The sequence below is a fragment of the Trichogramma pretiosum genome, unplaced genomic scaffold (genome assembly GCF_000599845.2).
Source record: "Trichogramma pretiosum strain Unisexual culture from Peru unplaced genomic scaffold, Tpre_2.0 scaffold54, whole genome shotgun sequence".
Classification (NCBI taxonomy): domain Eukaryota; kingdom Metazoa; phylum Arthropoda; class Insecta; order Hymenoptera; family Trichogrammatidae; genus Trichogramma; species Trichogramma pretiosum.
In genome coordinates, this window is record NW_019641628.1 from 96889 (window position 1) to 223915 (window position 127027).

A 127027-nucleotide genomic window follows, 5' to 3' on the forward strand; every position below is an offset into this window, starting at 1 on the left:
TTGACGTATAATGTTGTATCTTTGAACTGCAATTCCTCGAAATGACATTTTTCAAATCGGTGAGCAACGTCACTCAAAAAGTATTCAACCGATCCTTTTGAAAATTTGCACAGTTCTTTATAAACCCTTTGAGCAGGTACTGACGTCGAGATATTGCGATTTTTCCAAAAATTTTTTTGTTTATAGTAAATTTTCCGAAAAAAATGGTCGATTTTTCATGTCTGGACGCAATTTTAACGTTTTTTTCAACTTCAAAATTACGTCAAAATTCGAAAAATCACTATAAATGAAAAAACTCTACGTCAGTACCTGATAAAACTCATAAACTAATGAGGTAATTTTGCATTTTTCGTTTCAGATGATTCTGTGAAAAGTTACGTTCCTCACCAGAATTTTCACGTTTTTTCCGTAGATTTGCTCTCAAAGGTCCAAAAATGAAAATTTTTTGATGAAATTTTCACAAAATACTCTCGAAGTCATGTACTTTCACATTTACATTGTAGAAATAAATTTTTTGATTTCTCCGTGATGTAATATAACATTTTTAAAAAATCAGAAGTTCATAAATTAAATTCTTTTATAATAGATTTATTCTCTATTTCCCTACTTAAAATAATAGCACATAACCATATATTTTTACCACTAAATTTTTCGGAGTCAAATTTAAAAAGTGTATAGTTCACTTTGCAGTGTTTTTTTATTCAATCTATAGTTATATTACTTTTGGAATTGTCTGATGTCTGCATTTACATAAATTTATGCCTAGATATGATGAAAAAATTTTAATGTAGAACCAACAAAATGAAAATAATTAATTGAAACATTTTCTTAGAATTAAATTGAAGAACTTTTTTCTATTCATAGAATAAGTTCTAAAATTTGAAAATTCACCACAATAATAGCAAGATCGCGATTTCAATTGCTACGAAGCTTAAATTATTGCTTCTCAAGCAAAAAATAATTGAAACGCGCAATCTACTGGTTTCTTCTTTCTTCATCCTTTTGAATTGCTACCGTGCAAACCAATGGGTACCTAAAAATGATCTACCTCAATTAAAATGTTTACTAACTGAAACGAAAGCTGGTGTTGAAGCCGTATTGAATCTTAAGCTCTACGAGAAACGGAAGTATCAAAATATCGACTCATTACGCATTGCTATATTTGTACGAGACGCTACTGCTTGTTTCATTAGTAAAAAAAATTAAAAGCCTGTACCTCCATGCGACAACCCCTTTTTCTCGCGTTACGCCATTGTAGCGCCATTACACTGCGTGTTTAAAGATATATATTTTATTTTTACTTGGGAGAACGCCATTTTAGTCACTGGATATTATACACCAGTGTTATAATGGTTTCGCAAAGAAAGAAAAAAGAACAGACACTTCAATACAGTAATATCCTTACAGTCTACTCAAAATAATACGGCTAGCGCCTACAACAATCAAAATGAATCTTTTAACGACCGGCACGTGGACATTAATTGTTTTTAATTTTTTCCATATCAAGCTTAGAACGTTGTATTGGCAGAACATAAAAAGTTTTATTCATTCGAATGAATTATCTAGAGGTTTCATGTCGATGGAGTTGGTTGCTGTTGATTCTTTCAATTTGCAGGATGGGATATCGCCAAATTTACTACTTCTATATACTACATAAATGTAAGAAGTATTAGAAGTTGGCAGACTCTCATAAAAGTTGTATAATAAAGGTTATAAAACAATTTATATCACGTTAAAATGGTCTTAATTTTATTATTCTCTAAATAATTATAAAAAACATGAAAATTTTTTCATTTATATAACAATAAAAATAATAATAAAAATAAATAGATCGTAAATATTTCGAAAAACAAGCACTATAGTGATAATAACAGTTATGTGAAAATCAGCTACAAATAAAGAGAAAATTTAAGTTGTTGATAGAGTAAAATAACCATTTGCTCATCAATCGCTGTCTCGAAGGGCTACGTTCTTTCAAGGATTTTAAAAGCTATCAATGACAAAAACCCGTGAGCTATTGTTATCGATATATGTATATGTATATCGATGCATTGCGAATATTAAACAACAAAAAGAGATTTCTAACATATTTGCTTGGGAACGCAGTACGGTGAATACACATACATGTCGTCGAGCTCGACTTGGCAATATAATCGGTTTGTCGCTCGCTGGCGAACGCAGCGTGCCAACGACAACCCCTTTGAAGCGCCTTAACAAAGTGACGTTTTCACTAATGAAAAAGCTGCTTTAAAAGTCGTCGCGCCGTACCCGCCGGTATTGAGGCAAAGTCTCACTTATACTCGCTTGCAGCAGCAGCAGCAGCAGCAGCAGCAACATCGTATAAGCGTGGTTGTCATAGTAGTAGTTGTCGACTCGTCGAGCGTTCTCCATTACCAGTCTTTGCGATAGTGCCTCAGGGCTGCAGCGCCGCCATTTTGTCATTAAGCCTCCAAATCGGAATGCATAAGTCATTTATATCACTTTTGAGCTTTTTTCATTGCGCACTGCGTACTACTGTGTGCAGTGCTGTGTATATTTTCACACGTGCACTGCGCTACCATAACCGACAGTCGCTCCGCGTGTTCGCGCGTATATATATAGAGAGACGTTGCCAGCGACGACACTTCCACTCGACTTTCTCTCTCTCTCTCTCTCTCTCTCTCTCTCTCTCTCTCTCTCTCTCTCTCTCTCTCTCTCTCGTCCCCTTTTGACAAACATTTTTCTACTAATGGCTCGCCGGATATGTGTGTGTGTGTGCCCCTGCCGCGAGCTAGTACATATACGTACCCCTAGAAATAGATTATAGAGGAAAAGGCAACGATTGCCGACTGAGAGAGATAGAGAGAGCATGAAGAAAATGAATTGGAGGGTGCAGGAGAGAAAAAGCGACTTTAAATTCGAGTGTACGCGTATGTACGAAGAATGCGAGCGTTTATACTAAAGATTCCCAGGCCCTTCAGACGCATTTTCACTAAGCACTCGCGAGTATGTGCGAGCGCGACTTGAGAGAAGGAGTCATTTTTTAACTGTTTCAAAGACGCTTGAGAAAATGTGCTTGCATTTATTTTCGCTCGATACGTCGCTGTGAGCATAGCGAGGGAAAATCATGCGTCCACTAACAAACTAACTGAACGGTTCTCCAGCTACCTTCGTTTGCGCACCATTTTGATTCCTCTAACTTGAATGACGCACACTATTACTCATCAAATTATATGCTAATATGTACGTAAGAATAATTTTTTTCTAAAATTAATAATAATTAGTTCATCAAAATTGAATCATATGCCCAGAACTCGAGGATCAAAAATCTTGTATATTTTTTATTTTCACCTTTCTTTCTTTTAAGTTTTGCTCTAAAAGCTTAAAAATTTATTAATATACTTTTTTACATATCAGTAATAATTATATAATTTTTACTCCTCTCTTAAATTTGAGGTAATTTACCAAATTTTGTATTTTCCAATCATTAGAGCTGTTTTTTTCAAAAGTTTTCACTTTTTAAAATTAAATTTGATATTTACTTAATATTAGATTTTATAGTAAAATTTCTTTGTTTGTTTTTTCTAGAAATCATGCATTAAATATCAATTTTGAATATTACACCACAAAACAGACTCGTAAAATCCAACTTTTAAATTTATTACCGCACAGAATTGAATAATTGAAATTTTACAGCTTCTGCAGAAGTAGGGAATTTTCTAGTCCTCACGAGGATGTGTAAGTGTAATGCAAATTCACGACTTTCTATCATGAAAGTCGCGCGTGGGCAAATCAAGCATAACTCAGCTCGTTAGTCTCGTTTATTAAACACAAATTCCCTAGCCTAGGCAGCCAGCTTCGCTCGAGCTATAGAAATCGAGTGCGATTTGATATTTAAATTTGATAATTCCATTTCGAAAGCTTCCGTGGCCGCCCCTCGCGTCATTCTCGAGGGTTAGATGGCAATCTTTGAAAAGTTTCTGTGGCGTCAAAGGAAAAATTGCTGCTAAAACTTTCAGCGGCATGAGAATTGAGTTAGATCGACAGTAGACACTATTTTTATTTTTGGTAAAAAATACTGAACTCTTTTTAGAAAAGCTCATTGAATACTCTATTCAAGTACTAAAAATTTATTAAATAAACATTTGAATATTGGAATCCCCAGCACAAATACGATTCGTCAAAATGAAGATTGAGCATTATACAAAGGGTTTGAAGATTCCAGTAATCTGCCATTGAAAAATAGAGGTAGCACGCATAGGCTGAAAATAATTTTGCTCCAGCGCTGCATTCGTCGTATCTATCCCCCATTGAAGGAGACATAAGCCAGTACGGAAGCCATTAGAAGTTAAGTACAAAGAGTAAGCCGCGCAAATCATCTGACCCATTATGGCACCGCGAAAAATTTGCTGTCTGCATTACTTGCAACCCCCTCTTTCCCAAGTATAACACGAAAGAGGAGGAAAAAATATTCGCTCGTTGGCTAAATCCTTCTGGAGTTTTCAGGTTCAAGCTGCTGAAATTGCTCTTCTCGCGTTACACACGCCTTTCATGGTCGTTTTTGGTATTATGGCTTCTTTTTTTGCACTAATTACGCTAAAGAGTAGGAAAGGGAAAAAAGGATGAGAAACCGCCTCTCGTCGCCCAGCGACACGGCCATCTTGCCCGAGTCACGCCCCTACTTCTTTGTTTAGGCTCTTTTTTCTCTCTTCTTGCATAATAGTCCCTTATGCTGATGTCTCCCCCCTGTTCACGTTGCATTAGCGTATTGCGTTGCAGTGCCGCTGTGACTCCTCGACTTATTTTGAACCGCAGTATCCATTACTGATCAGGAAGTGGAAAGAAACTGCCTGATTCGTGGAGACTTTTACTAAGGGTGACTATTGCAAAATTATGAGCAGATATAATTGTTTCTACATAACTTGAGCTAAGTTTAAGGCTTACAGATATTTTTGTATCCATTAGTAATAATTCGAGTAAAGATTTATTCTAAGAGAATTTGTCTTAGCAGTAGATTAAAGTTAAACACTAAAATATATTTATAATGATTCTTCTTTAAAATGTATTAGCGTATCGATAGACTGTGATGCAAGACGTACTAAAATTAATTCATTAATATAAACAAAAAACTGTATAAAAGGAAAATGATGAAAATGACACATTAAAAATTTGTGTAAATTAATGGTAGAGCATAGCACAATCTAATCGCGGTAATTTGCTAAAAATTGATTTTTTCAATGCTGATTAACTTTTTATACGTGTGAATAAGTGAATTATCTGATACATAACATTTTTTTTCAAAAAACTACATGTTATCGATGTCAATTTGAGCATTGTAGTTCACAAACAATAAGAGAAACTATAAGATAAAATTTCGTACCGTTCGCATATATTTTGAATATCTGCACATTTCGAGTACATTATTCTAATATTTCCGATTTTAGCCTGACAAATATACATTTGATCAGTAGTGTCTAGAAATTATGTAAAAAAAGAGAAAGGCTTGAAAAAAATTATATATTTAAAATTTTTGTTAGTTTGAAAGATTATTTATTTAATTTTCACAATTTTCTATCTCTCCTTAAATTTCTAAAAATAACATTTTATGAGAAAATAATTTATCGTATAATCAGTAGGATAAAGAAAATATAATGTACAGAAGATATTTTTTGACTTGAAACATTTAAAATAATACCCTTTTTTATCTATAAATCTACTAATTTACTATCAAGGGTAAAAATTGTAAAGTACAAACATCATGAATGCATTTTATTATAATAAAAAATAATAAAAGAAATAAAATTTAAAGCATAAATTGATGACATTTGAAAATTCTTATTGCAAATTGCGATTGCAACAAATAAAACTATCTACAAATTTTTCATAAAAGTAGACATATATTCAGAGATTTCTAGTTGAGAAAATACAATTTGTTTTATAAATGGAAACTTATCGCTAAAAAGAAATAACCAATGAAATTGAATTACTGACTCTTGAAAGCCTGACTCGTTGGGCCGACGGAAAGCTCGCTTGTCGCGATCCGTCGGAAGGTTCTTTGAAGAGACTGTTAAAGCATTTCATGCAAAACTATGATTATAAAAATATTTTCCAAGTTTTTTTTTTCAATTTCAATTAAAATTGTATGAAAAATTTCATTCAAAGAAATTAATAAAAAATTATTTAGTATTTTTCAACTGTTATATTGGCTATTTTAATTAATTATAAAATCTCTAGTAGAAATTGAACTTTTCAGAGCATCAATAAAACGTTTACTTGACCATTTATTGTCCATTAAATGACGAATACGATGAGTTGGCCAATAAATGGTCGAAAAAACGTTTCATTAATGCCAAAAAATGTTCGATTTCTACCAGAGATAAAATATTAATTACATTTGAAATGGTAAACAAACATTTTTCAAATTGAAATTAATTGCCACACATTAATAACATTAATGCTCATTTTTGTATCAAAAAGGTATGTTTTATTTAAAATAATAATATTAGTAATTATAATGATGACGAATCTTACAGATGTAAGTTATTTGATGGTCTCGTTTAGTATCACCTTACATTACATTAATTATTATATTAATTATTCAAAATATTATTTCAGATACAATTTCAATTACATTTGAATTACCTCAATTCGTTGATTAAGTGAGTCTCGTATTGAGCTTTGGACTCAACTTACATGTAAAATGGTTTTCGGTGTTTTTGTTCAAGAATTTTCAAACTTTGCTTAAGCTATGTCAGATGAATTTTCTTGCAGTTACGGCACTTGAGCTTTACGAAACTTGACACTTGCTAGAAATTATATATCAAAACAGCATAAAGTACCTTCGCTCTCTTGTAAGCAAGTAACGAAATTTGAAGTATACGGTTATGGTATCTACAAGCACAGTTCGCTACCCACAAAATTACTCTTCGCTAAATGTATAAGAAACAAGGAAAATCATCTTGTCAGTTACTGCCTAAATTGATTAATTTTTCAACTAATAAAAAGTGCTATGCAAGCCTATCGTTTGCAAAATTATCTTTCGCCCAACTATAATCCGCCTGTCTGCCTTCAAATTTAACAGTCAAAATTTTCATTATTTTTGAATGTATCAGTACATTGTAAATTCTTATTTGTTCAATACGAAGTCGAAAATTTTTCACATATTCAGAAAATTTTAATTGTTCTGACAATTAAATTGAAACATTTTTTGAGAATTCACGTTGAAATTTGAAGTACAATACTCTTGCGGGAAGGAAGCAGTAGTTGAATCATACGTAGGTATGTATAATATTAAAAAGTTAAGTTTTCAAGTAATTCAAGCACTCAAGAATGAAGTTCCAAGAAAATGTGCTTCGCCAGAAAACCTCGAGACTCTCGGCCTGCTGCATGCAAAAGCAATTTAAAGAAAAAAAAGAGAGTAAACTGCTGTTTATACTTGTGCACATACACGCGCGCATACTCACTCTCTCTCTCTCTCTCTCTCTCTCTCTCTCTAGAATAGAACAAACCATACGTAGGGCTCATAGTAAAAGGTTCGTTCATGTTTAGTGTATTACTCATATACGCTGCAACTGAGTGCGAGCTACAAAAAAGCAGTAGATGTACTAGCAGCTCTTATTCCTAAAGAGACCAATGAAAATTTCACTTACATGAGCCCATATATGTATATAGCCTCGGTACGTATACGTATACATATGTAGAAATAAAGCCTCGAAAAAAGAAAAAAGTGCAGAACGAGAGGTGCGAAAATACACAAGGGGTCAGCGCGTGAGCGCGCGCAAACAAAACGTACATATATACCTATACAGAGGCTGCCCGAGTTCTCAATGTCCAAGCTAATATTCGGTTGAAATTCGAGAGAAAGAGCGAGCCCTGGAACCAAAAAACGTCTTGTATACTCTTTGAATCATCAGAATACGAGCGAAAGACGAAAAAAAGAGAGAGAAGAGTATAATATGTTTAGCTTGCTTCTTATGCAAGTACGCATACGCGTGTTATGAGCTCTGGAGGGGCAATAGATGAAATTCGAACGGCTCCATAATCGATGATGACCTATCGAGGCCTTCGTAATGTGTACGTGTTTTTTCACGCGTTACACGCGCCTAATTGTCCTACCTGCCTCTCCAAGTATGTGCTCAATAAATCGTGCCTGATCGATCCTCGATCAAGTTTCGCGTTCTCATCGATCCTACGCTTGGCCATTCATTTCATCTTTTCGGCTCTCTCTCTCTCTTTTACTCTCTCTTTCTCGATTTGTTCGAGTGACAGAGAGAATGTGAGGAGCCTACCGATGGGCGTGTGGCTGGAAAATGCCCGCATGTTCAACAACCTATTGACGATGTACAATGCTGTGTTTACACCGCATTCATATACTAATCGCTCAAAGATTTCCGATATTCTAAATAATATCTTAAACGCGTGAATTGCAGCGTACGAAAGAAGTTCCCATGCTTTTAATATTTGCTTAAATGCAGAAGCGTGTGAGGTTGATTCAGAATCATGTGGCCTTTCTTCATTTACGTATTAGTGAGTTTAAGATTATCTATACACTTTAAGGGAAGCTTTGATCTCAAGTATGTTATTTGACAAGTGGCTGTTTAAACACATCTTTTCTTGGGCAACGTTTTTATTATTTGCTTATAGAGAAGTTCAATTACGTTTAATGTGTTATTGTAAGGGCTTATTCAAAAGCCATATTGTTAAACAATTTTGGTGAAACTGTATTAAAATTTAATGTAATTTTACTCTTACTTTTGTCAAAATTATTGATTCTATTGTTATTTTTTAAACTATGAAAATAAATTACACAAGTATTAATATTGAAGCCATAAATTAATTATAATCAAAAAAAGAATTGAAAGTTCTTATAGCTGTTTTATGGCCTAACAATTGCATTACAAATCATAATGAATTAATTGTTGGTCTTACTGGAAGCTAAAACGACTCTTATACGTAGTAACTAAACCCATGAAATTCGACTCAATGTGCTGAAAATTTCAGATTCTCGGAATCACACACGGAGTTCTGTGACATCTTATTTTCTTATCAAGTGAAAGAAGCACAAGATTAGTCGGAGCGCCTTGTAGGGTGGTTTTAATAAAACTTGGACATTTTATAGCAGCTGCAGATCCGTGCGTAAGCCACAAAGTTTTTCATTATCCAGAATTTTCATCGAAAAAAAAATACTAGACGGGCGAAAAATTGGCCGTCGGCAAAGCTCCGCGAGCGCGAATGCACGTAAAGCACGCCAAGTTCTTAATCACCCTCAGGAAAAATATATCTCAAGCAAAGGGGGTTATTTTTCGACGACAATGGCCGTCGGAGAGTTGCACAGCGCGCTCGACTGCACTTCGTTAAACCTTGAAAATGCTCATTATTGCGGCATGGCACTCATTGTGGCAGACGTTCTATTTTTTCATATATGCGCGCCTGCCTGTTGCCAGTGTGGCTTTATTTCTCCGAGACGTATAGCACACATGCACAGCACATACGTGAGGGAGATTGCATATCACACGCGCAAAAAGTGCATTCATAGTGCAGTAATCTAGCTGTGTATATAGTCAAAGAAATTCTTTTAAAGTGTAGCCTCGAGCTGGCGAGATTACGCAAATATGTGGCGCTAAACTTTTAGCCGCTGGCCTATGCCAAGTCTGGCTACATATTGTGCCGCCGCCACTTACAAAATTATGAAGTAGAGGAAAAGAAATCTTAATGAGTTTTAAGGGTTTAATGAGTCGGTAAGCAGTAACTTTTGTGGTCCGATCCAATTGTTCAAGAATTTTTGTGAGCATAATCGTCTATTTTAGTCGTTTGATTATTTCAACTGTAAATGAATGAATAAAATTTTGTTTTTGTTGTTTGCTTATTTTTCTAAAGTTTTCTAAGCAAATCTTTATGCAAAATATAATCTTTAAAAAAAAAACTCTCCCTAAAAATGTATCTTCATTATCTAAAAACTGGAGATGAAAGTGTAATTAATGCTTGCTTGAAACTACGTTAATTTGGTAAGCCTTCCATTAGCAGAGGGCATATCGAGAGCATTATTACAAAAGCCAAGCGTGTCATCGATACCCTCGCCTTTCGTGATTTCCTCAATAATAATAAACACCCTCGTGAATTGTCATTCGGCTTGCGTAATTGGATACTTCAGTATCGGGACTTACATCGTATAAACAACCCTGTTGCGACCTTCGAAAAAAAAATTGTCACATCGTGGTAAAAAGTGTCGAAGAGTATATGCCTAGGGAAGCGAGTTTACGCTGTGTGAAGATTAATCAAATCATGTACATGATACACTTGGGCTGAGTATCTGGTTACCCTTGCTTCTTGATACTTCATCGACGAGTCTCAATACGTGAACGTATAGACATGCACAGACGACGACGACGACGATGACGATTCCCACAGGAGCATAATGCAAACACACAGTCGATAATGTAAAAATCGAACCTGCTTCTTCTTCTTACTTTTTTTTCTCTTAGAAATCCATATATTAAGGTCTGTGCATGTGCATGTGCGTGCCAACGAGTAAATGTGAGATTTTTTTTACCCGCAGTGATCGATCAGGACAAATACATGGAAAAAATAATAACGTATAAATCAATCCCTACCCTCGCATACTGGCCTGCTACATTGTCGTGCATTTTTTCTCCTCTTTCCACGATCCCACTCATACATCATAATAATTATCAGGAAGAAAGGGCTGCTGATGCTGTTGCTGTTGCAGACGTGCACGACGACGAAGGAGAAGTGGCGCGAGTTGCGCTTGCAGTGCAGTCCGCGTCGGCAGCACGACCGTTGCATTCACCGGGTGGGAGGTATGTGTGCTTGTGTGTGTGTGTGTGTGTGTAAAAAAATGCAGCTGTAAAAAGCACGACGCGTGGGTACAAGCGCCCTGGCGAAGTGGGATTGTTATAATACATGCGTACCCCACACGCGCCTTTATATGTATATCGCTGATATATACGCGCCGCGGGTTAGGGGTTAGGGGTTGGGGGAGGGAGGAGGAAGGGGGGGGGGTCTCACTCGCACATTCGAATTTCAGTGTCTGGAAATAATTAGAGGTGGCCGGGGGACTGCTGCAGCCTGCTCTGTTGCCCGGGCAACCACCAATCAGAACTGACGGAGAAAAATTTTGCGCGCTCTTTCGATCTCTCTCTTTTTCTCTCTCTTTCTCGTTCTCGCTCTGTCTCGCTTATACATATCATTCCGTTATATACCGTACCACTACTCTCTGTTACGACCTCTACCCCCTGACCCACCACGCGATTGCGTGCGTATTTTTTTCGCTTTCGTGGCTTTTCATCTCTTTTTCAGCGGTGGCAGCGGCGACAACGCCAGTGGAGCCACCGACTCGGCTGCCTTTTTGTCTCATTTCTTGTACATGGCAAAGCAAAAGTCTATCACTCGCATACATTTTCTGGGTAATGTATGGTTTATAATACACGTGACGATTCCTGAGCAATGAATTTCAGCAATGTAATAAATATTTTCCATATAGTGTTGGGCCAAAATTTCCAGTTAATTATCGTCAAACGTCTTGCTGAGATTTGATATAGTTAATAACACACAGCATCTGCCTTTACAAATTTATGAGTTCTAATGAATTATTATTACGATAATTATAAGAAATTTTTTTTATAAGCCGTGCCTCAATATACGTTACTTATAAGCTTAATAAAATAAACATTTGAATACGTAATTTAAAATTTTAGATTAAGTTTAAAAAAATTATTGATATGACTCTTTTCAACATTCATTTATATGAAATAAAACGAAGCTTTTCAATGTACAGGTACAGCATTATCAACAATGGTGGCCTTGATCAGTGATTACAAATGTTCTCATTACCGCTAAATCAGCAAGATCTTTCATGAATATGTGTGGGATTCAAGTTATATGTTACTTCGATCGAACCATCTTCTACTGTTTCCTCTGAAATAGTATTGAGCAAACGCGTTTGTAATCCAATCACAACGAAAAAAAATTTAGAACTCTTAGGCATTTTAGTAATGTTAACAAGAACGATCTATTAGTTGTCTCGTTTACATCAAGTATTGTCCATCCAGCTACAATTGTGAGATTGATTAGGTTGTTGAAATGTTTGAGGTGGTCGACACTAATGTTTTACAAATGAAATTTCAAACTAAAAAAAGCAGAGAAGTTTTACAAACGATGAAGTATAACTAATTTTGTAACATCCCATCAAAATGCGGGTTTATAATTTTTAAGCTCGACAGTATTTTAAATTACAAGCGTTGGCAGACACATTTATGCAAATACAAAATGTACGATCAACTTTCCTTGCTGCTAATGAACGAATCTAATTGAACCCAATCAGTTGCATAATTAATTTGCATAGCAAATTTACAATTCAAAATGCGCATCATTATATCCATGCTGATACTACTTGCTATCGTACAATCGTTCGTTATTGTGTAGTAAATATGAGGCAAAAAGCTCAGCGCAATGAACGCGAATGCAATTTTTTGCATTCTTGCGAAATAGCGTAAACCAAAATATAAGCAGCAGCACTATTAACATCGATAAACAAAGGATAATTTCAAAGTTTCTTCCTTTCCTTATCTTTTCTGTTTTTTTGTGCTCTCGTGAAACATAAAAGTTTGCCTTTTACATCTGAATCGCGATTCAATACTCTCCACGCGACGCTTTTACAATCAACAACCTATGTAGTACTCGAGAGAGCACGGTCGGCTGAGGCTCGCATCGTAATTACTCAATTTGGAAGTCGGTACGGGAGGCAAGTTGCAACGGCAACTCGCATCGCTCTATCTTTCTTCCGCTCTTGCCTTTTAATGCAACGAAGCGTCCCATTAAGGCTCACAGTGCCCATATATCCCAACAGCAAAAGCATGAGTATTATTTCGTTTTTACCGTGCGGCGCACACGAGGTACGCGTAGCCTAAGCGGAGACTACGACCTACGCGACAACTCCTTTTTCAAACCCCTTTTGCCTTTACCAGAGTCACCCTCAACAGAGAGGGCATATATGTGCAATACTAATACATACCGGCACCTATACGTGTCGTATAGATGAGACTTTGCGTCTTTGAACTGTATAAGTTGCACGCAGCACTCGCTGGATGTGTGTTTGCTTATATTCGTATCGGCGCCCTTCTTTTTCAATTAATGCAGCGAAGGAGTTCCCCGAACCATAAGACGCGTGCACGTGGCCCCGAGCTTTTTGAAGATGGCGTCATCGCCCAGGTCCTCGTCGCGGTGATTTTTCAACCGTAGATTCGCGAGGGCAATGGCTATGTACCAATGTGTGCGGCTCGAGCTCCGTACACCGTACATACGCTTATGTGGATCAGAATGTAATAATTCCTAACCACGCATTTACAACCTGACTGTGGGGTGAAACATATCGCAACGCGAGTGAAACGAAATTCAGGGGATGAAAAAATTACCATGAAGCACCGAGAGAGCGTGAAAGGCTGCTTACTCTTTCTCTCTTTTTTCTTGTTTTTCTTTATTCTTCTTCCCGCTATCTTTACGATTGAGCGAATATAAAAGAAAAAAGTAATGCAAAGAAGGAATTGAAACTTGCAGAGACTTATTAATTTTTAATAGGCATATCTAATAAGATATTCTCAAACTAATGTATTAATTATATAAATTCCAAACTTATTCATGTATAAACTCATACTTTTGAAATAATTAATATAATGCCAATTGTCTTATTCTAATGAAACAGTCATCTAAAATACCAAAATTAATTAGTTCCAATTGCAATTTTATTTGCCACCGACTTCTAGCTAATTTGCATGAATATATAAGCTATCCGAATTATATGATGTCTGAACTGATACGACTACCATCCATACTTAAAATTATGATCAATATATGCAGTATTACGAAGGATGCTAGCATGATCAAAAATAAAAAAGTGCAAAAAAAAAGAACGCACGATTTTAAATGACCGAACAATTGTCTATTCCCAATTGTTGATTCATGTTAAACGAACAGCCCAAATTTAACACCACCGCGCAAACATGAATAAAAGATAGCACAGGAAAAAAGAAAAGAAAATATTTTATTGTGAAAAAAGTCCAGTTGAGGGAACAAAAAACACGATAACTTAGACCGAAGCTCACCGGATAAGCCAACATCAATATTATTTTTCAATTTATTTTAATCTCTTATCTGTCACAGCTCTAGAACAAGCAATGAGCGAAACTGAAGAACGTCCTTTCCCATTTTGCCCTTTTTATTCAAAATTTCAACAGGCATCGACTAAATCCGAGTAAGTATATGTAATTATTGCCTTACATTGACTTAAATGGTCCTTATATATTTTTCGTAGTATTTTACAATTTTTCTCATTGTCTTTTAAGAAATGTGTGCATCATAAGCAAAACTTGTCTTACCCGTTTCTAATTGACTCATTCAAATAAAATACCGTGTATTTGGTGCAAAAGAGTATACACGCAGATTCCCTGGAAGCCAGGATATATATCGCACAGCATTGCTACGAACGTATGCGTACAATAGGAAGGATTAAAAAGTGAGCTGAAACAACAAAGAGGATCAGTTTCAAAGGGTAAGACTATCCATGAATCTTCGCTTAAAACTCAGCACAGTACTTTTTGTTGCAATCCGGAAGTTTAATGCGAAGTAAATGAGAAAAAAGATGTCGTATTGAACAAATTGTATCTGGATTGAAATAAGTCTGATGTATGAAAATATCACTTACATGAAGATTCGATTCTAGGACAAAAATCTTTCACTTGAAAAGAGGAAAACAATGTGCTCATTGCGAGAAACTGATGATTCAACAGTAAGGAATTACAGATCAAATATTTAGGTATACATAATAATTATTAATTTTATTAATATGATCATTCTATTATCAATCATTTTATAATTGGCAATAATTTTAATTTTTTAATTAAGCCTATTACTAATAATATTATGTTTGAATCATCAAACCGATCCATATAGAATTTTCTAAATAAAAATAAAAGATACGTTTTATTCATACGATAATTCGCTATTAATATTTATTGAAAAAGGCCTTTTGATTTTAGCTTTTAAAGAAACGATGAAATATCATCGCAAGCGTTAATCCCCATAGTTATTTGTATAATTTATTGTATTTGTGAAATATGTTAGTTCATAAGGTTACTTCAATCTTGATATAAAAATTGTTTTCAAACCAATTATAAATATTAATGAAAACGTACATAAAATTAATTTCTTACCATGTACATAATTATTCAACAAATTTTTCTGAGAATTTTCAAAGGCTTATCTTATGAAAAAGGCATCTGTAGGTATTTATTTTTAAATGATTTACAAAATAAATCTCTATTATGACAATGAATGAATAGCACTTTTTATTCAAAATCCACAATCTTCCACTACAACGGTAAGAATAATTTCCTAAATATTGAGCGTTTTAAAAATATGGTATAAAGACCTTCTGTAACTATTCGAAACCTTTTCATATTAAAAATATAAGTAAGTTCTTTTTTTTTTAATTTAAAATGAATTTTATTTTTATTGTACTTGTTAAATATAATAAATTATGCAATCTATTCCTTAATTAATATTACTGTAATAAAAATAAATTCTAAACAAAACAGTAGTACATTTCGGTTTTTTGTATACGAGTCAATTGTAATGTTTATTTCATAATCCCTTACAGCTATCGGAAGTATTGATTTTTCACTGAATTTTCGTCACGTGCGACCTTTACAAGTTTACCCTCGAAGTTTCGATTTACAGTTAACCGTTTATTTTGATATCCTGCAATGACACCTCAATACATTGCAATATTTTTGTAGTAAACTTCTCATACAAGCTGAAGAATCACGATGAGATCTTACATTATATCTATAAGCCTGTAACACTAGACGAAACGCGCTCGAGATTTAAGCGTAATACGCATACACTCTATTTTAAAAAGACAGGTCTAATGGCTAAAGGTAAATCTTGGAAATTGAAACGAGCACGTGAAAAAGTAGCACGCGTACAGCGTAAATGATTATTATATTATAAATTGAGAATTTCATACAGTTGTATTTCACAATTTGTATTGAACAAAATCTCACATTCACTTCAATTGTTAAATTGTTGAGAAAAAAGTTTTCTTTGATAACACTTCAAGAAAAAAATATCCTTTGATTTCTTGATTAAAGGAAACATGCTTTCCATATTTTAGGCATTAGACATTAAATTTCAAGAATTGTGAATTAAGGTAATCTTGTATAATTTTTTTTAAACTTTGTTTATGAAAATATCAAACTTTTTTTGTGTTTTTTTTACTTCAGGAAGCAATCTGGTATACAACTTTGGAAAGTAATTCTTTTTATTAAACTATGGAATCGCTTATACATTTAAGAATCACCTCCTAATATTTTGTACAGTAACTCGAATTCTAAGTCAATCAAACTCAGGATTAAGCGCGAGCAAGTACTTGGTGCTTATTTTGGGCAGTGTAAACCATAATTCTCCATTAACAAAGTATCGGGATCTGAATCAAATACCTAGTTTCAAAGATTTTTATGTTTGAGCTGCTAAGATGGTTTAGAACGATAAGAAAATCCATTTATTTAGATTTGAAAGTATATATGAATCTTTAAAAAAAATTGTTTATATTAAAAAATTGAATAGGTAAAAAATAATTATTTACCTATAATTAAGGTACCATAGACACTTGAATTGAATAGAATATTGTCATTAGTTTAATTAGGTAAAACGTACACAATCAAACAATATTTCATGTATCGTAATACCCAGGTATAATGTGTATTTTATGCTCTGCTATTCTGTAAAGTTATGAAATTTCTTTGGTCTCAATTTCAATACAGAGAGGAGCTGCAAAACAATAAAGTTTTTCCGGCTTATTTCTTTCAATGATATTTCATTTTTAATTATATATTACAGATTGAGATGTTCTTTAAGTATATTTCGCTTCTGTCATATGGGTGCTTTTTGGCTATGAAAGATATAATATATTTTGTAAAGAACCCATTAAATCAAAAATTTATCTCCCAAATCAATAATAGTTTTTATGGTTCTAAACTGCGAAAAAAAGAAAAGTCGCAGGGAATGAAACAGCTCGGCTTTGCCTCGAGGAGGCTTTGTCCTATAGGACTTTTTTGTTTTCTTTGGCTTGAAGGAGTCATATAAAATATAATTGAAAATGTATTGATTTCACAAATTTTTTTACACTTATATATATTGCTTATTATACCCCACTTTTATGAATATTATGTAGTATATTATATTATTGTAGTATATTGCAGTATTTATGAGAATATTATTTCATGAAGCAATGAACCATTTTCCATTACCCGAGGAAAATGAAAATATGAGAGCTTCATAAACGTACGAATTGCAGATTTTGAAAGCAGTTAATTAATTTCTGAAATTGCATCTTGCGTGCAACGATCGTGTCCAAATTTGCGTAACATTTATGTCTGACTAAAAGCGTAGTTTATTTTTCAATTAATTTAAAAAAATAAAGACATTAAAAAGAGATAAATCAAACGTTGTATCTGAAACATCAATTTGAATGCATTTAATAATTTTACTTCTGAGTGACCTATTATAAATACTGATCGCTGCCTATACCTAAATATTTGATCACTGCATGTTTATGCGTGAATATTTATTTTTTAACACAGCAGGGTTAAAAAATATCGTTTGCAACTAGTCACGAGGAAGTTGACTCACCCAGGAGTCTTTGCACCCTCGCAGCGCTCGGGTGAAAACAACTCCTGGATGAGTCAATTGATTCGCGCACTTGTTACAAAATATACTATATTTTTTGGAAAACCCTGCTATAAGAAATATATTTTGTGTGACTGCATTATTATTAATTTTGTCTAAATTAGTTGATGCATTATGTATAACTTTCACTCAGCCCGAAAACCTTTACGCGTTCGGATCGATTTTTTTTTATTTTTTTTAGATGTTTTTTTTTGTGATTAATTCATCTTTTCTGTAATTACATAAAATATTTCACTCATAAAAAAAAACGAATTTGATATGATATTTTTCATTCAAAATGTAAGTAATTATAAAGATGAACATTTCAAAAAAGGATACGTCAAAGTAAAAAAATAGTATATTTTTCACTCCCTAGGTAAACCTTGAATAAATCAGTAGACTATTAATGGCGGTTGTTGCCCCACTATCTCAGTTTAAATAACTTTATAGAATTATCATTTAGATCACAGATACTTTTAAAAATATACACTATATTTTAGGTGAAAGATCAAAGTATTTACATCAAATATTACCGATAGGTATATAGAATGTCAGCATAAAAACTACCATACTTCCATAAACGAAGTTTTCAAGGAAATGTATAAAGCAATGATTAATTTGACTCAAGCCTTTGTAACTTTATTGGTTAGTATTTCTTAGTTAATTCTAATATTGCGTTCAGAATATTACTTTAACAACTGTGATCCGCAGTCAAAAGTTTACATGATTTCAAAAATTATATAAAAAGGTTCATCCGAATTAGACAATTACCTTTCATAATAATATTACGATAGAGTTATCCATGTACCTACAATTATAGTTATTTCCAGTTAAAAACATCAGTAATTTTCATTGTATGTGAATCAGATAAAAAAAGTTTGTTCTAAACTATCAAATTATCACAAAAAAATATTTAGAACCTTCGTTCAATAACAGCGTTTTTTAAATATTCACTTTCAAACTATTCGAAAGCATATACCCGTATTTAATCTCGAGCAAACTGTAAATATCCTCAAAAATAGTTGGTAATATCTCAAATAATTTATGATTTTTTTCATCGCAGGCACAAAACAATGTTTTTTACAATTCTTGTTATTTTCCAACTAATTAAAAATATTGTTTATAAAGTAATTGAAATACATCATAGTAAAATTAAAAGATAAACAATCTGAGAATTAATAAATTAAAAAAAATTTTTGAGTTTTCAGCAGTTTTAGTCTTGACGCCATGCTTGTGCAGATTTGAGCACCCTTTGCAGTTTGCACCTTTGACAGTGCAGCCATCTATCGAAAACGTTTATAAATATTTCTGCAATGGTTTCAAATTTAACTTGAATCAATCAATGCAAATTGTTTCCAATGTTATAAACCTTTATGTTCAGCAAATAGGATTTTTGAGTCATTTGTCTCTTTGTTTACACTTCGTCTATAAAAAAAAAGTAAAAAATAAATCTTTAGAGACAGTAAAAAATAATTTTTCTTACCACTACTTAACTGCTAATTCTTTCATAATGTATTACGTTGGTGACTAAAAAAATTATATGCATGCCATTAATAAATATTTATGTTAATAAAATAATACAAAGTCAAACCTGAAATCGAATTATTGTAGGCGAACGCAACGCTGTTCAAATCTGCAAAAGTCAAAATGAAGTTTTGATAAAAATTGTTGTTCTGATACCCATTTTGAGCGATGTACGCAGCTGTTAGTGTGCAGTTGAGATGTCATCTTTGAAACCCAAGATTGAAGATACCCCTGATGCGCATTCACATATTTTATATTTCATTTTTTTCGTCACTCATCCACTCAAACTTGCCCACTTGAACAGTGAATCTTTATAACGTCACTCTACACATACGATGCAGGCGCATGCATCTACGAATCCAAAGAAAGCCACGTACAAAAAGTTTGAAAGTACGTGTTAGTAGTTGTAGAATCAAATTATAGGATTGAGGAAGGGATAAAGAGGGAGAGAGAAAAAACGGGTGGAGCCGCTCGTCAGAAATGCTGCGTTTCTGATGCTTTTTAAATAGTAAATACGCTTTAGTGCAGCAGTGTGGGCGCGTAATGTGTAATATTTTTAATTGGATCTCACCCTTCTCTTTCTCCTTTTCAACTTCACCTTTATGTATTGCACTTATGGTCATTCATAATGCGTCCTGGATGCAGTCTTAGCTCCTTCCACACTACACGCATCTTTTTTGGATCCTCCTTCCACACGTGCGCCGTTTTCACTTCTTCTCTTCCTTGTACTTTTCAGCAATTTTTCTTCTCTTTCCCTTTCTTCGAATTTCTCCTTCGAAAATGCATACCCATGCAAACGGAACTTGTAATTATTTTTTCACACAGTGTGTATATTGTTCGGGGACTTTTTGCCGCTGCCTGACCATAAACACCAAGCTTTGTAATTTTCTTTTCTTTTCTTTGTTTAATTTTAATTTTTTCACGAACGACGCAATAGTATAATAAACAGTCGTAGTCAATATAATATAAGGAAAATTATCAGTATAAGATTTATTTATCGTTTTTCTCCTTACACTTTTCGATTAATAAGATGTGAATTACAAATTCAATTTCATTTCTAATTTATTCATCAATATGCTCAAAAGTATATTGTTATGTAAAAATATATATACATTAATACGGTAAATTTTTATTTTACATCTTTACATTTAACAAAAACGCATTTAAAATTGAGCCAGTTACTGTCAATATGCAGTAGAAGAAAATATGAATGAAGTCAACGTAAAAATAAACACTTTTAACGGATTTTTGGCATTTTTATATAATATTTTTATATTATAAAGATTCGTTTGCTTTGTTTTCAATGATTTTTTAATTAAAAACTTTCACAACTACAACTATTATTAGATATCAAAAAATTTACCACAAATACTTGTGAATACTTTAATTTGTACAAGCATACTTTTTATTTCTGCAGAGGCTTTGCTTCATGATACTAGCCACAATATCTCATAATTTCTTTACATTTTTTTGGCAGTCTTAATTTTTGTTTAATTAAAATCTTTGTTATGTAATGCTTTTTTAAATGAGTGGAGCATATTTTCATTTCAATTATTTACTTATTTTCTCAATCTCAACATGCGCTGCAAAAATTCAATTTTTGATTATTTTTGAAAGTGCAAAAATGGTTTAAATATTGTCTTGAAACTCGGCTGTAACAACTGAAAGACGTTTGTACTAAAACAAATTTGAAACCACAAAGATCGAGATTGATAAAAAAATTGTAATCAGTATTTCGTGACAAAAATATTGTAAGGTTCTGGGCAAAATCAAGAGTTTAGAGATATTAGAAGCACAATTTGTAGGGTAAAAAACTTAAAATTTAATAATTTTTTACTAAAATGCAAACATTGACAAATATTAATTCATTCTACAATATATTAAATTTATAAAAAACAAATTAATTTATTAAATAACAACTAAGTAAAATGAATAAATTACAGAAATAATTTTCAACATAACCGCTCGGGATATATTTAACATTCACTAAAATCAACATTTTGTATGACGGTTTAAGAATCAATTTATCGTACTAGCTAAAATAGTATTGAAGTAATTAATATAAAAGTTGAACTAACTTCATAAACGCCAACACATATTCAATATATAAGGCAGGCTAAACTACGTTTGTATTATTGGAATCACGAAAATTGTACTTCAATATAAAAAATGGAAATACGTCCGAATAAAAAATGCGATATGTATTAAAATAAATTATTCAGTTTCAATGCTAGAGAAATATTTTTGAAGCTCGAAGAAATGAAACGACCGTTGGTATGCATTCATTGTACGTCACTCACATACCCTTCAAAGTAATACATTGTGTTTTTGTGCACACAAAGATATACTTCGACAGTATGGTGCAAACATATTTTTAAGTAACTAAACTTTTATTTGTGGGTTTTATGAAATTTTTCTGTTACCAATAATTATCATTCGCTTAATGATGACCTTGTAATATAATTATTTTAATTCGTGAAAAAAATTAGATCAGAATAACTCAAACATTGTTGAAATGCTGTTGTGTATTGTACTTTTATAATTTCAATTACGGCATTCAATTGAAGTCTAACCTAGTCATTAATGAAACTTTTACTAATATCACCTAATTGGAAACGCTACTTTCCGTTTAACGATTCACAAAAATGTTGCTCAGTAAAATCAGCACAAAAAAGAATAATTAATAAAGAAAAAATTTTTTTGAATTAAGAAATATACTTTTTCATTATCATTCGTTAACTACAATAAATTTTTTAAATCTATGAGAATTGAGTAAAAACCGGTCAATTGTCAGCATGCAGATAAGCTAGGCAAAATTATGTAAATTAAAAGTTGTTTCATAAATTCTATAAAATTCATATCCATAAAATTTCATAATTTTAATTTTTATGCTAACCAAGTACGGGGAAAAATTGTTTTAGGACCATAGTTATAACTCAATTGCCACAGAAAAAAAATTGACTTCTTTTGGAAAGTCATCTTTGACTTCGATTGAATCGACTATTTTCATATAATTAGTCATTTTAAAATTTTTGTCTTGCATTTTTTTGCAGGTTTTTAACCTAAAAATCTCAACTTTCCGTTTAAGCTCTTGCGCTATAAAATATTGCATTCGACTTGTATAATTGTATATTTTTCAACGGGTGCAGTTATGTTTTTTTTTTTTTTTAGCAAAGCGAGAGATTATAACAGCACTAGCCGTAGGCGAGTTTTGTTTAAAAACCATATCTGCAACAGTTGATAATTCCATTTTTCCCAGAAAAGCCTAAAATTAGCAGCAAAGTTGCATATTTTAGGTTAAAGTGGGAAAAAAGTATCTGCACAACCGCTGCAAAATAGTAGCTTACAATACTAGTGCCGTAATTAACATTTTTTGGCACGGCGTATTCAAGGGACTGAACGTGGCGAAGGTCCTGATAGCTGTGTTAGAAAGTGTCCTCTATGGCCCGAATGTCATACCCAATTCAATTATACTGTGCTAAATTCACATTTGTGCCCCTTATAGAAGATACAAGTCCTACTTTCTAATACCGTGGCGTAAGGTTAGAGCACGAGCCTAGCGAATGAGATGCTGATGATGTAATGCTACAAAATGTCACAAAAAACGTGCTATAAATGTGAACTTATACCATGCAGTGCTATAAAATCACGTATGATACTCAGATCAAAGAGGAAATTTCTTATGATGGCGTTGCTCAGGTCCTGAGCCACGCTTGTTGCTTATGGCCCTTTTATCGCGGACTATCATTAATTGAATGATTTTTGAATGACTAGTATAAGAATATTTTTAAAAAATCGTAATGTTGATATGAAAGTTATAGTAATTTTCGATACAAGTGCCATAAGTAACACTTTTTGGCACGGCGTAGTTTAGGGCCCGAGCGCAGCGAGGGTCCTAATAGCTGGGCCGAAAAGTGTCCCCTATGGCCCGAGTATCGAACAACATTTTATAGTACTGTGCAAAGTTCACATTTATGCCCCCTTTTCCGAGCCATGAGTCGCACTTTCTGGTAGCGCGAAGTGAGGTTAGCGCACGAGCGTATGCGAGTGTGATGCGAACGCAGCGGTGCCAGAATGTGCGACTTATGCCACCGAAAAGCGTGCCATAGATGTGAACTTATGCCACGCAGTGCTATAAAAAAATGTATGCTTTTACAATAAACCGGCAGATAGTGACAGATAATAGGTGCTGACTTATTTATGCCATTGAAAAGTCTAATAGATACATCGATAACAAGCTCAAAAAACATAATATTACGCCGTATTAGAGTGGCGATTTTTTTAATTTGTAACAAATTTTAGCCTTGTGCGCTGATTTTTTAACTTATGCCATTCTGAAAAGATAATAGTTTGGCATTGATTGAGTCTTTATCTAGCTAGGCATAAGAGCACCTAGCGTCCTTTGGTGTAAATCGATATGGTCATAATGTAAGAAAAACTCATGATTGTGTGCTGATTTTTAAACTTATGCCAATGGAAGGAATACAATTTTGGAACTCATAGAATACATAAAAAATAATGGCATAAGTGCCACTAGTAGATATAAAAATCTAGGCTCTACGAAAGTTGTACAATATTTCGGGTTAAACATCTTTCACATCATTCGTAGAGCCTAGATTTTTATATCTACTAGTGGCACTTATGCCATTATTTTTTATGTATTCTATGAGTTCCAAAATTGTATTCCTTCCACTGGCATAAGTTTAAAAATCAGCACACAATCGTGGGTTTTTCTTACATTATGACCATATCGATTTACACCGAAGGACGCTAGGTGCTCTTATGCCTAGCTAGATAAAAACTCAACCAGTGCCAAACTATCATCTTTTCATAATGGCATAAGTTAAAAAATCAGCACCCAAAGCCGAAATTTGCTATAAATCGATATGTACTTTAAAATATATCGCCACGCTAATACGGAGTAATATTATGTTTTTTTTTGAGCTTGTTATCGATGTATCTTTCAGACTTTTCAAGGGCATAAGTGAAAAAATCAGCACCTATTATCAGTCATTATCTGCCGGTCTACAAGGTTGCCAAAGCCAGGATGAAAATAAAAATCGTCAATTCTATTTTTAGAAACTAACAATGATTTTTCTAAAAGTCAACCATCGAAACACTTTAAAATTATTAAATAAGATTCTAACGCATATATGTAGATTCAGGTATATAAAAAAACAATAGCTATAGAATACCATACATTTTTTACAGTCTATCCGATTACTTTTTATTGCAGAATTTTTACAGTTTTTTCCTGATCTATGTTAGAATCATTATTTTTAACTTTCAGTTAAGTTTTTCAAAAATAAGTGCAAAATTTCACATTTTGAAAAAATTAAAAAGAAAAAAAATTGTCAAGTTTAAATGTTCAAAGTTCATCAAATGTGTTAAAAAGTAAAAATAAACTTCAAATAGAAATACAAAATTATTAAAACTCACTATAGTGTGTTTCACTATAGTGTGGAAGTGGTAACCACGCTAATCAATTTTGCATTCATAAAAAAAATTCTCGCTCTCTCTCTCTCTCTCTCTCTCTCTTTCTGCTGTCTTTTTACCCTCTAGTTTTATAGGTTTTCAAAAGCTTGTGGTATCATACCACTAAATTCGAATAAATCGTCGCGATGGAACACAATAAAAGATATCTCAATAAACTCGGAGGCAAAAGGTGCTAAGTCGTAAGATGCATGTTATAAGATTGACACTTTTTTGCTTCTGAGTTTATTGAGATACTTTTTTGCTCCGAGAAGACGAAATGTTGACAACTATTTTTTGCTAATTTTATTTACACATAAAGTAATGTTATTACCTTAATACTCTCTTTTAACTCTTTATGCTTTAAAGAAAAATGATGAAGATTTAATAAATAATTATTAGTTAAGAGAGCGAGAGAGAGAGTAAAAAACATTCAAAAAAATTTTTTCATTCCGTTTGATTAAAAAACAAATAAATATCTGTTGTTTTATGAAAAACTACTACTTCTGTTTTAGATGGTAATAATGAAAAAAGATTTATGATTAAATTTGAGATAAATATAATATTATTACTAAGAAATAATATACGGCGGAATCCGCTTATTATGACCACGTTGAGACTAAGGGTTTTGGCCATATTAAGCGGCTAGCCATTATAAGTCGGAAAAAATTTATTCAAAAATAGTTCAGAAAAATAATTTCGGTCTTTTAATCGTAGCAATTGTTACTTTTTTTACGCTTATTGAATGCAAAATTTTGGTTTGCCAAATTCTTTGATTAAGGTAGTTCCCTCAGAACCTGACCTATAAATTCGAGCATGTCTAGAAAAAATCTGAAAAAAATTCATACGCTTTCCTTGACAAATTCTAAGACTTTTTTGTTCTTTTTAAATTTTTCGTAGCGTTCATACTTATTGAGATGAAAAATCGCAAAGATTCATTGCTTGAAATTGTTTAAATTTGAATCGGTTATAGCTCTTGAAAAATAGATTTTAGAGAAAATTTGTAAGAGCACTTTTTTGTTTAAAATGACCCTAAAAACCTTAACAAGTGAGTTTCAGGTGAAAAAGTTTAAATTTTTATTTTTGCAATGTTTTTACATTAACTTTTCTCAAAAACTTTATGGTCAAGTTTTTCCAGTTTTTGAGCTATTTTTCACTACACACTGAACAATCATCTCCTAGTTTATGAAAAGATATTTTCGACACACTAGCATAGAGATCCCATGTTAAAGTAACGAACTTTGATTAATTATATTTCGGAAATGGTTTGGTTAAAGTTCCTGAAATTTCTCACACATGTGAAAAGCACTTTCAATAATATGTGGTTTATATTTCAAGACCCTTTATCGATAGTCATTTTTTTGAGGGAACTACCTTAATTGTTTTGCGTTTTGTTCCATGACAGAACCATTAACTCTTGCGTCTTAATCACGGACATTCACAAACCATTTTTTAAATATTTTTTCGACGTTTGCATCTTTTTTTCTTTTCCTTTTTATACTTCGATTTTTAATATCAATTGCAGAATGTTCTAGATGACTTCTTTCTGATAAAAATTGGCCAAGTGTTGATTGCGGGATATCATGTTCCCAGCCGCTTAATGTTAACTTAGTAATAAAAATTCACTATCGTAACGTTTGAATGAATTAAGATTTTCTTCAATTTTTAAATTTTTTCATTCATCGGTGGTGAAACATTTGCATTCAATCGGATCGGGACTGAGTCGTTTGGCCGTATTAAACGGATGGCTATATTAATCGTGGACATAATAAGCGGATTCCTCTGTACATAAGAAATCAATTTAAAACATAAAATGTTTTTCATTAATAAAGAATTGGATAAGTGATCAAAACTATTTCTTAAAGATCCGTTATATTTAAAAGTTCAGTTTGTTTATTAAATACGACCTTTAACAAAAATTTAATCAAATATCTTTCATTTAAAAAAAATGTAGTGAATGCTACTCATTCTTTTTTTCAATATGATGATTAGTAAAAGCAATACTTTATTTATCCAGTATTTATGACGGAAATAAAAGTTACAGAAATATTTTCTCCTAACTATATCGAATAATTTTATCAGACCAGATCTTTAAAATTTATAAATATTTATTTATATAAAATTGATAATAAAATTGATAAATTGATAATTAATTTTTTTATAAGATTGTAAAGTGAGAAACTCACAGTGTAAATACGAATAAAAATTAATAAGCTTTTTTGTAAAGCTGCCCTAGCCTCGAAGTAAAATAGCCGTAATCATAATAAAAATTATTACACTATATCAAATTTATATTATTGTTTTTATAATAAATAATAAATAGTAAATACATCAGAATTTTCTAAGAATTTGAATTGTCGTTAATTGACAACAAGCCTTGTTTTATTAATTAATAGCAATCAATATGATACAAAATAGACATTTTTAACCATTTTTCAGACAACATTCGATGGGACAAAATGATCAAATAATATTATAGCTTTGACATATTTTGACAGTGGCTAATTAAATTAAGTGAAAGAATGAAAAAGAATTTCATTCCCTTCATTGCACAATTTATCATTAATTTTGAAAATTAAAGAGTCTTTCTACTGCTTTCATACAAAAGCTCATAATAAATTATAAAGGCATTATTAAATGAAACCGTACCAATTAAAAAGGATTAAATCATAAACGACCATTACATTTTCTGGCACTCTAAGTACACTATCACTCTTCAACAGAACAAGATGGAAGAAAAATTTTGCACCTTGAATCATTAAGGCTGCACAAAACAGGTGTAGAAAATGGGCATACGTAAGCCAACACCTTTCCATGTCATTTTACGCTCAACAAAATTTTCATTAAAACCGTTTGAGACGTTTTTAGAAAGCCTACCGACCACATGCCACTCGAAACGTAAATTACGAGCTACCTCGACAATTTTCATTATGTTCCGCTTCCGAAATCCTTCGATCCAACTTCACTCGAAGGGTTAAATATTTACTATCTCTATATGCGATCGCTATGAAAGAAAACACGCAACACGTTTGCGTGAATAGGAATCATATGCGATCACTTATCGCATATTATATGTAAGTGTGTATTTACTGTAATGGGCATCTGTCGGATTCTCCCACTCGTCATTGTACGCGCAAATGGTTCTTTTCATACGCATTATGCACACCGATGTGTCATAAATTCAAAGGTAATCGACAAATATTTTAAAAGCTTCATTGCTACGTGAGGCCATAAGCGTGTTGGTGATCTTTCTCGATAAATCATATTAAGTCGATGAATAGAACTTTTTCTTGCACAATGAACCTACAGCCCGTACACTTTAGTTATATACTTATATGAAAATATTTTACGCTTGTAACACGTGGATAGAAAAGATAACTTCCCATTTCGACCCATCGGCATATTGCACTATCTTGCTTAGATCATCGATATGATAGTTAGTTATTGACGTAATGAGATTTGTATGGTGAAAGTAATGTAGGTAAAATATACAATTTCTATTAATACATTGAAAATAATAATTACTTTTGAAATTCATATCTTTGGACAGAAAAATATTTTTTAATTTTTGATATCTTGGTCACCGAATTTAAAAAAAATGTTAACAATGTATATCTTCTTTTACAAATTGAGTTGAGAATTTGCCGAGCAACCAGCTAACTTAACAGTAATTTTTTTTTCGATAAAAGTAGCCAACTTACAGCATTCTTAATTATCAAAATTAATATTTACAACGATTGTCAATAATAGCGTAAGAACATTTTATGAAAATAGTGACGATTCAAACAATTGCAATTTAAAAAAAACTATTACATAAATTTGTTGAAAATAATTTAATCAAGCAACTCCGTCAGTGCTGTCAAAGTGAAAGCTTCTAACCATACCCTGTAAGCCAAAGTCACAGTAAAATTTTTAATAAACCAACGAAGAGTAAGAAACCGCGCGGGATTTCATTGTTTGCTGCACCCTTAATATGTGTATCATTTAGTAGGTACCTCGAAGTAAAGATATTGCAAGCGCCTTAATGGCTTCTTTCTACTTTCATCTTTCATTATGAATATTTTCCATTTTAAGAATTGTTTTTCGCGGTAAAATTGTTAAATTAATAAAAAAATGTTTTGTAATTTTACTTTTCTTTGAATCTTTAAGTTATGATTCGGCAATGAAAGCCAATAATTCAAATTTAAAATTAAATCTAAAAAATGATTGAAAATGAATAATGGTATTGAAAGATTTTAACAATAAGATTTTATTTTCATCCTTTTTTTTCTGGGACTATCGGCCTCATCAGAAAAACTAAAAAACAAAGTATGCGTTTTACAAATGATCTTATTTGAAATATACACTTTTGATGGTGAAAATTATATCGATTAAAAATAGACATAAATTGTAATTAATGATTGTTGGTAAAATATCACAATACTTGTCTTAATTAATTATTGTTTTCAACATAAGAAAATATACAAGTAGACCCCACGAAGATGTCATATTATAGATGTTTGCTTGTGGATTAGCGTATTACATGGGCATGATCGGAGAATTCTGTAATGTAAATTAAGAATTTCGAATACCTCAACGGCACGCATTATTTTCCTGATCAATAATAACTGTTCTATGGTACTTGTTGTTCTAAAGAAAATTTAACCTCCATTTTAAGCTGTGTAACTGGCTCAATTTTTAAACTTACATGAAGGGGGCCGTACTTTTCAAGCTATTCTACGTACCTGATACGTACGGGCACGCTTTAGTGCGACGCAGCGTTTACTTTCTCGTAAGTGAGGGCCAATGGTAAGTGGCCACAGAAGTTGCATTTTTGAGAAATCCTTTTTTTTTCCTTGTAATGTACAATTCTCGGTGGTTAAAATTTTACGAAGGAGCTACTTCGTAGAAAGCTTGCGACTTAGTTGATATTTGAGATGGCTGATTTTAAAGTGGCGAAAAGAAGTTATTTTATTTTGTCGTGTATGTTTAGAAATACGAATTTGGTGCTATTAATTTATATAAATTATCAATTAACTTATCTTTCATACATTATCATCAACAATATGTTAAGACTTGAAGCATTTCTACTACGGCCTCGAGTTTTGCAAAATCAATTTCCTTTGCACCCATTGATGGGCGCAGTGATGAATGCATAAATTCATAACTTAATATATTCATAAATATGTAAATTTTTCGCTGATGCCTTTTTATTCAACTAGAAGCCGTTTCTTTGTTATAGCGTACAATAGAAAACACTTGAAATCTTTACTGAATGCTTCAATTTTATATTTGATGATTATTTAAAATGCTAAGTATAAAATCAAAAGTTTTTTTTTTCCAAGTTATAGTTTATTCTCGCAACGTAATTTTGTTTTGTAAATTATACTCCAAATGACTTATTCTACGTAAAGTTTTTATGAACTCGCATCCGAACAATTTTTTGTCGAGATGCTTAATGAAGTATACTCAAATTATATTTACATATGCAAAAAAAACAGTTTTTTTGCAGTGAGTGAAACGGTTTGGAACACATGTATATTTTAAAATGACCGCAACGACTTGAAATTAGTAAATTAAATCGCATTCGTTAGGAGTATTTCAAAATAAATCATTTTGCTTTTTTTAATTAATTTTAATTCCAGACGCGATCATGCTAGTATCAAAATATTAAATTAATTATTTCTCTTACATTTTCAATATTTTTTCCGAAAATAAAAAATTTATACTTTTCTAAAGTTTTTAATTTAATGAAACTTTCAATTTAATTTCAGAAAAAAACAACATATTTTAATATCTTACCTCGAAATTCGAGATTAAGGATCAGTTTCGATTCAAAAAACGTTGCCAAAGATGAATGATGAGCGGAAAAAGTATTGCAATACAGACTACAAAACTCACACTTTGGTATAAAAAAGGCAATTTTTTATGTCCAATCAAAATATTGTCCTTTTAACTAAACCTTTTGGTTACAATAACAGAAAGCTTATAATACAGTATATTTAAGTTAGTTTTATGTCACTGTAGTTTGAGTTCATGTGATAAAATATTTTTTTGTGCGCATTACAATTTTTCTTTCCGTATGGAAATTAAAATGTTGTAAATTTTGTCAAATGAAGAAAAATCAATGGAGCCATTATTGTAGAGTTCAAAAAAAATAGAGTAAATATCTCGTTCACACTCACAAATAGATGCAACATATACAGAAAAAAAGTGAGATATGAATCGATGACAAAACCCTCGAAAAGAAAATAAGGCAGCTCGCATTTTGCGATTTGATGTACCCGGGCGAATAGCTTTTCTGTCTGGGCTGTATTATAGTTAACGAGGTATACAATTTTAGCGCGGAAACATGGCGCGTGTTGCCGCTGCCACTGCTGCTATTGCTGATGCAGAGGGAGCAAAAATGAGAGGCAGCGAGAGGGAGAGAGATTCGCTGCCACCCTGCGCCAGTCACGGTAAGCGAAGTGTGGTACGGTACTAGTCGGAGTATCGTTATCATTTAATTTTGCTCTTTCGTCTTGAGCTCGTGTGAGTGGGAGTGTATATGGTGGTTTGCGTTAACGTTCATGTTGAGAGGGAGTACAAGTGAGGTGTACACCACGAATGATTCATGAATAAAGATTTTTCGGAATCATCGTATGTGTGCACTCGCTACTCCAACTTATGAATAAGGGTAAATGTTTTTATACTAGCTTCCTTTGGAAGCAAAAAAATTTGTATATTTTAAATTTATAACCCATTATGAGGCATCTAAATTTTTTTCTTAGTCAGCAATAAGACGAATCAATACTAATTTTTTTGATTACTACAAGATAAAAAATGGAGCCAATTCTTTGGCAAAGAGAACATCCATTATTGATGAATTAGTAATAAATCTTTAATTGAAACTGATAAAAAGAAGGTGTGCAGAGGGTACATTGCATTCTGGGTACATCCCTAATGATGATTCGAACTCCGCCAGAAGACTGAGAAGGCTGATATTCAGATATTTGTTGAAAATAATTCTAGTTTATATAAATGTAAACGAAATTGGTACATATTTTAATGCCTGGTTCAAAATCTTTTTTTCGAGCTTATCACAAAGCTTTTTCTACGAGGAAGCAAAAGAGTAGTTAGATATACTACATAAAAATTAACCTTAATCAGTTGAAAATAATTTTGAGACAATAATCTTTAGTTTAAAGTAATCATTGAACTCAATATATTTTTTTTAATTTCATAATAAACTATCTTATATACAGTTTTACACATGTAATAAAAACTATAAATAAAATTAAAATTGATTAATTATTAGCTAATGTCGATGTTATCCAATCAAGGTATGGTTTGACTTTTACATTCACAGAAGGTGCTCCTTCGACGCCGCAAGGATCGCTCCACCAAGAAGCCAATCCAACAAGCTCGAAAGTTTTGTTTTTTCTCATTCTCATTACTGGATTTCCACCATCTTTCTGTTGAATGTAATTTATTTATAAGATTAATTGGCAGTTCACTCTTGCTTCTATTTTTTTTTTAAATTTAGAAAAAGCTCGAACTTACTTTACAAGTTGTCACACCATCTAATCCTTTGGTACAAAAATCATTAGGATGTAATGATGGATTTTGATAAACAACTGCAAGAAGATCCATGCATGAATCATCATCAATAATTGTCATCGTTGTTTTGTATAGTTCTTGCGATGCACCATTTCCCACTGGGTCTACCCCACCCCAACCAGAAATGGTAACATTTTCGCCGACTATAAGATGTTCACCAGATATTTCGATTGGCTGAACTTGAGAATTGAACCCTAAAGGCTCTTTAAGTTTTATCAAAGCAATATCGTGATTCTTTTTGCTGAAAATAAAAGTCTCATTTAGATCGAATTTAAAAAAATCAAATCTTTTTCGTGGGCATATAATAAAATCGATGAGTTATGTAAATTAATGATACTGATAAGGCTACAAGAAATAAAATGTGTCATATGTTGCTTATATCAGTTGCATTTGTTTTATGTGTTATGCGTTAAATGTAAAATTCCTTTTTTTAGATATGAACACTCTTATTTAAAGTTCTATCAATATTTGTACAAATTTGAATCAAAGTGGCTTTATACATTATACATAGTTTAAAATGAACATTTCAATTAATGAATACCTTATTAACATTATTTTTTATTTATTGACAAGAAAATAGGTTCAACTTTGCATTGCCAAAAAATATTTTATTAATAATAAAACTAAAGACATAAAAGAAAAATAGAATTATGATTATTTCTATCATTTAACTAGGGTAATAATCATATATTTGCTCGATATTGTGCAACCAAAGTTGTTACTAATAATTGTTGTACATCGAATTGTCAAAAATAGGAAACATGGAAAATGTTTGATTCTTTTGATTCTCATTTGAATAAAACCATAATAGATTAAAATATATAATATATTTACGTCTTTAAAAATCACCAAATCGTATAAGAAAAAGGCATTGCTTTCACAATGTTATCAGCCTTTTTGATAAATAGCATGAAATCTTGCCTCGTGGATTGAGACTATTTTTACGCTAAGATTATTTTTTGCATCGATAACTGTTTTTATTTATTGTTGTAAAATTTTAAACAATACTTTACCTGTTTTGATCTGCGTAAAGAAATATTGTTTCGACCGAAGCCACGTAGCTACTTTTCGTGTTATCGAGACCGAGTTGCCCCGCTTTAACAAAAAGACCTTCTGAAAAATCGGCTGTACAATGAGCAGCTGTCAAAATCCAATACTCGTTCAAAATATTTCCACTACAAACATGTTTAGCTTCGAATCCAGGATCTTTAAATATTGCTACTAAATGAGGAAATTCATGGTCTACGACTTTTTCTCCAAGATTGATACCTTGGGCAGTGACTAAAAAAGTTAAACATTTCATATTGAGCGATTATGATATTCATCTGACTGATTTTATAAATATAGTTAATGAATGTATATCAATGTATTATTTTTTATTTTTAAATAATTACAAAAACCAAATTAAATATAAAAATTTTCAAACGCGATTTTCGAGATTCCAATAAAAAAATTTGTTTGATGAGCTACATACATAATCAGAAAAAAAATGAAGAAATTCATATATTTTTTTCGACAAATGACAATCTCACAAAATGCGTTTAAAAATGTAAATAATTAGTAAATGACACTAAGAATAGATGAATTGATACTTGAAATGAGAAAATTAAGATACAGTAAAATGTTCAGCTCAATAGTATTTCTTTCAATTTAAATGTACACTTGCCCATGAAAAATGTCACTACGAAGCACTGAATGATGGATTGTTCCATTTTTATGCTTAGTTTGAAAACTAATGATAAAATGATGTACAACAATACTGTCTTATATATCTGCCAAAATCCAATACCGATATCTTGATAGTGCTCTTATCGAGCGATTATTTTTGGCCTGAGTTGAGCATGGCACCTAATGTGCAAAAATGATTAAATCACGTTTTAATCAAGCCACAAATATTTATATTTGTATTCGTACATCAATTAATGTCCCAAATTTAAAGTCTATAATCACTGAAAGAAGTTGAGCATTATTTTTAAAAATGTTGAGTAAAATTACGTTACAAAAATGTATTCGTATATGAAAATCTACTTAAACAAACATTATATGTGCCAAGAAGCTTAACATGTATGACGTAAATATAAAAATTGCAAAAAAATTTTTACTCGAAATTAAGTATTCAGAATAGTTTATTAGCTAGATAAAATTTGTATACAGCTATACATGAGGCAGTACTTTGAAAATTACCGACGGTACAGCTGCTGCCATCTTTCAGAAATTAAAGTAAGTAAAACGCTGATTGCATTTTACACATACCTATAGCATTGATTATGCTTTGATAATAAATATCATGAGCCAATAATTATTCTAAAAAATTTAATCAGGCTTATGTAGTTTATGTAATGTTTTTAACACTAAATATATTTTAATATTTACGGTCTATGTAATGTAGTTAACATTATTTAAGATAAAAATATGATAAATTTATATGTCAATATAAATAAAACAGCGATAAAGGCGGTGCCAAAGTCAAATTTATTAAAACAGACGGTGGACGAGAGTGCGTAATCACACACTACCTCGTCACCTAGTCGACGTTTCGCCGACCACTTTGTCGGCCTCTTTAGTCCTGAAGAGGCCGACAAAGTGGTCGGCGAAACGTCGACTAGGTGACGAGGTAGTGTGTGATTACGCACTCTCGTCCACCGTCTGTTTTAATAAATTTGACTTTGGCACCGCCTTTATCGCTGTTTTATTTATATTGACATTTACCAAAAAGGCGCTACAATTTTATCATGATAAATTTATAATTAATAAATGCTTCCTGATATACAATTTTGTTGCAACGACATTTTTAATAGAAATTTTACATTATTCTCAAAATTGAAACGAATTAATTTAAAATCAACCAAGGAACTCAAGTAGCCAATTTTTCAAATAAACTGTATTTTCAACACCTTCGAAGTTCAATATTTCAAATCAAATAAAAATGTTTATATTAATCTGAACAGTGTATTTATGTAGAAAGAAAATAATACAATATACAAGCTTGAGAGAAAAGAAGCAACAGTATAGTGGCGCTTTGCCCTGATGAAGTTATGACAACGTCGAGTGGCTAAGCAGAGAAGCTGTTTTATGTATACATATGTATTCAGAGGTGCGGATTAAAGAACAGACGATCAGTTAGAAGCGATGACTTGTGATTTCGAACAGCCCCGTGAATGCTTATAGTTTCTCTCGAATCTAAAGCACGACACGTTCCATACGTGCATTTTTTTAGCCTCCACGACAACGCGCACCAAGCGGGCCATGGGTGGTCTTTCAATGAGAAAAGAGTTTTCATTTGCAATGGACATGATAATTGCATACTTGAATATTCTCGTCTGGTTATAAAAGAAAAGAATTGACAAAACTTGCAATACTGTTGTTGCAGCATTGCCTGCCACTTTCGTCGAAATATGAACTTGTTGTTACCCAGTGCGTTTAGTAAATTATGAGTAAATGATTGCTTGTCGTATTATTAGCGATGAATACCGAAGAAATAATCGGAAATCGGTTAATGGTTGATTTTGAATGTATACAACGCATAATTAAAGTAATCATTTTAATAAATGACAGGAACTGATCACTAAACGTCAACCGAGACATCAAATTATAACTAACTTAAATATTACATTCTTCTGACTTGTTTTCCCAGGCAAAATAGCAACAGATGTATTAATGATCATGTTTCGTTCCCGCCACCTGAAGTGGAATTTAAAATAATTACTAATTGAATCTGAAATATCAAATTTGCCCACGCTTTCTATTATTATGAAGTATTTACATCTACGTGAGTTGATAAAAATAACGTCAAGTTTCGCGTGAAATCATTTCTTGTTGTTTAAAGTATCTGTAAAGATAAAACGAAAATAGTAATCAATTGTGATTTGCTATGATTGGAAGATCATAGCGATGATCTTTATGATAATTGAAAGTGTAAACATCGTTAAAAATATTGTATATTAATTGAATAAGCTCAACGTTCACAAAACATTTCATTATGACTAATTCAAGTTTTTAAAATCAATTTTTTTCATTTACTTGAGTTATGCGTTATACATATGATTTACCAAACATAGCTACTGAATAGTTCGGTTAATTTATTTCTTATTATTAAAATTATGTCAGGTATAATTCCTACTCTCATTTTGTCCGAGAGTATTGATATACGTTAAAACTAGGTAGCTTATTTAATTTAGTCTCTAAATAAACACTTTTCATTCATGAATTTCTTCGATTATATTTGACGAGTCACACTTTATAATTTACTTACTGAAAGAATAACAGTCAGAGTTCTTCCCACTCATGAGAAAATAGCTGTATTGCCATTTTAAGTGTGCTTTCTCATCTCAGCTCAATCGGCAAACATTTCAAAAAACTATGGCCAATTGTTTTGTCGTGGGATTTGAATACTGTAGAAATGTCTCGCTGAACGAAATTGCGCGGATATAAAGAATTATATGGTAAGATTAAAAAGTAAATTTATAAGTGCATCATTTTATGAAATCATTCATATAAATATATGTTCCACGACTACATTATTGCTTATTCTCATCTAAATTTTATAATCCTTGGCAATCTATAGATCGAATAACTGCAACAGTCATGAAGTTTTTAGAACGGGGTTTTGAATTTCTTTCGATTTCTAAGAAACTTCTTACTTGATTTTTATGCTTCCGGGCTCGATGCAGCCCTTTGTTTTCTTTAAGTTTACTTCATAGTCGCGTCAAAAAGTATTCATAGTTTCTAACAAGTTCTTTGTTGAAATTGTCCAATCGTGAAGAAAATCAAGAAAATTGCAAAATGTATCTGTTTAACATTATAGATGTAATTTCTTATTATTCCTTTTCAAAATGAACTAATTTTTTATCAAAATCTTCTATATTGTCACGGGGAACCGTTATTATTATTTACGTTATTATTCACCCTCTCCTATCCCCCACGTAACAATATAAATAGCTATTGATATAAAAACTTACTAGATAGCTGGAAATGAGTTCGAATTTTAAAAAAATAGCTTGAAGTAAGGATTTCTAAAAATATTTTTCGACTCTTTATTGATGTAAATTTTAAGCAAAAAGCAAAAGTTTATTGATATATAGACATATGACAATTTTTTTCTACACTACTAATTTGAATTGTAGAGTAAATTAAATCTCAATAAGCTTTCATCGCATCGCAATTTGTATAGACAAATTTAAATTTTAGTTTCAAATCATAGGTCAATATATAGGTTTTTCTTCATATATGTCGCATAAATGCGATGAAATGATGAAAAACAAATGAATTAAGCTCCAACTATCTTTAGTCACACTATTTCAATGTTTATAAGCGTTTGTGGTCATCATAATTTCTGAGCACGTACAATTTTTGAAATATGATATATTTTTTTACAAGTTACTTTTAAGTGGATTTTTTTACTTTAACTGATGCGATTTTTTTATTTGAATTTAATTAAAAGTTACTCAACTTGTAGGAAGCCATTTTAGGTGACTTTCCTAAAGGCCCCTTGGTTTTTTTTCATTTGTTGTAAGCTATTTTATTCGTAAAAAAAATAAAGAAAAATAAAATAAAAGAAAGAGAAGGTTAATAAGAAAAACAGAAGAATTTATGCTAGTGTTAAAAATGACTCGAAATCGATTTGACCAACCTTATTATTCGCAGGTGCAGTTATTTTACTAACAAGCTTTATTTAAATTTGACGATCAAGTTTGTTAGAGTATCCGTTTTCAAACATTTCGTTAGTTAATAGTCATGCATGTACTGTGCGTACGTAATTAAGTCGAATCAATTTAATTGAATAACATTTCTATTCCTATATACAAAAAATAACGAACATCTTAATTTTTCATTAAAAAATATTTTTAATATTTACTCTAGAACTATTCAATTAGATTAATTGATATTTATTTTTCAAAACTGAGATTTAATGAAAAGCCAAGAGTGAATAGTATTTCGAAAAAATTGATTTTTCATAAAATGTCCAGTTAAAATTGAAGGTACACTAGCACGTTCTATGCTCAAAATGTATCAAATTTATTATATGGAAAAAATAAATAAATAAAAAACTTTTCAGAAACTCGATAATTTTGACATTATTATTTTCGTTAATTATAAATAATTATTCGTTCGTTTTAATATTAAAAATGCCAAATTCAAGAGTTTCAAAGTGCATTATATTATTTATTGTCAATTGTTAGAAAAACTATTAATTAATATAAAATTTTTAACAATTTATCTCTTAATGAAATCCTAGTATAATAAAGATCGAGTTAAAAGTCATCGTGACGTTGAATTAAGACATTGAATTATGCAGCTCTACGTTCCACCAAGCAACGAAAATTATCATCTTTCGTAAGACAACAAAATTCATAAGGACAATGAGATGGGACCAGGGGAGTGAAAGAGAAAGCAGAAAAGAAACCGATGCCCATCATCAGACATAAATAACAAGGATAAAAACAACAGCGAACGCGTGCCAGTGCACGCGAAGGATGCAGGAGAAGGGAATCATTACTCAAATCCGAAAGAGAGAGAAATCCCGAGCTCCGGCTCTTTTTGAAAATTACCCCTGCTTATGCAGCGCACGATCTTGTCGACGGGGAAGCTGGCTCGTTTAGTACCTCCACAGCCAACCCCGCTGGATTCCCCGCTGCTGCCGTTACTTCCACAAAATTGGTGGTATAGACCCGCACTGGTGTGAGCGAGAGAGAGAGAGAGAGAGAGAGAAACGGAGAGACGGAAAGCGAGAGGAAGCGGTAAGGGTTAGTTTTACTTGAGAGTGCCGGGTGGGAGGCCAAGTTATAAATCGATTTACCTTTTGGCCAATGAACGGCGCAAGTAGCGCTGCAGGATTGGCCAGCCACCCCTACCGGGGCCACTCCCATAATACCTTACGGTAATAAGAAGAAAGTATATGAATACATGTACCCGTGTATGTATCTATACGAAGCAGCAGTGCCTAGCCAACATGTGTATAGGTGCCGTTACTCGCAAAATCTCACCTCTTGTATGGATACGTTGGAAGATTCGTGCCTTGCTCAGCAGATAGCATTTATGAATATTGTATAATCGAATCATTATAAGGGGAAACGATGCTGCTCATTATGTTAAGTCATGCCTGCTAATATATGTGACTATGAGGTTGTCAGATGCCTCTCTTGTTCCTTTTCATATTCTCAGAGACCTTAAGTCCATCGAGGATATTGATTGTTCAAATATATTGACTTTATTAGGGATGAAATTAATTGTACACATTTCAATATGTAAATAAGTATGTAAATGTAAGTTAAAGCAGTTCGAAAATAATGGTATTGGCTTAATTAAATTCTTCAGTAAACTATGCAGAAACTAACTACGCAGAAAGTGAAAAAAATCATCACACTGGTCTTATAATGCTACTTAGTAATATGAATTTTTCTTTCAGTCAAAATAAAAATTTATCGGTGGTTTCAAAAGTTAGAAAAAAGTTATTCAAAATATTTTCGAAGCCACTAGCTGTTTTTATTTATTCATTTAAAGGCGTGCTCGAGTGTATCAATGTGTTAATACTTGGTTTCTCGCTCGTTTAAAATAACCTTTATGTTTTAACGAAGTTATTGGCAATCAATTGGACACGATAAGCCATAATCCTCGTTGTCCAAGATGAGCTTGTAATTTGCACTTAGGTCCACCGAGAAGCTCTTACTCATATAGGCGTGCGTGTGGGTAAGTTTACGCATACAACATTCCACAAAGCCACACATCCATCAATGGCTCAAAAATCAAAGAGCTCAGTAAGGAACGGCAATAGTACCGGTAGTAGGAGAAGGAGAAGGCGAAAAGCTCAGGAGAGGGAAGTATGACAGGCGTGTCAGCAAGTAACCCCACCCTCCGTTGTTGCCCCCACCTCTGTCGCGAAGATCCCCTAGCTAGTCCAGTAGCCCCTCTCTCGCCTCAGTAGAAAGTAGCCAATGGTGCGCTCGAGGCGCGAGGGGTAGCACTTGAGGGGCGCGGCTGGAGGGGTAGGCGTCCCCCACCCATCGTCAAGGTAGACGAGACAACGCCTTTTTTCATCGCTCGTTTCTCTTATTCCGCGGCCCACGCGAGGGAGTATGTGCGGGTGCGCGCGCCGATCGCTATCATCGGCGCCCATCTAGCGTGCTGCCGCTTCTGCTGCCGCTGCAGCGTGTTGTGTACTGCTGGGGCTACCCCGTGCGAGCGAGCAAGCGACTGTCGTCAGTTGCACACGGCCGCGACCGCGACACGGACGCAGCAGCACCCCTTGCGCACGAATCGCGTACGAGTCGTCGTCGTCGTTGTCGTCGCTGCACATTTACAAATATATTTACAAACACTGACTGACTGCAGCGCTGCGCTCGCATATGTGTACATGCACATGCTCGCCCGTCCGTTGGCTCGTTACTTGGATACTTTGCTCACGGTGGTGACTCACGTGGCCGTGGCTGTGTGCGTGCCTTTTCAGCTTCGCATCACGCGTGCAGTTTTGACATTTACACCGATCCGCGAGCTCCAGCTCGCCAGTTCTCAGTTTAACTTTGCGATCTTTTGAATTTTTCCAAGTGATTTGTTGTGGTGATGATTTTTGTGATGTTCATTGACAACGATAATAATTAAGGATAGCTCAAGAGATTTTATGCTCTACGAAATCGTGTACACAACGAGTGAAAAAACGAACTGACTGTGTTATTGACAAATATACGGCCAAAGAACGCATTTGGACGAGTGCCTACCCAATATCCAACGGAGCATAATAGAATTCCTAGAAGTGAGAAACGCAAGACTAAAGGGTTGCATTGGTCGCTCATTCGTTCATGACTTGACAACCTCTGATGACATACCCTTCAAAATTTTGTTCCGCATCAATTGCACACCGTTTGCTGTTTTGTTCATACTCTCTGCTTTTAGTTCTTAGAAGTGAAATTGTTACCCTATGATCGACTTTTCGGGGTACAAAAACTTACCAAAAAGTCAACCTGCAAGACTCCCCGTGGAGAAGTAACAAAGGCATCTAAAATTAGAAGTAGGTACTGAAATGTAACCCCGCAAATACGAAGAATGTTGAAGTTTTGTCGTTAAACAACGCCTACCATTCACGGATAAATAAATCCAAAAGATAATTTACTTACCACTATACTTATACTCATACCCCATTAAGAATTAGAATCAACGATTGTAAAAGTTGCCTGGTATCGATATTAAACTTAATTATTGTTGAATTATAAAATAAAATCGACGCGACAATTTTAAAGCGGCAACAGCAAGTTGAATAAGTAAACAGATCTTATCCGACGGCTGCTGCTCAATTGACGCATCAATTTGACGTTTGTATTATATACATACTCTACTGTAGGCACTTTCGTTGTGCTAAACTTAACTTTCGAACTACCCAGGACTCACATGTTCGAGCATTTTTTATTTTCTATTTAAAAGCTAAACGAAGCCTCAAGCTCATTTTCACTTGAGCAAAACGCAGCTGCAACAACGAAGAATAACTAGATACTGCGTGCCGAGTTCGAGCTCTGCGCTCGAGCTAACGTAATCCAAAATTTCACCAAAACTGTTGGACGAGATAGATCCCAAAACGACCATCCTGAATCAAAGCGTGCTGGACGTGGTGGACTTAAGCCACGGCAGCGGAGGATGCAGCAGCAGGCCCGCTGAGGCGGCCGCGCGCGCCACCAACGTCGTACAGCTCGCGCAACACCACCAGGCGCGGCTTACGAACGCGAAGATGCCGCAGCGCTCGCCCTTTGCCATCCAGGAATTGCTGGGCCTCAACGGTGCCGGAAATCCCATCGCCAGCACCAATAACAACAACAACAACAACACCAGCAACAACAACAATAACAACAACAATGACAGGGGCTCGCCGCAAAGCTCGCCGCCGGCCGGGGTGTCTGCCGTGTCGTACGCGCCGACGGCACCGCATCACCACAAGCTCTGGGACTACATGGCGCCGCTGACGAATCACCTGGGCAACTTGAGCAACCTCACCGCCTCGAGGATGGCCTACCTCAATGCCCAGGCTGCCGTGGCCGCGGCTTTTCTGCCGCCACCTCATCATACGCACCCGGCGCATCATGCCGCCGCGGCTGCGGCTCATCACCAGGCGGTGCACCAGGCGGCTGCTGCAGGCCAATTGAGTGCGCAAAGCCCTGGAGCTCTGGGGGTGCACCAAGCGGCAGCGGCCCATGCCCAGCACATGATGTCGACAGCCGGGGTTGGACCTAATCATCATCAGGGCAGTCCTACGCAACATGGATCGCCTCATGGTAAGCTCAGCCAAAAATTTATAAGGTTATAAGAATTATAATATTGACGCTTTATCAAATATTTTTAAATTGACTGATAAAAATGATAATTTATATATATATATATATTTTTTTTTTTAAATAAATATAAGTTTAAATAACTTGAGAAATTATCTTAGAAAAATTTATATAGACGTCCATTTAACAAACTATTCATTGAATAATTCAATTCTATTGAATTTATTATGAAATTATAAAAATTTATAACATATAATTCGTTGAGAAACTATTTCATTGTTGTAATTACATTGATACTCGTAGTTTTAAGTTTTGAGGAGTCCTTATTTATTATCATGATAATGCTATAGTTCGCACACTTACTGTCAAGAGGGCAGCACTTAAAAATTCTTAGCAGCTCGGAACAGGATGTATGGATTTCATACTTCAAATTTACTTCTAATATTCTTCACATTGTTATAGTTTATGGAATTTTTACTTTTTGAATTGCATAAAATAATGCTTGAAAAATAACTAAACTATGATTGTACAATTGAACATGAAAAATATATATTAAAATATTAAATCATATTAGAATAATCAAAAATAATTTATAGATTAAACTATCAAAGAAGAAAAAAAAATTATGCAAAGCTAGAAGAAAATGAAATAAGTTGAGTTTCTCATGAAATTCAAAAATTTGAAAACAGTTATATTCAATAAACTTAGCACTTCTCGGAGCTATTGATTTTTTCATAGAAGCAAACTTGGAAATTCATTTAACAGTTGATCGAGTCTAGCTTTTCACAACGTAGACATTATAAAAGACCTTGGCGTTGATGGCTAATGAGGCAAGGACGATGTACTAATAAGACGTCAACACCGGCATTTTCGAGGGAGTAAATTAATCGACGTATCGAGAGCTAGCGTATACACGCTATATATGATATAACGTAACGAGCACTTAGCAAGGCAGCAGTAGCAGCAGTAGCAGCAGCAGCGCTTACAGCTCGCTCGGGTGCGCGGAGAGCCACTCAAGATCGAGTTACCGAAAATCGATCTACACCTTTGTGTATGTATGTGTGTGTATACCTCGGGCACATAGTAGCGCGCACACCAAAGAAGTTATATTTTTCAGAGTAGATTCTATAGTGGGTATATAACGTGTAAAGTAGACTTTTTTCAAAAGAAATACTTCAAGTATTATAGAGCGAAAGAGGAAAGTTCGCTCAAAGAGGCTACTCTCTGTGGTCGCGAGTATTTTCGCAGCTTTTTTCCATCTGAACTTGTTGGTCATTTTGAGCATCTCCTTTTTCCCAGAGCAATTGCAGTGCACAATTTTCTATGAATACTCAATGTATTGATTACTGGGTAAAAGAATTGAAAATAAAAACTCTCGGGTAATCCATTAGAATGCGTAAATTTAATTGAAAAAAGCTCAATATTTATCAGAAAATTTCTCGTTCTCAATAAGCGCTTCACCAAGGCTACGGTGCAGATATAATAGCTGGCTGAGGAGGTTCTTCGGCTTATATATCGACAAATGGATTAATTAAGCAAGCGCATCGATTATCTGTGCATATATATGCTGCATTTGGCACAGCCTCGCGGCAAATTTCTCCGACTCTCTGGAAAATTGACTGCAGGATGCAGAGCTCTCAGGGTTCGCTAATAATCATGATACTATGCCCCCGTCGTTATATATTCGTAATAATGCTAATGAGATATCGTGTACCTATGAGAAGCATCGATAGATTGGAGATTTCCATCGCTCCTCCTCCCCCCACCATCTTCCATTTTCCCATTATAGATCTCTCCGTCTTGAGGAAACGGTTCACGTTCCGTTGGCGTAAGCGAAATCGAGATTGAGAGGGAGAAAGAGACAGATAATTCGATATTATAGAGCCAAGCCTGTATTATACAGTGCAATTCGATTTCCGTCAACGCGGCTTGTTCGACGACGACTTTATATTTTCATTATCGAAGGAAAAAAGTTACGAGGTAATTGTCTCCTCGCTTTATTCATTGTATTTTTTTTCCACTTTTTCTTCTTCTTAAGAGAAGTGCATTAAAATAAAAAACAGAGGAATAAGAAAAGAGGCTTTAGACTTGTTGAAAAGTTGGCTGGCTCTTCGTGAAGAGCACAAATTGCTTATTTTTCGTCCTATGCTTTCAAATTCATATAATTATATAATTAGTGGTATAATGAGCCAAGTGTCAACGAAATACAATCACAATGGGGATACAGATCTTTGCAGCTCATGCACGCACCCACATGCACACGCATCTATAGTTATATCCAAGACAGGGATGCTTTTTGTTTCACGCGCACCCAGCAGCAATCCGCTGTAGTTTTATCTCCTTCTTTCTCTTTCGCTCTCTTTTTTTGCCTTCTTTCTTAGCTGTATCTTGACTAACCCCGTTATATGCGCGCGAGCGTTACATTGTTTTCGAGTACGATGAAAATTGCCCTTTTTTCTCGAATAAGAAATCTTAGTCACCCACATTAATGCAACGTACATTTTAAAGTACAGATAAAAGCAGATCAGATATCGCTATGTTCCGTGAATAAATCAAAATTCTCATCCAAAACTTAAACGGTACGATTATATAGAACTTTGTTTTCGTAGCTCACATAAATTCAATATCTACTTGGGCAGAATAATACATGGCGACTGCAACTCCGACGTCGTTATTGCTGCTGTTGTTCTTTTTTATTTTTTCACGAAATTGTCACGAGCAATGATCAACATGTTAGACAAACGTAACGAGAGACGACGCGCCAGTTGCCAGTTTACAAGAGAGAAAGAGAGGACCTTAATCTGAAAGGACGAGATCGGTGGCTCGCGCGCTCACCCTGCAGACAGAGACGAGCTCGAAACAGCTCGGTTAACGCGCTGTACCTGGCGCGTACACGCACAAGTATATAGTCATTCGCATGTATATCCGCGCGAGCAACGAGAAGAAGAAAAAAAATCTCCCTGCAATCCTCATCATCAGTATAGAGAAAAGGAAGAAGACGGAGACGAAACGCGAATTTATACGTGCTTGCGCTCTGTACACATTTACGAGGCAATACGTGGAGGGAAGCGAAAAATTCGTGGCACGCGGTCGCTATAAATTCATGCTCTCTGTGGGCAGTGTCGTATTACTTGCTCGCTCGCTTCTCGGGGCTCTGGGCCCCCGAGTAACTCAATGTGGCGCGCGGGGCACAATAGGTCCCCGGCAACGCATTCAAACGTCACACCTCGCCACCTCGAGCCACTTCGCCTCGCGCACGTATTCCTATTTTACTCTCATCGTATTGCACCCAGGTTACTGCGAATGATTGCGTTTGCCCTGCTGTTATTGTTATTATTCCTATTACTCGTTTGTCTTTGGAGGCTTCGTCTGTAGGTATAAAAAAGTGGAGAGGGTAGTGCGTGTATATAGAGTACAGGGGAGAGGGAGATCCGAGATTCGAGGGCCCACGAAGTGAATTCGGCGAAAACGACATAATTAGATCGATCCGGGCAGTCATCGAGAGTGCATGTATACATACCTCGTACGTATATTTGTATATACCCACGTATAAGTGAATGGAGCCGGGATTAAATGTGTACGTGTGCAAAACATACACATTTGTACATACGTGTAATTCTGTGTGGGTGTGCGCGTGTGGTGGTGCGAGCCTCATTCAGATGTCCCTCAAATGCGGCAGTGCAAGTGGCGGCGAGGGTGGCCGATCGAAGCTATTAAACATTCATACACGCACAAGCGCGCGACAGAGAGAGATTATTATCGGATCGAGAGCGCCGCGTGGCTCGCGTCGCGTCGGCTCCGAACGCACGAGTCTATTGGGAATTTAGCATGGATGCGTACAATGCAACGGACGATGGACCGAGCGATACTACTGTACCTTCGTACTTTACTCGTCAAGGCGAACATCATTCAATTATTTCGATTTTGATGATAATAAATCGTACGATTGCTTAGAAACTCAAACTTATGATGCCTAAATACGCTCGTAGCGTAAATACGAAGATCTTGGCAGAAAATATGGCACAAGTACTCTAGATTTGCAGACATAAATGCGAGGGCAGACACGCTGCAAGTAGGTCATCAAAACGTCTTCTTGAAAGCCAATTGTGCTGCTCGGCACTGGGGACTTGGTTGGAGCGCGATCTGCATTCATGAAGCGACGACACGGCAGTGCACATCAAACACGCCGAAACCGTCAGTCCCGTACAGTCGTACACGCTATAAAAAGGAAACAATGTCGGCAAAGAGCAGACGCATTATTATCTACCATATTGTCAATGGTCCAAGCAACATGTGCATGGCCGACGTGTGAGTCTGTGTGTATATGATAATGCTACACACAGACAGAGAGATAGAGCAAGAAGCGAGAAAAACACATACGTAGATTTGTGCAGCATCAAAAACATTTCTACTTGAGCGCTCCGTATTTTTATATATGTATACACAGGAGCTGCTGTTTACACCACAGTGTGCACATATAAGAAAAATCTCGTTGAGTGCGCTAATTATTTTTTTACTCTTTTTTTTTCTTCTCGAGGCGCGACTACACGACGACTACGCGACGCTAACACGCACCACTTCACTTCAACGTCTCGCGCGCTCTGTTCGCTATGTATATACTCCGAGCATATATTGTTTTGTATTTCATGCAAAACTTCCCTTTGCGCGTACTTCATGCTTGAGCACAGCGTGCGGTGCGCTGCAGTGTATAGACGAGCTACGTCGCGTTGCTGCTGCTGCTGCTGTTGCTTCCTACGGTTATACTTCACCGAGAGAAAATTCAATAAATGCGCGCCAGCCTCGACATCGACGAAGTTTGATGAGCGCAGCAGTCGCCGGGGAAAGATTTTTCAGCAGCTAATTTTCCCTTCTTTTTCTCAATTACGTTGGCCTCCACTGTCTAAGTGAAAGAATGCACTTTTTTGTAGCTTGCTCGCGACATACCCACTGAACTTTCAGTTTTCTCTTTGCTCTTCATTCTCCACTACGTCTAGCTTCTATTCAAACGCTTTCTACGTTGTTTTAACATTTTTTTTGAAGGGTGCTGAGCTCACCTAAGCTTAATCATACAATTCTTTGTTTGAACCGACTTAATGTCTTGTACTTTCATTTTTTAGAACGTTTTGTATACTGCAGACATTTTCGATGTATGAATTTTTCACTTTTCTGGTTCATTTAAAATTGTCTGAAAAAGTGCATGCAAAAGCAAAATAACCCTTATCGTGCGAATGATTTCGAAATCAGCATTTTCGGACGTCGAGTCGATGCATTAAAAGTCTAGTATGGTTTTACTAGTAGAGAGTTGACCTACAGCCGTACGGCGGTACAATGAATACAACAGAGCGCTGCCAACTTCGAAAAATAATATCCTTATGCTTAAAGTCCTAAAATGATATCATTTTTCAAAGTTGTCAGCGCCCTGTTGTACTCACACACTGTTGTGCAGCCGCGGAATTATACTTGGATCGCGAGCGTAATCGTACCAGTCGTCGCCAGTGACGAGAACGATTGTTGGAAACAATTTTGACAGTCATCCTTATTACTTCGAGGTCTGCAAACTGGGAGTCCCGAGCGCCAGGCGTCTCTTGCAGCAGCTCCTGAAAAGGATAATTAAGGCATTAAGCACAAAATTACGTATTAGATTTCTCCAATTAGACTTTGGCGGTGAGCGAGCGAGTACATTCACTAGTAAGCCAGAACTCTGTGAGTATCGGGTGATATTCCAGAACGGAAAACGGCGCACTCGTTTACAATCGATGCGTAGCCTGTCTTAGCTCTGACTATAGCGACGAACAAGAAAGCGGAAGGAATTTCGTGGCTAACGAGGAATTACGCTGCGTGCGTAGTTGCTGCGGCCACTGTTTGGAAATGGCACTGAGCATCGAGCGCCTGCTATTATTCCGCATGGCTTTAAGATAAACCTGGACTGAAACGAAGTACAGCATGCACAAGCCAGATGCGTTTGTGTGTACTAGTTATGTACATACATATAGAAATTGCGCGCAATACAAAGAGTTTGTATTATATTAAAGAAGAAGAAAAAAGCACGTAAAGCGCTTGGCTCGGCATCTTATCCTTTCGGTGCGTTTGAAGTCGTCACAGGAGCCTACGAGCGCGGCAATCAGTTGGATTGCCTATCAACACCCGCGCGCGCGAGCTCTTTAGACGCGAGACACGCGCGCGCTCCAACGCCTGTTACACCTACACGTACACATATAAATACACGCCGACTTGTTTGTATGTGTTTTGTGAGCGCAGCGCTACCCTCGTTTTAACCCCGCACTTTTTCCTTTTTCTTCTTCGTCTTCTTCTTGCTAGGCACACCAGTGCTTGTGAAGCTCGTTGCTTTGGTACATTTATACAGTATACTGGCAAGGTGTGCGTATTGTATGCAGAAGTATTAACTGCGGCACATGCGACATTATTTACCTCGCTTGACTCAGCTAAGCATATTGAGAACCTCACAGAAAATCATAAACTTTCTAGCTCGAGCTAATTTTGAGCTTTTGATTTTTTCGATGTATTTTCTTTTTGCAACAAATTAAATTAATTTTTTTTTTCAATTTCGAGAACTACAAAAGGACTAAATAACGAAACGAAAGCGACAAACACCTCGTTAGCCTACCATCGCTGAAATCAATACGTCGAATTATAATGGCTATAATGGCTGATTAGTACTTCAAAGCGAGAGCAACTATTCTTCTATTACTTTCTTCGTTTTTTTAACCTAACGTATTTTTCTTTCCGTTACGCCCGCTTAACATCTCTCATACACGTACACACATGAATTTTTTGTGATAATAAAAAAGGGTCGCGCTTGTAAGCGACTGAAGCGAGATCGTCTGTGTACACTCGAGTAAAAAGTCTTGAACAAATTAGCGAATTATAAATCCGTGAGAGAAAAACAGAGAGAGAGAGAGAGAGAGAGAGAGAGAGAGAGAGACAGAGAGACAGAGAGACAGAGAGAGACAGAGTGAAAAAGAGAAAGCAAGAGAATAAGAGCACGAAAGAGAGTAAGTAAGCTTGATGCTGGCAGCACAACCCCTTTTGTTTAATGCATACACATCCATGCGCACATATACACGTATACACATTACAGCTTGGTACATAGACGCTCACAGCCCAGCTCAAGCTTTAAGTGCCATTGCCCGTGAAAAATGCGCGACAAAGCCGCAAAAGTTCGATACCGCGTCTGCTCTGCGAAGCTCGTCTGTGTACGAACATAGTGTAGGTGTGCGGGGTAACATATAGCTATACGGCTCGACTTTGCGCGCGTTATGCAAAGTGTCGATGTCGAATGAAAAGTGAGTCGACTCGTGTAAGCGCGGGATATATATGTGTCGTGCAGAGGTGTTAAAGGGTACTTCCGTGTGCCGATGTGTGCGACAGAAAGAGAGAGAGAGAGAGNGAGAGAGAGAGAGAGAGAGAGAGAGAGAGAGAGAGAGAGAGAGAGAGAGAGAGAGAAACGCGAGGTACACACAACGCAAATGGTTTGCAATTCAAATTAGCCTCCTTTAATTGAAGTCGATAGCAACGCGTGTAGCGAGTGTACAGATTTTTCTTTTTCATCTCAGCCTCGCGATCTCGCGCGAATATTATGAAAGAGCTCGTGTCAACGAGACTGCGCGCGTTGAAATAAAAAATAGAATCTCAAGCGCGACTTATTTATTAACCAACTTACCACGGGAATACTGCGAGTTACATTTACGCTTGTACGCGAGGGGCTCGAGCTGTCTTTAATTCAAGTCATATAAAACTATGTACAACCTCTGAAAGGGCCTCGATGAAGTAAATGAAATGTACCCAAAAAGAAAGGCTTTTCCCTCATATTTTTATTTTCCATCCAGTTTATTAGCTCTCGAGAATTTGTTCTTCGAATTCTCAAGGTATTCATTATATCGAGCCTGGAAATCCATTGAAAATGAAATCAAATTTACATGCATCCGAATGCACTATATAAGTTGAGGCGCTGTTCTCGCAAATGTAAATGCATGAAAATTAAAGACCTGGATGAATTAATCTGGAGCCTAATAACGTCGCGAAGCTGCGCTCACGAAATCAGTAGCTATGCGCGAAAAGAGGGAACGAGAATGACTTGGGTGCTGAAATATTTCAATGAAAGAGGGCGAGAGAGACAGGGAGAGAGCTTGACGTGGTTCTCCAACTTTTCGTAATTATGCGAGTGCAAATTAAATTAAATTAAACAGTTAATTAAAAGCACTGCTTCGTGAACGGCCAATGTATAATACGTACAAATTTCTCTTGCAGTTCACACACATACACACGTTCGTATACGGTGTACACATATACATAGTAAGCAGTGTCTCTCTTTTCGCCCCCCTTTCTGACTCTGTCTCTCTCTCTCTCTCTCTCTCTCTCTCTCTCACACACTCTCCCACTACCGCCGCTTTCGACCCCGCGGGGTGCGCTAGAACTACCGTCGCCGCCGCTGCTACTGCTGCCTCTGCTTGCAAGTTAATTGAGATTCTTGGGAGATTTGTCGCGTGGAATGTCTTAATTTAGTCTCTTAAGCGTCCTAACTCGCCTTAACAACATAGAATAATTGGATAACACCTATAGGTCGAGCTACGCGAAGAAAGAGCAAAAGAGGGAACTGTATACGGCCGATAAATTCCTAACATTTCAATTCTTATTTTTCTTCAAAACCTCGCGAAGTGATCCGTATTAAAGTTGCCAGCATTCTGATTTTTCCACCAATTGTATTTTTTTTTTTGCAAACGTCGAGTTTGAAGAATCCTTGAAATCAAACAATTAAAAATGATCGTGTGACCCTCCGAAAAGAGTTGCAACTCATGTTGTAACTATAATAACTTATAGACATCCGCCGTGAGCTATAATTTCCACGTGAACGTTAGGAGGATAGATCTAGTAGAGCTGTATCTCGAAGAAATTTTTCTTGGCTTATTTCATCAGTCAGAACGAACCCCCTTCATCGTTGCCGCGATGCCAATCTTCTCGCCCCAGTGAAATTTTTCCCAATCCGCGTCACTGTCACTTTTGATTGGGTCCTGATAATCTCATAATCTGCCTTGAATGATTAATTTTTATCAAATAAAAGTTCTGTGATTCCCACGACCGTGTGAAGGCGTACAAATTACCACTTATTTAATTTTGTATTTTTTTTTTCAATCGAGGCCGAAAATCGTTATCATCGCTTATTATTACAGAGGAAATAACAACGTATTTCGTTAGTTCTTATCATGAATTCGTATCTCATCGATTTCTCTCTTTCTCAAGAGCTTTTTTGGGGGCTACAATAAACACCTTGAATAATATAATATCTCACACACTTGGTATATCAATAAGCCCAGGCACAACAATAGCTCGTGAGCCTATCGCACCCCTAAGGCACTGTTTCAGTTTTTAGATTTATACATAGAGATATATATGCATGTATACGGCAAGGGTGGTTAAAATTCGACTGTATATATTTTTTCTCCAGCCTAGTCTCTTGCCTCCGATGCTACCGTGAAGACGACGAACGACTTATTATTATACTCTCGCGCGCGCACGAGCCGAGTGGGCTAAAGTGAACATCCCTCCTGGTGTTTCGCGTGCATCTCATTGCCACCCTCACTCCCTCGTTCTCTTCTTCTTCTTCTTTATATTTTTTGCCACTCTATCGTGTACGTTTTGAATTTTTTTCGGGAGCTCTGTACCGGTTCATTAGCCCTGCAACTGCTATTGTCTTGCACTCGCTCGCAATGAGTTTCTACGCGTAAAGTGGCTAAAATAAAAAAAAAAAAAACAACAACAATAAAAAGCTCGCATAATTGGGCTTCTTGTTTTGTAATTAGCATGTGAAAAAGTTTGCATTAGTTGAAAAAAATGAGAGAAAAAGAAACAAATTTTTAAATGCAACGATCGGAATTATCGGGAAGCAGTTTCTACGCACGGCTATTGTTTACAGCGATTCGCTTCAAGTCTGTGCGTCTAGTCGTTCTATTGAACGAGGCTAGCCAGGACTGCTCGTGCGCGCTCGTACATATATTTGCAGATGCGCGAATGCGCTATACTGCTAACACTCGAGAGCTGCACAGCCGTTGAACCGCAACAGCTCGTGTATATGCCTCGCACACACGTATACAAACACACGCGCGCACACACGGACTCGACCAATCATCCCCCCAGCGCTCGTCTCGACCCTCGGGAACCTGCTACCTACAGCTACCGCCGCCTGCACCGCCGCTCGCTCGGCCAACGTTGCTACTGTATGCCGTTGCTCCGGGACGTTAATGAAATAACACGGGTATTAGTCTCGGACATTACCGGTGAACTATGTCCATTACCGTACTTACTCGCTAAACTGCGCGCTACTATCGCTCGGTTAGATGCGCCCGAAAAGGGATCCTGCGTGTTGCAAAATTCGTTTCGTTTAGATCGATTTTTTGACCGGCAAATTGTTTTGGACCGATAGGGTTGAGGCAACATAATTTATAGATACGAATCAGTAAGCTACTGTGTTCCGACAGAACGTGAATTGCCTTGCTCGCTCGTCATCTGACTTTTTTAGCTCACAATAATGAATAGTAATTCTACTCGCTCGATAAAACAGGCCATCGAGCAGCAAAAATTAGAAACTCAAAACATTTTATGGTTTGGATGCCAAATAATCGATTATTTTATATTCTTTGAATTAATGCACATTACGATAGATATTGCCTTTCATTGAAATCGTGCATGATCTATGGCACGATTGATTTTTCATCAAAGCCACCTCTTGTATGAATGAGCGTCAAGCAATCCTGTCATCGATAAAGCTAAACGTACGAGTTTTGATATTCAACCAACCCTTGGTATTTATGACTCTGAATATCAATGCGCAGCACTGCCATGCTGGTATGTGTACATTGTACATTACGTTCACGTGGTGGGTGCGTCACACTCGATGAAGTAGCAAAAGATTTGAAAATCCAGAAAACGAGAGGAAAAACCGCCAATCGATTGGGAATCAGTTCGGAATCCATAAAGCCTCGACACGGCGGCGACGACTCGACACGAAGATGCCAGGTGAAGCGTGCGAACCCCCGCGACGCGCTTTCAAAGACGTCTCGCGAGATAAACGGCCGTTTGCATACATCAACGTAGCGGGCTTCAACGCCGTGCATACGCGTGTACAGTCGCGCAAAAATCAAAGTCAGAATTGAAGTGCGCGTCTATACGGCATACATGCATACACGTTCTGTGCATCGAATCGCATGGAACAAACGTTAGTTAGGCATATCGTTCTCACACAGGCGTACGCGAGCTCAGACTCGGCACGCACACATCTATACACAGCCTTGCATATGCTCGAGTGCAACATACAAACTTAAATTGGTATATATGGATTTCCAGTCCAACACCTCGATTGTAACGCGCTCGAGGCAAACTGCTGCATCGGATTCTGAAGAGTACTTGCGCTGCACTGCAGTGGCGTGGCGTACTGCAGACGACGACGACGACGACGACGACAATATTAACATAGGGGGTAACGACGACGACGACGACTCGATTCATGTACACGAGACTGTACGAGATTTCACACCTCGCCCAATGTTTTCTCTGCTCATACACATACACTCATGGACTATATATGTACGAATTTTAACACGCGCTGCAGTCGCGAGTGCGTAAATGTGAGTCTGTGTTCTGTTACTGCAAACAACCAGTAGCTCGTGTGTAGAATATTTCTCACTAATTTTCCCCAGTCTCGTTAAATTTTTGGTACCCATATATTATACATGAAGATGCACTTGCTAATTTGGAGATGCAGGTGGCGTAGGAGAGAAGATTCGAGCAACGTGCGATAAAGCAAAAAAGTAAAGCCGATACGACGAAGAGAGAAATGAAGAAGCAAATAGCTACTCGGGCTTAGGGGGCACACGAAAAAGGGGTGAGCTAATTACCATTACTTTACTTACAGATACTTATGTTTCGGCGGAAAATCACTTTTCTGCACTTGCCGCACTCGTAGAGCCTGTGACTTTCGTTAGGTGTCTAAGAGGAGCTCTTGATGAATCACTAAATTCAAGAATATTACCGCCGAAGTCTCGGCCTTGGCATTTTTTTCGCCTGATCGCCGATGACTCATTTTCAAAAAAAGACCTAATACTGTTAGCTATGCTTTTAGAGGATTTAGACACGTTGAGCTCAACAATGGCGTCATGAACGCGTGCGACGCGTCGACACGTAGACAAGTCAACGCCAAATGGACAATTGACAAATTAATAATGGCTAATTATGAGCATGCAAACGAAATCGCCATCTGATTTGTTCAAGGAAAAAACAGGCAGATGACGCCTAGACGATGAATGGGCAAAGCCGGCTACAGTACGACACATGTACATAGTGCCATCGAGCGCCCGACGCGACGAATAAAGGTTGAGCACAACAATATTCGAGAGGAATATCCACAATATAACGTGTATGGCCGAGAGATTAGTAGCCACTCAAGACGCTCTCACTCTTCGATTGAATAGACGGCTATACAGCATGTACAGCATGTCGAACCGCAGCAAAGCATCCGTTCTCACCTATAATGTAAAAAGTATCGGCTAGGGTCTATGTGCGTTCATAGATGTGTGTGCTATACAGCGCATAGAAGAGCAATCTTCAAATACTTTGGGCACGACACCTCCTCTCATAGAGTGAGCGAGTGAGTGAGATGGCATTATAATGCCAAAATAGTACGTTTAACGGCGTGGCCGCGCGTGCGCCCTTCACGACCCTGTTGTCAGTGTCTCTCGAGCCTCGATCCCCGAGCTCGGTGCAAACTCACACTTGAACGATCGATTGTGGGCATTCAATTTTTTTTCCAATGCATCGATTTTCTTATAATCGTTACAAGCTGGACTTAGAGTCGACTTTGACGATAAGAAAACCTATTACTAGCTAAATTACATTCTAACATGGTCTGGTTCTATCCCAGTACTTTGAGACGACTGAAAAAATCTCTGAACAAGAGTAACATTCTTAACAACTGAAGCAAATCAGCGGAAGAATTATCCCAAAATCCAGTCTTTCATCCGGGATTAGCCGCGTATTTAGCTGACTCGGACTCTCCTGAGCCTTCTGCAATCATCATCCGATTACTTTAATTTCTTTCGCAGTTCAAAAAATATATAAGTGTATAACAGTCGTTCGAAAAAAGACCAGTTTCGTGTTTGCGTCCACAGGCAACTTGAATTGACGTGCAAGGGACCTATTGATAGAAAAAAAAAATTGGTACATATGCGACACATATAGGTTAAATCGAGAGGGAAGGAGCGGACGCGCATAGCCGGACACGAACTATGTACTTTTAGCAGGGCTCAGTTGCTAACCGCAAAGCCTGTTATAACACTAATAGCCACATAATAGCCTCAATAAAACCCGTGACAATAAGACTCCGTCAAAATATCGCGCGTGGTAATGCGAGATCTAGGAAGTAAACGTCTACTACATGAAACTCGCCCGCACTGATGTTGCCTGCATATAACTAGCAGGCTGCTGCCTCTAAGTGTTGCATGCACACCCTAACACGCCTTTTTTTGATGCTTATACCTACATAAGTTGAGAAGAATCTAGAGATTATAAGCTATTTTCTGATTGATGTTTTTTTTCTTTTGACAAAAAAACTAAATCGTTTAGACGCTGACATAGGCGTGCCTTATCGAACTTACATTTGCAGAAAGTTTTCATAGAAATAAGGTTGCCAAATAATTCAATAGAAAAAGACAAAAGTATACTTTAGAATCTATAAACGATTTTTCGGCACGCGTAACTCCAACTCCAAATGAACAATTTATTAAGTTTTTTTTTAAGTGTACATCAAACCGAGAGAGATGCTGAAAACGAAACTAGATTTGGAAAAAAAAGTTTTGCTCCCCGCGGGAGGTCATTCAAGCCACCACTGCCTTGTATTGAATTACATGAAATCGCAACAAAATCCATTGTGCGGAAAATTGTCAAAATATATATAGAGGCGATCGTATACTTTTTTTTATTAAAAGATATGAGCTCCGAAATTGATTCCATGATATTATTCTGAGCAAGAGCCAAAAATGATTAATTTTGATGTCATGAAACTGAAAGCCTAGAGAATATTGAAATAATTGAACTGAATCTTTTTTCCGGATCATGTTCCCCTTGTAACATTATGCTATTACATCATTAAAAATATAAAAGATGTATAAAAGTAGTTACCTTGTGTTTTTTTTTTTTTTTTAGTATGTGTACTAGGGTCACGTTTAATTCTGCAACAACTCAAATGAAAATATAGCGATATAGGGGTTCGGTCTATGCTAGAATGCTTATATTGAGGCCACGATGACCCCTATTACGCTGTAATTACGTATGAGCTGTTTCAGAATTAAACGCCTTATGATACGTACACGCGCGCTGTATGTACTCCAACGCGCGCATAGCCAAAAGCCACTCGTCAGCAGTAAAAGTTCGCCAACGCTTTAATTTTCTATTTGAGTCCATTCATTTAGGGGCTAGGTGGGTGCAGGAGCAACAGCAACTGGGCGCGTGAATACTAACAACATAAGTGATGAATATCCTGTGTATACACAAACACTGCGATGGTTGAAAAGAAGTCATTGAAATTAACCTGTTTAAAATGAGCTACCAAGCGTATAAGACTGGCCTAGCGAGAAAAGGAAGCTGGAAGGAAAAGAAGAGAGAAAAAGACCAGTGTAAAAAAGTTGTATAAAAAGATTTCCCCCCTGCAACCCGTTAAAGATGCTTGAAAATGCAAGCCCGAACGCGGCGTTGCTTCTTAGATTTGGCGCACTGCCACCACCGCTGCCGCTGCTGCTACTCGAGCCGCGTCAGGCTTGCGCACTCTCTGTACGAGAAAATCTCTTTTTTAGTCCTCGCTTTTTGCCTGTACACTGCTTTGCAATCGTGAGCCCCTCGTCGGATTCAGCTTCGAAATTCCATGTGTCTCAAAGCTCCATTAAAAAAGTGGCTTGGCGCTCGAAAATGTCTTAATGAGATGGCCGACGTGTTTGTACCCTACAAATTTATCGACTATAGCTTGTAATACTGGATGATTGCAAATCTCAACTTATCGAATTACATTATCGTGACTTTTATTCACTTTCATATTTTACATTCAATATTTGCAGTCTCTGATCATGAAATTTCTCAATTTGAGTAATCATAAAAAAGAAGCTTCAAATCGCTACTTGGTGGATACATAAATAAATGTTCATTGAAAAGTTCAGGCACTACGCGTTCACGGCTTCGAGGCGTATAAAGCAACGTACTGCAAAGTGTGCTTAATTCAACAGTAGTGAATTCATTCATTAGATTTGTGCTTCGTTAAATTTAATTTCCTAACTTCCACTTGTAGTGAAGAATCATTTAATTAACGCATACACACATACGCGCGCGGGCGCAATCGGGTTTTAAGGCCTGGCTACGGCACTTACATACGTATGCGAGTTTTGCTACAGTAAACATATTTTTCATCATTTTATCTCTAATTGCTTCGTGAAAAGTTTCGTGCACGTAGAGCTTAATGCGTACTGTTAATGTTAAAAAAGAAAGTAATTTCGAGAATTTAAATCATAATTTTGTTTATTTTCATGTATTTTTTATTTTCATTTCCAGGCTACTCACAATCGAAAAGCACATTTTCAAGCCCCAGCCCAGGTAAGGAATCTAATTACGATCATCAACTCTCTCTCTCTCTCTTTCTCTCTCTCTTTCTCAATTACAAACAAACAATTGTCTTCCTCGTATTTTTTCCTCGAAAAAGAACGATGGGAACAAAAAAGTTTCTATACTTTTGCGGGGGTATTAGAGTATAATTCCTATCGAAAAATGACTCTCTTCGTCGGTGCAACTGCAACGTATACGAATAAGCTGACGTCACATGGAATATAGAGGGTGGGAAAAGTCAGAGAAATCCAGCCTCATTTGGCATTCGTGTGCAGGACGAGCGGAGAGCGGACCGTGCGTGCTCTCGATTTTTCCAAGTCATTAAGCACTTGTGCATAGATGTGTATCTCTCTCTCTCTCTTTCTCGTTGGACACTCGGCTGCGTTTCCCCAAGACCGATGTCGCTAGAAGCGCGCAACGACAGGTTGAAAATTATCACCCGAACGCAAGAACGTCCTTGCACACTGTATACATGCGCGTATATGATTAATTCGCTTTCGATGCTTTCGCACACGACCCCTCGCAGCAATGATATAAGCCTCGTAAGACTGAACCCGACGGTCATGAACGTGACAATGATTTTAGAGCTCGCTAAGTGATAAAAAATGCTGATGAGGGGTTAATGAAGTAGACGGCAAAACAACGATGACGCCGTCTTGGATTCTGTTTGTCACGCGTGTTTACACTAAATAAATATGATTTTTTCTTGCTCGATTTTAAAGTACAGGCGTTGCTGACATGCTTTCTCGGTGCACAAAATCATAGATCAAATTTCTTAACAGCTCTTACTTTTAGAAAAAACTTCGTTCCCTTCGTCGTGCAAGATCGAGTCTAGACTTAGTGGAGGTAAGAGAATACTTCCGTACTTCCGTATTCAAATAATAATCTGAACGCTAATCGGTAACTCGATATACATTTCTCGCGTAAACAAAATTATTTTCGAATTTTAGCCTGCGTGACTTGTTAGTTTATTAGAATTTCGTTCGTACAATCATAAAAAAAATACAGGATACTACCAATTATTTTCTGCTTCCCCATTTCACTGCGTGCTCTTTTGTTCTGCTTTATACTAACGCTTTCCAGGCTCCGTTTGCTCGTGAATGTTTTACGTTTCATGAACTTTTAAACGAAAACGAGGAATCGCTCATTTGAACAATTTATTCGTACATTTTTAAAATATTTACGAAAAATTTAGAAACTTGCAACTATTTGTATTGACTGAGAAATATTTTCTCATAAAGTTTTCAAATAGAAGAAAATTTACTCAAATTATACATTACATCAAAAAGAGCTTGGACAATTTCAAACTGTTTTTCTTTTTCTCGAAATTCTCTGAAGAATATTTTTGTTTCTTTAACTGAAAGAATTGGAAGGTTAAACTCAATTTAAAGCTCTTTGTTCAAAAATATGAAATGAGAGTGTGTGCAATGATACACGAAAAATAGATACTTTGATAACTTGTGATTTTTGCAAAATAATCAGTAATAATTATATATTTGTTTTATAGTCGTATATATATTTCTCCTTGTTTTAATATCCTAATGCTTTCACAAATAGTTCGTACTTTTTTGTTTTAGTAATAAATGTAGTAAATAGTGAAAATATTCCACGAATAATCATGATTGAAAAAAGATTCTCTGACATTTTCCAATGATTTGTTGGTCAATTCCAAATTAATTAAAAAAGGAAATGCTTTAATAATGTTCTTTCAATTACATAATTAAAAATAATTTTATCAACCAGTTTCGTTCAATAAAATTCAATTAAAAAGTTGAATATAACAACAACAGTATTGAAGTGTATTATTTGCTTTTATATGCATGAATCTAATTGATATCATCGAAATTGATCCATTTATTTAATGAGCATTCACGAAACTCGTGCGCATATAAACGTGATAAGCATATGACATGTACCTCCTGGATAAATAAACGAAATATATTATAAGCAGCAACAGTCGGCAGCAGCCCGAGAATTTCGATTCTAATTATTGTATTTCAGCGCGTTTCTCTCATTCCATCTCGAATATCATTCTTATTTTTTTTCATAACTTTACGTTTCGCTTGAAAATTGTATACATATATACTGTATAATAGTATTATAACGAGCCCTACATTATTTACATTTTTAATTAATATCATCGATGTACTTGTGTGCTTATATATATGCAGTAGGGTTCAGAGCTGTATGTGTGCATATTACCTCTCTTATCGAGCTGAATACGAGATACAAAGTGCCTACTCAGCCTCTACTTGACACGTTGGCACCTTTGAGCCCTCATGCAATAAAATATGCATTATAATAAGCATCGATGCTCGGGTGCGCGCTCGTATATAGGCGATATACCTATTAATTTAGGAATAAGGCTTGAGTTGCAGCGCGTATAATTTAAAATCAGCAGTAAATTGAAGAATCTCAAACATTATTGTCCTGCTTTTTTCCGATATTTTTAATTTTAAACTAATTTCAATTTCCTCGTGCAAATAAATGCGAAAAGTTCGTTTTGTCACACTTTAAAGCACCACTCGAGCGTTATAATTCAATCTACCGATAAGAATGGCTTCAGCTCTAGTTTTTAATCAATTTCGAAAAAGAAACTTGACTGTCGATAGAAAAAATGTCAAAAAGCACGGGCTTTCAGCTCGTTACAATGCGCACGCAAGTATGCACACATGCCCATACATGCACACACATACCCACACACACGTACAAGAGTTGTGTCGAGCGTAGGGGTTACTACATATATACATTTACGCAAGCGAAATAAATTGCCTAGTGTGCAACGTACACGTACGGGCGTACTGGCACAGTGGATGCGAACGTACATACAGTGAAATACGTACACACATACACATACGCGTGCACATATCGAGCGTGAGTTGAAAAGGACAATGTATATCTCCGCACGCCCTACGAGAGTGAACCAACCAATCCGAAAGTGAGTACAGTCCAGCCCCGAGATCCGATCTCCATAAGGTAACTTACTCTGTTTTTATTTACTTCTCCCCTCTTTCGATGGCCGCAGCCCATTCCTACGTGTTCTTTTTCCTTTCTGCTACAGGCTTCACGTGCTCCTTATATTCGCGATAGAAATGTTTTGTACAGACTTGCACAAGTTTAAAAGCCACACGCATACGCATAGACTTGCGTACCAACTTGAAAGTGTTTCATCATGTAAAATGTTTTTGTGCTGCGTGCAAAGTACGATTTAAATCGATTCATATTTGAGATTTATTCGTCGATTAATAAACTTAATGAATGTAAAATATTTATATAGCTGTCGAAAGAAACATTTTTCGCTCATTGTGCGTGAGAAATAAGCGTGTAAAGTTGGTATCGAGCCATCCGCTGGCCGTACAACGAACATGATAGACACTTGAAACGAGTATAGCGAATGGACAACAGAGAACTGTATAGAGAGGGGCGCAATCGATTCGAAATGCTTGTCCCGAAGTGTTAAATATAGGCGTGATTGGGAACAAAATTTTCAGCTTCCTTTCATTCTCCGAGAAAGACTCGAGCAGCTTCACGCCTTGTGCTGATTCACCCACGCGTCACGCGAGCTATGCTTATTATATGTATTGTGGCAACACACAAGCATTCAAACGATTAGCCGACACAAAGACATACCAATACTAATGTATCGTCTTAATGCATCACGAGCTTTCAATGAAAACAAGCTGCTTATTACCTGTGTATGGAAAAAATTGAAAAAATAAGCCAGTCTCGAGTTTTACATTGTAGTTAATCGTGATTGCGAGGCTTGCCTCGTTAATTAACTTCAGAACAAAACGTGCATGTGACACGAGCGTAATGTTTTTCTTGAATTTTAAATTCCCCGATGCCAGCCTCGACGCGCACGGATCAAGTCTATTTTGCATCCGTGTATACTGTGTACTCGAGGTGAAATGCGATGAATTTATAGGATCAACGACTCGGCGCGTTGAGCATAAATAGCATGGGCCATTCACGACATCCCTCCACGCCGAATCGCAGCCTTATACACGCACCGCGATATGTATAATACGTCGGAGGCTTGCGCGAGCGAGCAAAACCTGCAGCTTCATTGTCAACCGAGATTCGCATCTTTTTGCGCGCGATTTTCCTCGAGTATGCGTAGAATAATACACTACAGAGAGATACGTACGATTGCAAGCCTCGCAGCAAGTAAAAGTAGTAGCTGTGCGCAACGGGTATACAGTATACACGAGCCACTCTCCGCGGGGAAAGAGATGACAATAAGGAATAGAGACGAAACGACGACGAAAGGAGCAAATGGTCGAAAAAAAAAAATACCCGAGCGAGTGAGCTGTGAGCGTTGAAAGGGGACACGCGACTCGTTCTCTGAATGTTTTCGTGTGTGCGTGTGTATATGCTCGCGCACAAACACATTTATAACGCATCTCAGAGCTCGCTGTAAAAAGGGGCTTATTGTTGGGGAAAATCTTGGCGTTTATATATGCTGCGTGCGCCAGCGATATGTATAACTCGGGCTGTGTGGAAGCATATATACGTCTTTATAGACACTTTTTGACGGCTCTATAGACGGAAAAGTCGAGTGGATCGAGACGTACATGCATAAACTTTCGAAGGGAGAGAAGAGTTGAGAAGATGTCATGTGTATGCCTGCGTGTACACGTACGTCTTGCTTTGCTTGTCTAGCTTTGACGAATTGAGAAAATTTTTTCTCCCATTATATTTACGTAGCTTTTTGCCTCATTCACTCGTGCGATTGCCTCGGATTCTCGTCGTTTTCGGAGTTGCGTACATGTATTCAAAATCAATACGATCAATCGATTTTTCCTCATTCTTTTTATTTGTTCTTCGCAACGAGAATTATATACTCTTTATTTTCAATCAATTCGTGATGGCTGTTTGTATAGCACATCGTTTCTATATTACCTTGTTAGCTACGATTGATTGAGATTCTATACCTTCTTGAGTAACAATGTAAATAAAGCTGAGAATATCAAATTAGCCCTGGCGAAAAATTACTTTCTGTATTGAACTTTCATATTGCCGTGCAGATATACAATGTCCGCATACACTTATTTACGCACGCACACGCATACGCACACACACGAATCATGACAGCTATTCATATTTTTTACATTACATGAATGTACCTTCACTTATATTTTGGCAACGCGTCAACGCATGACCGAATAAAAACAATTTTTTTGTCGACTATTAAGTACTACATACTAGAATATTGGATTACTCGATAAACACTGCAACGGTCAACACCTCTTCCCCCCAAGAACTTACATGTAATACGCGCACGACATTATATTACTACGCTACTCCATGCGAGACACAAACGGCGCCTTGGCTAAAATAATAATAACTCGATGATTTGTTCCTTTTTACAATACTCTATCGTAAAATAGTATGTATAAATATGATTGTGGAAATGGTCGTGTTTGGCTTGGCGTCGAATATATTATGTGTATGGAAGTCGCGTCGTACGTCAGACTTTCCAACTAAATGAAATCGGAAGTCAGTTAAAGATAACAAAAACAAGACTGATGCTCTTTACACGAGACTCGAGTGCTTATTATGTTACTTGTATTTCCTAACTTTGGCGCGACTCAACGTACTTGTCCCTGTCAAATTTGTCACGAAGTTAATCATTAGATGGATCACCGAGCCTAAATACATGCGATTTCGAGGCTTTTTTGACTTTTCGAAGCAGTCGAGGCTTTTGACCGGGCCTATGTATTTTGAAAGCATTACACAAAGTGTCCAGCTTGTTTTCACACTATAATCACGGCAGAATCGAAACGGTAAAATCTATATGATGTGCGATGTACAAGATTCTCACGCCAACTCGTGGCTGATTTTATTACACTTGACATTCCGAAGGTGTTTCATAAAAAAAGTAGGATTCGACAAATTGGACTTTCGATGGAGTTCGAAGCAATCAGTGGAAGCAATCTCTACGTCTAGCTCTCTGTGCGTGAAAGGACAAAAGAATAGCACACCGCGGTCCGACATATCCGGGCAATTTGGCCGAACCAGTGCTTTTGTGCAGCTACGCACAAATATGGGTAAGATGACACGGCAATTTCTCTCAAGCGTCAATCCTCGATACAAGAGTAATGCTCTTATTCGCATCATAATTCATCTGCCGTCTCGGCTCGTCTGAGCTGAGGTGGCGGTCCTGCCATCATACGATGAAAAGTTCAAAAAACCTGTCGCCGGGGACAAAGGTGATTAAGGCGCGTTGACAGCCGCCTGTATCCGAGCAATAATCTACCTGGTCATGTTACGTATGTTTCATCGCATCTCCATCCGAGATCGGTCGCTTTATGTATTATTTGTGTGCATGTAACAGGCCACAGCTCGCGGCTCTCTTGACAATTAGCCAGCCAACCAGTATAACTGCATTGGGGGGGACGACCACCACTGCGCAGGCGATCTAGAAGTCGATGCTCTTTGTCTCGCAGCGGGCTTTCGAATCTAAAACCTAATCCCATTCACGCGCGCCAATGCTGGAGATGCAGCAGCAGCTCTATACAGCAGAGCTGCCGAAAGCAGAGAGCAACGCGCTCAAGTGTCTGTTGCGCGTCACCTTCGTATATATAAGCACGACTGAAGTTGGAGAGCAGCTAGGCAGTCACTGCTTCTCCGTACAGAGCCTGCACTCGGAATTAGACAAGTTTATTGCATCTGAAAGCCGGATGTAAAGCAATTTGCAGTTACGCTTGCACGTGTAATAATACGTACAACTTTTCAATGGACAAAAGTGAATTTCCCTACCATGGATTTGCTTGTGTGCATGCTCTACAGTCAAATTACCGCTATGACACAATGGAGTATGAAATTATGGACGAATTAAATTAATGCTCAGTAATTTTGTGATGATGAGGAGATGAGCCGAAATATCCTCGGGCATATAATACGCGCACGTTATATACTTAGATTGCCACTGCGAAAGATGAAATTTAAAAATAATTTACGCGTCAACGCTCATGCGTATTCATATACATAATATAATATGCGGGAACGAAATTACGCTAGCACAAAAGTATTCATGAGCTTGGTTAGTAGAGCGCTCAGATTTATAGAAACAAAAAGCATGGTATACTTGGCTTTATATGAGCACACGCAGCACGCAGAGCCCCGATGAAAACTATGTGGTGTATTAGCATGGTGCAAAGGTGCAAATCTATAATGTGTTGGATAGTACAGGCTGACCGTACTATATATACATAAGTACAGGAAGTAAATCGAGGTCATGGGCATACGATGTAGTAAAAAATTGTTACGAATTTCACTGATTATTGCAGGGCTGAACCAATCTATTTATAAATTTGCTTCCGAAATGTTTTTCCCTTAAACAATTGGCAAGAACGATGACTTAACAGTATCAAGTAAAATCTTAAGCTTTGATGAACGAGTTTACAACGACGAAACGCGCAGAATTCAGTCACCATGGTGCACTTTTTTTCGTAAAATATTTCGTACAATTCACAAGTGCGTCGGCGAAACTGTCAAATATTTTCTCTTCGTTATGCATCATTCATACGATACGCACTGTATACATGCGCAGCATCCCCGATATAAACGCGCGTGTACATTCGCTCTGCAGAGCTGCGAGCCAAAGGAGGTTCGGCAAAGAGGAGAAAGGAAGCTTCTCTGGCGCATGAGTTAATGGAGGGGCAGGCCAGGGTGTGAGGGGGGTTCGTCGAGCTATACGCGTCAGCTATACGTATATATATAGAGGCACAGTCGAATGGAACGAAGAGCGAGTGGCTATAGCCTAAAGCAGTAGCAGCAGCAGCACCGCCGACAGACCGAACTCGCGTTGCGTTGGATCTGTGCGCCATTAAGCTTAATGACATAATGAAGTAAATGGCTGCGAGGGACTATGGCTTATAACTGAGCATTACCACCCACTCTCTCTCTCTCTCTTTCTCTCTCTCTCTCTTTCTCTTTCTCTCTATCCCAGGCAGCTATGCACAGAGCTCGACGCGCAGCACAACCTGCAGGCGCAATATACCGCATGCCTGGAATTCCTGACTTATACCTTTGCAAAGCTCGCTTCAACTACACACATACGCACATACATACATACATAGGTGGACGTCTGTGTGAGCCTGTATATACATGTATGTAAGTATGTATTTCTGTCTGTCTCGTGCCTGCTCGCGCACTGCTGCGCGTTTACGCTCATCTATTTGGGCTTTTGTTCCTGCTCTATTGTCTCTCCCGCTACTCTTCCGTCGACGACCGACGACCAGGAGGACGAACCACTATCCCTGTATCAGGCTATAATTACTCTATATCCTATGTACGCATAGAACGCTCGCATAGTGCCACAAGAGCATATTATATGTGCGAGGTGAGTTTCTAGATGATGCGTCACTTTCCCACTGACGAGCTTCATCTACTACATTATTCCTCTGCTCTCTGCATTATAATTTTTTTTATTAATGCTTCTGTTTTCATGTTAGAGATGACCATTTAAGCGAATAAAAGTTTAAATATTGCGCTTCATCAGCCTTATTCCAGTGTACTTTTTCATTGGAATATGTAATGGAATATTCATCCATCGTAGTGGGCAGCGCAACATTTCAAGGCCAGATCTTTATTAAGAGATCGCGTGAAATTCTGCTGAATAGATAGGTAATATTAACGCAAGGACTCGGAAAATTCGCTGAACTGCCGCAGCTTTTGCTGCCGTGAATTCTGAAACGTTAAAAGTCCATGACGCGTCGGATCTTTTGTGCGCTCGTACGAAATGTAGCGAGCACGCACGCACATAGTTACGCGCACATGTATACATGCCGGCTTTCGGCAACCCTTTTTCCGCCCGCCGCATGGCGTCTATATGTATGTATGCTTGTGTAAATGCTTTGGTCCGAAAAAGTCACCGAGCTCGGTGCCACTTTCTCTCTCCCTCTTTCACGTTTTACGCTTTCCCCTATACATAGATATATCGACGTAAAAAACCAACTCGACTGGCGGAGCAACTCGGAGAGGACTTTGCGTATGCTACTCTCAGTACATCTAAAGTAGGTTTTTTGTCTGCGCGAGTGATTTTCAAAAAAAAAGGAAAAAAAGAGAGCGAAAAATTGTTAGCTACGCACACGTGGCAATGCTGCGTTCGTGTATATCTAATTTAAGCCAACTTTGAGAGCCCTGCGTTAATTGGAAACTTGAAGGGGTAGTTGTAACTATCTCGTGCGTAACTGCGGCACGTAACAATTTTTATTGACTCGCTATTTAATGCCGATGCCAAACTGTATGTTGCGAATACACCGCAAGTTAATGCGCTTCTGTGAAAGGATTTTTTTACATGCATTTACAAAACTTTGCAGGCTAAATATTTCTTTGTTGTTTCTGCTTTTAATTACGATCTTAATTAATGGTAAAAAGCATATGGTTTCGTTCAGTTTTCAGTCAAATTTCATCCATACCGAATTTTTTACATTGAATTGTATCAATAATATTTTAAAATTAAATGCAGAAGGCACTGTGGCAAAACGAAAACAAGATGCGCATATAGATATTGGACACCATGAAGTAGCATCTTTTTCTTGGTCAAGCTTCCAACGGAGACGATCATGCGACGCCAAAGAGGAAATAACTGTAGCTCGTGCAATATAGCCTCGTCATACAATAGACCATGTAAACCACATTATGATCAAGCACAGTTTGTACTTGCTTAGTTGTATGCAAGTCTGCCTGTATACATTTGTGTATCAAGCGAATATTTCTCAGCTCTCAGTAAAAAAAAAAAGTAAATCGAGTCGCTGGTGCGTATGTATGCGACATGGGTTTTTGCCCCGAACTGCTGGCCGGATTTCACACCTTGTCTGCATGGCTCGCGACTTTTTTCGTACCCTTCAAGACGTTGACGTATATATATGCGCGCGAATACTGCACGCTTGCGACGAACTACACATTGTATTAGTCTCTCGCCTTTCCTTCTCTCTCTTTCTCTCTTCCAGCGTGATTACCAGGAACTCTGGTGTGAATATTATGATGCTCGTGGACTATTGAATTGCCACTCGTTCTCGCTAATGTTACCTTGCACTACTATATCGCGCGCATACATGTAGCCCACGCACGTAGCATATATATTCTCGTACAATGCGCGAGGTAGTAGGTTTCGCGATTGCCTCGACAAAAAACAAAGTGTGAGCTGGAACGTTCCTACGTTGCCTTCGCTTCTTCCTTCTTTTTTTCCTAAGCACCTATTCGCTAGCATATACATACGCATATTTAAAATTCGGATTGCGCACGCCCGGGGGCTTTTAGCCTTCAAGGACGAAGCAAAGCTACGCGCTCGCAATAATGCGCAACTGCGCGCGCAATTGTCACTCGAATTCGAGTTTCGTGCGCGCGCGAGCTGTGCCAACGCACGCGCTGTTTACGTAATAATAATGCCTCTATTTGGTCTTTATTTCTCGACGAGTCTCATGCTGAAAAATCAGTCCTTGTGTACGAGTCGAACGATCTCGACCCCGGCAGCATTTTCTATACTCGACTGCTGGCAGCTATGGGTTACAGCGTAAGTTTGTACCCTCGGCCATTAATCACCCGGACGTCGTCCATGCATTATTAACCTTAAAGCGCATCACTTTTCACACTCTCGAGGCGCGTTGTTTACTCAGATACACGAGTATTCAATTTGCAAACGCGCGCGAGAGTCGTTTGTGTGTTCTGTAGCCTCGACCACGACTCAATATTTATCCATCCCAGTCTACCCCCTTGGCCAGCGAAGCACACACATACACGTGTACTCGTGTGTATTGCGTTCGATCTGCTTAACGCTTCGCACGCACACATGTACACGACATCCCGGGAGACGTTTCGCTAGATTAGGGAGCATACGCGTGTAAAACACTTGTAACAAACTACTTCGTAGGTACATGCCGTACGTATGCGGCCGTGTGCTGGGGCGGAGGCAACAACCTGCTAATGCTACTATCCGCGCGATCTTTATGGGATCGAATTAATTTGCTCAATTCAACTGACATGTTCCCTCGGGTGGGACTTTAGCCCGGCCATACTCATGTAATATGCATAAGCAAGCACATTTACTGATTGTAATATACGCAACTTAACCTTTCACACGTTTGAATAAATATTTATTTTGATTTGTGTGTATTAGTTGGAATGAAAATGAGATGTCAATCGTATTCGTAAATTTGTTTCGGGGCAGTAGGGATTCCGGCAAGCTTGATTGTTCTCGTTTTCGATGGAAATTTGAAATATGTAAGAGCATTATCGATCGACGAAGGAGCAGAGCATATTAAAAAAAGTACTTGAAGAATGACGAAGAAACGCGTTGAGGAGCATAAAAGTCGAAAGAGAATCGAGAAACAAATTTTCAATTACCCGAGACACAAAAGCCGCGTAATTCCCAGTTTAAATTGTCTTTTATAGTTATAGACATAAGCGCGCGCTTGTCTCGCTCGCTCGCTCGCTCGAATTTATAGCAGTAACGGTGCATCGAGTGAGCTGAAAGAGATTTTCGCAAATTAAATTTCGGGGATTAGTACCCGGACTTAATACGGACAAGTGGGTGACGTCCCAAGCCGGAGAGAAAGAGCGAGCTGCAGAGTCTCGTCCCACGGGAGTGCTACGTACGCTAGACGCGCACGAAGCCATGCATACATGTACGCGGGACGTCGTCGACGTGCTCGTCCTTTTATTTCGTGTTTATGTGTATACGCGTCTACGTAGCTCCAGTCGTCCCTGCCCGTGCCGAGCCACCGCGCTCAAACGCTTGCTTTTTATTATTTTTATATGTACGTTCTCCGACGCGAGCTGGTTTATTTTTTTTTTTTCGCGTGCTCGTTCCAAAATTAAAATGGAATAATACGCGAGTTAAAAAATTGAATAGAAAACACGCACGCCAGTGGCAGCAGTAGGAGCAGCAGCAGTGGCAGCCCGTATTAAGTTTTGCAAAATTTTAATTGATGTATGAAATTTCCATCGAAACTTTCTCCGCGGTGGCGCGAGAGCTAGTTTGTAGACGCGCACGCGCGCAGCAATCACATAATGCACGAGCCATGTTTCATTAATTCACTCCACTCAAGTCGAGCATATATCTATACGTTATGTACGCGTGTAAGCCCGTCGAGAAGTCCGGACATGCTCTCTATCGCGCACACACAATCCGGATATCTAATCTATGATCCATCGATTTCCAGACGCTTACGCACACACACACACACACACACACGGATACGGACGCGGGCTCGCTCGAGCGTTTACTCGCTTTTTTGCTCGGTTTTTCATTTTATCGCGTTTCGCTTGGATGTACTCGCGCTTGTGTTTTACTGCTGCTGCTGCTGCTGCTTCTGTAGGTATATAACGTCTACCCTCGGTTTTCACCTCCCCCAAGGGACACCGCACGTTACGTATACGTACATACCACATGCACATACACACGTGAGCCGGAGCGAGCGACGATTCCTCATTCGCGCATGACAACGACGCGGACGACGACGACGACGACGACGACGGCACCCTCGACGACACACACGTATACCAATGCACGTAAACGTGTGATCTCGTGTCTCTGTGTCAGTACGTGGGTGTGAGGTACTTTGCGCGATTCTATTTGTCAGCTGCGAATTCGCCACGCGCCATTCTATACCGAGTCCTGGAGACTGTGTCGCGGCGAGCTCTGAATATGTATAGTCTTGCCTCACGTACACGAGCTACGAGCGCCTACAACGAGTGTGCGAAAGTGATACTTCAGTTTCGATCTTGTTTCAAATTAACTCGTCCTTTGAGAATGAAATACTACTTTGCTGGCTTTCGCTAGCATAGCAGTGCTGTGGTGGTGGCAGCGCCAACAGCGACAAAAAAAACTTGCAACTTTGCTTCTGTTTGTGTACATGTATATATGTGTGGGTACGCAAAAGAGGGAGAGCCTGCGAATTTCTTTCGCCCTGCCTATGTGTATGCGTGAATGTACATTAGGTGTATGCGTGTGTAACAAGCCAATGCTCGCTACACGATGATATGTATTGTATTACTCTTTGACGAGACGAGGAAAGCTATACATGCCTACCGCATGAAAGTACATAAGATCCTGCATAATACTGTTGAGTTTCATTGCTAACACTGCGGGTACTCGCGACTCGAGGCGGCTCTTTGTTAAATATTCTCGAAAACAAGAGTAAGCCCCAGAGTTCATAGTATTGGTCTGTGATACAAGAGAGTGAGTCCGCAATGGACGAGAGTTTGGCTGCTTCTAATAATAACTTGATTATTTCTATCGCATGGATATTTTCTTCGCTTCGCGAAACTGATTTGTGGGCTTTGCATTAAAATTGCACAATCATTCGAACAAAATCAGCCAGAATAGTCCGTACTATCGTAAAATCTCACCCTGGAGAGAACATTGGCTCGATCTCATTAGGGTAATATAGGATCGATTACGTCCGTGCTTGATTAAAGTTCGCGAAGCGCCTCACTGGTGTCCTTTTGTCTCCTATTCGAATTTTGCAACGCTTAGGCAGAGGAGCAAAGAGAAGGACAGTCCAAGAATTAGAATATCAATTATCTGTTGTTCGTATGATGTTACAGGGTAGTATGGCCATCTCACCGTAGTGGTGGCGACGGTCGACGAGCCAAGGCCTTAACAGTTACTAAACTCGCTGCCTGAGTCTCTTTCTCCTTGTCGTGTGCAGCTTGCTGGCTTATACTCCTTGGGCAAAGTATTCCTTGACGCGCGCTTATGTGCATGTGTGTGTGTGCGTGCGTGTGTTTATGCGCGTGTATGTATGGGTGCAAGTCGTGTAGATATATAATATCGTGCGTTGCGGCACAGTAGCGCCGCCATTGGCTATTTGCCGGGGCGGGAGGGGGCGAAGCTCTTTTATAGCCCGTTGCCTGGTAACCGTCGACGGCAACGGGGGCGCCCGCACCACACCCCTCGTGCACCGGGCGCACTTTCTGTGCTTTCGCTACTCTTCCGAGCACATGCGCACGCACTCACACATACAAATCTGCTTCATATATACACACTATCACTGACATTTGTGTTGTATGTATATTGGGCAAGTGTTGTGTGTGTGTGTGCTGGCTCGATTTGCTTTGTTTCGACTCACTGCTCTGCTGCTGCTGCTGCTGCTACTGCGGTGCTGTGCTTGGCTTCTTAGCTCAGAGCTTTACGAGTGTGTTTGCCGGAGCTTCTGTCGTGCTGGCGTGCGAGGCAAGATCTTTTCTTTGATCTGTGTGGGTGTATGCGTTCAAGCCCGTATTTATATGCATGTGGCTCAATGTACAACTTGTAGCAGGTATACCGACTCAACTGACCCTTTACAGCTTAATTTTCTAATAGCGCGTGTATTTTTTCCGTCAAGTGCTAGACTTTATTTTTTACGGGCACGCGCTCATCGCCAAAACTTTTGCTCGCTGATTATTTTCAGCTAATCGGTGCCAACATTTACCGAATCATTCGTCTTTTCTCAATTTTTTTCCCTTCGAGAGCTTTTTTATTTTTTGTTAATAAATAAAAGAACTGTTTGAGGTGAAATACGAAAAAATACGTACATGGCTACGGGTACGTAACAAGTTCTATTTAGTCACAAAGCAATATAACTACGCGTTTTTCTTTCATCGGCTTCTCGTTTGCTTCTCGTTCGCCTATTTTGCCTCTTCAAACGATAGTGTACATGTGGCGTACATAGGTATACTATACGTACGTGCAACTGTGTATCGAGATGGGAGCGTAGAGAAAAATTCAGCTCACCAGCTATATAGCGGAGGCGTGCAGCGGCGCAATACACTCAAACTGATTGGAAGGCGTTCAAGGATCTCGCACATGTACGCTCGCCTCGATGTGTACGTGCAGTAGGAGCTATGTTGCGAGGCCATGCATGTACGGCTTTTTATTTTCTACTTCAACGGCTTGACTAACTTTTCCTGACTGCGTTGTAGTTATATACGTATTGATTTTAAACTCGTGCACTCGGAATTTTCTACGATAACGCCTGCGAAATCGTGGCCACAATCGCGTAGGAAATCGTTAAAAAATTCATTTTCGACGAGGTCATCTCCCTCTATGGCTTTGAAAATTCTTCTAAAAAGGTCCTGTAGGCTGGGCACGCGCACCCGAATTGAAGGAGAAAAATGGAATATAATAGGCAATCCCCGGTAATCCTAAACCACGAAATCGCACGAGGAAGTATATTCCTGCTCAACGAGTGCGATATATGTACAGAGGTAGAGAAGGAAAATAAAAAAGCGTGCTGTGCACGTAAAAGGGCAGGCAAGAAATTGATCGCCAGCCACAGAGGGAAAAAAGAGCTCGTACACATGTACACGTATGCACGCTGTGTAGCCTGAACTGCGAGACACGTACATAAAGTATGAGAAAACGAGCGTTACACATACGCGTGTCGCGAAGAGCCTCGAACGTAAGGAGAAAAGAGGAAAGGAAGAAAAAAACGTCGCTTTGAGTAGAAAAGTGGTGTAAACTCGCGCTCGGGCAGCAGCAGCAACCGCACCAGTTTGAAAAAGGACGCTTTAAAAACAATGTTCGACCGGACGGCGCCATATGGACTACGTCTCGTCTTATTTGAAAATTTTCATACGCTCAATATATAGGTAAGCACTTGAGCAAGTGAAAGAAAAAGAAAGAGAAAAGAAAACGGCGAGAGAGAATCTTTCGCTCGCGCACTTGACTCCGATCATATACGTCCAGTCAGCGTGATACGCGCCTTACAAGCTGGCTCGAGCTCGCTTATAATACTTTGACTCGGCAAACACGGAATTATTTTGTTATTGCCCTGCTTTTGTGTCTTTTTGATTATACACTTTGCTCACGAGAGTTATTCTAATGATTCATAATACAAACGCCGATACGAACTGCTCAAACATATAACTTGCCGATCGACACGAATACTGCCTCTTTTATGCCAGCTCTTTTATATGTAGCCAGGTATATGTATGCATGAAACTTGTCTAAGAATTGACCTGTCTGATCCACTACAGTCACAATACATTGTTTGACTTCAAAACAAAAAAGTGTTGAGCGCGAAATTTTCAAGATGATATTGCGGCACCTAAATGAACAGCGCTCACATATTCAACTGTGGATGACTGTTTTAATTGACATTGATAAAGCTACGAATAATGAGTATTTGACAAATTGTATTGAAACGCTTGGACTTATCTAGAATATATCTAGACGTCTCTCAAAAAACGCAAGACAAGTTCGATACTCTGAACTTGTTTAACTATAATTTAAGTTGAAACCGTTGTCTAGCTTTATAATTATTACAAAATAGCTCAGTTCTATTCATTTTACAGCTATTTATTTATGTACCAACTTTTATCTGTATGTAAATGATTTCCTGTCGAATTAATTTTTTTTTACATCCTTATTAACATCGACAAAAAAATGTTTAAAAGGAATCGAATCAAATCTTTGTTTCAACCCACTCGCCTCACAAAAGAATCGAATAATAGCAAATTTTCTTTTATTGTGCTTTCAGGTATGGGACACAGTATCGAGTCGGGCAAAGACTTCACAGTTGACGGTCTATCGGGGTTCAGCAAAAAGAAAAAGAAGAAGCGTCGACATAGGTGAGCATATCTAATAGAAACTGCAGCACTTTTTTTGCTTAACGTCGCGAGCCCGAGCACGAACAAAACCAAATCTTTTTCATCGACTTTTTCCGCTAGATTATTTCAACTATCTTGTCGTTAAAGGAAACTTTAAATTGAATAATATTTCCTACCATTTCTGCAGAGCCCGGTAAATGTATAAAGGATTTAGCAAATGATCTTTGCGCGTGTTTATAGAGATTTAAATATAATATGCGAGTCAGCCATTTTGAAAAGGTTTGAAATCTGCTCAGATCTCCTGTTTCTTCCAGGCAGAGGGATATCCCTTTTACCTTCTTTCTTTTGATCGAATGATACTCTGAATTGTTCAGGCCAAATGAGGAAATCTTTTCAACCCTCCTCAATTATCCAAAGAAACTTCATCATTTGGTATTAATAGAAATTTTTTCAGAATGAATTTATATATGCTTTTATATAATGATCGCGCAACGATACTCGTTTAATTAAATTGAATGAATACTACACTTTTTCAATCCTCACCTGCAACATTAGCATTTTAAACATCTCATCGTGGCAGCGATTTAAAGAAAAGAATGCCAGTAATTCAATTAGTCGATAAAAAAGAGGAATAATTATTTAATTGCAATACTTCGAAACTGTTACGGCTGCGTCGTCGCTTACACGTGCAAATTATCAAATCCTCTCGCGCGCAACTGTCAAAATTATATACGCCTGACCTAAACGATAAAGTGGCAAGGCGTCAAGCTCTTAATGAGACGATGATTGCGCGGGAAGTGACTTTCATTTTTATGAAGAGACACAAGTATATATATGTATGAGCTAAACAACACGCATAAATGCGCTTATAGCTCGACAGATGTGTGTCCGTCTGGCTGATGCACACATTTATTCATGGTACGAGCGTGTATATATCGGCACGAGCAACTGTCAGTTGACTCGATGATTGGACGTCTCTTTCGTTCATGTTTTTCTTTCGTCAATCCTTTTTTAGGCGTGCGCCTATTTATAAAGTTTTGAATCGTCGACTATAATAGAATACGAATAGCACAGTACACAGCTCGATTGAGCCTGCCCAAATAATACGCGCAGCGTCTTCTATTCATTCGTTAGACAATGAAAGAATTCGATATAGCTTCAATTGCTATACGATCTACATTAAATGCAATCTTTTCTGCTGACTTTCAATTTTCGACTCAATACAGCCGATGCTTTGAATCGATCTCCTTAATTAAATTATAGCGCTTGATGCATCCCCTAATGTGTAATTGGATATATAATGCAGACTACGAAATATAATAATTTTATTTCGAAAACTTCATTGATTCTCTTTCGATCATTAATTTTTTAAATTTGAGTTAAATATTTCAAATTCTGTTCAATTGCCATTATGTTGAACCACTTAAATTTTTATTTTTAATTCTTTGCACATCATGGAAAACTCATTCAAATTTATATTCATTAATAGCACAATAGTGCTCCACTTGGCGCAGCCATTCTATTTTATGTCCTGCGTGTAGAGAGTTAAAAAAGCCGAGAAATATATTTTAATCGCTTAGGGTCGCGCTAGACTTAGGGGAAGAGTTGTAATGGCATATAACTAGGTTCATGTGGTTGTTGCTCTAGGACGATCTTCACGTCTCAGCAGCTGGAGGAGCTGGAGGCGGCTTTCAAAGAAGCACATTATCCGGACGTTTACGCGCGAGAAATGCTCAGTCTCAGAACAGATCTTCCCGAGGACAGAATACAGGTGAGTTTGACTTTTTTTATTATTATTTTCTTTCTGATGTATGTCCACAAAAAATAAAGAAATAAATAAAACATGCTTGTTTATTGTATCGTGGTCCCTTGTTGAGTAAAGTAAATGATTTGTCAGCTAAGGCAAAAATGTTAGCTATTTAATTCATTGCAACATTATATCTTATTCAGATTCAAGGGTAAATAGTAAACTAGACGCTGAATCAATATCATATTGAAAGAATGCAGTTATTTTGATTTATATTTATTTAATACGTTTTTTATGAAAATTGTATAGCACTAAAGATGAGCACAGTTTATAAGTCATTAACTGTGCAGATTAAAATCTTGAGAAATAATTACAAAAAACGCTCTGAAACTCTGTACTACGTATACCCAAGTAAATATTGAAAAACTTAAAAACGAAAAGACAGTTCTTAAGAGCAGTAAGTGGAAAAATTGCGAAGCTTCGAAATTAGAATCAAGCATGGAGTCAGTCGGAGAAAAAGTAAAGCTCGTGTAGCGAGCACAAAAAATTCGCTAATGCCTACTTAAGTAAATGAGCTAGTTGACTCTGAGAAGCGAGCGAACGGAGTAAAGATGCTGCGTGCACATAGGTACGCACTCATACACACGCACGACACAAACACGCACACGAAACAGAGTCGTGAGCTCGTAAAAGGGGTTTTCTCTCATACTGTGTGCGAGTGTTATATATCAGAGCACTATCAACAAAGCGGCCATTGCGCGGCAGGGTGGGTGCGGTCGGTGGGTTTAGCCAATAAGCGCCGCGGCCCCCGGCCTTCCTAAGCCAATCAGAGCTCCTGCGCCAGCGCCGCCGAGCGCTCGTCTTTTGTCTCTATACCGTACAGCGCGCTATATATAACTTTGCAAAACAGGGGACGAGCAGCTACTGCAGTCTGCAACTCGCAACTCACGCACATATACAGTCATATGATACACACACGCGGGAGGCTCTTCCCCTACCATTGAGTTGCTGATATTGCTTCCCTCTCTCCTCCTTTCCCGGTTCCCTCTTCCTACTCCTCTTCCTCCTCTTACTCCTGCGGCCTCTGCATCTTTTGCACTCCAACTCGAGGTTTGTTCTTTTTTTTCTTTCTCTTCGTATTATTTTTTTTTTTTTTTAGCTAAACCGTATGTGAAAAGAGGGCGAAGCAGAAAAAGATTCTATTTTTCTTTAATTTTTCACCCGCACAAGAGGCGAGATAGAGCGAGAAGCCTGCGGCTGCAGACCGCGTTTTTCTCTCACTTCGTAATTTTCCTTTCCGAAAGAATCCGTCTGTCTGGACCGCGCTTGCTCATCTATGCATGACTGTATTCTATTGCTATCTAGCTTTTCCTTCGCTATTAAATCCCATACACATTATGCTTACCTTTTTACTTCCTTTTCTTTGCTGTGCGCGAAGAATTTATACTTTTGTAAACTCATAAAGCACCAAGCGGCTATTCTCGTGGTTTCATGTGCTATTGTTTCAAAATGAACGTCTTTGAAAGATTTGATTCTGAGAAGCGTACGTATGTTGATTAAGGAGAATCTAAGGAAGACTTTTATTTAATATTTAACAATTGCTTTGTTTAGCGATTCAAAGATGTTTTGCGGGTATGATTATTAAATCCATATAATTGCACCCTTCAAGTCGCAAAAATAATTTAGAGTCCTTTCATAAAAATTTTATTCTCATGAAAAGTGCGAGTAAGACCATAATTTTGTTTTGAAAAGCTTTTATTTTCTTAGGTTATTCAATTGTGCAGAATAGATCATGCCAAACGAAACTTGTTCAAAAACCTCAAGTTAAAATTACGACTCTGCACGCAAGCTCTGGTTAATTCGTTGATTGCAAACGACGCTGCGTTGCAGGCACGATCCGCAATTGTTAAATTATCAACTTGAAACGGAGCTCGAGCTGCCGATCACTCGTTCACATCAATATAATGCCTCGTGTAGTAGCTGTGCACGCGCGGACCTGAGAGAAGCGAGTAATTATACGTAGCGCGTGCGCGACAAGCCGCTCCAGCCGAGCTGTGTCCGCATATATAGAAGAAAAGGTCGGCAGCGCCGTATCGAACGAATATATGCAAAAATGAAAAGCTCCGCGCGTAGTACACTCATTGAGCCGGCGAAGGGTCGCCCGCTGGCAAGTTAATCGAAATGTCTCTGGCAGACTTCCGCCCACCGATTCTTCTTTGCGAGCGAGGCGCCTCGCACCGGGGGTCAATAGAACTTCCGGCCAGTCCTCGATTCTTTGACGCGCTCGCGCCTGTGTGCAGTGTATGTGAGCAGGCTCCCTCGCAATGCACATAATACGCGAAAAAAAGAGAGAGGAGCAGAGAGAAGAAGAAAAAAAATTGTTCGGCATCGATTCTCCTCTAGCTCGCACAGTGCCGGAGCAGCTAGTCGCTAGTATCGAAATAATCGTATAATCGTGTATAGCTGCGGTATCTCGTTACCCCCGGCGCGCGACTGTCAACGACCGACTCTCAATAGCACACGAACAAGCGGTCTTGATTTCGACGGTCTCATTTATTATTATATATGTCTTTATAACCATGGAGCTCTCCTTGCATGTACCACGCGCTACAATCAATCGGGGGAAGAGAGAGAGAGAGAGAGAGAGAGAGAGAGAGAGAGAGAGTAAAATTACGTGTCCAGAAGTTCTTTCAGCGACTCGAGTTAATATAAGTCGAGGAGCGACGGAACGAGAGCTTTTTTACACGCTCTACTCCTGATGGCGATCGATATTTTTTCGCCCCACGATGCATGAGGCATAAAATAGTATAAGAGAGAAAAAGTGTATGTGTGTATATGTAACGCTTTGAGCATTATACACTTTCAAGCAAGAGAGTTTCGGAAATTTTCATTAGCATATACTATATTCATCACGACGATACGGCAGCGTTTTCAGCAGTAAAAGAAAGAATCGCTTGAGCTGATTTGATAGTATAATGTTGGCACTCGCGTTTGCACAGTGAAATGAAAGCATTGCACCGATATCGCGAGATCTTCCTTTCTATTCTGCCGATGAAGCCAAGTGAAGAAAGCGCGTAAAAAATCAAAAAAGTAATCGCAAATCGCTTTAGTCGTTGAACCTCGACTTGAGCTTTGAAGTCGACGCTTTACGAATTGCATTGAACTATACATATGCTCGCCTCTATTCCATCGACCGAACGAATTCACTTTCGTGTGTTTACATTTATAGGTACTCGATGTTGATTGTAGTATAGCCGCAGCTACACTTACGGCCTACGATAATACCACATAAGTAACTTTTCTCGTATAATGCCTGAAGCGCACGTACAAACCGTTCGATTCAAGATGACTCTTCCAATTGCATCGTGAATCTATAATCTCTTGGTAACGGTTCGCATTTCTTATTGTTTAACCTAGTTTCATTTCATGCTTATACATAATCTAGGCACGGCATCGATGTAGTTTTAATATCATCCCCAGCTAAGTCGAGCGATGTTATATAAGGCAGAGAAAACTAGATCTGGTAAGCGAAAAGATAAAAGATTGCCAAGTCAAAGAAAAGTTAATTCATCCTTATCTGACAGCGTTACGATTTCTCTCGCTCTTCGCATCTTTCCCCACGCGCCCGTTGACGCTCATCAAGTCCGTCAGGTTCTCTCTTTCCCTTTCTCTCGCTCTCTTGCTTCTAACAATTTCCTTTGCGTCGTCGTTTCATTCTTCTCAAGAAATTGAAATGTCACAAGATCTCGTTCTCTCGTTTTCTCTTTGTCTCTTGCGTAGCTTGACGATGTTCCGCTATGCTGCTGCTGCTGCTGCTGCCCTGTGCTACGAGTGTCCTGTGTTCTATACATACACGTATTACTAGAGTCGGGCGGTCGAGCAGCGTTGCACTGCAGAAACTTTGGTTAAGTTCATAAAAACGAACTTTTCTCGGGATTCTTGGGCAACAAAAAAAGAAGGGAAGCTCAGCTCATATTTACATGCTACGCTGCGGTTCGAGCCCAGCTATAAAAGAAAAGAATAAACGGGATAATCGACCTCGAGTACCTTGATACCTTTGCTGTTAAGCCGCACTCAAACATAAGAAAGAAATTCACACGAGTTTATCCACATGCATATGTATGCGTAGAGGCTAGATGCATAAATGTATGGAGTGCATATAAAGCTGACAAGTAGGTCTTTAAGATGAAAAAAAGAGTCTTGAAAACTAAGCCATCTTGCTGCTGACGTCAAGCGGCTGCTGCACTGCTGTTGCAGTACAAGTCAGATGTAAAAACTAAAAGTAGACTTCTCTCTTTCTTTCTTAGTAAAATGTTCCAAGTGTATAAATGCTCATTTTCCTTTTGATCTCTGCGCGCGAAAAAAGTCGAACTAAATTTCTCTAGAGCTCCAGTAAGAATAGTTTGGCACTCCACAGTCTCTTAAGTACGTTATAAGTTTGAGACAAAAATTTTAACTTAGATTCAGTTCATTATGCATCGAAGATGGTAGAAAAAGTTTATTTTTATAGAAAACATAAGTATATGTACATAAATAGTTCGGGACAAAGGTCGACTACAGACGCGGGCTGCTTTCGCATCGAAAAAAAAAATTATCTGACTCGTGTACACGCGCAGTTGTCACTACGGCTTTTGAAAAGCCTTATTTTAAGCAAGCGCGCGCAAGGCAAGTCAACGGGGCAACAAGAAGAAAAACGCTACTCAACTCCAGTAATAAGTCTTTGAATTTTTTTAATGAAAGCGCTTGAAAACTCGAATAGGGTTAAGTAGTATCTTATTCCACTTCAAAAGATCGTTTAATTGCTAAGGCAGATAAATTTTTAATGCACCGTACGCTTGCTCGCTCGCTCGCTGCCTCATTTCTTCTACATGGGTATAAAGAGAAATAAGTGGACGTTGGGATCCCTTAACGATCCAATTCCCGAGCTTCTGGTATTCATTTTCGCAACGGCTATTCAAACCATCGAGATCATTTCGCCAAGTTGTCGCGCTGGGTACTTTACCTCCTTCGAAGTAATTTTAATTCAAAATAGAAAAAGTTCCTTTTATCCTTGTAACATATAGTAAGGCTACATTAACATATACGTATGTAAAAAAGTGTTGACTACTTTGTCACTGCTTCGTGGTATGTAAAAGTACTGCAATATCGTTCCTCGAGCTTACGTATTTTTTTTCTACTCGCGTAACGTATCCATGTCCTTGCGCCGACGAACAAAGGACCTAGCCTGCGTCTTAATAGGGCTGATTCTGCGAACTGGCCGCTCGCACTTACCTTCAATCTCGCGCTCCTGGGCGCGCGTTAGACTCGCAGGCCACGTCAGCTGAGACAATATGGCCCTTATGCATGCGTCTCTCGAGCTGCGAGAAAGCAATTCAACCCGTACATGTAGGCAGAAAATTAAAAATAAAAAGTCATCCAGGAAGAGAGGAGAATTTCTTCTCAGGACTCTTTGTACGTTCGTGTGTGTAATATTAAATGTGTGTGCTCGCTCACGGCCCTGGCTTTGAGTATACGCGCTGTCAACGCAAAAACAAAACAACAATCATCTGAAAAGATGACTTTGCATATGAAGTTTTATGAACGCTCGACTCGTATATTTTATAATAATAATAACGAAAATAATAAATAAGAGGCTGATACGAAGAAATCGTTCAGGAGTGAGTTACTCCCTCCGAAGCCGCCGTCGAGTCGCTTACACACATACCCTTGGCCCCCTCCGCGTGCCCCCCCTTTCTCTTCCAGAGCTCAGATTACGACTGACGCGCGGCGCCAGTGTATGGCTATGCGACGATCGAGTGCATTACTCAGGCGCATACGTATATTACAAAATGGCTGTCGGAGCGCGCTTTATTTCTTTTTCTTTCTCTCTCGCAGTCAGTAACACAAGCGAGGCACTGCGATGCACGATCCTACGTACTCGTAGCGAATCAGTGGTAAAGCTCAGCGTGCAGTCGAACTTTTCCCTGAAATAATATGTCGATGCACGTATAATTTCTTGCACACGGAGAGCACGCAAACAAGCTAGTGCTGCAGTTAATCGGGTGCACGCGAGCTCGTGAGCGCGATAGTAACATAAACTGCATTAGCATTCGCGCGCTTTGAGGCAGGATTTACGCTTAGCTGGCGATATGGGTTACTTAAATCCTCGTCGCTGTGTTCGGGGGTCGAGCGAAAAGAAAATGCCGAGCTGCCGCCAGTTCTCGTGCGCAAACTCTCCTTTGGCATAGCTCGGCTCGTCGTAAAGCAGCCCTGACCGTTCGCTAATTCGATTTAGCCGCGCACGGAGCTGCTGTAACTGTAAGCCCCTGCGTAGACTCTATATATATGCATTTGTGCTCGGTCTTGGAAAATCAGCGTGTCGCGTTATTTTGCGGCAACAACCGCACGAGCTCGTTTACCGAGACAAGAAAGCGGGAGAGGGCGAAAGAGAGAGAGAGAGAGAGAGAGAGAGAGAGAGAGGAAAGCCAGAGTGACGCCACTGTGGCGCTCGGCAAGCCCAGAGACTTTATGCTAACGAGTCCTGATACTAGGCATGTATATGCGCTCGGCAAACTTGCCAGCCGTGCGTACCCTCTACCGCGTACTTTATACCAAGAGGGTAAGATACTGTTGAGTGGGGTAGTAACGTTCCGTTACACGCGAATCAATGAGCGCGGAGTCGATGCCGAAAACAAATATTCGCCGGGCTGTGCGTGGGAGAGGGCGGATGACAAAAAAATAGTTATTAGATGCTCGCTCGAGGATGAAGGCAGCATAATACAGTCCCGGCTCCTGCTCAAGTGCGCTGCGAGTGGAAACGACCCTGGACAATTTTGGCGCATCGTCTATTCATAACACAGGAACATCTGGTGAAAGTTTTTTTATTAAGAATTCATTTCATCTACCATTTTTACACCCCGAATCCGGCAAACTCGCGCTTGCTATATCCTGCCCTTGTCATTTCCCACTCTCTCTCTTTCCTCTCCCTCTCTTTCTCTTTCTCTCTCTTTCTCTCTCTATCTTACTCGCTTTCAAGCAGCGCACATTTTGGTAGAGTCTATACTGACTACATACTATGCATGTACACATCTCCCTTCTTCTATATGCACACCCTCCTCCGAATATAGCAGCGTTCAGCTATATTTGGTCTCTTCGACTTAAGAAAGGGTAATGGCGCGTAAGCTTTGCGCTCTCAAATGACCTAAGAACTTAGCAGCCATGTTCATGTTTAGTTCGAACATGTCCAACTACTAGTGCATTTTCTTGGTTAAAATGTTCTCTGTCGAGACATCAAAATATACATTTAAATCTTTTTGATTCGTATTTACAACATTCGAATATAATTTCCAAACTTAATGCTAGTAGGCATTGAGTTTTTTCGTTTGTCAAAATGCTGCGTGACAACCATGCAGTAAATGCGACATAATAACGGTGGTACAATTATTTCCTTGACGTTTTTTATTTTCAATATGTTATGTGATCATTTCATCTTGCTGGTGCGTGATAATCTATGAAACAAAAGAAACTTAAATGAACGTTCGCCCATCTGAATGCGCACACGAGCTGTCAATAACTTTTAGGCGTTCACACCATCATTAAATAGTTGTGATGGAATTTTTATTATTCTTTTACAATGAAATCAGAAATATTTTATTGCTAATGTAATTTTTCATTAAACCCATACATGATATCAAATTTTTAATTCAGTAATAATCAATAATTAATTATGCAATTGATTTACGAAACAACCCCATAACTGACAGGCATCAGACACTAATAAACTTTAAGGCACGCTCCAAAGATCGTATTCAGGCTAAAAACAGTATCTAGACACTGCCCAGGGAACAACTGGCTTGTGAAAAACAAAGCAAGAGCGATACGTGCTTAACAAAATTTTTGCATTCGTCTAAAGCTGTTGCCAAAGCATTATATTGATTTTGTTTTTTGGCTCCTTTCTACGCCGTAGTCGCACTATAGTACACGAACTTGTCTTTGCGGGTCTCGCATACTCGCTCACTCACTTTCTCGCAACTGTATGTATCTGCATATCTGTGATGATAAAAGCGAGCTGGCACGCAGCGCGTATTATTGCACAAGCGTATACGGCTCTCGCTCGCTATACATGCATGCTTGGAACTTTATGTATGCATGCAGACTCACTCAACGAGATAATGGCCTGGACAAAATTGTCTATGTGCGCGCATGGGTGCTTATATGGCTCTCTGTGTGAGTTTGAAAATGTCGCACGTCGCATTAACCATTCGCGAGCTTTGACGTTTCTCCGACGCAACTGTCCACCGCACGTGACCATCTTTAGCGTAACTTTTCCATTTAAAAAAATTTTTTTTTTAATGTACCTCTTAACGTATCCATATTTTTAATTAAGAAACTTCGATAGATTGAAGTTAAACAACGATTATCGTGGTTTTACAACATTTACTTCATCAGCTTAAGTGTGGCGCTTGATGCATTGAGTATTATCCCGTTTCAATGATGATTGATTCACACGGTTAAAACGCATTTGCTTTACGCTCGTATAAGCGCAGTTGCCATTAAAAAATGACGCTAAACGACGAGAAAAAACTTCAGAGCTTAGTTTGGGTGCTAACTGCAACAGCAGCAGCCCTTGAACTTCAAACGAAGTTGCTTTCTCTCTCTCACACTGCGTAGATTTTTCTCACAACAAAAACGTCCTCTTAATCGCATTAATAATAAACTTCAAAAGAAATTGTCGTGCTGGCTAGACGACGGCGATGATGACGACGATGGCAAGAAAAACGGCCTTTCAAGAAAGAAAGCCTAGAGTCTTTTTTTCTTTTCTGCGTCAAGTCACCGCTGACGTCGACCATCGTGCAGCCATAAGAGCACACCCAAACCACTACAAAACTTCCTCTGCGCACACATTTATAAACGGGCTCGCAAGCACACGCTTACACATACACGCAAGAAGTTGAAGTACAGAAAACAAAGTACTTTGCAAGGGTGCATGATTGTAGTGCGCTTGCATGTGTATGAACGTAAACGTAAACATCATGGAGCGTGTGTGTTGAGAAAGAAGGGGTAAAAACTTCTCAAAGTAGAAAAATAGCGATAGCAGGTATACGCTTATTAAAATCGATCAAAATTCTCGATGACTTTTGACACATGAAAAAACAGTACGACTGCTAATTGCGCGTACTAATTAAAAAAAGGTCTCAATAACGTCGTTGAAAGATCACGGTCGATTTTTGATCATTAATTTTAAATAAATAAATTATTATTATTAATTAATTAATTATTATATATTAATTAATTTATTTATTATTATTCAAGAAAAACTCGATATATCAGTGTATGCATTATTGAAAATAATTTTAACAAGCTTTTAATGAATTCGAACATGTATCAAATCACCCTCCGTAACTGGCGGTATAAGTTCCCACACTTCATTCCCGATTCTTATAAGTATATTTTTCTGATGCTATAATTTTCTTTCATATTTGAACGAATTCACGATCGCCAAAATGAAATTAGAATCGAATCGTCGGAGTCTCGCGGGACTCATGCATTCAAACGTATACTTGCAGTCAGTCTCACTCTTGATTGTGCCAAGTACGCGACGACATTCACTACACTTTCACACGTTTCGTTGCTCGATCTCCGAGCAAAGACATCGTCGCTGCTTGCAGAAAAGTACGTGTAGCTCACGCGTGTTTATATATACGTACGCGCGTATTCATACGCGCGCATCATATCTCTCGCTCTGTCCCCCCCTATATATATATTATATTGATGCTGTACGTGTGGGCTATGTGCTCGTGTAAAACGTGAAAGGGTGGCGCGAGCTGCAAACTTTCCCTCGTGAATTTTCGATGGCCTGCGTAGACATTGGGTAACGCACGAATACCATGCCGGATGGGGCGAATTAATAAGACACTCGTTCTCATATGCGTGCGCGCGCGTTAACTTGAATACGCGGTCGTATATAAAGTATGCGAGGCTACGCTGGCACCTACATATTATATCTGCTATACATGTATCGTTTTTGCTCGTGCGTTGTGCGCTCTCCAACGACGAGAGAACTCATGAGTATTTTATGGTGAATGAATGATGAATATCGCACTTAATTGGTCGTTCGAGGGTGTGAATTAAACTAAGTTAGGGTCTTCTGAGAAAATTTGCACCGAAGATTGTTTTCGAGACGAATAACTTGGTATCTGGGTGGCTGAATTTCAAGTAAATATTTTTAACATAACAAAAATGATTTCTTAAAAAATAATTACAGCGATTCCGTAAAATTATATAGCAAATCGTCAAAAAAGACATTTCGCAACGAAGCAATTTTTTCTTTGCATAATGGAAAGATTAGATGATCAAAAATTTACACTCGTACTTTATGCGAATATAAACGACTGCAAACTTTTATATATTTACGATTTTTGAACCAACACTCCAAACGATTTAATCACCTCATTTGAGCTCGTCAAGAGCCGATAAATTCTACAAAGTGCAATGTGATGCGTGTATTCTCTAAAGAAACGACGAGACAGTTTCTAATCCCCCCCAATAATACGCTCTCTTCATCCCCCTTCGGACCATCGAATCTGCTCGAGCTCGGTATGTTATACGCGCACACACATGTATGTATTTGAAACATCCCCTTGGGTGATAAATTCGTTTTTGCTCCTGAGGAGACAAAACGAGCAAACGCATTAACTATTTAGATCAACAGCCGCACGCGAGTCGACAAGTGGGTGCGCTCATAGGTGACTCGACTTTTACAGATGATGATCCGCGTCGAGGCCAAAGTAGCCATTATCGCTGCTCGCTTATATTCATAATATCGATTATGCGCCAGCCAGCCGGGGCGGCCTGGAATTCGTTTAATTAACCTACGTTATGCGGACGCGCGCGCTTTCAGCTCGACCTATGTGTACAGCAGTTGCAGCACATCTATAGTCGTATATCCACACCCACGCACGCGCTCACCCTAATATTATAAGATTATGTGCGCGGACTGCAAGTGACAATCCAAAGGCTGGAATTCGGGGCTTCGCTCACGCTGACTCTTCCATTATGTCCATTGTCCCAGTCAATAAGAGATTAAGGGCTTAACGTTTATTGACTTCGCAAATGTACAGTTCGACATAGAAAACTATTTAAAAACGTCGCAGCCGTTCTAGCAGAACAATTGAAAAAGTCATAAGCACACGTGCAGCGGGTGGCGCGTCGCGCGCTTTATCGCATAATTATGAGTTACAGCGAATCGTTTTGTCCGACGTAGCGATTTTAGTTTTTACACCAATTTTGCGATGTTAACTTAATTGAAAATTCTTATAAATTGATCAGTCTTTTACGTTATGATCGCATATAAGATTCAAAATGAACAACAATTATGAATGAAGTCAACATAGCTCTTGTAGCAATTATCGAGTGTCAGCCGCAAAATCCAAAAGAGAAAAAATAAAAAATAAAAATCGATTGTTCGTGAAATCTCGTTTTTATGACATAGTCGCTTTATTGTGTATAAAAGTTTTGAATCAAAGTTTTGCGCAGAAAAATTCGCAACGACTGCACGTCGATCATCAGCACGCGCGTTTTCTCATCAGAAGCAGCAGCGGTGGTGGTGGGCAGACGAAGCAGCCTTTTACTTCGTGTACATATAACGCGCACATACACACGCGTGCAGACATATAGCGTGCGGGGGCGTGGCTGCAGCTAGCAAGCATTGCAGTGTACACGCGCGCACACATACACACGTATACAAAATATTCTCTACTGGTAATTCGGTTAGTCGAGGATTTATATATCTGCTACTGACAGACTTGCACGATTCGCGGCTGCTTGTTTCTCTCTCTCTCTCTCTCCCTCCCTCTTGCGTTCACTCGCTCGCTCGCTCGCTCGTTCATGCATATACAAGAAAATCCGCTCTTCGCTTTTATTAGAATTTATAAGCGAAGCGCGCCTTGTACATATACGTATCGCGGAACGCCCAAATTGCGTTTGCTCGAGTGCGTCTAAACCTGCAACAAGATGAGGGGTGCGTACTTGTCGTTTCGGCGCAACTTTTCCTCTCTCTCTCTCTCTCTCTCTCTCATTCTCTATATACATTTTCTCATTTTTTTCGCTCAATTTTCTTTTCTGTTTTGACTTCGTTATCTGGGCAAGACTCGTTATTTTACCGCACAGACTTTTTTCATTTGCAAAACCTTACGCGCACGTAACGCGCGTTGAAGCATTTACTTATATGCACGATAGCCGCACAACTACCGTATCCAAATTCCGAGGATAAAATGAAGACGCATCGTATCTGTGTCTCAACCGAAAGTGTGATTCAGATCGGCCATTCATAACAATCGAATAAATCGCAATTTTTCCCACATTTTGGAGGATACACACGCATTATATATATATATAGCATATCTTTTCACTGCTGATCGCATTATTTGGTCAATTTTTTCCGTCGCTTGAGCTTCGTGCCCATCCAAGGGAGCGGTGAAATTTATCCGAGCTAAAACTCATCGCTTTGTCCGATGCGGACTGCGATCTCGGGTACCTTATACATCCGACTCAGCGGTCTTTCCTGCCTATAACGAAAGATCTCATCCTGAAAATCGTAGGACCATCAACATGGACGTTTATAGATATAAATTTACAGCTCCCCGCCTCTAGCCCGATGCACGGTCCCGAACCTCTATCGCCTTGATTACTGTCCGAGTCGGCTAGTGGCATTGAGAAACGCGTATACTACTTGGCTGCTTGAATGGATAATCGATGACTCTGTAACGCTCGACTAAACCAGTAATATACTTTATTTTTCTATTGACGAAATTCGATTAAGCGTGTACAATGTAGTGCAAGTACGTTACTATGACAAACATCTTCATTACATTTATTTTATGTGTGTTGCACTTCATTTGCAATCAAGAGTCAGTAAATATCTATCACAAGTATATTGTTGCAAAAATTGTTCTGTCCTAGAAATCAGCAAGTTCGATTGTTAATCAGCTCAAACTACGTGTCATGCTATTAATTTGATCACTGGTTTTGTTTTTTACACTTTCAATGCGTACACACGTTTGCGGGTAAAAAAATTGGGTATAGTTGGCCCCTCTTTCTCGAGCGATGTCTCTTAGCTCATCGCATCGGCCAAACGAGCACACGCTACAGAGCCAGTGCTCGCAGTACATATAATGACGTGACGCCGGCGCGTGTCGACCTCACAGTGGGTGTCTGATACAGAATAACGGTCATGCGCGTACATCGTGTCCGGCAAATTTCTTCCTTACCGCAGTGATCTTCTCAGGCACACTATTACGGACGTGTTCACGTATATATATATATACATATTATACATATATTGGTATAGATAAAAAAAAAATAAATATGCTTTTGCGTACAATAATGAGGTGCAAGGGGTCGAAACGTGCGTGATACTCTAAAGGTAATCAGATACACACAGTGCACAGACACCCTTTATTCGTAATTAGAAATTTATTAAGAATACGATAGGGTCCGTAAATAGCTCTAGGCTATCACGTATTCTCGTAATTCCGTATAACAAGATCTCGACTGTGAGTTTGAGTTTCTATATTGTCTTGTAAAAGAGTATCCATATTACGATTCACATTCGGCTGGACGCTTGTGCAGTGTACTAATATAGGCGTGCTCTCATCGTGCATCGCCCACGTGCCAGAAGGGAAATTGACAAAACCCAGCGACAGAACTAGTGGCAGTCGAGACGACTAACTACTAATCGGAAACTCGCTCAACGAGGGCGTAATCAGGATAATCTGTCAACGCGCATAGATCACGCAGTCGCGCAAGGAGGATATACACGTCATTAGAAGTTGCTGTAATACACGCATGCAGTTGCCTTATGCAGAGTAGAAGTAGTCGAGGCAAAAGTCACGACGGTGCCATTAGTCCGTTTTGCGTATTCTACTTAGGACTAAAACTCAACTAGTTATATTTCCACGCGAATTAATTATAGCGAAAAGTATTTACCATGTTCACGACTAATTACAAAATTGAATTATCTAAAATTTTAGTAACATCATGAATTTTTTCCCACAATTTTGATGACTAAGTAAGAGCTGTTAAACACGAGATAAAGCATTACATGAAATTATCGGTTTATAAAATTACAAAATGAGTACGTTGCACAAAAACATACACAACTTTCTTGAATAAATAACCATTAAATTTTCCTTTCAAACCAATACTTGATGATGAAACTCATTATGGCATGAAAGCTCTTACAATCGAGTGCTTGTCTTTGTCGACGCAGCAAATTTTTTTCAGAAAGCACGAAAGATCTTTGTACGCCAATATAATTATCAGCTCAAAACCATTCAAAGTCCTTCGATTCTGAAAATCTGTCTCCTTTTAGCTCAAAGGTTCATGTTTGAAGATTAATAGGAAAAAAGCCACAGGCTTATATGCTAAGAATATGCATTGTCATGATTGATAAGTGCGCTACAATACATAATCATATTGAATATCAGAAGAGAAGACGGCAACGTCGCTTCATCGTGTGCGACAACTTGAAAAAAGCGTGAAATCCAATACTCCAGGTATTGGTGTAACGCGTGCGCTTGTGCACCACCATGCGCCAGGGAAAAAGTAAGCGCAGCACCTCGCTCGAACAGAGAAGTCACGCATAGCCTCATTAAGCTTTTTAACGTAAATTAGAGTCACAGTCTCGGTAATGCAATCTTCGATAATCATCGCTGCGGCTCGTTGTAAGCCTATCGCACACATAACGCGATTCATACTATCCATTCATTGCTTCTTTTTTTTTTTACTTCTTTATCGAACTCGTTGTATAAAACAAAAAAGCTTATAGGATAGTTTTAAGGGATTCCACAAACATATCTTAACACCCTTTACACAACTCCAAAAAGGTGGTATTAATATACGAACATGCTAAATATTTTGTTACAGTTTTGTAGCAAACACGAATAATTTTTTTAATTTAGTATACTAATTACTTCTTAAAAACACACCAATGATTTATCTAAGACATCGTATTTATCCTAAAAAACTTCAAATCAAAACATTTGTTAAGTGAAAAATGTGAGACCTGTAGGCAAAGAGTAAGTGAGAGATTAATCCATAAATATCCATTAGACTGAATGCTGCGTTGACAAATAAAGATATAACCCCTGAGTAAACGAGCTACCTCTCCCTTTTACTTGCACATCCCTCTGAAGGGAGAAGTAGCCAAAGAAGAAGAAGCATAGAAGCATCTTTTCATCCAGACATAATTACTCCACCCGTCTTCTCTTTTCCTCTCTCTCTCTCTCTCTTTCAGAGTCGTTTCTTCGGCAACGAATCGACTTTGGCGCCATTGTTCTCAAGTCTCTCTTCGTAGTATATCCCACACCGCCGATTGGTAATTGTCGAGCCGCCTACGCTGTTGTTATCTGGTAGAGCTTGTCGAGATTCATGAATTGCTCAAGTTTCGCCTTAACCATCCTCCTGTTTCCTAATACCCAGTTTCTCCCCGAGCTCATTCCAAATTCTATACTTTCTTCGATTTGAGCATTACATGCGTTAACTCCTTCACAAACGTGCAGATGTTACTTTTTCTATGAATTCAAGGCGCTACAGTAGGAGTAGCATGCCCAAAGAGAATTTTTCTTTTGTCTTCGAATGTGTTTATATAGTGGTGTTGGCAGTTATAACGGTAGCAGCCGCGGCAGTAGCGTCAGAAGAACTGATCGATGATGCTGCGTTAGCGAGCGAGTTCCTTCTGCGCATGGCCGGTTAAACATTATAGCGGACATGCAAATAAAACGTGTACTCGCGTACTGCCTGCCTGGTAGGCTGCCTGTTGGAGCTTGCGTTAGAGTGTATGCTTGTGCGTGTTGCGAGACGAGAGGGGTGAGTGAAATGGCTTCTGTACTGAACGAAGGAAGAAGAAGATTTGCCAAACAAAAAACCCATATGTTGATTCGAGGGATACTCCATGCTGACAAGAGAAGATCTTAATTCTTTGCTACCTACTAAAGGAAGCTTTGTGACAGGCCCAAAAGTGAGGGTTTGAACCAGTTGTCGTAGTAAAATTTGGTTTTTATATTCGTAAACTACATTGAATTTTCAACAAATATGTGTGTATATGCATGTGTACTGCTAGCTACTTACGTAGAATTTGTGTGTAGTAAAAAGCGTCAAAAAATAAATTTTTTTACTAAGATTGAAAATGAGAGAATTATGCTGGGAATTTTTAAGTAAGCTTGGAGAGGTACAAGAAATCGTTGCTATTCAGTTTTAATCAGTTAGTGAGTGATAGTCGACACGGTTGCACAGTATAGTGCGTCAGAAAACATTTGTATGGTTCATAATATTTTTAATTACTTCTCAGTTTATCATATATACGAAGTCAGTAGAAAATTTTTTATTGCCTTTTATACAAACTTTTACACATCTTATCCGCAAAAAATGTCTCCGGACAAATTAGTACGTCCACGTAGATTATATCTTTGCGTCATACGTGCGTTTATCAAAAACCCAAAACTTATATTAATTAAAACTAATTATATATTTAAATTGCATATTTTTGTAAAACTGTTACAGAACACAATAACGTTACATCTAAATTTCATTGAAACGTGTTCTTTTCATAACTGTGATTAGCTTTCGCGCATGTTGAAAAAAGTTAAAGAGGAATTATTTTAAAAAATTTTTAAAAATCGATTTGAATTTTCAGCTTGTACAATTCAATAATTGTTTCTCTTAATTGCATGTTAATGATTTTGTGATGCGACTTTGGCTATAAAATTGTCATTCACGCACTCAAAATACAAGCCATTACGTATATTATTTCATCAATTAACGTACCCGTTGACAGCTCGTTGAAGGTATATGAATCATAATTATTGTCGCTTTTAAAATTGATTATTGGAATTATACAATTTATATAATAACAACTTTCATTTCTTCATAATCAGGTGAAATAATAAAACTGGTTCCAATAAACTTATTACTTAACTGAAGCAAATTATTAAGAAATACAACAATCTGTGGGTTACTTATCGTACACAAAAAACTGTGAGAAAGTTTGCTTTGATATGTGATTTTGCATTACATTAATCTATACGAATGAAGTCGAGGCTGCAAGAAAGATTTAACGTATTTAGATTTCCGTTTACAGCTGTGCCATTTGAATTTTGCAATTGATTGAAAATCGAACTACCCCAAAACAATTTTTTTCCTTTGGAATCTTTTTGTGCCTCGTTTAAGCAGAATGTATAGAATATGAGGTTCAATGTTTGATCGGCACGTTAAATCCAATATTTTGCGAGATTCTTTTATGTATGAATAAAGACGTCATTATTTTGGTCCAATTCAGCGATACATCAAACAATCGTTAAAATTGATACGGCAGTGTGCAAACGGAAAGTAAATATGTATTAGATATCGTACATTGCGTTCCTCATAGGTTTGCGTACCGAGCGAAAAGATAGAACGAATAAAGAAGAGCGGCACGCGACCGCACACAGAATCCAAGCGTTTGAGTCCGCTGTTTGGGAATAAGTTTATATACGTATTTGCTGTTCACTGTTCCCCTGATCAGTGCACTGCAGAGGGATGATCATTAGCGACTATTTTCAGAGCCATTACTAACTAGACGCACTCGAGCTAAAAGAAAATAGGATAACGAACCCTCGTTTCTTGGGCGAGTTTACATATACATATGAATTTGCGGCTTCTATGCTACACCTTAATTGGGTTATAATGGTGGTTTTGTAACGATGCTATTTTCGTCACTTTACAAGCTGATTCACCTCAAATACCTGTGCCAAAAAAAAAATATATTTCAAAAATTGGTACTTCAGTTTTTCAAACAATTGACTCTGGGAGATCTCAGAATTTAAAGCTATTTCGTCTCAATGTTACAGGTTTGGTTTCAAAATCGTCGAGCAAAATGGCGCAAAACCGAAAAATGCTGGGGACGAAGTACCATAATGGCGGAATACGGTCTTTATGGAGCAATGGTGAGACACTCGCTACCATTACCCGAAACCATTCTTAAAAGTGCTAAGGAAAATGAGTCGGTAGCACCGTGGCTACTAGGTAATTATCAAGTTTTCATATTATTTATTTTAAATCTTGCAATATCAACACAAAGTTAATTATTTTATTATTTTATTTTATTCAATTTCATATTGTACTACCATAATTATAATGCAAGTTTTTTTGGACAAAAGATTTGTTGATGAAACGTTTTCTTTTTAATTTGAAATCTTATATGTGCTTGATTATATCGCTTAATTGTTCTTAAAAACAGTAATTGTTTTTATTCAAAACGGTATATGACAATTTTTTTCAACCAACTACTTATAGACATTAATGTTTTGTTATAATTGTGTTTATTTGTTGTGTCACGTAAAAAAAATCAAATATTTCCTTGTAATGTATATGCAATCCTTCACTACATATGTTTATAGTTTTTTTTATTGTCATTTAAATTGTTCATTTAGTTACTTGTCAATGTTTAACGTCTTAAACGTCTTGAGGATTTCGATGAAAAAAAGACAACGATTTACCAATTAATCTTTAGTAATCCAAAAAAAACTTTGAAATTTGCATTTTTACAAATCTTACAAAAATGTAGTGTCAAAAATTGTGTAACCAACAAATTATAAAGGAAATTGAAATAATCTATAAATAATATAAAACTCATTACATTTGCCATTCTAATTATTACTGCAAGAGAGAAAGATTTTGAAATTTTGTGGCTAGCTGTAAGCCACCAATAAAAGAAAAAAAGTAAAGTAATTTGCGATCAATATTTTTATGTTTGTCTGTATCAGCGCAATCCTCTAAGACAAGTGGCTTTCAAAACGAAAATAATCGACGCGATTCACTTGACTGTGGCTCCTTAGGGATGCACCGAAAGTCACTCGAAGCTGCTGAGCATTTGAAATCTGGTGATGAAAGTGGCACCGAAAATCCTGGTGGTTCAAATTCACCACCACATAATCATCATCCTGGTGGACCGACTAGCTCAGAAAGTGGTCAAGAGAGTCAAGATGGCATGGGTCCCACTTCTTCATCAGGTATAAATCATTCATTTTTCATCTTACTATTTGAAATTGTACATTGGAAAATTTTACTTTAAGCGAGACTTATTCACATTGAATGTGCATTAAAAGAAAATAAAGAAATTGATCAAAGCACTCCCCGTTGAGAAAATATGCAAAACTCCGATGTCCGATGCAAAACTCCGATATCTATTTGTATCGACATTTCTTATCGACTCAATATTTAGCTAACGAAAAAAGAGTTGAAATGTATTAAAATATGATATTCTTAAGATTCTTCTAAATAATCTCAATCTAAAACTGAAGTTTTTTTACATCTATATGTGAGTTTTCAAAGAACTTTCGATATTATTTAAAGGGAGTCATACACCAATTCATTCCTCTTTGACATTTTTGTCATATAAATCATAGTTTAATGGTAATCTATATTTTCAACACTGACAACTTTGAGCCCTAAAAAATGCGGAAAAAGTTGTTGAATAGGCCTTTGCATCTAAAAAATAGCTTATTTTTGCTGTTTTAGCACTTTGGCACTGTGCGCAAGGTTCAGATCAGAGTTTTATAGGTGCTACTTTCTGTTAAGGAGCAAAATCTTCAGAAAAGTACCCTTTATGGGCTGATTTTTGTGGTGAAAATGTAGATTGACATTAAACTGTGATTTATATGATAAAAGTGCCGAAGGAAATGGAATTATGTATGACTCCCCTTAACTACTGTAAAGAACATCAGGTAAGCCGCCGTGCGCTCGTCATCGCGATGTGACACGCGTTGAGTAAAAGTAAGAACAACTTCCTAAATTTACAGTTTATACTCGTTTTTCAATCCATACTGAACAAAAGAATCAGCTTTTCTAAAACCAAATGCGCCATTCGAAAGCTGAAGAAATATACATTAAATTTTGTGAAAAAAATTAGAGTTGTTGTAGAAAAAAGTACAGCCCGATCTCTGGTAGAAATCAAACATTTTTTCGGCATTAAAGACGTTGGGGACGCAACCGAGTTCAAATCAGAAACTATCAAGAAACAGCGGAAGGTAGATACTTGATTTGACTAGGTGGGTCGGTGGTAACATAGGCTCAGAGCCATTACGCATGCTATCACGCGTATTTTTGTCTGCTGCTAACCTCTCGAGTTAGATTGAATGTAGAGCAAACAGGAAATTTTTTATTTTTATAAAATTACTTTGAAATAAACTCATGAATACACAATATAACTGATACCATTTGAAAGGTAATAACTTCATCTTTAATTACGTGAAATTTGGTCATGATCTTCCATCTTTATCACAAGTTATACTTAAAATCGTGTGAAATATGTTGCGCGCTTCTATTATAGCCATTTTAAAAAGTGTACTTTACTTTTGAAATTAAAATTTACAAAATTTAACTCGACAAACGAAGCTGAAATTTCGGGAAAAAATTATAAGGGGTTTCAACTATCAATTTCCGAAGTTTCAACTTCGTGGCCCATCTTAACGCAAAGATCCCCAACGTCTTTAATGAAATGATTAGGGCTGTGTGAGTACTCGAAAAAACTCGACTCGTCGAGTTCGAGTTTTTTCCTCGAGTTCGAGTCAATTACTCGATTTTTTGAGTACTCGAGTTTTTTCGGGTACTCGAATTTTTTCGAGTAATCGAGTTTTTAGAGTACTCGCAATATATTTAAGTTTTAAATAAATAGATGATGAATTTACAGTCTCTAAACCCCTCCCTTTGTGTGTACGTGCTTATAAGTGTGATGAAGTGTGGTACTATTAAATTATTTTCTTCTTCCAATCTAATCCGCTGTGAATATCACACTTATAATCATGTACACACAAAGGAAGGTTGTCTAGAGACTGTTAATTCATTATTTATTTACTTAAAACTAAAATATATTGCGAGTACTCGAAAAAAGCGCGAGTACTCGAAAACTCGGGTACTCGCACAGCCATTATTACTTTCTTTTTTTTTTAAGAATTTGATAAAGCTAAGATTGGAGAAAACGTTTTTGTAAGGATATCGACATTTTGTAATGGACTCAAGCAGAAAAAAACTTTCTAGATAGAGCCACTTTTCAATGAACCTTATTCAATATAATAACGAATAAAGTTTATAATTTTTTTTTGAAGTACTTATAAACTTAATTGACATAAACTTGAATATAAAATATCTGATAGACAAATATTTTTTGTAGTTCAAGATACAGAGCAATTGAGAAACGAAAGTATTGCTTGTTTGAGAGCAAAAGCTCAACAGCATCAACTACAATTAAGCTTACAACCATCCAGTGGAGCTTCAAATGCAACATCCTATACGGCAGGTCCTCAAACTGGAACTCTTCATGCAACAGTTTAAATGTAAATAAAAATAAACAACCTTTTCACAATAAATTTTGGGAAGCAATTTTCACATTTTATTTATTTTTTTACAGAAAATTGAATATTTCAAGATTTATGCCACTGAAAATATCAACATTTTCTTAGTGAAATGAGGATTGGAGGATGTAGCAATTAGTAAATCATCATCAACATTTTAAGCTAAAGCCAAATACATTTTTGGGGGCATCTTCATCTGAATCATTTTCATTTGATCATTGAAGATGAACGTTAACTGTACTTCAAGTCAACGTATTTTTTAAAGCAAAATATTAATCAATTCAGAATAGTTTGATTTCGACAATATTGTACTGTTTGCCTATTGAACAAACAGTTGTTTATGAAACTCTACTTATTATTATGATTGATTCAAAAAAATTTTGCCAAAAACTCATTCTTACTATTTTATCAATCTCTGACTGATTAAAGCAAAGTAGTATAAAGTCTTTATGAACTTCGAGAAAACTATTGTTTAGGAATGAACAAAAATCTAAGTGAATCTGAATTAGTGAAGCGCACAGTATGAAACCAAACTATTTCGAAAGCGATTAAGAGCTTCGAGACCGAATTCAAGGAGCTTCCAAAAATAAATATAGATTATTCAACGAAAAAAAATGGAAAAATTCATGGAATATAAAATCGACAACGTTATCGAAAATTAAAAGAGGAAGAACGCTGTATGCAATAATCAGCTTATGAGATAATGATAAATTCTTTTGACGTAGTTTCGTCGACTCCATTACATTTCTTTTCAAAGCGTTGAATTTAACAAGGATCACATTTTTATCTACCTTGCTTCTTGGAAGAGCTCAATATTTTGAATGAATTGATTAAATATTCAAAGAGTTAATGTTCTCATAGATTTGTGTATAAAATAATGGTAATATCAAAATTTAAATGTACAATATAATTTAGTCGTTCATTAAAAAAAAAGAAAATTGAAAATTGTAAATTGTGTAATATAATCGAATCTTACGTAATTAATATTTGGAAACATTTATTTTGTAAAACAACACTTAGAAAATAATGTGCAACTATCAACGAACATTCTCATTTCATCGAAAGAAACACAATGAATGAAAAATATTGTGCGTTATGTATGTACAAGATAATTAGTTAAAAGTTCCTTTTTCTTATTCGTACAATAATTGAACTTGACAAAATGAACATGAAATAATGTTTTTGATTATAAATGAATACAAAAAAATTTGTAATGAAAAAATAAAATAAACTTATTAAATGATTAATAACGCACATATTTTTTGACTTGAGAAAAACAAAGAAAAAACAAAAAAATGTATAGATCAATGACAGAGTACACGATTATTATAAAATAAAAATTTAGTCGAGAGTTATAAATATTATATTATAAAAAAAAGTTTGTACGAAATAAAAGAGCGTATGTATGTGATAGATGAGTACATTTGGAATGAATTAAATATATACGTATAGATAGATATAAAAATGAAAAACTAAGGAAAGATACCTAATGAAGGTCAAAATTGAATATAGATGATAAGGAAATAATATAATGAATTAATCAACCTCCCAACGTTATACGAGTACTTAAGAGGCAAATTTTATCGTTGTCGAATGTGCAATATATCAGCATAAGTTTTTCATCTGTAAGACTCAAAATACTTTTAATTTAAAGAGCAAATCTTTGATATTAGTGTAATAATTATTTTATATTATTTTGATGACTCACCAAAAGAGAAGAGAAATGCGATTTGAAATGGTAATTTTATTGTCTTCTGTGTAAATACCTCTTATGAATAAATATAATTATAAAAATATGATTACGTGTAGCCAATTTGACTTACAAAAAGAGTAAAATATGCAACTCTATCACTTGATTACTGATTATTCTTTAAATATTTTATGCGACATTGAGAGATCTAAAGAATATTTGTTGATTTACACTCATTTTCTCGATATGTTAAAAATCAATGAAAACGACTGTAAAACGCAACTGCATATCTCTGTAAGCCTAAAATTACATAATTTTATCATGGGTTTAGCTATGAAGGGGAAATTTTTATACAAAATTTATTATTTTCGCATACAAAACTCCAAATAAGCCAAGAGATATCTAGGAAAAGATGATTTTTGTACACGAAACTTAAAAGATTACAAGCATTTCGTATATGAATTTTCCCTGAACAGACACTTCATTATTATTATACATTATTTTGTGCTTAAACGTCTTGGCACAAATGTGATTATTAATTTATATTATTATTTTATTCCATTATTATCTTTATTTCATCAGACATATACACATAAATGAAATTTTTAAAGATTGTTCTTTAATGCATTTGAGTGATAATTTAGCATTAAGTATGAGTAAATCATATGACATTCATTTTATGTACTTAAATTAATATATTAATTTATTGTTTGGTTTTTTAGCAAAAACTGTTGTAAAAAGGCTTTATGATCTCATCAGTTTGATATGTTTAGCAATATTAAATGTATTATAAAATTGAATAAAATTATTTGTATGAATTCATTATTATTCCACTATAATAACGTTACATAAAAAATTTTCGAAACCTTTGAGGCCATTTTTATACAACTACCTACTGTTTCATATGAATTAAGAAATAAAAGTTATTTATTTTGAATTGAGTAACATTCAAATCGAGCGCTTTAATGCAATTGCACGTTAGATTATAGATTAAGCTTATGCGCTGTACTTCAGAAGACATCATTTTTAAAAAAGTATAAAATATATCAAAAAGATCTCCTGAATGAAGTAGCCAAACAAATGAAAATGATGGTCAAATTGAATAAATTTGTTGTCGAATTATTGATATTATAAAAAAAACTTAGTATAGTCATCAAAAAACGAAGATGTGATGCTCTAATACTGCAAATTGAAAAAATGACTTGTACAATTCACCGACTTGATAAAAATGAATACAGATACATGTTAAATAAACTTCATTTCAAAGACTTTTGATTCACATGTGTAAATTAACACTTGTGACAAATCACAAATATGGTAGTCGCTAGTTATACGTAATAATAAAGTTTCTGAAAAAAATTTAATGGTTTTGTAATTATTAAAATTTAATATAAATCTTATGAGAAAAAAATTAAACATAATTACTTCATAATTAAACTGAGTTAAATTTTAAATTTCAGCTTTGAAATCGGACAATTTTTATTCATTCTTCCCACTCTAACGTAAGATACGCAACTTTGCATCTAAATTTAGGCTTTCGTAGAAAAAAATAGTATCATCAACTGGTGCAGATGTGAGGAGCTCGGCCTCTGCGTCAGTCGCAGTCTAGCCTCCACCGACAGCGACACCCGGCGACTTCGTAAGGCACCACTACGAGGGTCTCTATATACCGACGAGTGAGTGTGGCCGCACTACCGATAGGCTTGTTGGCCGTAAAGTCGGAGTTCCAACGAGGCACGCGTCCAAGTGTGGGCGAGCTCGTGCAGGTCGAGTTCGATCGGAGTAAATGATAGGCTTATAGGCCGAGTTGTCGTGGGTTTTTCCGACGAACGCTTTTTACGTATGGACAAGTAAGCATGATAAAATCGTTACGCCTTTTTAGGTGTATGCCGGCCTTTATTGCCGTTTTATTCTTTTTGACATAAGGACAAGTAGCCTTAGTTTAGGCGAGTCGATGGCTCGACGAGCGAGTTTAGTCGCGTGTACAACGGTTGTTGTTGCGACGTGAGATCGTAGTAGTGACGCATGTCACTACCAAGCTTCCGTATCTTTGATATCATTCAAGCCGCGCGTATTGCTACCAGATATGGTAGGCGCGATGGGCTTTTGAAAGAAACATCGATCAAGTATGCCAAAGTTACGAGAGAATTGATTGAGTTATACTTAAAAATGTGTGACATTTTTCGGCTAAATCTGATGTGCCTCTCGAAAAAATTTTATCCTTGCGTACGATTGCGAATAAGCAATCTACAAGTGGAGGACAAGGCTTTTTTAAATGCACTTGCAAAACCGCTTGCAAGACAAAGATATGCATGTATCGAAAAAATAACGTTTTATGCAATTCCAAGAGCCACAATAGTTCAAGTTGCTGTAACAAATGATAACTAATTATTTAACGGGTTTGACAAAGCTTAACTTAAAGTGAGCTTGGACTTTTGTATTTATATAAATGCGTATTTTTTCACTTTACACTAATTTTTTACTTAAAATTATTAGCTCGCAGTAATGCCTAAAATTGTTTAGGCATTGCGGGTTTTGCCTAAAAAATTGTAGGCATTGTGGGCAATACCTAAGATTTAGGAAGTTCATATATTTTTGCGGGTATGTCCTAAAATCTTAGGGAATTTCTGTTTTTGCCTAGGCAAAAGACACTTTTGCCTAAAAGCGGGGTTTGCCGGTAACAACGTAAAAATAGTAGATCGTAAAGTCACAATAACTGGGCTTTGAATGACACAGCACAAAGGAATCTCAACTGTACGTTCGAAATTCGACTAAGTGTCGTGATAGTGAACTTTTAGGTAAAAGTGTGAATAAATCAATTACTGATGTAATAGTAGAGTAATAATTAAGTGTTATGAATACGTTGGCCTTGTGACTCGCCTTTATACTCGCGCCTTTGGGTCACAAGCGGGGGTAGCTCTCGGAGCTCGCCTCCTTCTCTTGTCTTTCTCGCGAAGTGGGATGCGACGAGAAAGACTTTCGGTGCACGCGCGTCGAGTGCGTCGATTGAGTAGGGGAAGCTACAAACCACATGGGCTACCATCGATTAATGCTTGCTCTTGTATTTCTACGACAGGTAGCTTAGATATGCGTATAACTTGCGTTGAGGGTCAACACCCTCATTATTATTGTACTTAACTGTTTCTAAATATCTAACTGGACAAAATACTTTCAAATAGGGTTTTGAAAAGAGTTATCATGTGTGTTCTTAAAAAAAAACATTTTTTTTCACTTTTACAGCCTAGTACTGTAATTGAAAAATGAAAAATAATTAAGCCCCCTGTTAGCCCTCAAATCTTAAAAATGCAAAATGGTCTATGATTTTTGTAATTCGCACACTGCTTTTGACTTACTTTATTGGTAATTCGAAGCGCGTCAAATATTAATTGTTTTCAGGCTTATTTGTAATTCTCAGCACAGAATGACTAAAATATTTATAGATGCAGTTCAATAAAAGAATAGAAAATAGAAGAATAGAAAAATGATGAAATGATAAGTGAATTACCATACAGTTATGTAGTGTAGTGAGAAGTGAAATTCAGTGGCCTCCTGGTACATAACTGTCATCATTTTCATGAAATTTCCTCTTGCGGTTAGATCTTCTGACTTCTTGGGAGGCCAACACAGTTTTTCTAATGCTTTTCTCTATTCTTTTCTTATCTTCTTCTTGACTGAACCGAATGGCGTACAGTACTGGAGTAGTATCATACTCCCTCATCATCTTGATAAGACCAGACTTGCCATCATTAAAGGTCGATACTGCAAAGTATGTTCCAATATTAAAAACTGTGTTGCCACTCCATAGTTTTTTAGGTACATATTGGATTTTGGGTGAATTGTCCAACACATTTGTGTAGAAGATCCTCTTTACTCAAATCAGTGTAGATACTTTTTATGGCATCCATAACTGCTGGTGGAAGTGAGTTTGTATGCTTGAAGGACTTCAAAATGCCGTTTGCTTTGGCTTATTGCCATTGACACCATGAATTTTGACCAATGGGACAGAGATCATGCTGAGGCTCTCGGTCACTGGATCTTTTGTGTTTCCAAGTAGCTTATATAGCATTGTACATCTCTTGGACCGTGGAACTATCTCTGACTGCTTTGCCGTAATACTTGGACAGCATATTAATAGCTGCACCAGTAAGTCTACCTTTTCCACCAATAGTTTTGCCATCGCTCAGGTGAGTTCTGCTCAGCTCTTTCTTCTTATCACGTAGGCGTTTTCCCATCCTCTTGCCTACATGGTTGATATCTTCCTTCTTCTCAATTTGAAAATCTTCTCCATATGGCTCATCTTCACATATTCTCTTATAAACTTTGGCATCTCCATCGCCAATGTAGTTTTTGTAGATTACTTTATATTTTCTAACTGATCTCTTGAAAATATCTGAAATACAATCTACTTCCATACTGCAAGAACTGCCTGTGTGATTAGCTTCACAAAATGGCTTATGTTGTTCAATCCAATCATCATATGCACCAGTCTCTTTATCTTTATTTTCCCACAAGCTGCAAGCTTTACAAAAATTATTTTTTGTGGCAACATCTAATACCTTCCCAGTATTTAATCCAATAACCGTTGCAGCACCTTGGTGAGAATGGAAGCCTGGTGTACGCCAGGTGCCATCACCAGAGACTGCAGTTAGTTCTCTGTGTTTAGTCAGTTGAATTTCTTTCTCAACAGCAGAGCGCATTGATTCCTTTGCAACTTTTTTAGTAGCACGACCCAAACAATCCTTCATTGTGTCATATGTTTTTTCACCTATTGGAGGAGGCAAGTCCATAATAGCACAAAATGCTTTTAGGCTGGTCAAACCTAATCCTAGAGAGCGAATGCCAAAGATGGATCTTCTGTTTGATTCATACAAATTTTTCTTTGGTCCAATCATCTTGCATGAAGTGACAGATGCAGAGGTAGAACAGTTTTTACACTCTAACTCTAATGTAAATCCAAGCCCTCGCATTCAAGTCTCATTGAAGGTGACTTCAGAACCACATTTACATCTTAAATTTTCTTGTAAAAATGGAAGCAAAAGTGAAAAGTCTACCAAGCAAAATTGAGCAGACCCTGCTTGCAAATGCTCATCTGATAAAGGTAAAATGTTTCTTCTTGATGCAGCTTTTAATCTTGGATTATTACTTTCAGCTGCAGATCTTTGTCGAGCATTTATTACCCTATCAGTTGAAGGAGCTTGCGTGTACTGATTGCCTTTGAAACATATATTTCTTTTTCTTCCAATAGAATTCTTCAGATCTGGATTTAATCTAAGTCTCTTTGTTGGTCTTAGCATGACTCAAAAATAATCTGAATTTTATATTATCTAAATGAACTAAGGTAATATTTCTTATATGCAATAACTATATAATCTGTATTGTCTAATTCACTGAATTACCTATACTTATAATTTTATTATCTGTATTATCTGCAATGATAAAGATCTTCCTGAAAATGAATATAGCACCCACTCAAGTCGAAAAATATTAACTTTACACTTATTTATAGCAAACAAGGTAAAAAACTTTTTTCTAGCAAGGGAACGTTATACAGTAGCAAACGCAACTTAGTGCAAAAGTAACGTATTTTTATCGAGCTGCGTTTAAACAAAACCGTTAGCGCGCGGGTTTGGACCGATAATTCGAAACATGGTTAGGAATCGAGTCAGTAGATGGCGCTAACAACATAAAAAAGTCCCTAGACTCATAAAAGAACGCCTATATTAATTTTGAGTAGTTTTATTCATTTTTGCTAGAATAAACATAGAAATATCGATACTAAATAGGCTGTATCTTACGATAGAATTGGAATTTTTGAATTCTGATAACGGCGATGAAAAGCTGAGGAAAAATCCTTTCGAAAAAGTTCTGAAGATTATTAAAATTAACATGAAAGTATCGATACTAAATAGGCTCTATCTTGCGATAGGATTAAACTTTTTTAGTTCTGGTTACGGTGTTAAAAAGCTGAGGAAAAATTCTATCGAAAAAGTAAAAAAAAAAATTTTTTTTCGATTTTAGGTACCTTTCCTCCCTTACTTTAAGTACAGTGTATTTGGGAAAATTGAACGAACTTTGAGAGTATTTTCAACTCGGTATGAATTTATAGATAAGTTTTCTCAACTTTTTACATTGAAAATAATGTTTTTTAATGGCTATCAATTAAATTTTAACGATTTTTCATGGCAAATGTGTACTTTTCATACGTATTATTGGGCGGAGAAATGCGCGTAATCACCACTTCGAGCGCTGGCGTCGTTTCGTCGATCCCCTCTTACGGCATGCACCCGGCCTATACATGCATGAGTGAGTGTGTGTGAGTGTATGTGAGCGCGCCCAGCATAAGTTGGCCACCTCGCGCGATTACGATCCATCGGCGAGGCTACATCGACAAGCGAGAAGTGGCGCGGATCCGACCTTCATCGACTCGGACATAACCTCGCGCCCACATCAACGAGCAAACAGCGGCATGGGATCGCAAGATCGCACCGAAGACTTCGTAAGCATTTAGTCTTTCTGTACTAGTAATCATTCTTGGTCGGTCGTGTGTGTAAAGGGTGTGCAAATTGTATGTCAATGTGTGTGTGAAATATTACGTCGCGTAAAGTATTTGTCGTTGCGTAACGAAAGTCGTCCGAGACGAGCAAGTCGCTTTTACGTCGCACGCGTTCGATTGTCGGCCATCGGCCATCGTTGCATTTCGTCGTCACCGCGAGCACGGCCCTGCTGGAAAATCTCAATTGAGATCTCAATTGAGATCTTTATTGAGATTTCCATTGAGTTCTCATAAGAGATCTAGTGCCAAATTCTCAATGATATTCGATTTTTGAATGATGAGTTGAACACAAATTTGTGCACGTTCCTCGGAACATCTGGTAATCTATCTCAATTTTTTTCTTTGGAGCATTAGCATTCACATATTATTAAAGAAATTTTAATTTATGAAAATTCAAATGTTTATAAATGTACAATTTTAAAATTAATTAAATATTTACCTTCAACAGCATCGTATATATTTTCAGGAATTGCTTCCCAGCCCCCTCCTCCTGTAGTGGACAATTTCCCTAGCGCCTTTTCCCCCTTATATGGCGCATTGAAGCGCGCACGAGCATTTTTGGATCTTCGTAAAGACGCCGATGTAACTTTTCCACTTTCCGCCTGCTGACCATCACTCCCGATCCCTCAGTCAACTCCATCTTGAACAAAATAAAACATATTAAAAATATATTTAAAATCCATATTATTATATCTATTATGAATCTTACTAAATCAGTAGCAGAATTTTCTTCTACACTCTTCTTTGATAGAGCAATAGCCATGAATCTCTTTACGGTTAATTTTTGAGCTGCAACAAAAAAAATAATTACATTAAAATGATAATGGTATGTGCCCTGGGATTGCATTTTTTTCATACCTTCCGTTAAGGATGAACAAATGCAATCGCCTTCATTCATTCCTTGATGATTTTTTTCTGAATTTTCTATCTCCTTATTTTTATAGCCGGAATCATTCCCATTATCATCCGATGAATTTTCCGAAAAATGGTTTTTCATGAAAATATCATCAGAATGATCAGAATCAATAAAATCTTCATTATCGTTATTTTTGAGCTCATTGGTCTGTCTGCTTTTCGAAGTTGGAGCTATTGCATCTGATATAATTTTTGTTTCACGGCTGGAAAAAAAAAAAATAATTTTCATCACAAAAATGGGCATTTAGGCAGCAGTACCTTTGCTCGCTCTCGAAAGAACTTGCCGCTGTAAAAATAGCCATTGCCAAAAGCATCCGTTAACAGCAGCAGCAACTTCCACGTCGATGTAACCCCGACAGTAGTAGCAAAAATAACGTGTGATTGTTTATCAAACATTTGAGAATGATTAATGAAATTTATTGCTTTGTGAACTTTCGTTGTGCTGAATCAATCATCAAACATTTGACACGTAACATTTTCTCATTTAGTGACTTTTACTGCTTACAAGGAGACCTTCTCACCTTTCGGTCACGGATCTTTATCAAGGTCTCGGAAGTTAGCACCCGTAATATTAAATATTGATCCGATCGAATTTTTGATCGGATGAATCGATTTCTCGTTAAAAAACAAACAAAATGCACTAATTTAATCGTTTGCGCGTGGCTGATTTTCCCTGGAAAATATAAAAAACAATCGGGCGATGAAGACTCCAACACCCAAATGTAATTCCTCATTTTATACGCAAATACTGGATCAATTAAATATTCATATCAGTGCAAATGAAAGCTCTTTCGACGAGCAAACTCTTGTTAGAAAAATCAGTACCAAAATATCGATTAATTACGAAAAAAATAATTTAATTATATTTCGTCGATTGAGCAACTAAGCGAATGTGTGCGGCGCACGCGCTGCGTCAAAATTCCCAACGACGGCAATGTAAGAACACCCTACTACTCCGAATATCTCGCCTTTTGCAAACCAGTTTCAGAATTTCCAAATATTTTTAATCAATACAAATATATAGATTAATTGTTTTAACATTAAGCAGCAGTTTTTAGAAAATATAGAAAAAACGCATCAATACGAATCAAAATGAAAAAGACGTTCTTGAAGGCCTTCTTTTTGACCTTGTTGAGGATCATTTCGACTCATATCTCAGTCAATTTTCGAGATATCGAGCTGTTTATGGAAAATATAGAAAAAACTGCATCAATACGAATCAAAACGAAAAAGACGTGCTTGAAGGCCTCTTTTTTTGACCTTGTTGAGGATCATTTCGACTTATATCTCCGTCAATTTTCAGGATATTGTTGGGAAAAATAGAAAGTCAGTATGAATCTTTTAAGCTGAGTTTCGTCTGATATCATCAAGTAGTGAGTAAGATATGAGAGGTCAAGCGCCTTTATTTTGAGGTTATGAAACAAGATTTTAACTCATGTCTCCGTCCATTTTCAAAGTATCGAGCCGTTTTTGGAAAATATAGAAAAAACGCATTGATACGAATCTTTTAAGGGGAGTCATACACCAATTGGTTCTTATTGGGCATTTTTGTGATATACATCACAGTTTGATGTCAACCTATGTTTAACATCAATTTGGCATCTTTGGACCCTACAAAATGTGGAAAAAAGTGTCAGAATAGACCTCTGCGTCTAAAAATAGCTTATTTTTGCTATTTTAGGATTTTGGCACTGTGCGCAAGGTTCAGACCAGAGTTTTTGAAGTACAGACCTCTAGTACGTCTCAAAATCTTCATAAAATTACTCTTTATGGGCTTAGTTTTCTAGAATTTTGATTTAGACCTTTACATCAGTTCTGTTACTCAATATGTGCTCAAAAACAACAATAAATTTTCATGAATTTTGCTTTTTTTCACATCTATTGTTGTAAAAACTTTTTTATAACTTGAATCAAAATTCCACAAAACTCAGCCCATAAAGGACATTTTTCTGAAGAATTTGAGACGTACTAGAGGTCTCTATGATGAAAACTGACTGAGAAACCCTGCGCACACTGGACTAAAATGTGAAAAATCAAACTTTCCAGGAGAAGCAAAAGAAAGAATTTATGTTTAAAATATTGAAATCTTTCCCTTTACATTCTCAGTGGCCCACACATAAATCTCACTCACACTTTACTCATTCTCATACTAATTTGAGCTTTTTCACATCATTTTATTGATTTGTTTCAATGTAAATTTCACTCAACTCACACAAAATTCAGGCATCATGCGTGCATTATTCAGTTTCTCAGTGCTGTATGTTGTTAAGTACCAAGCATAAATGTTTTAGATTTGAAAGGTGCATTTGAGCATTATTATTTCAAATGCCTTTTCTAAAAATAAAACATGCTATAATTTCAAGTATATTTTAACTGTATCACTTGTAAGAAAATATGTTTTACTATAAATCAATCACTACACTGCAGCACTGACAAACAATATAAACTAAATAAAATTATGAATCTTTATTTTTCTCTTTGGTAATGAACTACTTTAAATTTTGATGAAAAAACTTTTATTAATTCACTTTCCCAATTAACTTCAACTCTCAAATTATAAAACATCACTCATTACACAGCTGATTTATTTTGACATTTTAGTTGCCCATGTGAAATTTTTATCAATTGCATCTTCACATAAACAAAATAATAAATATTTTTCTGCTACTTCTGCTGGTGCAGTTTAATTCTGCTATATAAGAGAGGCTAGCTTTTTGTTTACAAATTTGATTCTCAAATTTGAACACCAGAGGCAGCACTAACAGCAGTAGTACTGGCAGCCGAACGCCGAATCGATGCGCGCATTTATGTCTCGATGAGATGATCAAAATTAATTAAAATTTTACATGAATTAAAACTCAAAAATTAGAGTTAGTAAGATCATTTTATGTCCAGTTTTTTCTGAGTTACAAGTTCGAATTTCGGCATTACGTGTCATAAGTTTTAGTTTTAAATATGACATGTTTCACCTAAAATCTCTGGTAATATTTAACTTGCAACTCAGCTTATACAAAAGCAGAAACGTCACCTGTCAACGATTACTTATAAATAAACATAGCCTCCTTTAGCCATGCAGTAGCAGAAGCTGTTGTTGTCATGTTGCAATGTACATTATACTGTGAAGTAACATATAATTTGAAATGTGATGAAAAAAGAGAATTTTGAGTAAATATTACCAATGCGGGGTTAGTGTCAGTTTGTGCATCTCTGAGTACATTGAATTCAGACCTGAAAATCATATTATTATTAGCTACAAAATAATGAACTATATTGGAACTAAACAGTGAATAATTACCATTTGTTCATGTTTTACTGAAAAAAAGAAGAATGTATTAGTGATTTTATGCATTGATAAATAAAGTTATTGTATATAATAATACTTATTTTAATTGGGAGTGTGATTTTCCTATCCAAAATAGTATAAATGTGGAAAACTAGTTCAAAAGCCTCCAGCTTCATACGACATTTCTTCAGCAGCTTCAAAATCTTCTTGGATGATGATCTGTTGCCTTCTTCGCAATTGTCTTGCTTCTTTTGTGTTGGCTTGTGCTTTTTTTCAGCTTTGAGGATCCGCTGTCTATCAATTATTTGAGCTGCTGTTGCACAATTTATGCCAGGTTTAGTACCTAGATCCTCCATTATTTTTAGTAGTCCTCTTGCACCATCACAAAAAGAAGCAATTGCAAGGTTTGTACAGAGTTTGATGACAGGCTCTGTAACAAACACTTCCTTGGGGCAGTATGTCCAAAGAAGACCATTGAATGACTCGTTGGCATTTTGAGTTTTTCCCCCAATACACCTTCTTAGCAACTCAGGGCTGCTAAGGTCAATGAAAATTGGTTTGATAGCTTCCATGACAGCAGCAGGCATAGAATGTCGATGGTGATACATTCTTTCTGTACCATTGGCAACTGCTTTTTGGTAAGTACACCAAGATTCATTACCAGATGGACATAGATGATGCTGGGGCGACTCGTCAGTTGACAGGCGGTGAAAGTATATGGCCCAGATGGCTTTGTGCATTTCATCTATGTTATCAGAGTGTTGGCGGATAGCATTGCCATAGTAGCTCTGCATTTGATTGATGTCATTATCAGTCAGCCTACCTTTTCCAGATAATGACTTGCCATCTGATAATTTTTTTCCTTTCAAGGAAAGTTTTAATTTCCTGGCTCGACTTCCAAAACGCTTTTGGACATGGCCAACACACTCAATTTTAGTCACAGCAGTGGACCCATATGGCTTGGAGGTAGAGATGGCATCAAAACTTTTAACGTCTCCATCACCAATATAACAAGTATATTTCACATCATATTTATCCACTGATCTGTTGAAGATGTTGCTAACAGCGTGAACTTCCATTGAGCAAGATGACCCAATGTGAGTCTTTGTGCAAGACTGTTGATGTTGTTGGTACCACTCATCCCAAAGTGGACCTTCTTCTGGTCCATTTTGTGATGTCCAAATTGCACAAGCAGCACAGTAAGAAGACAAGACCTCACTGTCTAGAACTTTTCCTGTTTCAGCCCCAATAGCAATAGCAATGCCATTTTTGGAGCTGAAACCTCTGCGTTTCTGCCATGTTCCATCAAATGAAGCAGCTACCTCTCGTCGAATAACAACAGCTTCTGAGTCAACTGGGGGATTATCTATTTGCTCTAATTCTGTTGTCTTAATTATTTCCTCTTAAACAGCTTGTATTTGATATTCTTCTGCAACTCTACTGGATGATTCAAAAATTTTGTCCCTTATTTTTGTATAAGTTGATTGTGAAGGTGGAGGCAAGAAATCCATAAGACAACAGAATTTTTTGAGAGCTTCATGACCTCTTCCTATACATCTCATTGAAAATGATATCCTTCTGTTGACTTCATAAGCACTTCCTCGATCCCCAACAAACTTAGACGTGTGAAAATCGGCTGCACCTTTGCACGATAAGCAAGAAATGTTGAACTTGCTTCCTAATCCCTTTATATTACTTTCGTGCAGTTTTATAGTTCCACCACATTTTTTACAGGCCAGATTTTCTTCTAAAGATTGAAAAAGGATTTCTATATCGACAAGACGATAGCCACTAAAATCGGTGACGGGGTAGTCATCAAAAGTTATTTTTTTCATCGAAGCGCTGAGACAAGTATCGTTTTTCGGCTCAGAATTCCACACATTACACTTTCTCTTCCTACTGTGTGGACGACTACAACCTTTTCTATCAGCTTTTTCAACTATTTTATCGCGAGGCATTATTAATTAGAAACTCACTATCACTGCAGCAATAAACACTAACTATTTTTAACGTTCGTATCCCCGAACGTCGTTCAAATTTATTGGCGCGGAGTATTCGTTGCAAGCGCCACTCGTTTGCGCAGCAGACGAAATTCAAACACATCGTCAAACGGTTTTTTGATCAACCGAACGCGTATATTGAAAGCGATTTGCAAAACAGTGGTAGAATTGCTACATTAAAAGATAAAAATGATGGAAATTGGCATTTATTGCATTTTATTGATATTAGATTTACATACGAGCCATATCACGTCAGATTACTCGCGCGCCGGCTGAACGGCCAAAGCCACAAAAAACCACGTTTTTTTATTCTTTCTCTCGCTATATTTCGCTGAAATCGAAAAATGGTCTTTTGAAAAATAGCCATTTTGATGGGAAATTTCCTCCTCTTTCTATCTAGACTATTTAAAAAAATCTAAAAAAATGCCATTTTCGAGATATTCGACTTTAAAGGTTTCCGGGCGATTTTCCCGCGGAAAATGGAAAATTTTTGAAAATATGACCCCACCATCAGAAAGCTGAGGTAATTTCCTATCGAAATGGTAGTTTACTTTTTTTGTTTAGGTGCATTTAGTAACTTTTACAGCGAGTTAGAAATTGCGAGATTTCGCCTAATAATGCCGCGCGGGCGAGCCATTCGAGACTTGACGTGATATGGCTTACACACATTATAATAACATAAATAATTTGTTTTGAGGGCTAAAAATTTGGGAAATGATACTTCAAATGTCAAAGAATCGAAAGCAAACATAAAAAAAAAATCGATTTTTCGGTCAAATTTGGTGTATATCTCCCCTTAAGTTTTTATTTAGAAAAACCGAGACAAATAGAAGTATTAAAGATATAGAGATGAATGAGCGTGGGTCGGTATGCACGGACCTGTTTTTTTGTCTTTGTCTTTTCAACTCGCTGGAAATATAATACCCCACCGTAATTGCACACGGTGGCCGACTAATGCTGGACGCGCTCATATAAAGGTATAATTAAGTGATTTTTGATTAGAACTATAATAAAACAGACCAACTTAATTTTTTTTTAATTTTTACTTGCCTAGGTGCTTTAAACACTATTTAAGTAAATGTAAATAGTTCCTTATTGAAAGAAGCGTTATATATGAGGATAATTTATAAATGTTCCTATATATTATTTTTACATATTTTCATGCATTTTGAAATTTCAAGGTGTATATAAGCCATTAAACTCATCGTAAAATTGTTGGGTGACCTGTAGCCTAATCAAGTTATGAACACTATTTCAGATATTAGAGTTTCTCATCTGTGAAATATTTCTAATGCAGGTAATATTAGTGATAAAGCAGTTGCGTGGTGATATGATTATGAACACGTAAGGTCTAAACATTTTAAGCCATTGTATAACCGTCGGAGTAGGAAATATTTTTTTCTTCTTTCTTTGTTATTGATGCTTGTGAAAAGAAATGCGTCAAAAAGTAATACCCAAAACGGAATATTTCATTAAATAAGTATTTACTTCCTAAATTTGAATTTTATGATTATTAATACACGAACCCTCTATCTAAGCTGTTTACTATTGAACAACAAAATATAATAATCATTCGATTCATTTTAAGCTTAAATATGAACTAAAAATAAATTGTTAATACTAATCATATGAATTTAAAATAATAAAATGGTTTATTAGTGTTGATTCGAATTAAAAAATCATAAGTAAAAAATTGTTAATAACTGATTTCAGGTGAAAATATGGTTTCAAAATCGGCGAATGAAATGGAAAAGAAACAAGAAAACTCAACAGGATGCCAAATCAATAACGAAAAATCACCAGAATAAATCAAACACTCATGATAGTATTGAATGCAAACTAAGCAATCATAACATATCGCTCGCGATGACTGATATTTTTGATAAAAATACAGATAGTACCACCAACGATCAACATGAATCTCTGTATAGGCCGTACATCACTTAAACGTATTATTTTATAACTGTAGCTACAGAAACATAAATATTGCAACGATTTTTTATGATCCCTTTGTGAAATGCTTTGCAACTTTGTGTTACTTTGTTATCAAATTTCAATATCAATAAGTCTAAACGATAGAGCATTAACTTATTATTAAATTATTATAAACTTTTCAAATTTTTGATAATTTTAAGTAAAAATTTTGTAGCGAAATTATTACCAAGATTTGGTTCATAATTAAACTAAGAACTTATGAAACAATCTTACGCGATCGACTCTAATGAATAACTATGAATACTTGTACATAAGCTCTTATGTTAGATCATATAAAAAAAAATTAAAATTTTTTTGATTCGGTGGTCTAACTTTTTTTTTTAAATTTAGAAGTCAAACAAACTTTTTCTAGTATAAATGGCTAGGAAAACAACTATTGTATTTTGCATTTTTGAAGGACTAAAAAGCGTTGCAATAAATTTCAAAAATGTAAACTTTAATAACTTTTTATGTAAATATGAACATATGACAACGATTTCATCTTTAATAAAAGATGTAAGCAATAAAATTCTTTTATGGAAATCATTTTTTACGAAGGATAATGTTATTATTCGGTTATGAAACATTAAATATGAGCATGATATCAGAATGAAAGTTTCTATAAAGTTATAGAAATCAAATATGTCGATTCACGCAAGCTCGTTTTTTACTACAATAAAACAGCCGAGACGCAACCATAGATCGAGGTCTGCACACGATAAATATGTGTATGTATGGGATGGGAGACACAAATCTCGCCGCACAATAATACCTCCATCTTCGAGGAATCTGGATCGTGTGACACACATCACAGATACTGAAACGTCGCACTTGCGAGCACTCTTACCGAGGTTTTTCTCGGATCCAGCGTTAACCCAACCGATTCTGATGTTGCCGAGCTTTAGCAACTCGTATGCAAAATGGTCGGATAAAACGACTACAGCTGTTTGTGTCCCTCGCTCGGCATCTTCCACCGCCAGAGGACACGCTGGGCACAAGTCACTCATATCGTTTTTGGTCCGACACAGGTGTTACATCCAGTGGTCGGGATTTAACAATAAACTATTTATTTCTTAGACTTGTTGCCGAGGTGGAGTGATAATAAAGGAAGACTTAATTATTTTGGTTGAAGTTTGTATATTATTTAGGTAGTGAGATGGTTTACAATAATATTAATTTGATCATTAACAAGCAGCATAGTTCGCTACAGATCACACACGCATACTCATACTCATACTGTTTGCGTTATAGTTGCTTGGAGTCGTTGGCTGCCTGCGATGTCTTTGCCTGGTGAGGTCTTTGGCTGCCTACGATACTCCTTGGCTGGTTGAAGTCTGGATGATGGCTGGATCGCGCAGATGCACTTGCTCGTGCTGTTACAATATTTTTATTCGCACGTCACTCCCGTTGAATGCAACAATATTTTATATATCATTGCTTATATACACCTAAATTTGCCCCCGCCTTAGCAGTTGCAGTGTATGTAGTCGGCTCGATATGTGTCAATAATTCACACATATCTTGCATGCGCGTGTACATTACAAAATCCCGGGTCTTCCCGAAATCGGTGGAGTCGCTGTCACCGCAGTTTTATAGTTTTTCTCCGATATTTATTCATCTCGTGGCAGCGAGTGTACATTTCTTTGTCGATCGAATTGTATTTTCGCAAGAGTTCTTGCAAGCGTTTAATACAGAGGCCTAAATCGGTGATGGTTTTAGGCCGCTCAATTCGGATTTGTTCACTCCGGCTGCGAGTGTCCGAAATGATGTTACTTTTAAGGGGGGGTAGGGTCTTGACTAAATTTAAAAAAAAAAAAAATTTTTTTTTTTTTTTTTGAACATATAGTAAATCGAATTGATCTATAAATCATACACATTGTGACGGAGCACAAGCCGTCAGTAAGCGAGTCGAGCCCTCGCAGAAAATTCGTCGCGCCGAGACTGCCGCACGCGCGTATGTATGAGTGAGTGCGTGTGTGTCTCCCTTCTCTNTCAGGATAGGGCCGGGCCGGTAAATACGCCACGCACTACGCCCGCGTCAATAGAAAATACAGGTAGCACGCGTACGGATGGACGACAAACGTATCAAAGACCAAACGCGACTCAAAATCGAGCTTCATCACCATACCCACAAGGGCGAAACTATTCGTACTCTCGTGACGAAAACAACACGTCGCAACGGGATAGATCACCGAGCATACCGCGAGGGGACAAGTCATACAGAAGTCCAAGCCCGGCGGGAAACTAGATAGCGTTGCATCAGTGGAGATCGGTAGAAACGAGGGAGACATTGATGCAACGCGTACGAGGAAGAAAGGCGACCGATCGTTATGCGTGATTTTTGAGGACCCCCGGGAATATCTGTTATCTGAGAAAGATAGATCCGAGTTACAGTTGCGCGCCGAGTGCCCTCGAATAATGGCAAAAATTGAGAGCGTACCAATAAATGCGTTGATCGACACTGGCTCGAAGGTCACGGGCATTAGTGAGGAATTTTACAGAATGCATGCCGAGGCATTCAAACATAATGCTAAGCTTCCTCTTACCGGCGTATACATGCGCGGATTCACTGGTGAAAAATCACAAAGAGTGAAGATGCAACTTCGAGCACAGATCCGCCTCGGTACGCAGGAAATTACAATAAATTTTTTTGTAATTCCAAATCTCATTAGCCAAGGCATCCTGGGAATCGATTACTTGATCGAGATGAGAGCATTTATCGACCTATTCGAAATGTGCGTAAATTTTCGTATTGACAGTAGCGACAATTTTGTCCCGTTCATACTTGAAAAGAGAACTCATCCGCCGATCGTGATTGTTGGACAGATACTCGATGACGACGCGACCGACTTTATAGAGCGGACACGCGAGTTCGCGACAGATATTGCGAGCGTGGAGCTGACCGGGCAGATCAACCGAGTACCACTTATTCCCGATGAGGCGCAGTTTCGCGAAAAAGTTGCAGCAATTCATAATATTTCGAATGAGCAACGCGAAAGGATCGCGGCGATGTTACATAGACATCGAGCCTGCTTCAGGGAAGCACCGGGACGATTTAAGTCCTTTTCATACAAGTTGAGAGTGCATGACATGTCCCCGTACCTGATCAAGTCATACCCGGTCCCGATCGCCCATCGCGCGGCAGTGGCAGAAGAAATCGCGCGAATGTTACGCTACGACATAATAGAAAGATCGCACTCGCAATACGTAAATCCCATCGTGGCCGTTATTAAAAAGAATAATACCGTGCGGTTATGTTTAGACGCAAGAGAGCTAAACAAAAGACTCGATAACGACCATGACGGCCCCGAAGAGATAGAGCAGGTGCTAAAGAAATGCGAAAAAATAGGAATCATGAGCTCCGTCGACTTACGAGCCTCGTTTTGGCAGATTCCCCTACACAACAGCTCCCGTAAATTCACCGCTTTTATGCACGCAGGTAGAACGTATCAGTTCAAAGTGGTACCATTCGGGTTAAAAATCGCGTCGGCCGCGTTAGCCCGGGCAGCCGAACCGATCCTTCGAGACATGGACGATTTCGTGTTCGATTATGTTGATGATTGGCTTGTAGTCTCACGGGACGTGGATGAGCATATACGACACCTTGAGCGGCTTTTCGAGACGATGGAACGCGAGAACATTACGGCCAACTTTGATAAGCTGGAGCTTTTTCGAGACGAGATAAAATACGTTGGCCACATCATTACCACTGACGGCATATACCCCGACCCAGAAAAGATCGATTTGATTCGGCGTTTCCCAGCACCAAAAAACATAAAACAGGTGCAGGGTTTTTTGGGCTTGATTAACTTTCTGTCGTGTTATACAGATCGGATTGCGTTCGTGACTCGGCCGTTGTTGGAATTAACAAAAAAAGGCAATAAATGGCGTTGGAGTGCGACGGAGGAGAACGCGTTTGAACACGTAAAAAACTTATTCTGCAAGCACGCTTTTCTGCATCACCCGCTCCGGCACAGGTCGTATGTTTTGATGACCGATGCTAGTACGGCTGGCCTAGGCGCGGCTCTTTGCCAATATGACGATGAAAAGAAAGTCCGCATAGTGAGTTTGGCGAGTCGAACGCTAAGAGGCGCAGAACAAAATTACTTTACAACTGAGTTAGAACTGTTAGCCATTGTGTGGGCATTACAAAAATTTCGAACGTTTATAGTAGGAGCTAAGGTGGAGGTTCAATCAGACCACAGAGCGTTGTCTTTTCTTTTGAGTTGCCGTTTCCTGAATAGCCGTTTAACGCGATGGATGTTGGCGATACAGGATTATGACCTGCACATGACATATATACGAGGTAAGGACAACGGCTTGGCGGACGCGTTGAGTCGGTTACCAGGACATCAAACCGATGGCGAACAGGAATTTAGTATAGCAGCGATTGCGATTCGATCACCGAACCATAAAGTAGTCGACAGACTGAAGAATATAATATCGGAACAAAAGAAAGATGCAAAGTGCGACCTCATAGCTGAAAAGTTAAAGAACGGACACGAGATAAGCGATTATGCGCTACACGAAGGAATCCTAGTAAAAGGAAAACTAAATGCACAAAAGATGGTACTACCGAGAACGTTAGCGTACGACGTAATGCTGGAGATCCATGAGTTTTATGCGCACGTGGGAGGTAAAAAAGTGCTACAAACATTCCGAGAATCTTTTTACGCGGCGAAAGCTAGACATATCGCGACAGGCATTACCCGTGCGTGCGACTCATGTCAGCGTAGTAAGACGTATATGCAAGGAAATTTCGTCGGCGTCGGAGTTATAATCCCACAAGGACCTCGTGATTTGCTGTCCATTGATTTCATGGGTCCGTACCCGATGAGCGTGAGCGGAGCTCGATATATACTCGCGTGTGTCGATGCGTTCTCCAAATTTGTGCAACTCTACCCGATCCGCAGAGCAGACGCGCCGACCACTATACGGCGAATTTTTAACGATTTTCTACCTAAATACGGGCCAGTGAAGCGCATCCAAACCGACCATGGTACGCAATTCACGTCCGTACTATGGAAAAGAGCATTACGGGACGCGGGTATCACGCACGTATTATCATCGATACGACATCCTCAGGGCAACATCGTTGAGCGCGTCAACAAGGAAATAGGCCGGATGCTTCGTACGTTGATAGGTAAAAGCCACAAGGCATGGGCAGCCTTGTTGCCACGAATACAAGATTGTCTGAACGAAATCTACCACGAGAGTACCGAGTATACGCCGATGGAGATACATTTAGGCAAGCGGCCGACGCGATTCTGGGAGAAATATATCAATTTGCCAAGGGGCAGCGACGGGAAATTTGAGAAAAGTGACCTCATGCTCGTGGCAAATCGATTAAGAAATAAAAGAGAGAAATATGCGTTAAAAGAAAATGCGCGACATAAAACTATTAGATATAAGATCAATGACCGCGTTTTGGTGCGAAACGAAAAACTGTCAAATGCAAACACACACGTAGTTTCGAAATTCCTAGCGTTGTACGAGGGACCATATACCATCATAGAGATATATGGTGGTGTGACGTTCGAGCTATTGAACGAAAAAACGGGAAAAGTGCGTGGGAAATTTCATGCATCGAATATCCGACCTTACTTTCAGACAGCCAAGCAAATCGCAGCTGCGACGACTCCGCAAGAAGGAGACGAAGAACCGACACCGCATAAGGAAGAAGGATCGAATCAAACTCCTCAAACAGCTCTACCATGGACAGATAAGCCACACCGGGCCAGTCGCCCGAGCACGACAGGCGTTTGAAAAAGAGCAGTGCCACCAACGGAAAGAGTCCCAGGGACACATTGAGACAAGTCAAGCGGTGACGGAAGCCCAAATACGAGCCCGCCGACGTGTAAGAGCTACCGAAAAAGAGCATATGCAAGAACAAGCTCAAAATCGAAAGCTCAAACAAGATTACACGAACCAGTGGATAGCCCGTACCTTCGGTACCCTGGCCATCAAACTTCCAGACGAAGACATAAAACGGCCGACATTTCCAATGTGCAGAATCCCAGCAGACGACGTACTACAAATCCACGTTCAAAAATGGGACCAACCGAATTAAGAAGAAAGGGAAAAGAGTATATCTTTAAATTGTTCTTTTTCAATAACACATTTATTAACATTTTCGTTTGTTTTCACATACTACCCCATTGAACAAAGCGACCAAACACACACGTCGGTTTTGAAAAGTTTGAATGAACATGTGTTCAATTTATTTTGTCAATATGCTTTGGGAACTAAGATTTGTCAAGCAAATTCACGCTCCGTTGTCTGAAGTACCGTCCGTGAATTTTGGGGGGGCCTATGCGACGATCATAATTTCGCGCTGAACCCCGAAATTAAAAATCTGCGCACCTCGCGACGCGAAGCACATTGTTTTCATTTTGAAAACAATGTGCGCGAAGATAAATCAGTGCTGCGCGCCGCGTAAGGACGCCGACTCGCACGTGAGATAAGACTCGCGTGCGAGTCAGTTTAAGTCCAGCATCCAATAAGTATAGATGGACCAGAGCTCACGAGCTACTTCGGCTCCACAGTAAGTACCCGCAAATTCCACGACGAGACGAGGCAGGCCTAAGTCCACCCTGGAGCCGTCCGACCCAACGTGTGTTGGATGGTGCTGTGCCAGTGCGTCGGGAAATTGCGAGTCATTTATAGCGCTCGGTAATTCTAAATTGCGTGTGTGTTTTGCTATCGCGAGTCGAGTCATCTCCCCCACAAGTCGAGCGATTTATTAATCGACACGCGTGTGCGTTGCTCTTTGCTTGTTTGTTGCAGGTCGCTGTTAAACAGACACCGCCCAAGAGAACTCTCTCTCTTTATGTTTTTTTTTATCCTCTTTATTTTTGTCGCTATATTGAACAATTTAAATAATTCAATAAATCAATAATTTAAATTTCATGAGAATACTTGTCAATAATTTATTTATCCCGACATCATTTCAGAGTCTACGAAAATAAAATAAGAACTTTACACATGTCTCTTATCGACTTGTCAAGCGAAATAAGCTCTTGAGAAACTTCAATCATCGCGAGATATTCAGCTTGACAGGTCGAAAGAGTTATGAGTGTTTGTTTGTGACTTCTCCAGGCTATTGGGTCTCCAAACAATTTAACTACATACCCACTAGTGGACGTCGAGTCAAGATGGTCTCGAAAGCTTGAGTCAGTGTGACTCGTGAGGTCATTTTCGATGCCTCTGTACATCAATCCTACCTGTATCGTACCTTGTAAGTACCGGAAAATCGGCTTTACCTCTTTCCAATCATCTTCGCTGGGTGAGACTTGCTTTCTCGACCGATAGTTCACAGCATATGCTATGTCAGGCCTCGTCACCGTAGCTAGGTACATCAAACTACCTATTGCTTCTCTATAAGGGATTCTCTCAATACTCGTTTTTGTTGGCTCTACTCGTTTTAACTCAATTTGTGATGCCTTGAATTTTAATTCTCTCGTTTTTACCTGTCGCGTTACCATCGGTGTGTTTTGAGCTTTGCTCTCGTCCATTCTGAACCTTTCGAGAACTTTATTTGTATATTCTACCTGAGTTAATTTCATGACTTTGTTTTCTCGATCTCTAGTTATCTCCATACCCAAGTATCTCGATGGCTCTCCTAGGTCCTTCATCTCAAAAGTGTTGCACAATGTATCTTTTATTTCTTGTAGTTTTTGCTTGCAGTTACTGGCCAAGATTATATCGTCAACGTATAATATCAGTAATGCAACTTTGCCTTCTTTCCTCCACGTGAACAAGCATGGCTCGTGAAAGTCCTTTTCCAGGCCTAATTTCTCGACTTCAGCAGTGAATCTCTGATTCCAAATCTTTGGGCTTGTCTTGAGTCCATAGATAGTTCTTTGTAACTTACAGACCTTCGACCGATTGTTTCCCTCTATCTCTAGCCCATCAGGAATCTCCATGTAAATCTCATCTTCTAGATTTCCATTGAGGAATGCAGTTTTTACATCGAGTTGTACTGCGTCTAGATCGAGTTTATTGATTACTGCTAGAGCTGTTCTTATTGTTGACAGACGTGATACTGGAGCATACGTCTCTTTCAACTCGTAACTGTTCTTGTCCTTGAAACCTCGAATGACTAGCCTCGCTTTGAATTTCTCTATGCCTTTTTCATCAATCTTCTTCTTGAACACCCACTTTGAGTCGATCAAATTTAATTTCTGTCCATTCAAATTTCTAGCTGGCTTATCGATTATCGTCCAAACCTTATTATCAGTCATCGACTTTAATTCTTCTCGTATGGCTGTCATCCATTTCTCTCGTTCTTCGGATTGTATCGCTTCTCTATAACTCGCTGGGTCTTGATTTGTTTTAGCAAGATTCGCATGTACTTCTATGTCATCGATCTTCAATTCAGGTATCTTGGCTCTGTAAACAAAGTTTGGATCCATCAGCTTAGCTTTCTTGACTCTTCGCTCTGGCATGACTCGAGGTGCTATTTCCTCTTTTCTTTTCTTAGTCACTACTTTATCTGCAGGTGGCTGGCTCACATCCATGCTCAAAGGCTCTATGTGTTTCTCAATATCTCGATTTTCTTTTTCCTTTTCATCGTTTACCTCGAATGTTACTGTTTTTGGCTCAAAGATCAATTGCTCTATGATTTTCGATGTCTGATGATCGTTGTCGGTATTTCTGACTCTATCTTGGTACACGATTTTCTCATTAAATTGTACGTGTCTCGAGTTGATGAATCTGTTCGTCTGTGGATGCCACAGTAGATAGCCAGTTGGTGTGTGCCCGACTAAGTATGTGACTATAGCCTTTTTCGCGAACTTGTTCTCGGCAATTGGAATTTTTACGTAACTCAAACATCCAAATCGTTTGAGCTCTATGATGTGACTCTTTTTATTCTCGTTAAGTCTCGATAAGGGTGTTTTGAACGACGCATTCCGGATTTGCATGGCTGTCGGCGTAATTTATTAAAATTGAAGTGGTCAGTACTTGGCTCGGACACTCACGTGATCTCGCTTGCCTTCCGCCATCTTGGATTCTTGGCTTAGATTTAAGTGTACATTTATACAATGGTTGCATTGCGGATTTGCATGGCTCTTCGGCGTATATGAACAAAATTAAAGGCGGTCAGTACTTGGCTCGGACCATCTCGTGATCCCGTTTGCTCTCCGCAATCTTGGATTCTTGGCTTAGATTAAAAGGAACATTTTTACAATGAATGCATTGCGAATTTGCATTGCTATCGGCGTATATTAACAAAATTGATGGCGGTCAAAACTTGGCTCGGACCGACTCGCGATCCCACTTGCTCTCTGCCCTCTATGAAATTTAGCTAAGATTAAATTGTACATTTATACAATAATTGCATTGCGGATATTCATGGCTGTTGAAGTATATCAACAAAATTGAAGGTGGTCTGTACTTGGCTCGGACCATGTTGCGATCCCGCTTGCTCTCTGCCCTCTATGAAATTTAGCTAAGATTAAATTGTACATTTATACAATAATTGCATTGCGGATATTCATGGCTGTTGAAGTATATCAACAAAATTGAAGGTGGTCTGTACATGGCTCGGACCATCTCGCGATCCCGCTTGCTCTTCGCCATCTTGGATTCTTGGCTTAGATTAAAAAGTAAATTGATACAATGATTGCATTTCGGATCTGCATGGCTGTCGGCGTACATTAACAAAATTGAAGGTGGTCAATACTCGGCTCGGACAACCTCGCGTTCGCGATTGCTCTCTGCCTGTTTTGAAATTTAGCTGAGATTAAAGTGTACATTTATACAATGATTGCATTGCGGTTATTCATGGCTGTCAGCGTACATTAACAAAATTGAATGTGGTCGGTACTCGGCTCGGACCACCTCGCGATCGCGCTTGCTCTCTGCCCTTTTTGAAATTTAGCTGAGATTAAAGTTTACATTTATACAATGATTGCATTGCAAAAATTCATCGTTCTTAGCGTATATCGACAAAATTGAAAGTGGTCAGTACTTGGCTAGGACCACCTCGTGATCCTGCTTGCTCTTCACCATCTTGGATTCTCGGCTAAGATTAAAGTGTACATTGATACAATGATTGCATTTTGCATCTGCATGGCTGTCGGCGTATATTAACAAAATTTAAGGTGGTCAGTACTTGGCTGGGACCACCTCGCAATCCCGCTTGCTCTCCACCATCTTGGATTCTCGGCTAAGATTAAAGTGTACATTTATACAATGATTGCAATTTGAATCTGCATGGCTGTCGGCGTATATCAACAAAATTGAAGGTGGTCAGTACTCGGCTCGGACCACCTCGCGATCCTGCTTGCTCTCTGCCCTTTTTGAAATTTGGCTAAGATTAAAGTGTACATTGATACAATGATTGCATTTCGAATCTGCATGGCTGTTCGCGTATATCAACCAAATTGAAGGTGGTTTGTACTTGGCTCAGACCATCTCGCGATCCCGCTTGCTCTCCACCATCTTGGATTCTTGGCTAAGATTAAAGTGTACATTGATACAATGATTGCATTGCGGTTATTCATGGCTGTTCGCGTATATCAACCAAATTGAAGGTGGTCTGTACTTGGCTCGGACCATCTCGCGATCCCGCTTGCTCTCTGCCCTTTTTGAAATTTGGCTAAAATTAAAGTGTACATTTATACAATGATTGCATTTCGGATCTGCATGTCTGTCGGCGTATATTAACAAAATTAAAGGTGGTCAGTACTTGGCTCGGACCACCTCGCGATCCCGCTTGCTCTCTGCCCTTTTTGAATTTGGCTAAAATTGAAGTGTACATTAATACAGTGATAGCATTTCGGATCTGCATTTCTGTCGGCGTATATCAACCAAATTGAAGGTGGTTTGTACTTGGCTCAGACCATCTCGCGATCCCGCTTGCTCTCTGCCCTTTTTGCAATTTGGCTAAGATTAAAGTGTACATTGATACAATGATTCCATTTTCGATCTGCATGGCTGTCGGCGTTTATTAACAAAATTAAAGTTGGTCGGTACTTGGCTTGGACCACCTCGCGATCCCGCTTGCTCTCTGCCCTTTTTGAAATTTGGCTAAGATTAAAGTGTACATTTATACAATGATTACATTTCGAATCTGCATGGCTGTTCGCGTATATCAAAAAAATTGAAGGTTGTCAGTACTTGGCTCGGACCACCTCGCGTTCGCGCTAACTCTCTGCCTGTTTTGAAATTTAGCTGAGATTAAAGTGTACATTGATACAATGATTGCATTTCGGATCTGCATGGCTGTTCGCGTATATCAACAAAATTGATGGCGGTCGAAACTTGGCCTGGACCGACTAGCGATCCCGCTTGCTGTCTGCCCTCTATGAAATTAAGCTAAGATTAAATTATACATTTGTACAATGATTGCATTGGTGATATTCATGGCTGTTGGAGTATATCAACAAAATTGTAGGCGGTCAGTACTCTGCTCGGACCATCTTGCGATCCCGCTTGCTCTCTGCCCTTTTTGCAATTTGGCTAAGATTAAAGTGTACATTGATACAATGATTCCATTTTCGATCTGCATGGCTGTCGGCGTTTATTAACAAAATTGAAGTTGGTCGGTACTTGGCTTGGACCACCTCGCGATCCCGCTTGCTCTCTGCCCTTTTTGAAATTTGGCTAAGATTAAAGTGTACATTGATACAATGATTGCATTTCGGATCTGCATGGCTGTTCGCGTAGATCAACGAAATTGAAAATGGTCTGTACTTGGCTGGGACTACCTCGCAATCCCGCTTGCTCTCCACCATCTTGGATTCTCGGCTAAGATTAAATTGTACATTTATACAATAATTGCATTGCGGATATTCATGGCCGTTGAAGTATATCAACAAAATTGAAGGTGGTCTGTACTTGGCTCGGACCATCTCGCGATCCCGCTTGCTCTTCGCCATCTTGGATTCTTGGCTTAGATTAAAAAGTAAATTGATACAATGATTGCATTTCGGATCTGCATGGCTGTCGGCGTACATTAACAAAATTGAAGGTGGTCAATACTCGGCTGGGACAACCTCGCGTTCGCGCTTGCTCTCTGCCTGTTTTGAAATTTAGCTGAGATTAAAGTGTACATTTATACAATGATTGCATTGCGGTTATTCATTGCTGTCAGCGTACATTAACAAAATTGAATGTGGTCGGTACTCGGCTCGGACCACCTCGCGATCGCGCTTGCTCTCTGCCCTTTTTGAAATTTAGCTGAGATTAAAGTTTACATTTATACAATGATTGCATTGCAAAAATTCATCGTTCTTAGCGTATATCGACAAAATTGAAAATGGTCTGTACTTGGCTCGGACCATCTCGCGATCCCGCTTGCTCTTCGCCATCTTGGATTCTTGGCTTAGATTAAAAAGTAAATTGATACAATGATTGCATTTCGGATCTGCATGGCTGTCGGCGTACATTAACAAAATTGAAGGTGGTCAATACTCGGCTCGGACAACCTCGCGATCGCGCTTGCTCTCTGCCTGTTTTGAAATTTGGCTGAGATTAAAGTGTACATTTATACAATGATTGCATTGTGGTTATTCATGGCTGTCAGCGTACATTAACAAAATTGCATGTGGTCGGTACTCGGCTCGGACCACCTCGCGATCGCGCTTGCTCTCTGCCCTTTTTGAAATTTAGCTGAGATTAAAGTTTACATTTATACAATGATTGCATTGCAAAAATTCATCGTTCTTAGCGTATATCGACAAAATTGAAAGTGGTCAGTACTTGGCTAGGACCACCTCGTGATCCTGCTTGCTCTTCACCATCTTGGATTCTCGG

The 127027-nt window shown here is 37.6% G+C and overlaps 3 protein-coding genes across 5 annotated transcripts; 2 read left to right on the top strand and 1 right to left on the bottom strand.

Annotated features, from left to right (window-relative positions):
• Positions 1–31979: 31979 nt before the first annotated feature.
• LOC106655906 (mite allergen Der p 3-like) lies at positions 31980–34004 on the bottom strand. The gene is made up of 4 exons (XM_014376506.1): positions 33953–34004; positions 33306–33573; positions 32236–32533; positions 31980–32147 (listed from the first exon to the last, which is right to left on the bottom strand). Exons 1-4 carry the CDS (start codon positions 34002–34004, stop codon positions 31980–31982), a joined length of 786 nt encoding a protein of 261 aa, XP_014231992.1.
• Positions 34005–40545: 6541 nt separating this feature from the next.
• On the top strand, positions 40546–98668 carry LOC106655911 (visual system homeobox 2-like). 3 transcript variants are annotated; one of them, XM_023459062.1, is made up of 8 exons: positions 40546–42545; positions 58146–58187; positions 74669–74759; positions 76386–76509; positions 94350–94524; positions 95265–95510; positions 97670–97832; positions 97907–98668. In XM_023459062.1, the coding sequence occupies exons 1-7, from the start codon at positions 42005–42007 to the stop codon at positions 97828–97830; spliced, it is 1380 nt and encodes a 459-aa protein (XP_023314830.1). In that variant the 5' UTR covers positions 40546–42004; the 3' UTR covers positions 97831–97832; positions 97907–98668. The 3 variants fall into 3 exon arrangements, with proteins under 3 accessions (XP_023314830.1, XP_014231998.1, XP_023314832.1); XM_014376512.2 differs by having other exon boundaries at positions 95337–95510; XM_023459064.1 differs by lacking the exon at positions 58146–58187.
• A 20394-nt stretch (positions 98669–119062) lies between these two features.
• On the top strand, positions 119063–121075 carry LOC111693691. Its single transcript, XM_023459099.1, has 2 exons — positions 119063–120351; positions 121052–121075. The coding sequence occupies exon 1, from the start codon at positions 119847–119849 to the stop codon at positions 120333–120335; it is 489 nt and encodes a 162-aa protein (XP_023314867.1). The 5' UTR covers positions 119063–119846; the 3' UTR covers positions 120336–120351; positions 121052–121075.
• The last annotated feature ends 5952 nt before the right edge of the window (positions 121076–127027 follow it).

Excerpts from the sequence above, each read along its gene's own strand:
- LOC106655906 (XM_014376506.1), bottom strand. The coding sequence starts at position 34,004 with ATGGAACAATCCATCATTCAGTGCTTCGTAGTGACATTTTTCATGGGC. Across the intron at positions 33,574-33,952 it reads GACATTTTTCATGGGCAAGT|TCACTGCCCAAGGTATCAAT; the intron begins GTACATTTAAAT and ends TAACTTTTTTAG. Across the intron at positions 32,534-33,305 it reads CTTTACGCAGATCAAAACAG|CAAAAAGAATCACGATATTG; the intron begins GTAAAGTATTGT and ends TTTTATTTTCAG.
- LOC111693691 (XM_023459099.1), top strand. The coding sequence starts at position 119,847 with ATGCATCGAATATCCGACCTTACTTTCAGACAGCCAAGCAAATCGCAG.
- LOC106655911 (XM_023459062.1), top strand. The coding sequence starts at position 42,005 with ATGCCGCAGCGCTCGCCCTTTGCCATCCAGGAATTGCTGGGCCTCAAC. Across the intron at positions 42,546-58,145 it reads GCAACATGGATCGCCTCATG|GCTACTCACAATCGAAAAGC; the intron begins GTAAGCTCAGCC and ends TTTCATTTCCAG. Across the intron at positions 95,511-97,669 it reads GGGTCCCACTTCTTCATCAG|TTCAAGATACAGAGCAATTG; the intron begins GTATAAATCATT and ends TATTTTTTGTAG.